The sequence below is a fragment of the Dasypus novemcinctus genome, chromosome 15 (genome assembly GCF_030445035.2).
Source record: "Dasypus novemcinctus isolate mDasNov1 chromosome 15, mDasNov1.1.hap2, whole genome shotgun sequence".
NCBI lineage: Eukaryota > Metazoa > Chordata > Mammalia > Cingulata > Dasypodidae > Dasypus > Dasypus novemcinctus.
In genome coordinates, this window is record NC_080687.1 from 99970514 (window position 1) to 100114692 (window position 144179).

Below are 144179 nucleotides of genomic sequence, written 5' to 3' on the forward strand. Positions count from 1 at the left end.
TTATTGTCACAAGCTTCCAAATATTTTCTCCACTTCCGGTCCAGCCTCCTTCAAACTTATCTTCTACACTGCAGCTATGACATGATAAAATGCAAAATATTTCTTATCTAAAACCATTCAATTATTTATATGGTTTGCATGATAAAATTCAAATCCTTCCAGCATTTTAGAACAGAAATCTCCAAACTGGCCATGATCCACCTCTACGACTCATCTGTGAACCAGCCTACAGAATTATCTTACACTAAAGGTCAGCATATTCTAAAGTGTTCCAAGGAGCACTTGTTCCAGATATTAATAAAATTCTGGTCTAATAAGTTTGTGAACACGGGGAAATGGACTTAAACACAGTGATGGGCAGGGAGTGTAAACTATAATGTAAACTCTAATATACTTTAGTGGCAATGCTCCAAAATGTGTTCATCAATTGTAATAAATATACCACACTAATGGAGGATGTTGTTAATGTGGGAAAATGTGGAAAAGGTTGGGAGTGGGACATATCAGAATCCCCTCTATGTTTTTTTGTAACATTTATGTGGTCTAAGTATCTTTTTTTAAATTTAAAAGTATATTTTAAAAAAATAAACACAGTCATGGGTATTGGGGATATCCAAATAAGGAACAGAGAAGATACAGTTTGAGTGCTGAACTCCTGTTTTTCACTGGATAGCTACTAACACCTGAAGGCATTCAGTTTGGGAAAAGTTACTGAAAGCACTTGGGAAAAGCTAAAGTTCCAACAATATGCTCTACTCTCCTATTTCTTCACTTCTGCCTGGTGAGCCATCCTTTCATTCAGTCATTCATTTGTTCATTCACTCCAAAACAATCACTGGAAATCAACTAGTATATGCTTTACATTCAGGGGGAGAATACACTCCAGGGGAGCCAAACTTTGTAAACATATGATTAAAACAGTCAGGATAAGTGCTCTGAATTTTGGAGCATAGTGTAAGGACCTGAGTTTGGCAGGTCAATCGACAGCAAGCTTTCCCCCTCCTCCTTGACAGGGATATCCCTCAGATAAGTGTCAATGTTTTTTGTTTTTGTTTTTTTTTTTACTTTAGGTATTAAATCGAATCTTAGGTGTTAAATGAGCATATATTTACAGGTGTCATATCTTTCCCTTAGGTTGATCCTTTTATTGTTATGAAATCTCCCTCTCTGTAGAGGTGTAGGTAAAGTATATGTACATGTCATGAAAGGTAAGTTGTTATCAAATGAAATATGATTTTATATATTCTGGATGTTGCATTTTAACCCCATGGAAAACATAGGAAAAGGAAATGACAATATATCCATATGGGAAAAGGAAGGCAATCAATGTGGTACAATTCAAAACATCCAATACATATAATAGTAGGAAAAAAGGGTTGTGTTTAAAATGAATTGTTACCTTGGGACAAACTTTCTAGATAGAGTTAAGAAATTCATAATAATAATAATTTGAAAGAGTGGCAGAGTAAACTAGGCTGATGGGACAGAAGTGATCGTGAGATTATCCCAGATAGATTTTTTCATTATGTTCATGTACCTAATCAAGAAATCTTATGTATTTTAATAAAATGCAGATTTCTGGTTCTCCACACCAAATCACAGATAAAAATATCTGGGTATAAGGTATAGAATATAGTATTTTAAATATTTTCCTACAAGATTTTCATGTACGATGAAGATCGAACCTTTCTGTTGGGAGACTGTAATGAATTCAATAATTGAAAGGTGCAGAATCCCTGACATAAGTCATATATATTGGCTTCTTCATTTTCCATTGACCACTAAAATATTACATACCTGGGCCAGAGCTTAACCTCCTGCCTCAATGTCTTTATCAAGTGATACTTTATAATTATAGTTTTGTTTTTTATTTACCAAGAAAGGGTTCTTATTTGCTAAAAAAAAAATTATCTTTTTTATTATTGTTCATTTTTATTCATTGTCTCTAATAACAGTTCTCTTATTTAATTATCCCTGTAAAAGCTACCACTTTCAGCATTCCTGCATCAGGAAAACTTTTTCTTAAGAATGGAATGTTTTCTTCTCTGTGAAAAACAAATATGTAATTGCTTTGTAGCCTGAGAGACTATTGAACAAAAATGAGAAAAGCAGGGCTGCCCTGATGGAAGGGGCTGAGGGTGAGAACTGTGTACTCTGTTTCCTCCATGACTCCTGCACTAATTTCCTAGCTGCTGTAACCGATTCCATGTAATGGGTTGGCTTACCAGCAGGGATTTACAGACTCAAGGTTTCAGAGGCTAGAAGGCGTGCTTCCTCCCAGAGTCAGTACTTCTATCTCACCAGCAATCTTGGTGCTCCTTGGCTTTTCTGTCTTGTGCTGATGCATGTGGCTGCATCTTCTCCTTTCTCTTCTGGGCTCCCTTGCCTTCCAGCTTTAGGCTGCCCCCAGAGCTTCCTTTCCACATCCATTTGCTTTGCTTATAAGGACTTCAGCCACACTGGATTAAGGCCCATATATTCAAAGGTCCTATTTACAAAAGCGTTCACACCCACAGACCAGGGGTTGGAAGCTGAACATACCTTTTGTGGGGGACATTATGCAATCCCCAACACCAATGATACCCTCTGACCACTCACCTTTCCAATGGGACCCAGAAAGCAATCAAAAAATCATTAAGTGAAAAATCACTTTGGAAACCAGTATTTCAAATGTCCACAATTCTCACTTTGCTCTGAACACTAAGAAATTCAGTCAAATTTGATACAATTTGTATTAACTCTCTTTGTGAGAATGTTTACTTTTGCCTCCTTTATGGCTTTAACTTCTTTAGTGCTTAAGTTTCAAGAGAATTTCATAATTATTTCTATAAATATGTATTTGTGCATATACTAAAAAACCATTATGGAAAGATGGGGTACAAATAGTCTGAATACATAGTCATTACTGTTATCTTTATTGAAATCTTGTGAACTCAAATGGCTTCCATTACTTTACAATGATACTTCTGGGAAGACGGCAGACTAGCAAGACAGAGGACTCTCTTCTCTTCCAGAAAAATAGCTAGAGGACAGGCAGCAAAGGCCTGGAAAGAAACTTCTAGGGTTCAGGACCCCCGGGGAAGGCTGGACACCACCCAGCAGAGAGAGGGGCAATGGAAAAGAACCATGGTGGCAAAACTGTGAGTACATCCCGCAGCTGCCAGGATCCACCCCACCATTTAGACACTTTGAATTCTCAGACCTCAGGGCCACTGGCTACAAAGGGGGACCCACCTCCCAGAAGTGAGGAAAGAGCAACACAGCCTAAGGCTGGCTGCTTTTGCCTGACACCTTTGGTCTGCTGTGCCCTTGAGCTCCTGCAGGCTGGGCAGGGCCCTGCTATTGTTTGCCTGGGAGCCAGCAGGGGACTAAAGAGATCCTGGACTAAGGAGAGCTGACCCTCTCAATCGCCCTCTCTATTGACCAGGACAGACTGTTTGAATTAGGAGGCTCTTAGCCTCCAGGCAGGATCCTCTATCCCAGTGATCTGGCCTGGTGGATGCAAACACACTCAGACCAGGCTTTGAACTGAGGAGCTGACAAAGAGTGCCATCTGCTGGTGGACCAAGGAAAAGCGTGTGGGGAACACAGTAAATAAGCCAGAGAGGCATTTTCTGGTCTTTACAGTCTCCCTCCCCAAGGCCCTAGGAAGCAGGTCTGCAACACATTACTCTGCTCAGGGCCCAGATCTGAGCAACTAACAGGGACAATCCTAAAGACCCAGAACAAGTTGAACCAAGAATCAAGGATACCAGAAACACACAGCCTCCTGCCACTAAATCCCTATGAAAGGAAAGTGAGTGTCTGAGTAAACTCACCATCCAAATCAGATGCCTAGACACCAGGGAAAAGTTACAAGTCATTCTGAGAAAAGAGAGGAAGTGACCCAAGAAAAGGAATCTATCAAAGTCCCCAGAAGATACACAGGATTTCAGACAACTAACCAAGGAGAGGCACACAAATTTCCAAAATCAAATTAATGCATTGAAAGATGATGTGGATAAAAAGATAAAAGATATCAAGAAGACACCAAGTGAGCACAAAGAAGAAATTGGAAGCCTGAATAGAAAAGTAACAGAGCTCATGGGAATGAAAGACACAATAGTGGGATAAAAAACAAATTAGAGGGCAGCAGTTGTAGCTCATGTGGTTGAGGATCTACTGCCCATGTACGAGGTCTCAGGTTTGATCCCTGGCACCTTCTAAAAACAAACAAATGAAAAAATGAACTCTCACTGTGGAGCAGATGTAGCTGAGTGGTTGGGCATCTGCTTACAATTCACAAGGTCCTGGGTTCAATTGCCAGTACCTCCTAAAGAGGAAACAAACAAAACAACAACAACAAAACATTAGAGGCATACAACAGCAAGTTTGAAATGACAGAAGAAACCATAAGTGATGCAGAAGACAGAACAGCAGAAATGGAAAAGAGAAAAGAACAAAGAAAAGAATGTGAACATTTGAGCTAGGTCTCAGGGAGTTGAATGATAACAGAAAACACAACCACATGCATGTCATGTCAGTTCCAGAAGGGGAAAAGAAGGGAAAAGGGGCAGAAAGAGTATCTGAGGTAATAAGAGCTGAAAATTTCCCAACCCTCATGAAAGTAATGACCTTGCATGTCCAGGAAGCACAGTGTACCCCAATCAGAATAAATGTGAATAGACCTACTCCAATAGGTCTATTCAGATTCATAGTAGGTCTAACAGGACTTCTCCAACTGCCAAATGTCAAAGATAAAGAGAAGATTCTGACAGCAGCCATGGAGAAGCAAACTATCACATACAATGGATGCCCAGAAAGAGTTATTGTGGATTTCTCATCAGAACTTGGAGAAGAGAAGACAATGGCATGATATAATTAGGATATTAAAAGAGAAAAACTGCCAGCTAAGAAATCTTTATCCAGCAAAACTGGCCTTCAAATATGAAGGTGCGTTTAAAATGCAAAGAAAACAGAAATTAGGAGAATTCATAACAATGATTCCATTTTGTAGGAAATATTAAAGGAAGCTTTACCACCTGACAGAAAAAGACAGGAGACAGAGGCTTGGAAGAGATTATAGAAGAAAGAATAGCAGAAAGGATAATCAAGAGAGCAAAAAAACAGACAGAAATAAGACATGACATATGAAAACCAAAGAAGAAAATGATAGAAGTAAATAATGCATTTACCATAATATCATTGAATGTGAATGGATTAAACTCCCCCATCAAAAGGCATAGGCTGGGAAGCAGACACGGCTCAACTGCTAGAGCATCTGTCTACCACATGGAGGGTCCAGGGTTCAATCCCCAGTGCCTCCTGACCTGTGTAAGCTGGCCCACGTGCATTGTTGCTGCACTCAAGGAGTGCCCTGCCATGCATGGGTGCCCCTGCATAGCAGTGCCCCACGTGTAAGGAGAGCGCCCCACAAGGAGAGCCGCCCCATGTGAAAAAAAAACGCAGCTCGCCCAGGAGTGGCACTGCACACAGAGAGCTGACACAGCAAGATGACACAACAAAAAAAGAGACAGTTTTCCACTGCTGCCAGATAATGCAAGCAGACACAGAAGAACACACAGCAAATGGACACCTAGAGCAAAAATGGAGGGGGAAGGGGATAGAAATAAAATAAATCTTTAAAAAAAGATACAGGCTGACAGAATGGATGGAAAAACATGAGCCATCCATGTGCTGCCTACAAGAGACTCACCTTAGATCCAGGGATAAAAACTGCCTGAAAGTGAAATCTTTGAAAAAGATACTCCATGCTAACAGTAACCAAAAAAGATCATGTCCTCTGCACAAGTAAAAGAAAAAACTTGCAAACTTTGATGAGCGATTCTGCAGTTCTTTGGGATTTGAGGGTTCTATGACAATGGAAAGAGGCCACTGCCTCTTGTGGTTTAGAAAAGCCTGAGAGAAGAGAGAGAAGAGGCGGGGGGGGGGGGGGCAGGAGGCGGAGGAGGAACTGGAGGGAGGAGGGGAGAAATGGGACATAAAGAATGGCAGCAAAGGTTCATGTGGTCAGAGAGGACTCTGCAAAGGCACTAGTAGAACAGGGGAAGCTTAAGTGAGCTAGGAGAAAACCCTCTGACCAGGTTCTGGACTAGAGCAGAAAAGAAAAATGCTTTAATTTGTTCTAGTGATGAAGACTAGCAAGAGACTTGCTCAATTGCAAAATTCCTTTTTCCTCCTAATTCACTCTTGAGTATGTCTGTGTTGATAATACTTGTTTAACTTAATACCCTAGCTTTTAGCCATTTTTAGAACTAGAGAAACCTATTCCTTGAACAGGAACCAGTCAGGATTTTTGTGGCTCCTTTCCAATGTAGGCACACCTTGTTCTTTTGGATGGCATGGAACTCTACCATCAGCAGGTGACAACTCAGAACGGTGCAGGTGAGAGAGATAGTAGAAAGAAAGTGTTCCTTTCAAGCACCAAAGAGCATTATGATTGAGAGTTTCTTTTTCCTCCACTTCACATTATATTTTTTTGTTAGGTGAAAGTGACATAACATAAAATTAACAATTTTAACAGTACATTCTGTGGCATTTAGTACATTCACTATGTTGTGCATCAAATTTATCTAATTTCAGAACATTTTTATCCACTCCGAAGGAAACCTCATAGATCCAAAGGGAGTTCTTCCGCCTTCTCCACTCCCCTCATCCCCTGCCAGCCATTAATCACCATTCTGTCTCTCTTTATTTGCATAGTATAGTGGGGGACGGGGGCGTGGGAACCTCATTTTTTTAATGTAACATTTTTTGTGCTCAAGGTAGCTTAAAAAAAAAGGAAGTAAAACTTTTTTTCAAGTTTCCATTTATATGATAGTTTTTTGACATTACAGGAATAATCTGTTTAGAGTGATTACACAAGTCCTGAAAGATGAGTTACTGACAGCTTGTCCCAAGTATTGCTCTAAAATATTCCAAGTGTTGATTCACTTATAATCATAGCATTTCATAGGTCTTAATTTCCCTTGAAGAGTTTCCACTTTAAAATCCTGTGTATCTTGGGAAACTACAATAATTCTGTTCATTTTAAATATTTTTATCATCTTGGGTCCTAGAATCATGACCTTTAGTTGAAAAGGAGCCAGTAACCATCTGTTTACAATGAGACTCCCCGTTCCCCCCCACCCAACGCACCCCCTGCTGCCCTTTATTGCGCTGCGCCCTGAGCTTCAGTCTTCTTTGATGTAGAAGAATATTGACCTCACAATAGGGGGAGCCGGCAGCTCTTCCCGGGAGGCGTCCCCACTCCTGGCCAGGGGGACCTGCGTGGCTGCCAGGCGCTAGCCGGATCTCGGGGGTGCGGAGACCCTCCTCCTGGAGGACGCAGGTAGGGGCCCCGAAGTCTAGTGGGACGGGAGCGCGCAGGAGCCCCGAGTGCGCGCGGGTCCGCCTCGGGCCGCGGCGGGGGCGGGGCTCCTGGCAAGGGCGTGGCCGGGCGCTCAGCCCAGCTGCTGGCCGCGCAGCCGCATCCCCACCGCTTAGCCCCGCCCCTGGGCGTTCAACCCGCCCCGAGGCCCCGCCCCCGAGGCCCCGCCCCCCGAGATTCCCCGTTCGTGTCTGACCGTTGACCTGGTGCTGCGGCCGGCTGAGGCGCCGCGGGGCCCCCGGTGTGCGGTGTGCGGGGATCCCCGCGGGGGGCGCTTAGTGAGCGCCGGCCCGGAACCCTCAGGCGGAGCGCGCGGCCCCTCCTCAGACGCCCGCCTGCGCCGGCTCGGAGCCCGGGACGTGTTTGGCGCCACCTGGCGGCGGCGGGGCGGGCGGCGGGGAGCGCCCGCGGGCCTGCGGGCGGGGCGGGGCGCGGGGCTGCGGGGCCGCCGGCAGCGCGGAAAAAGCGGGCGAGCGGCCGTCCCCGCGCGGCGCTGAGGGCGCGCCCGGCCCGCGGCCGCCCAAGCTCCCGCTCGCTGGACGGTTGTGCGCGGCGGCCCCGCAGGCCCTGCCCTCTGCGTGCGGTTTGTCGCCAGGGGCGTGGGGGCGCCCTTGGCGGGGGAGCGGGGGCGTGGGCGGGGGACTCGGGGCCTGCTTCAGTCTTTGGCATTTTTCCAAACACGGATAACTTGTTCATCTGTGACAGTTACTTGAGTGCAGTTACCTAGTTAGAGCTGCACAGCTGTTTACCATGTACCACCTCCTCTCATCCCAGCCCCGGGTGACAGGCGTTTGTATGTTTCTCCAGTTTTGGCGGCCGTGAACTTGCCCTGAACTTGCTGTGGGAATCATGGTACAGCAAGTCGTCGTGGATAGATACCGCGGAGTGGAACTAGCAACAATGATGTAAGTTTATATTTTTAAGAAACTGACAAAATGTTTCCGAAAGTGGTAGCACCTTTTGGCATTCTCACTAGCAATGTATGAGAACTCCGGGTTTTCCACATCTTCGTGAACAGTTGGTATTATCTTTCTTGATTTTAGCCATTTTACTATGTCTATATGATAAGTCATAGCAGATTTTATTTTGTATTTCCCTACTGGTGAAAGAATTGAATGTTTCTTCTCTGGTGAAAGTGTTATTTACATAGATTCCCATTTTTAAGTGCTGTTTGTCATTTTTTTTTAACAAATCATTTTTATTGATACATATCAACAAAGCATACATACAGTTCACCGCACAATCAGTGGTGTTTGACACCATCACATAGTTGTGCATTCATCATCTCAATCTTATTAGCGCATTTTCTTAATTTCAATAATAATAAAAAGGTAAATCCATCCCTTCTCCATCTGTGCTTCCCCTACTGTTCACAGCTCCCCTTTTTAGCTATTCTTGCACAGATACTTTTATTCCCCCCTCTATAAAATGATTTATAGTTACATTTTATATAAATGGAATCATACAGTATGTTATATAACATATTTAGTTCATAGCGATCTCGTATTTATTGTATTTGTCCTTTTGTGTCTGGTTTCCTTCACTCAACATAATGTCCTCCAGTTTCGTTGACGTTGTCAAATGTTTTAGGACTTTTTTTCATTTTAAGATTTATTTTTCATTTATTACTCTCCCCTTCCCCACCCCACCCCAGTTGTCTGCTCTCCGTGTCCATTTTCTGTGTGTTCTTCTTGTGTCCACTGGTATTCTTATCAGTGACACCCAGAATCTGTACCTCATTTTGTTGCGTCATCTTCTTCTGTCAGCTCTCCATGTGTGTGGCACCACTCCTGGGCAGGCTGCACTTCCTTTCACGCTGGGCGGCTCTCCATATGGGGCGCACTCCTTGCACATGGGGCTCCTCTATGTGGGGGACACCCCTGCGTGCCACAGCACTCCTTGGGAAAATCAGCACTGTGCGTGGGCCAGCTCATCACACAGATCAGGAGGCCCTGGGTTTGAACCTTGGACCTCCCATGTGGTAGGCAGACGCCCTATCTGTCTGGCCAAATCCACTTGCCTATTTCTTCTTAAGTACTGGATAATATTCCATTGTGGGAATATACCACTGTTTGTTTATCTATTTGTCAGTTGATGGACACCTGGCTTCTTTCCAGCTTTTGACATGATGACTAGCACTGCTATGAACAGTGGTGTGCAGATGTGTATTTGTATCACTGCTTTCAATTCTGGGTGTAGACCCAATAGTGATAGTGCTGGGTCGCTGGCAAATCTATATTCAACTTCTTTTTAAAAAAAAAAAAAAAATTTATTTCCCCTCATCCCCACCCTGCCCCAGTTGTCTGTTCTCTATGTCTATTTGCTGCATCTTCTTCTTTGTCCGCTTCTGTTGTTGTCAGTGGCGTGGGAATCTGTGTTTCTTTTTGTTGCGTCATCTTGTGTCAGCTCTCCGTGTGTGCAGCACCATTCTTAAGCAGGCTGCACTTTCTTTTGCCCTGGGCAGCTCTCCTTATGGGGTGCACTCCTTGCGCGTGGGGCTCCCCTATGTGTGGGACACCCCTGCGTGGCAGGGCACTCCTTGTGCGCGTCAGCACTGCATTTGGGCCAGCTCCACACGGGTCAAGGAGGCCCAGGGTTTGAACTGCGGACCTTCCATGTGGTAGACGGATGCCCTAACCACTGGACCAAGTCTGCTTCCCTATATTCAGCTTCTTTAGGAACTGCCCAACAGTCCTCCACAGTGGCTGTACCATTCTGTATTTCCACCAATTGTAAGAGTTCCTGTCTCTCCACATCCTCTCCAACATTTGTAGTTCTCTGACTTTTTAATAGTGGCCATTCTGATTGGTGTGAAAAGATATCTCTTAGTTATGATTTGCATTTCCCTAATCATTACTCATATTGAACACTTTTTCATGTTTTTTCTTGCCATTTGTATTTCTTCTTTGGACAAATATCTATTCATGTCTTTTGCCCATTTTTTAATTGAGTCTTTTTTAATTTTTGAGTTGTAACGTCTCTTTACATATCATGGATATTAATCCCTTATTGGACATGTGATTTCCAAGTATTTCCTTCTGCTGAGGCAGCTGCCTTTACACCCTTTTGACAAAGTCCTGTGAGGTATACACGTGTTTAATTTTGAGGAGGTCCCATTTATCTATTTTTTCTTTTGTTTCATGTGCTTTGGGTGTAAGGTCCAAGAAACCACCATGTAGCACAAGGTCTTTAAGATGTTTCCCTACACTTTCTTCAAGCAGTTTTTTTTTTTTAAGATTTGTTTATGTATTTCTCTCCCCTTCCCCCCCCTCCCACCCTGGTTGTCTGTTCTCCATGTGTATTTGCTGCATCTTCTTCTTTGTCCACTTCTGTTGTCAGCGGCATGGGAATCTGTGTTTCTTTTTGTTACATCATCTTGCTGTGTCAGCTCTCCGTGTGTGCGGTGCCACTCCTGAGCAGGCTGCACTTACTTTCGTGCTGGGCGGCTCTCCTTATGGGGCACACTCCTTGAGCATGGGGCTCCCCTACACAGGGGACACCCCTGCGTGGCACGGCACTCCTTGCGCACATCAGCACTCTGCATGGGCCAGCTCCACACGGGTCAAGGAGGCCCGAGTTTGAACTGTGGACCTCCCATATGGTAGACAGATGCCCTAACCACTGGGCCAAGTCTGCTTCCCTCTTCAAGCAGTTTTATGGTAGATATAAAAGTTTTACTTTTATATCTAGGTCTCTGATCCATTTTGAGTTGATTCTTGTATGGGATGTAAGATATGGGTTCCATTCCATTCTTTTGGTTATAGATATCCAGGTCTCCCAGCACCATTTATTGAAGGGACTTTTTCCCCATTAACATGGACTTGGTAGGTGTCTGAAAAACTAGTTGACCGTGGAGGTGAGGGTTTATTTATGGACTCTAAATTCTATTATACTGATCGACGAGTCTCTCTTTATGCCGGTGCCTTGCTGTTTTGACCACTGTAGCTTTGTAATATGTTGCAAGGTCTGGCAGTGAAATTCCTCCCATGTTGCTCTTCTTTTTTAGAATGCTTTTGATTACTTGGGTGCCTTTTCCCTTCCAAATGAATTTGGTAATTGCCTTTTCTATTTCTGTCAATTAGGCTGTTGGAATTTTGATTGGCATTACATTGAGTCTATAAATCAATTTAGTTTGGATTGATATCATCACGATATTTAGTCTTAGAGTACATGAACACGGAGTGTCATTCCATTTGTTTAGATCATTTTAAATTTCTTTTGCCACTGTTTTGTAGTTTTCCACGTCTAGGTCCTGTACTTCTTTGACTAAGTTGTTCCCTACATATTGAGTCTTTTTATTGCTATTGTAAATGGAATCTTCCCCCTGATTTCTCCTCAGATTGTGTAATACTACTGTACAAGAACACTGATTTCTGCATGTGGATCTTGTATTCTGCCGCTTTGCTGAACTCATTTATTATCTCAAGTAGCTTTGTTGTAGACATTTCAGAATTTTCTAAATATAGGATCATGTCATCTGCTGGTCGTGCAAGTTTTACGTCCCCTTTTCTTATTTGGATGCCTTTAATTTTTTTTCTTCTCTAATTGCTCTAGCTAGAACCTGTAGTACAATGTTGAATAGCAATGGTGATCGGGGGCATCCTTGTCTTGTTCCTGATCTTAGGTGGAAAGCTTTCAACCTTTCCCCACTGAGTACAATGTTGGCTGTGGGTTTTTCATATATGCCTTTTATCCTATTGTGGCATTTTCCTTCTATTCATACCTTTTGAAGTGTTTTTTACCAGGAAAGAATGCTGGGTCCTGTCAAGTGCCTTTTCTGTCTCTATTGTGATCATCATGTTTTTTCCCTTCAATTTTTTTTAATGTGGCGTATTATGTTGATGGTTTTTTTAATGTTGAGCTAGCCTTGCATACCAGGAACAAATCCCCCTTGGTCGTGATGTGTAAGTCTTCGATAATGCTGCTGGATTCAATTTGCCAATATTTTGTTGAGAATTTTTGCATCTCTGTGTTCATTGAAGAGATGAGTCTGTACTTTTCTTTCCATGTAGTGTCTTTATCTGGCTTTGGTGTTAGGGTGATGTTGGCTTCATAAAGGGAGTGGGGTAATTTTCCCTCCTCTTCATCATGTTGGAAGAGTTTAAACAGGATTGTTGTTAATTCTTTTTGAAATGCTTGGTAGAATTCATCTCTGAAGTCATCTGGTCCTGAGCTTTTCCTTGTTGGGAGGTGTTTGATGATGAATTCAGTCTCTTTAAATGTGGTTGGCTTGTTAATTCTTGTATTTCTTGTAGCGTCAGTGTAGATTGGTTCTGCCTTTCTAGGAATTTGCCCATTTCTAGGTTGTCATTGTTAGCATACTGTTTCTCATAGTATTGTCTTTTGATTCTTTTTATTTCTGTGAGGTCAGTCATTACTTCCCTCCTTGCATTTCTGATTGTATTTATTTACCTATTTTTCTCCTTTGTTAATCTTGCTAGCGAGTTGTCAATTTTACTGACCTCAAAGAACCAGCTTTTGGTTTTGATTTTATCTATTTTTTGTTGTTGTTGTTCTCAATTTCATTTATTTCTGTTCTAATCTTTATTATTTTTTTCCTTCTGCTTGCTTTGAGGATTGGTTTGTTGTTCTTTTTCCATTTTCTCTAGGTGTTCAGTTAAGTCTTTGAGTTTAACTCTTTCTACTTTTTTAACATAGGTGTTTAGGGCTATAAATTTCCCTCTCCAGACTGGCTTTGCTGTATCGGTTGCTGTTTTGGTAATTTGTGTTCTCATTTTCATTTGTCTACACATTTACTGATTTCACTTGCAATTTCTTCTTTGATCTACTGATCATTTAAGAGTGTGTTGTTTAGACTCCACAAGTTGCAAAGTTACCTTTTTCGTGTCTATTCTTGATTTCCAATTTTGTTCCATTATGCTCTAAGAAGGTGCTTTGTATAATTTCAGTCTTTTCATATGTATTGAGACCGGCAGTGTGCCCTACATGTGGTGTATCCTGGTGAAGGATCCATGGGCACCTGAGAAGAATGTATAACGTGCTGCGTTTGGATGTAGCATTCTGTGTGTCTGTTAAGTCTAACTCATTTATTCTTTAAGTTCTCTGTTTCCTCGTTGATCTTCTGTCCAGTTGTTCTGTCTCATAATATGAGTGGTGTATTAGACTCTCCAGTGATTATTGTACAGATGCCTGTTTCTCCCTTCAGTTTTGACAGAGTTTGTCTTATGTATTTTGGGGCACCCTGGTTAGGTGCATAAATATATCTTCCTGGTGGGTTGGCCTTTTCGTTAATATATAATGACCTTCTCTGACTCATAACTTTTTTTCACTTCAAGTTTGTTTTGTCCAATAATAGTATAGCTGTCCCTGCTCTTTTTTGGTTACTATTTGCATGGAGTGTCTTTTTCCAACGTTTTACTTCTAGCTGGTTTTTATCCGTGAGTCAAAGGTGGGTCTCTTATAAGCAGCATATGGATGGCTCATGTGTTTATTATCCATCCTGTCAATCTATATCTTTTGTTTGGTGCATTTAATCCATTAACAATCGATGCTAGGACTGTAAATGCATTGTTTACTTCCTACATTTTATTCTTTGCTTTTCATGTGTCATGTCATATTTTGGTCTGTCTTTTTTCTCTTGGTTATCCTTTCTGCTCTTCTTTTTTCTCTACTCTCCTACAGGCTTTTCTCTTCTTTTTCTTTCAGGCTCCATGGCTTCCTTATTATTTTCTGCAATTTGGATTCTTTTTTACAAACTCTCTTAGTTTCTGTTTGTGGATATTTTATACTCACCTTCATATTTGGAGGACAGTTTTGCTGGGTGCAGACTTCTTGGCTGGCAGTTATTTTTCTTTCAGTCTCCTAATTGCATCATAACCACTGTCTTCTCGCCTGCATGGTTTCTGATGAGAAATCCACACTATTACTGGGCATCCCTTGTATGTGATGATTTGCTTCTCTTACTGCTCTCAGAAGTTTCTCTTTATCTTTGACATTTGACATTCTGAATAATATATGTTTTGGAGTATGTCTATTTGGATTTATTCTGATTAGGATAAGGTGGGCTTCTTAGACATGCAGGATCATTCCTTTTGTGAGTGTTGGGAAATTTTAACTATTCCCTTAAATACTCTTTCTATTCCTTTTCCCTTCTCTTCTCCTTCTGGAACTCCCATGACATGTATGTTGTTGTGTTTTCTGTTGTCATTCATCTCCCGGGCCTCTGCTCAATTTTTTTCTGCATTTTTCCTCCCTCTGTTCTTTTCTCTCTTCAATCTCAGCTGTTCTGTGTTTGGTATCACTTATACTTTCTTCTGTCCTTTCAAGTCTGCCTGAAATTGTTGTAGACCTTTAATGTGTTTTTGATGTCACCTATTGTGCCTTTCATTCCCATGAGCTCTGTTGCTTTTCTGTTCCATATTTCAAATTCTATTTTTGCTTGGTCAACATCTTCTTGATGTCATTCATCCCTTTAGCCATATTGTCTTTCAACTCATGAATTTAGTTTTGGAAATAGGTACGCATCTCATTAATTAGTTCTCTCAAATCCTGCATCTCTTCTGGGACTTTGATATATTCCTTTTCCTGGGCTATGTCTTCCATTTTCTTCTTCTGGATCATAAATTTTTGCTGATTCTAGGCACCTGATTAGTATGTAGTTTCCTCAGATGCTCAATTTCTTTGTCTTTTGTTGGGATTTAGTGGCAGGAGGCAGTGTGTTACTGTTGCTCTTTGATTCTTGATTCAGCCTGGATCATTAGGGTTGTCCCTGTTAGTTGCTCAAAGGTGTGCTCTGCACCCAGTAATGGGTTGCAGACCTACTTCCTAGGGCCTTGGGAGGAAAGCTATAAAGGTCAGAAAATGCCTCATTTATTTTCTCACATGTACTACCTAGTTCTGCCAGCAGATGACACTCTTTGGCAGTCCTCTCAGTTCAATGCCTGTTTAGAGTGTTTTTGCTGTAACACAGCCTGGATCAATCTGAAAGGGTCCTACCTGGAGCCTAAGAGCCTTGTAATTTGAACTTTCTTATAAAAAAGTCTCTAGCCTTCTCTGGCAACCCCCTCCCATTTTCTGGGTAAGAAATAGTCCCACTCCTTTCTGCATCTTCAACAATTAGTCCTCGTTCATCGAGGAGATTGAGAGGGTCAGATTTCTTTACTCCCTTGCAGCCTCCTAAGGCAAGCAATGGCAAGGCCTCCCTGGCCTGGAAGGGCCCATGGGACACAACAGGTCAAATTTGTGAGTCAAAACCCAAGTCAGCCTTAGATCTTGTCCCTCTCTTCCCTGTTTCCTGGGAAGGTCCATCCTCAACAATCAGTGCCAGCTATAAGAGAGGGAAATTGAGAATGTTGTATTTCTCCAGGCCTGTTTAGTGTCCCAAGGTAGACAACAGTGTGGTCCCACTCAGCCTGGAAGGGCTGGTGGGACACAGCAGACCAGAACTGTGGGTCACAAGCTGTCAGCCTTAGGCACTGCCCCTCTCTCTCCCCTTTCCGGGGATGGTAAACCCCTGGATACCCCTTTGTAGTCAGCTCAGAGGCCTTTGTGTCCTTTTTAAATTTATTTTTAAAAGATCCCTAGATTACATAAAATGTTACATTAAAAATATGAGAGATTCCCATATGCCCTACTCCCTACACCTCCCACTGTTCCCAACATTACCAACTTCTTGCACTAGTGCGCTACATTCATTACAATTGATGAACAGATTTTGAAGCATTGCAACTAAGCATGGATTATAGTTTACATTGTAGTTTACACTCTCTCGCACTCAATTCCGTAGTTTATAGCAGAATATATAATGGCCTGCGTATTAATCAGGCAAAGGGGTACTGATGTAAAATACCAGAAATTGGTTGTTTTTTAGCAAAGGGTATTTATTTGGGGTAGGAGCTTACAGATAGCAGACCATAAAGCATAAGTTACTTCCCTCACCAAAGTCTATTTTCACGTGTTGGAGCAAGATGGCTGCTGGCATCTGCAAGGGTTCAGGCTTCCTGTGTTTCTTCCCTTGCAGGGTATTGCTTCTCTCTGGGTTCAGGGTTCCTTGCTTCCCAGGGCTCCAGCTTCAGCATCAAACTCCAACATCAAAACTACTACATTAAGAACCCTTAACTCTGTCCTTTGCCTTGCCTTTTATCTGTGTGTCCCTGCTCACCAAAGGGTGGGGACTCAGTGCCCTTCTGGCACAAGTGTCTAACATAATTACCTAATCAAGTAAACCTATAAATCCAACATAATTTAATATGCCCCCCAAAAAGATCAGTTTACATACATAATCCAATATTTTGTTTTGGAATTCATCCATAATATCAAACTGCTATAGCCTGTATCTGTCATTGCAATGTCATTCGGGTCTATTCCAAGTCCTGAAAATGCCCCCATATTATACCTCTTTTTCCCTCTTCCTGATTTCAGCACCATCAGTGGCCAATATCTCCACATTGATGAATAGTTTTTCCATTGATAGAACCACAGTAAGTCTATAGTAGAACACCAATAAGTCCACACTAATCTATATTTTATTCCCCAATCCTGAGGATTCTGGAATGGTGATGCCTACTCTACCTGAGAGGCGACTTTGATCTCATTTGGCTAATAGATGAGACTTTCTTGCCTGCAGTTGTTGACTTTCTCAGTTCCTTGGTATGGTGGTTGTCCATCCTGACCTCCTTGTTAGTTGTCCTGGGTGAGGCCAATGAACTGGAGAGTAGGTGTTACACCTCCACTGAGGCTCAGGGCCCAGCTGACACATGAACCATCCAGAGATTCAAGTCTTTCGGATGTACACCTACCAATTCCAGCATCAACTATAGGTTCAAATTAAAGAGGTAGGAGAGGCATGTGTTGAGAAGTCACATTTGAGTCCAACTCTGTCACATTCAGGAGCACAAACTCTGAAGTAGGACCCAGTGGCCAGGCATCAATCTCTGGAGCTATCTGCCCTGAACATATGAGCTGGGTATCTCTGGATCCTTCAGGTGTCCCAGTATTTGTGGTAGCATCTGCTTTGGCAGTATGACATCCTGCAGAGACATTTTAAGTGTAAATCTCTGACGGCCTCCTGGCTTACTTTGAAGTCTCTTAGCCATATAAACTCATGTATCTTTACCTTTTCCCCCCTTTAGTTCAGTGTCCTTTTCTAGTTGCATCATCAGCTGGTGCTTGATAGTAATCCCTCAGTGCCAGGGAGTCTCATTCCTGGGAGTCATGTCCCACATTGGGGGGAAGGTAATGCATTTATATGCTGAGTTTGGCTTAGGGAGAGGCCACATTTGAGTTACATGGAGGCTCTCAGGAAATAACTCTTAGGTATTCTACATCACTAGGCTAAGTTGCAAATTTAAGAGCAAAAAGTGCATAAGCATAGTCATCAATCTCAAGGGTATATCAATGGACCATCCTTTTTCACTAGTCCTTGCTCCTTGGGGGACTGTTGCTGTAGCATTAGAGAATGTGGCAGGGCTCCCAAGGATAGGACTTCAATATTCTTTCAGTTATTGTGTGAATCTCTACCCACTGTGGCAATGCCCATGAACATTTGAACATATTTATCTACCTTGTATATATCCCCTGGTGAACTTCCTCCCATGTATCCCCCATCACGGACACCCCACACCAATGGTCCTCCCCTACCATAGTTATAACCCTTTTGTGATTTAAAACTTCTTCAAAAATGAAGCCAAGAACTTACCACACTCAGCTAAGATGGAGTTGAAGAAGGACAACCACCACACCATGGAGCCTAGAGTGATTACAACTGAAAATGGGAGGATTGCATCCAGCATCCATGTGGAATCTGAGCCTCCTCTTGACATAGAGGTGCAATGGACACAACCAATCCAATGTCCACATAGAAGAGGTGGCATTGGATTGGGAAAAGTGGACATGGTGGACGATGGGTATGGGGAAAGGCAGGAAGAGATGAGAGGTGGAGGCGTCTTTGGGACATGGAGCTGCCCTGGATGGTGCTTCAGAGGTAATCACCGGACATTGTAAATCCTCACAGGGCCCACTGGATGGAATGGAGGAGAGTATGGGCCATGATGTGAACCATTGTCTATGAGGTGCAGAGGTGCCCAAAGATGTACTTACCAAATCCAATGGATGTGTCATGATGATGGGAACGAGTGTTATTGGGGGGGGAGAGGGGGGGGTGGGGGGGGTGGGGTTGAATGGGACCTCACATATATATTTTTAATGTAATATTATTACAAAGTCAATAAAAAAAAAGAAAAAAAAAATGAAGCCAAGAATATTTTCAAATTTGCTTAATAGGAAAATGGAATAATAATGTAGGTTTAAATGTCAGAAATAAAATACATAATTAAGGAAACTAAAACTAAAATAAGATTAGAAAAGGGGTATTTAAAAAATGAAAAATAGTTAAAAAATTAAGTTTTGCCTTTCATCACTGTAATATATGTTGTCCTATATGTACACTTACATTTTCTTCCATTACTTTCCTAGTATTTTACCTTTTTCATTTTGTCTTCAAAGAAGTTTTAGGTCACAGTAAAGTCACATACAGAATCTAGGGGACTCCCATATACCCAACATCCCCCCGTTTATCCCCTTTCCTTGTTAAGAACCTTTTTCACTTGTGGATGGTACATTTGTTGCAACTGATGTACAAATATTAAAACATAGCTGCCAACTATGGTCAGTGATTTCTATTATGGTTTACATTTTAGACCATATACCTTTATGCATTTTTGATGAAATTTAACATGGCCTATGTCCATCATTGCAAGATCAGACAGAACACTTCCTTTGCCCCCTAAATACCTACTCTTCCATTGATCCCTTTCCTCCCTCTCCCTTCCCGCAGGACTTACTGTGCCCACAAGGCTTCACTCCTTGAAGGACAAGATTTGTAATTCCTGCAACAATGCTGATGGCTTGACACAGTAGTCTGTCCTCCCCTATTAGGAACCACCCATACTGTCCAGATTCACTCTCCCCTGTGTTTGAGAACATATCAAGGCTCCCCTGTATGGGAGTTTAACTCTTTTCCACTCATTAGGTGGGTCTCCCTCCACTGTTCCAACACACTATGACAAAATCACCACTTGCACCTTCTCTAGAAGACTGTCCCAGGTGTGCCCTGTCCCAAATGGACCTCCATCCAACACCCTAAACCAGTAGCCCTTCCTTGTCATATTGCCAAAAGAATTTTCTCAGCATTGTAGTTTCAACCACATACCTGCCAATCCCCAGTGTTCACCTGCTACTTTCCCCAACCCTTCCCCCCTTTCCATGGACCATCCAACCCATCCTCCCTACCCAAGCTCCCTGTCAAGCTTGCACCACCCAATCCATTAGTATCCCTACACCCCTGTCATATCCCTTCACCGCACAACTACTCACACCTTATCATAGATTTCACCCCTATGGGCATTGGGTCACAATCTTCTCCCTTTCTATTTCCTGTAAACCTATCTTCCAGACTCTAGCTCCCTGAGTTGGCCCACTTAACTTAATTCTTATCCAAGAAGTCATGTAATATTTGTCCTTCAATGCCTGGCTTGCTTCATTCAACATAAGGCCCTTCAGATTCATTCATGTTATCCCATGTGTTGTACTGTGTTCCTTCTACAGTTGAATAATATTCCATTGTATGTGTAGACTACATTTTGATTATCCATTCATCTCTTCATGGGCATTTGGATTGATTCCAGTTTTGGCAATAGTGAATAAAGCTGCTATGAACATTGTTGTGCATAAGCAGTTTTTGTCTTTGTTTTCAGTTTCTGGATATATACCCAGCAGTGGAATTGATGGGTCTTATGACAGAACTACAGTTAGTTTTTTGAGGAAATCCCAAACTGTCATCCACAATGGCTGGGCCATTCTACCTTCCCACCAGCAGTAGATGAGGGTGTCCATTACTCCGCATCCTCTCCAACACCTTAGTCCTCTGATTTCCTTAATGTCCACCCGTCTGGTGGAAGTAAGATGGTATCTCGTTGTAGTTTTGATTTGCATTTCCCTAATAGCTAGTGATGTTGAGCATCTTTTCATATGCTTTTTAGCCTTTTGTATTGCTTCTTTGGAGAAGTGTTTGTTCAAATCACTTGTCCATTTTTTAAATGGGTTTTTTGTCTTTTTATTTTTGAGATATAGGATTTCTTTACATATGCTGGATATTAGGCTGCTATCAGATATTTGGTTACCAAATACTTTCTACCGTTGTTGAGGCTGTCTTTTCACTTTTGTCACAAACTCCTTTCCAGTGCAAATGGTTTTAATTTTGAGGAGGTCCCATTTATCTATTTTTTTCTTTTGCTTCTCATGCTTTGGGTTTGAAGGTCATGAAGACATTTCCTATTACAAGGTCTTATAGAAGCTTCCCTTCTTACCTTCCAAGGTCTTTATGGTCTTGGCTCTTATAATTAGGTCTTTGATTCATCTTTAGTTAGTTTTTGTATAAGGTGTGAGATGGATATTCTTTTGGATATTCATATCCAGTGTCCCAGCACCATTTGTTGAAGACACTATTCTCTCCCAGTTGAGTGGGCTTGGTGGCTTTGCTGAGGATCAAATGACTGTATATGCCATGATCTATATCAGAACTCTCAGTTCAGTTCCATTAGTTATTAAGTCTGTTCTTGTGCCAGTACCATGCAGTTTTGACCACTGTCACTTTGTAGTATGCTTTAAAGTCAGGTAGTGTGATTCCTCCGATTTCATTTTACTTTGTCAATATGTCTTTGAATATTCAGGGACTCTTGCCCTTCCAAATAAATTTCATAGTAAGTCTTTCCAATTCATTAAAAAATGCTGTGTTGATTTTTATTGGGATTGCATTAATTCTGTAGATTAGTTTGGGTAGGATAGACATCTCAATGATATTTAGTGTTCTTATCCATGAGCAGGGAATATTCTTCCATTTATTGAAGTCTTCTTTGATTTCCTTTAACAGTTCTTTGTAGTTGTCTGTGTATGTCATTTACTTCTTTAGTTAAATTATTCCTAGATATTTGATCTTTTTAGTTTCTTTTATAAATGCTATTTTTTCCCTTGATTTCCTCATCAGATTGCTCATTATTGGTGTAGAGGAATGCTACTTATTTTTTTGCATTGTTCTTATAACCTTTGACTTTCCTGAACTCATTTATAAGTTCTAGAAGCTTTGTTTCTGAGGATTTTCTATGTATAGGATCATGTCTTCTGTACATAGTGAAACTTTTACTTCTTCTTTTCCAATTTTGATGCCTTTTAAATCTTTTTCTGGCCTCAGTGCTCATGCAAGTACTTGTAACACAATGTTAAATAAGAGCAGTGACAGTGGACATCCTTCTCTTGTATCCAATCTTAGACGGAAACCTTTTAGGAGTTCACGGTTGTCTAGGATTTATCTGTGGGTTTTTCATAAATACCTTATATTATGTTGAGGAAGTTTCCTTCTATTCCTATTTTTTGGAGTGTTTTAATCAGGAAAGGGTGTGTTTTGTCAAATGCTTTTCCTACATTTGTAGAGATGATTATGTGTTCTTTTTTTTTCCTTTGATCTCTTTAGGTGGTGTATTTTATTGATTGATTTTCTTATGTTTAATGCTCCTTGCTTACCCAGGATGAAATCCATTTAGTCATGGTGTGTCATTTGCTTGATGTGTTGCTCAATATGATTAGCAAGTATTTTGTTGAGGATTTAGCATCTGGTTCATTAGAGATTGGTCTGCAATTTTCCTTTCTTGTAGCATCTCTTTGGGTTTGGTATTAGGGTAATGTTGGCATTCTAGACTGAGGTAGGTGATGTTCCTTCTACTTCTATTTTCTGGAAGAGTTTAAACAGGATTGGTGTTAGTTCTTTCTGGAATGTTTGGTCGAATTCACATGTGAAACTGTCTGCTCCTGGGCTCTTCTTAGTTGGGAGGTTTTTGATGACTGATTCTATCTCTTTACCTGTGGTTGGTCTATTGAGTTCATTTTTCTTCTTTCACCAGGTAGGCTACTTGTGTGTTTCTAGGAATTTGCCCATTTCCTCTAAATGATTGTTTTTGGCATGTAATTTTTCAAAGTGTCCTCCTATGATACACTTTATTTCTGTGGGGTCAGTGGTGATTTCCCTTTCCTCATTTCTTATTTTATGTATTTGCATCTTCCTTTTTTTTTCTTTGTTAGTGTAGCTAAGGGTTTGTCCATTTTATTGATCTCTAAGAGCCATCTTTTGGTTTTATTTTTTCTAGTCCTTTCAAATTTTCAATTTCATTTAGTTCTGCACTAATCTTTGTTATTTCCTCCCTTGTACTTCCTTTGGGGTTAGCTTGTTTTTCTTTTTCTAGTTCCTCCAGGTGTGCAGTTAGGTCTTTGATTTTAGCACTTTCTTTTTTTTTTTAATTTTTATTTTATTTTTTTGTATGTTACATAATTTACTGAAATTAAGCCTGAGCCAGATTATATTCATATTATATATAAAATTAATTCTACCACCACAACAAAAATACAACAGAGAGAAAACAATTGCCTATAGCCCACAGTATATTAGCTGTTTTGTGTTCTTCCTCTCATCTTTGTTAGCTTTATTGTTTCATGTTTTTTAAATTCAGAGTTTTAAATTTTTATTAAAACAATAATGTACATGGTTAAGAAATCGTATGGTACTGATTGGCTCATAACTTAAAAACAGGTGTCTGCCTTACCCATAACTTTTATACTTTAATCTGGTAGTTGTTTCCATTTCTTTAAATATGTTTATACCACTGTTTTTTGGTCTGTCATCTTTAAATGTTATTTACTTCCTGCTATAACAAAGGAGGATTTACTTTTACTGCACCAGTCTTCCCTCCCCTATCTGATCCTTCCAATATAATAATTCCATTTTTAGTTAAATGGTGTTTATATTATTATGACTAAGTAAATATTAAATGTAAAAGTAAGCAGTATGTTTTGATTACATTTAATTTCTTGTGTTGTATTTCTTTATCATATCTTCCTTTTGTTTTTCCTCCCCATCTGTGCCATTAGGTTAGTGTCTATTCTCTGGAACCCTTACTTCTGCTGCTCTCTGCTCTCTTGTTTGTTTTCCTCTGTTTCCTGACTCCCACATCTTCTATTTTCTTGATTTCGTCCCTCATTTTGCCCTAGCACATTCTTTTTTTTTTTCAAATTCTACTCAATTTATTCATTTTTTTAAAATATATTACATTCAAAAAATATGAGGTCCCCATTCACCCCCTTGCCCCCACCCCACCACTCCCCCCTCTTCTTTTTAACATCAGCATTTATGGCTGTGAATTTTCCTCTCAGTACAGCTTTGCTGCATCCCATAGGTTATACTATGTTGTGTTATTTTTTCATTCATTTCAAGGTAGTTATTGATTTCTTTGCAAATTTCTCTTTGACCCACTGATTGTCTAAGAGTATATTGTTTAACTTCTATCTCTTTGTACCTAATCTGCATCTCTGCCCTTGCTGATTTCAAGCTTCAGTCCATTGTGGTCAGATAAGTTACTTTGTGTACTTTCAATCTTTCCGAATTCATTGAGAGCTGTTCTGTGGCCTAGCGTATGGTCTATCCTGGAGAATGTTCCATGTCCTCTCAGAAAGATTGTATATTGCACAGTATTTGAGTGTAATGTTATGTGTATGTCAATTAGGTCCAGATCCTCTAATGTATTATTTAGGGTCTTTGCTTCTTTATTGATTCTCATTGAGATATTCTGCCTAAATGGTGATAATGGTGTATTAAAGTTCCCCAGAGCAATTATAGAGGCATGTATATCCCCACTTAGTTATTTCCCTTGTTTGTCTGATGTATTTTGAGATTCCCTGGTTTGGTGCATAAATATTTATGATTGTTCTTTCTTCTCAATAGATTTCTCTTTTTTTTAATATATAGTGTCATTTTTTGGTCTCTTATAATAGTTTTGCATTTAGAATGTATTTTGTGTGGTTTTAGTATAGTTACTCTCACCCTCTTCTGATTATTATTTGCATATAAAATTGTTTTCCATCCATTCACTTTCTGTCTCCTTGCATCCCTGGGTCCTTGGTGAGTTTATTGTAGGCAGCATATGGATGGTTCATATTTCCTTATCCATTCTGCCAATCTGTGTGTCTTCACTGAAGAGTTTAAGTCTTTAACATTCAATGTTATTACTGTTAGGGAATTGCTTATATTAGCCATATTTTTTTAGACTTATATATGCCATATGTTGTTTTTATTTCTTTTTATGTTTTTATTCTTATACTCTCGTCCACCTCTCTCCTTTTCCCTTCCATCCTTAAGAACTCCCTTTAGTATTTCTTTTTTTTTTAAGATTTTTTATTTTCTTTCTCTCCCCATCCCCACAACCCCCCCATTGTCTGCTCTCTGTGTCCATTTTCTGCGTGTTCTTCTTTGTCCACTTCTGTTGTTGTCAGTGGCATGGGATTCTCTCTTTCTTTTCGTTGCATCATCTTGTTGTGTCAGCTCTCCGTGTGTGCGGCACCATTCCTGGGCAGGCTGCATTTTCTTTTGCACTGGGTGGCTCTCCTTATGGGCACACTCCTTGCGCCTGGGACTCCCCTATGCAGGGGGCACCCCTGTGTGGGAGGGCATTCATTGTGTGCATCAGCATTGCGCATGGGCCAGCTCCACACGGGTCAAGGAGGCCTGGGGTTTGAACCATGGACCTCCCATGTTGTAGACAGACACCCTATCCACTGGGCCAAGTCCACTTCCCTCCATTTAGTATTTCTTGAATGGCAGGTTTCTTATTGACAAATGCTGTTAATTTCTCATTATCAGTTAATATATTGAAGTCTCCTTCATTTTTTGAATGCCAGATTTGCTGGATAGAGAATTTTTGGCAGGAAGTTTTTTCTTTCAGCACCTTAACTCTGTCATCCCACTGCCTTCTTGCCTGTATGATTTCAGATGGGAAATCAGCACTTAATCTTTTTGAGCTTCCCTTGTATGTGATGGGTTTCTTTTCTCTTGCTACTTTCATTACTCTCTCTTTGTCATGAGCATTGGACAATTTGACAAGTATATGTCTCGGGTAGAGCTGTTCAGATTTATACTTTTTGGGTTGTGCTGTACTTCCTGGACATGTACATCCCTCTCCCTCAGTAGGGTTGGGAAGTTTTCAGCCATCATTTCCTCCAGCATTCCTTCTGTCCCCTTTTCCTTCTCTTTTCCCTCTGGAATGCCTACAGTGCATATGCTTCTGCAATTCAAATCCTTCAGTCCCTGCTGGATTTTTTCAGTCTTTTCATCCTTCATTTTGCTATCTGATTTCATATGTACTGCCTTCCTCATCATTGATTCTTTCCTCTGTCTGTTCACATCTGCTGTTTTGTACTTTCAGTGTATTTTTGATTTCCTGCATTGTGCCATTAATCACCATCATATCCATTATCTTTTTATGTATGTATGTTTTCGAAATCTTCAGTACGTACTCCCAGTGTCTTTTTTTTAAGATTTATTTTATTTGTTTTTCTCCGCTTTCTCCCCTCCCCACAGTTGTCTCCTCTCTGTGTCCATTTGCCGTGTGTTCTTCTGTGTCTGCTTGCATTCTTGTTAGTGGCACCGGCAATCTGTGTCTTTTTGTTGCATCATCTTGCTGCATCACCTCTGTGTGTGTGTGGTGCCACCCTGGGCATGCTGTACTTTTTCATGCTGGACAACTCTCCTTTTGCATGGGGCTCCCCTATGCAGGGGACACCCCTGTGTGGCACGGCACTCATTGCACACATCAGCACTGTACCTGGGCCAACTCATCCCATGGGTCAGGAGGCCCTGGGTTTGAAATTTGGACCTCCCATGTGGTAGGCAGACACTGTATCTGTTGAGCCAAATCTGCTTCCCCCTGTTTTTTTTAAATATCCTCAATCTCTTCCTTTACTTCATTAAGTTGACTCATGATATTTGGACATCTTTGATTAGTTCCATGTTCTGTATTTCCTCCTTTTTCTCAATTTGTTCATTAGCCTGGGCCATGTCTTCCTGTTTCTTAGTATGGTTCAAAATTTTTTGTTGGTGTCTAGGCATCTGTTTATCTTGATGGGTTTATTCAGTTGGTTAACTTCTCTTTCTGTAGGGAGAAAAAAATCAGTAAATGTATAGAATTGGTGTTTTATTTAGTTATTGTTTTTGCATTTTGTAAGTTTTCACTTTGACACTTTGTTCCTCTTATTGTATTTCCTTGCCTGTGTTGTCTTGAAAAAAAAATATGAGCAGAGGAAAGGAAAGAGATAAGAAGAGGAAAAGAATAATAATAGCAGTAATAATAATAAAAGGTAGAATAAGGATCATACAAGACCTAGGAAAATATATACTCCACATGAGTAAAAAAATCTTAAGAAGGACAGGGGAATAAGTTTTAAAAAGTGGAATCAAAAGAATGAAATGAGAAAAAATAGAGAAAAATAATGAATTAAAAGACTGGAATAATGAGTAGAGAAGTGAAAAGAAAAGCAAAATGTAAAAAAATAAGGAAAGAAAACAAAAACAGAATGTGAAAAAGAAATAAAAATTTTTTAAAAATTGAAGACCAAGAGAAATAGGCAAGGTGTATGAAAAAGAACAGAAAACAGAAGATAGATAAATGAAGGCAAGAAAAGAAATTATGTAGGTAGAAAAAAAATCAGTAAATGTATAGAATTGGGGGGACAAAGAGAGGGGAAACACCACGAAAGAAACGAAGCAGCAGCAGCAACAACAAAACAACTGAGGAAAAACAGCCTTCTCTTTGGGTCCCTAAGGAGCTTCTCAGGCTGCTGGTGTTCATCATTCACCCTGCAGCCTACCTTGTACAGGCAGTTGATGTACTCAGTTTTGGTGATTAAAATTTAAAAAGTTAAAATAAAGAAGGGGGACTTTTTTAAAGCAAAGAAATAACAAGTCCAAGAGCACTTAAATTAAAAAGAGCACTTAAATCAAAAAGAGTTCCTTGTCATAAACTACAAGCTGATGCCTGATAACCAGTTGGGTCACACCTTTGACCAGGGGCCTTATACATGCAAGGCAGGACTCCCTCCACTCAGCTAAATTGTCTCCTTAGGTTAATGGGTCTTTAGAGAGTGAGGTGCCACCTTCCCCAGGTGTTTGTAGACTTCTGTACCTGCTAGAGTCCTGCTGATGAGGCAGTTGTGGCCAGCCCCTCTCTAGTCTAATGGCTTTCTCTCCTCAGGAGGGCATCTGGGTACAACAGCCTGCCTGAGGGGATCCCATCTCCCCTCTCCCAGGCAGGTCTGGGTCTCTTCCAAGATTCCAAAGAGCCTGAGCTGCCCAAACTCACCACAAAGAAACCACTGTCCAGTATCTGCCAGACCCCTCTTCCTCCCAGGGAACACCCCTTCCCAGTCCCTTGGCAGCAGCAAGCCAGGGGCCATGTGGCTACTTGCAGGGATTGTGGGGCATATGTGCGATTTCCAGCCACAGGTGTGAGCAACTCCTGGTTTTCTTCTTTATCTTTCCAGTACCTTCCAGATGACTCAGAGCACCTTCCTGTTCTATAAATATCCAGAGCCCCTCCTTTAGATAGGTACCTGCCTTCTGGGTGCTTTTTTTTGTAGGCATGTCAGTCTCTAGCTAACATCTTAATCCCTTTTCCTGGCAGTCCTCAAGGTTGTTTTTTGGGGGAAAGTGGGCTTGGCCCAATGAATAGGCATCCACCTACCATATGGGAGGTCCACTGTTCAAACCCTGGGCCTCCTTGCCCCATGTGGATCTGGCCAATGCGCAGTGCTGATGCATGCAGGGAGTGCTGTGCAATGCAGGGGTATTCCCTAAGTAGGGGAGCCCCATGTGGAGAGAGTATGCCTCATAAGGAGAGCCACCCAGCACAAAAGTACAGCCTGCCCAAGAATGGTGCTGCACACAGGGAGAGCTGACACAACAAGATGACACAATAAAAAAGAAACAAATTCCTGGTGCCGCTGATAAGAATAGAAGAGGTCACAGAAGAACACACAGCAAAGGACACAGAGAGCAGACAAATGGGGGGAATGGAGGGGAGAGAAATAAAAAAAATAAATCTTAAAAAAAAAAGTTGTTTTTTGATGTTTGGTCCTCTAGAATATCCTCCCAGTTGTCTCTATTCCCTTGGGGAAAAAATGCTAAACCCATAGGAAAGGAAAGAGATAAGAAGAATAATAGTAATAATAATGCAAAAAAAGTAAAGAAGAACTGCATAAGAGCTAGGAAACGAAGGAATATATGTAAAACACCATAAAAAATAGAAAGGACTAAGAATAAAAAGATTTGGAATAGAAAAAATTAGACAAGAATAAAAATAGACAAAAATAGGATGAATTAAAATGCCAAGCACATCAGAAGAAAGAAGAAGGAAAGAAAAAGGAAAGAGAAAAAGAAAAAATGAAGACCAAACAAAATCTGGTAGAATGAAAGAAAAGCAACAGAACTCAGAAGGCAGAAAAACAAAAGGAAGAGAAATAAAATAGGTTGAAAAATAAGTTTAAAAAAAGGAACAAAGAAAGGGAAAAGAAGAAAGAAAAGAAAAGAGTAACAAAGAAGCCACCCCAGAAGAGCAGCCTTCCCTCTTAGGCCCCCAGAGACCTCATAGTCTGCTGGTGCTCATCAGTCACCTGCAGCCTGCCTTCCACAGGTGATGCATCCAGTTTTACCAAGTAAAATAAAGGAAAAAGAAAAAATAATCCAAGAAACCATTAAAAAACAATAGATCCTCAGCCTTCTGTCCCTATCATGAGGTGCTCACAGTGTGCCTACTCTCTCTGGATCCCTTCAACCAGGAGGTACCAGGGCTCCCAGACACCTCCATGCAAGGCAGGGGCTTCCCCTTGTGCTGCAGCAACTCTACGAGTGAAGCAGCCTTTTGGAAGCTTGTCTGGCTCTTCCTGGCCCTGTTTCCCTTGAGAGTTGGACTTTCTAACAGCTTTCAGGGGCTGGGCTAGTTGGGTGCCCATCCCTGCCCCTCCTTGATCAAGTTCCTCTCTCCCAGGGTGGCTGGGTGTGACAGCCTGCCTGAGCAGACTCCCCCTCCACTCTCCCCAGGGCCACCCCAGTGCTGGCTGCTGTCCTCCCCAAGATTCAAAGGGGGCTGAGGTTTCCAAACCCACAGAAGGGAAACTACTCCCCACCCTGCAGCAGACCCACTTCTTCCCAGGGAATGCTCCCTCCCCCTCAGCTGGCCTTTAAGGGCCAGCGAGTCCATGGAGGCTATTTGCCTTGAGGGTGGGGTTTGCCCACTACCTTTTCCAGCCACAGGGGTGAGCACCTCACGGTTTTCCCTTGGGCTCTTTATCTCTTTGTCCAGCTCCCTCCTGAATGATGCCTGCTGCCTCCTGCTCCTCGGATTGCCAATACAGCTCACTCAAGTTAGACACCTGCCCCCTCTCTGCCATTTTTTTTCAAGAGATGAGCAGTACCCACTTACATCGACACCATTTTCCAGATTAGTGCATCTACAAATTTTTGATCTGCTCAGTGAGTGAAAGGAAAACATGAGAATGATGTCTCCCCAAGTAGAGAATATCAATAAAGGGCTAGAAAGTATACATTTAGTGGAAATAGAAATTCTGGAGTTGAAAAGTAGAATGATACGAGAACTTCTCTAGAGGTGGTCAAGGTGTTTCTCTGACTAAAGATCTAAACAACTCCCTCAGCAGCCTGGACTGTGCACCTTCCTATTTCAATCCTTCTTCTCCCAGATCATGTGCACTCCAGAAGATGTAGCAGTGAGACCTTCTAGTTTTCTTATTGATTTTACTGGTCACTAGTGATGTTGAATGAATTTTTATACCCTTGCTCATGCTTAATTCACTGCAGATCCTGTGATTTAGGGTACAAAGAGGAGGGGACTTGGTCAATTATTGTGTTTTCAGAGACCTCTACTTCCTTCTGAGAACCAAAAACTGCACCCAGCCTGAATGAAAATATGGCAATGGAGACACAGCTCTGTACTCAGAGATATTCCGCATCCTGGCCTCTGAGTCCGCATGAGATTTACAGGAAAATATTGCCCTCCATTAACAGGGAGAATTATGACTCAAATTTCTGTGAACCCCAATATCCCTCAGAGAATCCCACATATTCCTACCCAAGTCAACCAGCTCTCAATGAAAGCCCTCCTCATGTTATATAAATTGGTCTATCCCAGCCTCACAAGGAAGAAAGGTGATTGTTTTCTCTATTAAAGACACTAATTGAAGCCATTTAAATTGGAGAATTGATTTTTCCATTTCTGTAAACAAAAAGGCAGCTGGGATTTTTATAACTATTATACTGAATCTGTAGTTCCCTGTGGGTAGTATTGATATTAGAACAATACAGTCTTATCATCGTTGAACAATGGATGTCTAGCCATATGTTTAGATCTTCTTTAGTTTCATTTAGTTATGTTTGCTAATGTTCATGTGTTTTATCCTTTCATTAAATTCATTTTAGCTATTTTATTTGTTAGCAGCTAATTGAATGGAATTTTTTTTTGCTGTGCTGTGTAAATGAAACTGACTTTTGTGCATTTATCTCCTACTATGCAAGTTTGCTTAATGCCTTTATTGTTGCATTAGTACTGTGCCTTCTTGGAGTTATTTATTTAAAGGAGTATATTATCTATAGGAATAACATTCCTTCTTCCATTCCAATATGGATAACTTTATTTCTTTTTCTTACCCAATTGCTCTGGCTAGAACTTCTAGTACAATGTTGAAAATCAGTGATGAAAGTAAGTTAACTCATCTTGTTCACGAACTGTTGGGAAAGATTTTCAGTATTTCACTATTGAGTGTAATGTTAGCCGTGGATTTTTTAAATGTAGGTGTGAACAGAGTAGAATGACTTCCACAAATGACCATCCAGGTAGTGAGCAGCAGAAAGTCCCCAAATTATAGGCATCCTGTGAGTGCATTTCTGAAATCCTGGAATGTGAGTTATAGGATACCTACATTTTTGTGGCTTTGAAGAACTTAATTCTCACTAATGTCCATATGTTCAAGGTTTAATAATAAGATCATGATAGACTATGCCTGAAATATTTTGATGTGTTCTTAAATTTTAAAAATGCAATAAACCCTATTAAATGAATTTTTCTTTCCTCGGGTTATTTATAAAATAGTATTTTAATTGGAGTAAGAACAAGTATTAGCCAGAATCCTTGAGAACCATGTGTGTATCTCATGATAGGTATCAAGCCATATGGTGGTAATATTGTAGTTCAGATATAAATGACACTGAACCTATTTGATTACAAATCTAAAGCAATAAAAAATTTTCAAAATTTGCTGACTATGAACCATGATTGCTAACACCAAATATGTATACAAATAGATTGATTTAAAATTAGCGAGAAAATAACTGTAGTCATAAAGTATAAGAAACTAAAAGCTAATGATTGTAGGAATACAATACATTAAATATACAAACACAAGATAATTCAAAAATGAAATATAGTGTAACTTATTGAAATAACATATACATATTGCTTTTGAGTATATATAGGCTTTTATAGATCATTGATTTTGAAAATCTATAGACGTATAGAGAATGACTAGATTTTGGCAATGTAGTAATGTTTCTCAAGAGAAGAGTACATGTAAAAGGAACATTCAGTAGTCAGATGGAGAAAGAAAATAGACAAGAAAAGGTGCAGTAGAGGTAATGAACTGAGTGAAGACCCTTCTCGGAAGAGTGGTGGAAGTATAGAATCTGAAAATATCAGGAAGGAAGCTTCCATACTTTAAAATATTTCATAAAACATATAGAAAGAGAAATAGAGCTGTATTGTTAGAAAGCTATTTTCAGTCTCACTTCTGTCTATAAAATTTTTAAAATCATATGGAAACCGAGAGAAAAAACATTGTTATTCTCAAGTATCAAAGTAATATAGGGAGAAAAGGAGTAGGTGCAGAGTAATCCACAACAAATGAATGAAAGCTCTTTGTCATGATCTATATTATGTACTGAAATATACTTTCTGAAAAGTAGAGAATGGGCATTAAGAAAATGAAATAATATATGATAAGATATCATAAATTTTAAAAACTCAAAAAGTGAATGAGAAGAAATAAAAATGGAAATGCAGCTCAAAATTGAAGTATAATCTCTAAGAAATAGTGTGACAAGATAATGCTTAAGTAGATAGAAAAAGTGAAAACCTGAAAGGGCTGAAAAATTAAATGGAGAATGTTCAAGATTAAAGAAAAACAGAAGTTGAGGAATGGTTCAGATGATCCACAAGCTGAACCCTGGGTGCCTGAAGCAGGAAGTGGGTGGGGCCATCCCCAGTCTGGAGGCCTGGGGTGGGCCCTAAGGTCTGGGTGGGGCCTGCACGTGGGCAGTGCTGGAAGCTGCCCCACCCCTCCCTCCCATGATGCTCAGCTCCAGGCCGCAGGCCTTGGCAGGTGGTGTCCAGGCTCCTTCAGCCTGGCCTTTGGTGATGGCTGTGGCTCCTCAGGTGGTATGTTGCCTTGAGCTCTGTACCCTGGGGCATTTGTGGGAGGTGTTAGTCCTGTTCACTGGGGAGGGTGCAGACCTGTGCTGAGCCTCGTCCTTTAATACTGGGCCTCCTGCTGCTGAAGCGGGAAGTGGTACATTTGTCTGGGTGGACCTGGGGGACTCCAGATCACTGATTTGTCAATTAAAGGAAGTCCATGAACTCAGTTTCCACAGAGCTGTTAAACAGATGGATGAGCTCCAGGATGACTGTGTGCTCCCCCTTGTTGAGGGCAGCCCTAGTTTGTGTCCATTGTCCTGACTTTTCATGTCACCCCCTCTCACTGAGAGTATCCTGATATGACTTTATGTTACATGGTCAGACTATTAGGTCTATTTTGGGCATTTCTTTAAGAAAGGTTGACTTAATGACTGAATAACTTAAGTTAAAAGAAAACTTGCAAAACATAGGGTGTACAATGAGACACAGGCATATATACTTGTGTCCGGATGGCTTATCCAGCAAGGAGGTGTGTGGAATTGGTAAGGGGGTGTCTGGGCGGCAGTAGAACTGAGGGAATGGGCTGGATGAGAGGGAGGCTTACCTTTCATTGTGTAGCTTTTTCAACATTTGATTTTTATTAAAATGAGTGTTTTTCCTACAAAATACACAATGATAAGATTCTGGGAAGGGACCATTATAGGCATTTGTCCTGTTATGTGAATTTTCCTTCTAGGAGACCTCTAGTCAGCTGGACAATCCCAGGCAATGGGACAAAATTTTGTTTTTCTGTTCATGAGAAATACTGGTATGTGATTTCCATTATTTTAATATCTTATTCTGGTTTTGCCATTGGGGTAATGTTGGCCTCATCTAATGAGTTAGGAAGTGTTCCCTCTGCATTGTTTCTGAAAGAGATTGTGGGGATTTGGTTTCATTTTCCCTTAAATGTTTGGTAGAATTTGCTATTGAACTATCTGAACCAGGTCCTTTGTTTTTTTGGAATGTTATTAATGATTCAAGTTTTTAATGGCTGTAGGGCTATTCTGATGATATATTCTTGTGTGAGTTTTGATAATTTGCATCTGTCAAGAACTTTTGAGTCATTACATCTAAGTTATCAAATTATTGGACATAAGGATATTCATAGTCTTGTTTGACTATCCTTTTAATGTCTGTGGAAGCAGTAGTGATGACCCCTCTTCCATTCCTGGTATTGATAATTTTTATCTTCTTTATGTTTGGTTAGCCTAGCTAGAGATTTACCAGTTTGATTAACAAACTAAGACTTAAGTTTGGGCGTATATTTTCATTTATGTGTCATTAATGTGCAGGAGTGCACTTGCTGGACCATATGATAAGTTTATGTTTAGTTTTATAAGAAACTGCTAACACGTGACTGTATCCTTTTACATTCCCTTATGCAATGTATGAGAGATTCAGTTTTTCTGCATTCTGACCAGCATTTGGTATTGTCACCTTATGTTTTAGTTGTTTTAATAGTGTGTAGTTACATATCATAATGTATAGTTTGTATTTCCCTAATGGCTAATTATATCCAGCATCTGTTCCTGTACTTATTTCCCATCCATTCATCTACTACGGTGAAATGTTTGCACATATGTAGTGCCCATTTTCTAATTGGATTGTTTTTTTTTTAATCTTTTTATTTCCCCTCCACCCTTGTGGCTTGCTTGCTGTGTCCATTCTCTGCACACTCTTCTGTGGTTTTTTTTTGCCTGTCTCCCTCCTTTGTTGCGTGACCTGGCTGAGTCGGCTCTCTGAAGTGCCTGTGGGCCAGGCAGTGATCTGCAGCCTGTGGGCGAGACTGCCTTCACAAGGAAGCACTGAGATACGAACCCAGGGCCTCCCATATGGTAGACAGGAGCCCAAGTGATTGAGCCACAGCCGCTTCCCAGGATCGTTTTATCATGGTTGAATTTTGAGAATTTTGGAAATTCTTTTGATTTATTCTAGATATCTGTGTGTGTTTTTATGGTTTTTTTTTTTTTTTTTTTTTTTGGTATTAGGCCCAGGGGTTGAACCCAGGACCTCATTAGTGGGAACCCAGTCCTCTACCACCAAGCCACATGGGCGCCCCTGAGATTTTTTTGTTTGCTTGTTTTTTGTTTTTGTTTATTTTAGCAAGTACTTGGATCTGAACCCAGAACCTTTTGTGGGAAGCAGGCGCTCAACTGCTTGAGCCACATCCACTCCCAATATTGTAAATACCTCTTTCAGATATCAGTTTCAGATAGTCTAGGTATGTGTTCTTTCTTCATCATAGTTAAGTTTGCAAATATTATTCCCTGTCTGTAGTTTGCCTTTATAGTTCCTTTTTTTCCAGATCTGTAGTTTTAAAATTGGGTGAAGAGCCATGTATCAGTTTTATTTTTTATGGATCTCATTCAATGCACTCTGTCTTCAGAATCTGTTTCCATGTTTTCAGATATCAACTAGTTTTGATGATATCCCAGTCTTTCTCTTGCCTAACATCACAACTCCATTGATACTTCTGCTTCAATGTCACAGTTTAAAAAAACATTTTGTTTTCATTATTTTTAAAGGAGCTTTAGTTGCCATAGATGTTCCATCAAAAATATAGGGGGGTTGGTGACAGACATTGCCCAGTGATTAGGGCATCCATCTACCACATGGGAGGTCTGCAGCTCAAACCTTGGGCCTTCTTGACCCATGTGGATTTGGCCCATGCACAGTGCTGATGTGCACAAGGAGTGCCGTGCCACGCAGGGGTGTCCCCCGCATAGGGGAGCCCCATGCACAAGGAGTGCACCCCATAGGGAGAGCTGCCCAGCATGAAGGAAAGTGCAGCCTCCCCAGGAATGGCCCCACACACACAGAGAGCTGACACAACAAGATGACGCAACAAAAAGAAACACAGATTCCCAGTGCCGCTGACAACAACAGAAGTGGACAAAGAAGATGCAGCAAATAGACACAGAGAACAGACAACTGGGGGGGGTAAAGGGAGAGAAATAAATAAATAAATAAATCTTTTTATATATATATAGGGGGTTCCCATATACCCTACTCCTTCCCCCTGACACACTTTTCACCATGAACATTATCCTTCATTAGCATGGTCCATTTGTTTCAGGGATGAACACATATTGAAGTATTGCTGTTAAGTATGGTTTATAGTTTGCATTATGTTTCACACTTTGCACAGCACATTTTTATAAGTTTTGAGAAAATGTATAATGACTTGTATCTGTTATTGCAGTATCATGCAAAATTATTCCAGTGTTTGAAAGATGCCCCATGTAACACCTATTCTTCCCGCTCCCTCCCCTCAGAAGCTCTTGTGTCCACTGCCTTTATATCAGTGTTACAAGTTCTTCCATTATTAGAATAATAATAGTCTCCTTAATCCATTGTTGCTTTCCTCCTGTTTGTTCATTCCTCTATCTTTTGGAGTTGGGATGTGTCACTTTCTTACCCCATAGCAATACAGCAACAGCTACTTCAAATACGTGTGGAACCCGACCACCTGGTTTCCCTAACTGCTGCTGCTCTGTCTAATCCACCATATCACTTGCCTGGGCTACGGTGATAGCTCCCTAACTGGTCTGCCTTTTGACCTACTTGCCACTGTGGTCCATTCTTACCTAGCAGCCAGAGTGATCCTGTTAAAACCTAAGGCAAGCCTTGGTCCTTGTTTTCCTTTACTGAAGCCCCCATGCCTTCCCAGGTTACAGTAACATGCAAGGGTATTCTACTGGACTACAAGAACCTCCACAATGTGTGCCCCAAGTTTTAAAAGCAGTTTTATTGAGATATAGTTACATACCATATAATCTATGCAAAGTGTATAATTACAGATGTCTGCATTTCTCACCGCAATCAAGTTTAGGACATTTTCATCTCTCCTAGAAGGAAAGCCCTATACTCCTTAGAAGGCACCTGTCAATCCCTCTATCATTCCCAGCCCTACACAACCACTATAAATTTCATCTCTATAAATTTATCTTTACATATTATATTAATGAAATCATAGAATATATGGTACTTTGCATCTAGTTTCTTTCACTTAGCATAATGCTTTCTTAAATTGCTACCATTTTTTTAAATGATGGAAGTTGTATGTTTATAGAAAATTCATGTAAAAAATACAATGTTCCCCTGTATCCTTCTACTGTTCATGCTTTGCATTAGTGTGTCAGCTTTGTGAGGCTTGATGAAAGAATATAAGATATTATGACAACTATAATCCTTAGTTTACATTAGGTGTATTTTTTCCATTTACCTTCCTATTATTAACAATGTGTAATAGTGTCACCCATTTGTTATAATTCATGAAAGAGCAATCTTATATTTGTTAACCTCAGTCCATCATCCATAACAGGTTCACTTAGTTAAACAATCCCATCTTTAGGCTTCTAGCTGTCCTTCTAGTAACATACATGACCTTAAACAAATTCCCTCAACCACATTCACAAACATAGAATTCAGAGTAAGGTCCTACCATCACCACTCTCCATTCCCAAACATTTATAATCAACCTAAATAGAGATTCTGCACAATTTAAGTACTAGCTTTCCATTCTCTACCCCATTCTATCCCTTGGTAACTTATATTCTGGATTCTAAATCTGTGAGTTGCTTCTTATCCTTAGTTCATATCAGTGAGATCATACAATATTTTTCCTTTTGTGTCTGTCTTATTTTACCGAATGTAATGTCCTGATGGTTCATCCATGTTGACGCATGCATCAGGACTTCATTCTTTCTTAGAGCTGAATAATATTCCATCGTATGTATTCACCACATTTTGTTTGTCCATTCATCTTCTGGTAGTCATTTGGCTTCTCCCTTTTCTTTATTGTGCTCTGAACATTGACATACAAATACCTGTCTGAATCCTTGCTTTCAATTCTTTTGGGTATATATGCAGAAGTGGGATTGCCAGTTCATTTGGTAATTTTAGTTTAACTTTTTTGAGTTACTGCCAAGCTGTGTTCCACAGCCAATGCACTATTTTATATTCCTACCAGCAGTGTACAAGGTTTCTTATTTCTATGCATCCTTCCCAGCACTTGCTATTTTCCAATTTTAAAAATAATAGCCTTTTGAATGGATGTGAAGGATAGCTCATCATGCTTTGATGTGCGTTTCCCTCATGGCTAATGGACTTGAGCATCTTTTCATATGCTTATTTACCATTTGTATAACTTCTTTGTGGAAATGTCTATTTAAATGCTTTGCCCATTTTTAATGGGTTTATTGCCATGCCCACCTCCCTCGGAGGGAATGCAGTAATCAAGCTCTGTCTTCCTTCTCCACTTGTCACTGGCTATTTCCTTGATGTGGAAATAGCCCCTCGCCATTTGGCTGCTTCTTCCTCCTCCTTTGACCCCCAGCTCCAGTCTTGTCTTCTCTGACTTAGGTAACCTTTTTTGTTTGTTTGTTTGTTTGAGGTACCAGGACTGGGCATTGAACCTGGGGCCTTGTATGTAGGAAGCTGGCACTGAACCACTGAGCCACATAGGCTCCCTTGACTTGGTTTATTCATTTGTTTGCTTGTTTGTTTTTAGGAAGCACCAGGAACCAAACCTGGGACATCCTATGTGGGCAGCAGGTTGAACTTCATCCATTCCCAGCATCTTTCTTACCTGCTCTGTTATCCTAGCACTGACCCCTCTTCTTCAAGTTGTGTTTGCTGATTCTTTATCTCTGACTCACTGGATTGTAAATCACTCCCATAAGGTTTACATTCATCTCTCCCTGCTCTGTGCCTAACACAGAGTCACATAAACAGTCACCATGCACTCACTTTATTTAAGAGAGTGTAAAGAGTGGAGACGGTGTCTCTTTCCAGCATCTCTATGACGACCCTCCTGGCTGGGTAGGTGGTTTCAGACCATCACATTTGCAGCCCTTGGATGTCGTTGAGGCTCACCATGGGCTTTGAGGGCAGCCCAACTTGGATGGAGTTGTGACTCTTGTGGAGTCATTTCCACAGTGGTTTACCTTAAGTCAGACTTCCCTGTACTTAGATCCTGACATGTACTTGGTGGGTCACTTCAGGAAAAATACTTTGAGATCTTTGTACCTATCCCTCATCTGTAAAATGGTGATAAAAACACATACCTAATTTTTAGACTTTGTTTTATAATTGAAATCTAATTTTAGCTTGCCTAACTCCCCAGATAATCTCCTTCCAGCCCTGTTCCCCAGAAAAGAGAGTGATGGACTCTGTGTCCCATGCTTTAAAAAATTTTTTTTATTTATTAAAGTATACCACTCATACATAAGCATACATAGACACTAAGTGTATAATAATAGGTGTGAATTTACAAAACAAATATATATAACATCATACAGGACTCTCATACCTCACCCTATCACCAATGCCTTGAATTGTTAAACATTTTTAGCTAACGATTAAAGAGCATTGTTACATTACTAGTAACCAAAGTATTTTCCCCCAACCCACCCTATTATTTTTATAAGTATGGTAACAATTGTGAAGTTAGAAAGCAAACATGTATAACATCATTCAGGGGTCCCATACATCAACCCTCCACCAATACCTTGCATTTTCATGAGATGTTTCTTACAAATTATGAAAGATTATTGTCAAAATCTTATTGTCCTTATCTTACATTTGGTGTATTTTCCCCTCAACCCATTCTATTATTTTTCTTGAAGTATATTTTTATGGCAGAAGTTGTAAACTTATAACACAATCATGCGCATGTACAGAATTCCCAAACACCCCTATATCTGAACATTTGTTACAGACAAGATAATATCTGATTGTTACCATGACCATAGTGTACATTTGGCACACATTTTCCATACTGCCCCATTATTAACACAGTACATCTTTGGCATAGATGCAATAATATCATATTATTACTGCTAACCAGAGTCCATGGGTCACTCCAGTTGTATTTTTCCCATGCTTCTCCACATTCCCACCACCTTACAGTAGTGATGTACATTTGCTTTAGCTAACAAAGGACACTCTTGCATCTGTACCATCAAATGCAGTTCTCATCTACTTCTTGGTTTACCATACTATTCAGTTCCTAGATTATTCTTTAGCATTCTGTCAATTGACATTTCATATCTGGACTACCATTTTCAGCCACATCCCCATTTATAAACTAGCTTTTACTCACTATGTGTTGCCATCCACTCTATACATTTCCACACTTTCATGGCAAAGCTAATTAAAACTTCTATGTACATTAACCATCAGTAGTCCACCTCAGTCCCCCCCTTATCTCCTTTAAGAATGTACTATGTACCACCAAGTCTTGAAGATACTTTCCTACAACTTCTTCTAGAAGTTTTATCGTTCTTGCCTTTGTTTTTAGGTTTTTGGTCCATTTTGAATTAATTTTTGGGTAAGGTGTGAGATAGGGGTCCTCTTTCCTTCTTATGACTATGGATATCGAGTTCTTTCAGCACTCTTTATTGAATGGACTATTCTGCCCGAGCTGTGTGGGATTGACAGGCTAGTCAAAAATGGCTTGACCATACATGTGAGGGTCTGTTTCTGAACCATCAAATTGATTCCATTGGTCTATGTGTCTGTCTTTATGGTGGTACCATGCTTTTTGTAAAGCACAATAGCTAGGAAGTATGATTTAAAGTCTGGAGGTGAGAGTTTGCTTTTCCTTTTTAAGATGTTTCTGGCTATTCAGGATCCCTTACCCTTCCAAATAAATTTGATAATTGTGTTTTTAATTTAAAAAAATTCTGGTGGAATTTTCATCAGGCTTACATTGAATCTGTATATCAATTTGAGTAGAATTGACATCTTAATGATATTTAGTCTTCCAATGCATGAGCATGGAATATTCTTCCAGTTATTTACACCTTTCTAAACTTTTTTTAACATTGAGTAGCAGTTTTATGAATACAAGTGCCTTGCATCATTGGTTAAGGTTTTTCCTGACTTCTTGAGTTTTATCTGCCGTATTTTATTTTCACCATTCTTTTCCTCTTTTAGTTACTTTTATTGATATAATCTTCATTTCTAGACTCCCTTTAAGGCCTCTCTCTCCTGTCTTTTCTTGTCAGGGTCTAGCATACCCTTTCGTATGTCTTGAAAATCTTGTCTCTTGGTTAGAAATTCTCTCAGTTTCTGTTTATCTGTGAATATTCTAATCTCACCCTCAGTTTTGAAAGACAGTCTTGCTGGATATAAGATCCTTGGCTGGAAGTTTTTCTCTTGTATCTTAAATATATCAGGCCACTGTTTTATTGCGTCCCTTGTTTCTGAAGGGAAATCAGCACTTAATCTTATTGGGTATCCTTTCTGTTATGCTTTGCTTTTATCTTGTTGATCTCAGAATTCTCTTTGTCTTTGGCATCAGATATTCTGGTTAGTATGTGTCTCAGAGTTGGCTGATTTGGATTTTTTTGGGTGGGAGTACATTGTGCTTCTTGTACATGGATATCTATGTCCTTCAATAGGGTTGGGAAATTTTCTACCATTATTTCTTCAAATATTCCTTCTGCCCCTTTTCCCTTCTTTTCTCCTCTGGGTCAGCCATGACATGTATGTTTGCACATCTTTTGCTGTTATTTAGTTCCCTGATTCCTTGTTGAGTTTTTTCCATTCCTTATCTGTTCTTCTGTATGTTCACTTTCAGAGCCCATTTCTTTCAGCTTACCAATCCTTTCTTCTGCCTCCTCAAATCTGCTTTATATGATTCCAATGTTTTTAAATTTCATTGATTGCACCTTTCATTCTGAGATCTGCTAATTTGCTATGTATGCTTTCCAATTCTTCTTTGTGCTCCTCCAATGTCTTCTTAATATCCTTAATCTCTTTAGCCATCTCATTGAATTTATTAAGGAGGTTTGTTTGAACTTCTATGAGTAGTTGTCTCAACTCCTTTCTGTTATTTGGAATGGTATCTTGTTCCTTTAGCTGGTCCATATCTTCCTGTTCCTTGGTGTGGATTATAATTTTTTGTTGTCTTGGCATCTGGAGTAGTAGGGTATTTATTCTGGGTGTAGGTTTTCTCTTTAGTTTATGGCTTGCTGCCCTTTCTCCTTTGCTGGTTGTGCAGTAGGAGCCAAGGATGTAGTTGGTGCTCTAAGCTGTAGGTGCTTAAGCTGCCCTCATTACCCAGGGACCTATGAATCTTCTCTCAACTTTCTCCTTTGCCAGGGGTAGGGACAGAATCACAGCTGTGTGGAATAATTCAAGTCATGCAGGCCTAGACTGTAACTGCCCAGAGAGACTGATGAAGCTTCACGCCCCTTTCACCCCTGCCTGGGCAGGGACAGAGCTGCAGGCGTGGGCAGCAATCTATGCGTTGCAGGTCCAAGATGACCGCAGTTGTCCTGGTACACTTCTGGTTATTCAGTCCGTGTCAGCTAAAGGTTCCTGCAGTTACCTGGATAGGCTGGTGCAGGGCCCACCAGGTTCCTCCCTGCCAGAGGTGGGGCTGAAGCCTAGGATAGGACTGCAGGCTGATCTGGATGCAAGAAACTGATCCCTATGTTCACCGAGACTTTCTGTCAGCCTGACTTCCCCTCATGCTGGGGGTGGGGTTAAAATGGTGGCCACCAGCCTCTTTCCAACTTGGACAGGTTCATCCTTTAGCTATTCTTAGGGTTAGACTCTAATCAGTAGCTGAAATCAGTGGCCAGCTCTCTTCCTCCCCTATTTTTGGGAAAATGGAGCTTCCATTTCTAGCCAGAGGGTAGCTCTTGGGGCAGCTTGTGCTGCTATAGTAGGATATTCACTGGCATGTCAACTTGGCTGGTAATTTCCCAAAGAGGCTAATGCAGGTCCCCCAGCTTCCTGCCTGCTGGAGGTGAGGCTGGGTCCTATGCTAGAGCTGCAATCTGATCTGGATGGAAAGGCGCTGAACCAGCACTGGGATTTTTATTCTGTCCTGCTTCTCCTTGTGCCTGGCATGGAGTTAAGATGGCAGTTCCCAGCCTCTTTCTGACTTGGTCAGGTTCAAACTTTAGCTGTTCTTAGGATTATATACTGTAGCCCTCTGAATTTACTCATCAGGAGCTCAAGTTGGTGCCCAACTACCATTTCCTTCCCCATTTTTGGGAAGTGGAGCTTCCTATTTCAGCTGCAGAATAGCTCCCCAGGTGGCTTGTGCCTCCACTGGAGGATGGGCACCAGCCTCCAGGGCATGGGGTGCTCTGTTTCTGAATCTTCTCTGCAGATGGGCAGTCTCCTTCCTTCCATTCTTTCAAGGATGTTGCAGGATGCTCTTCTGGCTTCCTGGCGCACCCAAACAGGTGCTTTAGATAGTGCTGTGTGATTACTAACTGCCCTGTAGCAGGAGCTGAGTCTAGGAGCTCCTTGCTCTGTCGCCATCTTGCTAGTTGTCCTTGAATTTTGGATATTTTTTATATAGGTCTAAAGTTTCCTTTTACATTTTTGTTGTTGTTTATGTTTCTTTGTTGAGAACTATCTTTTCTTTCATTCCAAGAGGATTTACCTTTCTCATTGAGCAGAGAGTGCTTTGTCACATAATTCCTTCTGTGGTTCATTTGGGACTGTATTGGCTGATTGTTTTTTCCCCTGGAGAATAGATGAGATTTTTCTAGTTCTTTTTATGTTATGTTGTATAATTTGGGATGATATCTTGGTTGCGTGTGCTTATTATATAGTTAGAGACTTCTGAAAAATTGTTTTAGCGAGTTGGTACTTTGCTATTCCATATGAATTTGAGGATCAACTTTTTCCATTCCTAAAAAAAGATTGCGGAGATTTTGGTAGGTATTACATTTAGTTATTTTTTCTTCATTTTTTTGTCTTTATTTTTTTTTAATGTTCTCATATACCCTCCACCCCCCTCACTCTAATTCTCCCCCTATAACAACCTCCTCCATCATCATGAGACATTCATTGCACTTGGTGAATACATCTGTAAGCACCGCTGCACCTCGTGGTCAATGGTCCACACCATAGCCCACACTCTCCCACAATCCACCCAGTGGGCCATGGGAGGACATACAATGTCTTGTAACTGTCCCTGCAGCACCACCCAGGACAACTCCAACCCCTGAAAATGTGCCCACATCACATCTCTTCCCCCCACTCACTGCCCCCAGTAGCCACCATGGCCACTTTCTCCACACCAATGCCACAGTTTCTTCGATTACTAATCACAATGGTTCATGAATAGAATATCAGTAAGTCCACTCTGATCCATACTCTATTCCTCCATCCTGTGGGTCTTAGAATGGTTGTGTCCACTGCACATCTACGTCAAGAGGGGGCTTAGATTCCACATGGATGCTGGATGCAATTCTGCTTTCAGTTATAGGCACTCTTGGCTCCCTGGTGTGGTGGTTGACCTTCTTCACCTCATGATAGCTGAGTGGGGTAAGTCCAGTAAACCAGAGTGCAGGAGTTGCAAATTTATTGAGGCTCAGGGCCTGGCTTTCCCATGGACAGTCCAGAGACTCAGGTCCCCTGGGTATACACTAAACCCCAGCACCAACTACAGATCCGGTAAAAGTAACAAGAGAGGCTTGGGGACAAAGATCAGATCTGAGTCCAGCTCCATCACACAGAAACACAAACTCCAAAGTAGGGCCAACTGACATGTCGCTGAACTCCATCTGCCGTGACCATAGAAGCTGTTGGTCCCTGTAGCCCTCAGAAGAACCAATACCTGGGGTTGTATCTACTTTATCTGTCTCTGGGACTCTGCTGAGGTGTGCATAAGGGCGACCCCTCTGATGACCTCCCGGCTCCTTTTGGAGACTCATAGCCATATAAACTCATTTGTCCTTTCCATTTCCCCCTTTTATTCAGGTCAAAAAGTATTTTTAACTACTGCTATTATATGTAGACTGAGATATTCTGCTGGTCCGAGTTGACCCTTTTATTTAAGGTCATTTTCTAGTTACATCATCAGCTGGTCCTTGGTAGTAATCCCTCGGCAGAAGAAGTTGCCTTGCCAGTTTGCATACAGGGCAACACTTATTGCAGTGATGGAAGGCAAAACATCAAAAATACAACTTTTGCATTTTAAAATTTTTGATACCCCAGTTTATTTTTACCTGAAGTTTTCTAAATATCTATTCTATATCTAACCTTTAACCTCATCACTATATTCCATTTTACTATTAATGGAACCTGGCAGTATATTGGGCTTCATTTTTGAAGAAGTTTTGGATCACAGAGAGGTTCAGCAATGGCAGGGGAGGAATACTGGTGTGGGATGTTAGTGACAGGGCACACATGGTTGGCAGGGAGTTCTCCAGGGCATATATCCAGGGTACATAAAAATGTTTGGATATTTTCATAGCCGGTTACAATTAAAAACAACAACTGAGGGAGTGCTGAGTTCCTAGTCAGGGGTGCTCTATCACAGTCCCTAAAAGAACACCAACAATCCCCCAAGTGCAACAGCAAAGACCAAAAAAGAAGGAAGGTCCAACAATGAGCCCTTGATACTAATGACTATGCTTGTGAGCCTGTGCACCTGAAATAAGAGCAAGGCCTAGAGCTTCAGGGTGCCTAAGAGTTCCCTCCTGAGAGCCTCCGTGTTGCTCAGATGTGGCCAGTCTCGAAGCCAGACTCAGCATATAAATGTGTTGCCTTCCCCGCAGCGTGGGAATTGCATTTAATCTGTAGATCACTTCAGATAGTACTGAAATTGTAACAATATTACATCTGAAAGAAGGACACGGTATCTTGCCATTTATTTAGATGATCTTTAATTAAAATGAATTAGGTCATAATTTAGGTCAAATTTAATTAAGTGCTTTGCAGTTTTCAGTGTATAGGTCATTCATCTCTTTACATTCATTCTCAGGTATTCTTTTAGAGGCTATAGTGAATGGAATGTTTTAAAAGATATTTTTTATTTTTTCAAATATACTTAAGTTATAGAAAATGTTACACAAAAAATATAAGGGATTTCCAAATGCCCCAGTCCACACACCTCCCACCCTTCCCCACATTAACAACTTCTTTCATTAATGTGGTACATTCATTGCAATTGATGAACACATTTGGAGCATTGCCATGAAGTGTGGATTATAGTTTACATTCTTTCTACTCACTCTCATTCAATTCTTTAGGATATATAGTGGCCTGTATCTGTTTTTGCAGTGTCAGTAAAGACAATTCCATGTTCCAAAAATGCCCCCATATTACACCTGTTTTTCCCTTTCTCTGCCTTCAGCACCTCCAGCAGCCACTGTCTCCACATCAATGATATAATTTCTTCCATTGCTGGAATACCAGTAAGTGTATAGTAGAATATTAGTAAGTCTACTCTCATCCATATTTTATTCCCCAATCCTGAGGATTCTGGGATGGGGATACCTACTCCATCTCTAATTGAGAGGAGGCTTCAGTCCCATATGGCTGACGGATGGGATTCTCTTGCTTGCAGTTGTTGACTCTCTCAGTTCCTTTGTATGGTGGTTGTCCATCCCCACCTCCTTGTTAGTTATCCTGGGTGACACCAGTGAACTGCAGACTAGGTGTTGCAGCTACTGGAATTGATGTTTAATGCCCATTTCAGAGTGTTCTTTCCTGGAATGGAAAAACAAAACTGATTTTTTTTAGTGTTTACCTTATACCCTGCAACTTTTCTGATGTTATTTCCTCTAGTAGATTTCTTGTGGCTTTTTTGGGATTTTCAATAGGAAGGATCATATCATCTGAGAATAGTGGTAGTTTTTGATTTCTGATTTGAATGCCTTTCTCTTTTTTTGCCTAATAACCCTCACTAGAACTTCCGATTTAATTTTGAATAGAAGTGGTAACAGTGGGCATCCTTGTCTTGTTCCTGGCCTCAGGTTTTGTTCTTTCATTGCAAGCTTTCATTGTTTCTCACATTGACTACGATGTTAGCTGTGAGTTTTTGTATTTGCTTGTTGTTTCATTCCTATTTTTCTGAGCAATTTTATTATGAAATCATGGTAGATTTCATTAAAGCCTTCTCTGTGCTATTGAAGTGATCATAGATTTCCCCCACCGTTCTTTTAATGTGGTGTTACTATAGTGACTGATTTTCTTAGGTTGGCCCACCACTGCATTCTGGAGATAAGTCACCCTTGGCCATGGGGTATAATCCTTATAATATATGTAGTTTGATTTGATTTGCCAGCGTTTTGTTGGAAGTTTTTGCTTCTTTATTCATATGGAAGTTGTTCTTTGTTTTCTTTTGATGTGTCTCTCTGGTTTGGGTATCAGAACAATAGTAGCCTTATGGAATGAGTTAGGAAGAATTCCTACCTCTTCAGTTTTTTGGAAGAGTCTGGGAAGGATTGGCATTAATTCTTGTTTGAATGTTTGGTACAATTCTCCCTGAAGCCATCTGGACTTTGACCTTTCCTTGATGGGAGGTTTTTATTTATTCAATCTCTTTGCTTTCATAGGTCTCTTAAGATCTTTTATATCTTCTTGAGTCAGAGCAGTTTATTTTTATGTTTTAGGAATTTGTTCATGTCTTCTCGATTATCTAGTTTCTTGTCATATAAATGTTCATAGTATTCTCTTATAACCCTTTTAATTTCTGCCAGATGAGTGTTAATGTTCCCACTTTCATTCCTTAAATAGTTATTTGCATCTTCTCTCATTTTCTTTGTCTGTCTGGATAAAGGTTTGTCAATTTTATTAATCTTTGCAAAGAACCAAATTTTGGTTTCATTGATCCTCTCAGTTGTTTTTCTGTGCTTTATCTCCCTTGTCTCTAGTCTTTATTATTTCCTTCCTCCTACTAATGTTGTTTAGTTTTCTCTTCTTTCCTCAAGATATGAGGAAAGGTAATTGATTAAATATCATTCTTCCTTAATGTAAGAATTTATAGTTATAAGTTTCCCAATGAGTAGTGCCTTGCTCCTTTCCAAAGTTTTTTGGACATTTAAAAAAATTTTTTCTCTAAGAATTTCCTGGTTTTCTTTGTAGGTGGATTTTGGTAAATTATCCCATTGGTTATTTTAAAATGGGTCATATACTTTCTACTTAATTGTACAATTTCAGTTTTCTTTCTGTTGATTTTTATATAGATCCATTGGGGTAGGAAAGGATTTTGTGTGGTTTCTGTCTTTTAATTTTTATTGTCTTGTGCCCTAATAGATTGATTGTCTAGCCTGGAAAATGATCCATGGATGCTTTAGAAGAATATGTAATCTACTATTGTTGAGTGGTGTTCTATATATGTTAGGTCCAGTTTGTTTATAGTATTGTTCACATCCTCAGTTTCCATTCTGAAGTTGTCTTGATGATTGACTCATTCTTTTTTTTTAAAAGATTTATTTTATTTCTCTCCCCTTCCCCTCCATTGTCTGTTCTCTGTGTCCATTAGCTATGTGTTCTTTTGTGTCTGCTTGTATTCTTCTCAGATGGCACCGGGAATCTGTGTCTCTTTTGGTTGCCTCATCTTGCTGCATCAGGTCTCTCTTGTGTGTGGTGGCACTCCTGGGTGGGCTGTGTTTTTCATGTGGGGTGGCGCTCCTTGAGGGGTGCACTCCTTGTGCATGGGGCACCCCTACATGAGGGACACCCCTGCATGGCATGTCACTCCTTGCCTGTGGCAGCACTGTGCATGGGCCAGCTTACCACGTGGGCCTGGAGGCCCTGGTTATGGAACCCTGACCTCCTATATGGTAGGCAGATGCTCTATCAGTTAAGGCACATCTGCTTCCCTGACTGATTCTTGAAACTGGTGTTTTGAAGTCTCCAACTATTATTATGTAACTATTTCTTCTTTCAGTTTTGCCAATGTTGTTTCATGTATTTTGTGGCTCTGTGCATTTATGTTGTTTGTTACTATACCTTCTGGTGGATTGACCCTTTTCTTAATATATAGTATCCTCCATTTTCTTTTGTTGTAATTTTGGACTACAAGGCTATTTTATTCTGATAGTAGTTTAGCCACCCTGCTCTCTTCTAGTTACTCTTAATATGTAATATTTTTTTCTTCTCAAAACTTTCAAACTATTTGTTTCTTTGGATCTAAAATGAGTGTCTTTAAAATAACATAGTTGTTTGAAGTATTTTTTAAATATATATTTTTACTTATTTCTCTCCCCTCCCACCCCAACCCCAGTTGTCTACTCTCTATGTTCATTCACTGTGTGTTCCCCTGTGTCTGCTTCTATTCTTGTCAGTGATACTGGGAATCTGTGTCTCTTTTGTTGTTGTTGTTGTTGTTGTTGTTGCATCATCTTGCATCAGCTCTCAGTGTGTGCAGTGCCACTCCTGGGCAGGGTGGACTTTTTTTGGTGCTGGGTGTCTCTCCTTACAGGGTGCACTTCTTGCACATGGGGCTACCCTACACAGGGGACACCCCTGCGTGGCAGGGCACTCCTTGCGTGCATCACACTGCACATGGGCCAGTTCCACATCGGTCAAGGAGGCCCTGGGTTTGAACCTTGGGCCTCCCACATGGTAGGTGGATGATCTATCCATTGAGCCAAGTCCACTTCTCTGAAGTATTTTTAAAATACATTCTGCCAATATGTGTATTTTGATGAGTGAGTTTAATCTATTTATTTTTTAAAAGATACTTAGATTACATAAATGATGTATAAAAAATATAGGGGATTTCTGTATGCCCCATTCCCTACACCTCCTAAATTTGCCAACATTAACATCCTTCATCAGTGTGGTACATTCGTTACAATTGATGAACATATTTTGGACCATTGCTTCTAATCATGGATTATAGTTTACATTGTAATTTATATTCTCTCCCACACACTTTTATAGTTATGGGAAGATATAGAATGGCCTGTATCTGTATTGCGATGTCATTTAGGGCAATTCCCAAGTCCCAAGAATGCCCCCATATTACATCTGTTTTTCCCTCTCCTTTCCCTCAGAACCTCTAATGGCTACTGCCTTCACATCAATGATATAAATCTTCCATTGCTAGAATCACAATAAGTCTACGGTAGGATACCAGTAAGTCTACTTTAGTCCATAGTTCATTCCCCCAGTGCTGAGGATTCTGGGATGGTGATGCCCATTCCACCTCTAATTGAGAGGGGGCTTTGCTCCCATAGATCGAGATGCATGAGAATATCTTGCTTACAGTTGTAGACTCTTTATGGTTCCTGGGATGGTTGTTGTGCCATCAGCCCATCATTATTGTGCCATCATTTCCTAGTGAGTTGTACTGGGTGAGTCCAGTGAACTGTTGAGATTCAAAGCCCAGCTGGGACATGGACAGTCCAAAGATTTAAGTCTCTTGAATGTACACCTAAAAATCTATTTATTTTGAAGCAAGTACTTTGAAAAGCAGGATTTATTTAGGCATTTTAAATTCATTTCTTATACAACCTGTACTTTTCCCCCTTATTTCCTCCATTCCTGCCTTCTTTTGTGTATAGTTGATCTTTTGCAGTGAAACAGTTTTTTCCCATTCTTATTTCTTTTTCTGTATGTTTTTTAGATATTTTATTTGTAAGGTTCTGTTGGAGTTTATATTTAGCATCACAAATTCATAGTAATCCTCTTTGAATTGACTTGAACTTACCTTCAGTTTCAAGAGTAATAATAAGAAACTAAAGGGAAGAAGATTTGGCCCAATAGTTAGGGCATCTGTCTATCATATGGGAGGTTCAAGGTTCAAATCCAGGGCCTCCTGACCTGTGTGATGAGCTGCCCTACACATAGTGCTGATACACGCAAGGAGTGCCATGCTATGCAGGGGTGTCTGCCGCATAGGGGAGCCCCATGGGCAAGAAGTGCACCCTGAAAGGAGAGCCGTTCAGCACGAAAAATGTGCATCCTGACCAGGAATGGTGCTACACACAAAGAGCTGATGTAGCAAGATGATGCAACAAAAAGAGACACAGATTCCAGGTGCTGCTGACAAGAATAAAAGCAGACACAGAACACACAGTGAATGGACACAAAAAGCAGACAACTGGGGGAGGCGGTGAAGGGGAGAGAAATAAATTTTAAAAAACAAAAGAAACTAAAAGTTAATTATTAGATAAAATACTTTTAAACAAAATTAATTCAGAAATGAATTACATTTTAAGACATATAACTGAAAACACCTCCAAAACTAAATGATCCTGAAAATATATGCACATTTGAGGGTTATGACTAGATTTTGGCAAGATGATGGCAGTTGTTCCATTTTAGAAAAACAACTTAATATTGGGTTAAAAGGCAATAATCAGATGCAGAATGAAAAGGACTGGTACCACAGAGACAGAACAAAGGTGTATATTTAAGAGTGGGAGAAATATGGAACCAGGAAATACCCAGAATTAAGCTGCCATGTCTTGTGCATTGTACAGAAACTACAGGAGAGACAGCTCTGTGAGGTTTGGAAAGCTGTTCTGAATCATAATACTGACTACAAATTCAAGGGGAAAAAATCATATAAAATGACCAATAGAAAAAATATGTCAATTGACATACAAAGGTAATAAAGGACAAAAAAGGAATAAATGCAGAGTAACAGCACACAATGAAATGAAAAATCCTCATTTCAATGTCCTTTATGGTGTAGTTTTTCAAAAAACAAGGCGTTAGGCATTAAGAAAATGAAGCAAGATATGAAAAGACATCAGATAATAAAAATTGAAGGGACAGAAATGTGGAAAAAATATGGGAAAAAAAGGAAAAATCACTTCAAAATGTAATGCAAGCTAGAAGAAACACAGTGAATGATAATGCCTTATAAGAAATAGAAGTTGATGAGAGAAAAAATTATTCAAGAGAAAATAAAATTTTTTTAAAGATTTGAGAAAAAGTGTCAAAAGCTAATGATAGGTACGGAAGAGCCAATACATGAATAACTGGTGCACATGAAAAGACAAAACCAAAGCAGAGACCTGAAATAAATTTAAAGGTATCATTTTTGTCTGTAAATAGAAGGAATGCTTTGAGCACTGAATGAGAATGAACATAATGACAATATATAGTCTAGTAGAATTGATGGGCTTTCCAGAAAAAGAAAAAATCGTTTGTGCATTTAGCACAATAGATAGAAAATTAGATCCTCATCAAGGTTTTTGAAGATAATACATTGTGTCAGAAGAAAATGGAGCCATTAATTTTATACCCAACAAAATTGATTTGCAAGTATAAAAGACAGGGAAGTCCAAGTTATACTGTTAGACCCTGAGTCATACTGTTCCCACATTCCCTTCCAGCTGAGTGAACAGAGTTCAGTAAAGGTAGTGTTTAGAAAGACATTGGCCTGAGGACAGATGCTAAGGTTTACATTTACACTTGTTCCACTATGACTAAATGGGGTTGTATGAGAGAGGGAGTGTCTTTGCTGAAAGCTGCTAGGGAGACAGACATAGGATAATTCAGGAAGTTCTAACTCTCTTTAGGGTGCTTGGTAAATATTAAGAAAACTTGTAGGAGATAAATATTGTTTAATATAATGATACCTAATATTAAAAGTAAAGTCTCTTTCTAAACCTCCCTTGAAATCTGTCAAACTAAAAACCAGACTTTCACTAAATCAGCTGATTAAAGAATGGATATAAGGGGTTGAGTACTGAGGTGTCCCCATTTCAGGGAATTATGCCTTTCAGTCTGCAAACACCAGCTCCTCTGAGGGTCTGACAAAGGCCTTCAGTTCATGCATGGTCTTCGTAGCTGTTGATACTAAGATCTGGAACACAAACACATGTTCCAGAATCTGGAAAGGCACAGAGAGTAATGGAAGAGGAAGCTGTATACGGTGACCCTACAGGCACCTACAGCCCTCTTGCCCAAATTAAGGAGCCATTGGCTGGATGGCCGAGCAACTTAGGTGCTTTTATGGAAAGCGTTTCTGTCCCCTGGGTAGAAGTTGTTAGGGCATCCTTTACCTCCTGTGCCTATTTTCACCAGCTAGTTCCTAGCTCCACTTGCATGTTCACATAAAATGTTAATCACAGTTACCTAGTGTTCCCCTCCGTTTTGCCGAATTTCCTGAAATACCAAAAAGATAGCTAGAAAAGCAGTGGCATCCATATGCACTTGTTTCCCTTCCCCTCTTCTTCTGACCTGCTCCACATTTCCTCTTCTTTCTCTTCATCTCTTTTTCTTCCCAAGTCTTGTTTTCTTGAATGAGTACAGAATAATTTCTGGAACCAGACTTGTTCTGGAACAGTGTTGGCAGCTGGGGGAGGGAGGGAAGAAAACATTTATACATGTCCAAGTGACCCAGTACAGGAAAACTTGTGTGGCCTGAGGAAAGTTCACAGGCAGGGGGGTGGTAGAGTGTGGGGGACAGGGCTGGCCTGTCTCACTGGAGCTGTGGGTGCTGAAAGGAGCAGGGAGCCCTGGGTCCTGTGGTCCAGAGACTCTGTGCTGGGCCTGGTTCATTCCAGGAGACCAGGTCAGCAGGCGTGTGAGAGCCAGTGTGTGGAAGAAGCCAGGCAGTAGCCCCTTCACACAAGTCCTCCAGAAAGCCTGCCAGGCCTTGGGAAGTACTGAGCGGCAGCTGGACAGCAATCCCTCTCAACTGAGAGCAAGTTCAGGTTTTATTCCTAATCCTTGGATTTAGGTTCTGGGTGTAGAGTGGAGGCTAGAAGTGTGTTCAAGGATATGCATCCCACTGCCCCTCTCCAGGACCCACACTCACACCCCCTCCCCTGCCCCCACATTCCCAAGCACACCACTCAGACTTGCACATAGACAGTCCCCAGTCCCTGTACACAGAGTTCTTGCCACCTAAGGGAACACTGATGCTTGTAAAACCTACTTCTTTACCTGGAAAATCTCTTTTTTTAACCATACCCCAATCCTCATTTCTTCCAGGATATGGAAACAGGATGACTCTCCAGACAAAGCCAGGAAGAATGCTCTGATTTTCTTATGCAGATATTTCCTCAAGAGTGACTGCTTCCAGAATATGTGCTGTTTCTGCTTCCACTTAGAGTCATTCCCAGTTACAGAAATGAAAACTCCATATTGGATCATGCTGTGTAGTGTTTGCTCAGGTACTTTGTTCCCTTGGTGCTTTAGAAGAACAGGCGGGAAAGGAAACAGTGGTCAGGTCAAAGGCCCTATAAGCCAGTGGAGGGACATCTGTGGCAGAGCACATGCTTTGCTTAAACATAAATCCCTCAAGTCTATTTCACTTTGCGATTATAAAATTCTTAATCAGTGGAGGAAAAAAGTTGCTGAGGTCAAGACCCCTACCATGGAGTTTATAATCTGCTGCCTTTTGTGGATGCCCTTTTAAAGAAGGGGTCAGTTTGAAGAGGACCCCACTTGACACTTTCCCCTGCTAGAAAATTGTATATATCAAATATATTATACATAATTAGATATCCTTATCTGAAGTCAGTGGAAAGAGAAAGAAACAAGAAAGGTAATATTTATATCCTAGACAAAGAATAGTGACCTCACCTCAGCATTAGATGGGCCACCTCATCTTCTTGGTCTTTGGGAAGCTCCACTATCTTTTATTCCTTGGGAGCTCAGAGGTCACAGAGTATCTGTGAGCACATTGATGTTTAACCATGAATTACTCAGGGAGTATTCTGGCCTTGGGCAGGAGGGTAGAGTGGAGTTTGTAGATTAACAAGTACAGTATGAGCTGCTGCTGGGCCACCCTTCTTACTGTAAGAAGAATAGCAAAGACAGTAGAAGAAAAGAATTGTAGTTAATGGCAACCTAAAGTAACTTGTAATAATCAGCCTACAAATGGTTCTAAAATTCATTGACAAGTTCCCATGGTGCCTCCCATTTGTTCTGTATCTCACCTAAATTTCCAAAATTGCCAGTGTCTTCTTGACATCTTCCAGATCATTTCAACCTCCATGGAGTCACAAATGCTGGCCCTGCAGATACTATATGTTCTATAGGAATTTCCCTAATGAATAATGACTTTGAATATCTTTTCCTGTGCTTATTGGTATTTGATATATCCTCTGGGAATCATCTGTTCAAGTCCTTTGCCCATTCTTAGTTGGGTTGTTTTTCTTTTTGGTGTGGAGTTGTAGGTGTTCTTTTATACATACTGGCTATTTAAACCCATACTGGAAATAAGATTTGCAACTATTTCTGTAGGTTCTTTTCACTTTCTTGATAACGTCCTTTGACTGACAAAACTTTTGACTTCTGATGAAGTTTACTTCTATTTTTTGTCATTGTTGCACATAGAATTCTGTACCTCAGTTTTTCCACCTGAGGAGGTTAATAGTAAATCAACCATGACATTTGTCTATGAATGACTTAATGTATATAAAGTATGTAGTGTAGATGCTTGGGAAGGTTAATTAAAGGTCCATCCAGTGTCTTGCCTGAGATCTCACAACTTAATATGACTCAGATCTGGATCCTCACCTGGGAGTGGAAACTCCAAGGGCAGTGCCCTATCCATGAAACACAGCTGCTTTGCCAGTAAATGACCACTTTATTTTAATCCTTGCTTAAATTTAAGTGTCTGTCAGCAGTGGTGTAGAGGGATGTGAGCCAGTGCCCTTATGGGGAAAACTGATGATAAGGTGGAAGGGTGTAGCTGTGCAGTGGATGGGCATGACAGTGGTACAGCGAGGCTATTGGGATGGGTGGTGCTGGTCTGCGAGGGGGTGGGGTGGGGGTGTGTTGCACTGTCCTGTCCATGGAACTGGGGCAAGGATTGGAGGAGGGAACAGATGAACTCTGGGGATTAGTTGTGTAGTGCATGGGTGTGACAGCAGTGCAGTGATGCTGTTGGGTTGGGTGGTGCTGGTTTGTGAGGGGTTGGGGAGGGGAGGGTGGGTTGGACTGTACATGGAACTGGGGAGAGGGTTGGGGGAGGGAGCAGGTGAACACATTGGCATTTGTGGGTATGTGGTTGAAATGACAACATTGAGAATGTTATTTTGGCAAATATGGAAGGGAGAGTTATTGGTTTAGGGTGTTGGAGGTGGGGAGCATCAGGACAGGGCCCACCTGAGGCAGGCTTCTAGGGAGTGTGTGAGTGTTCATCCCATCGTAGTATGTGTTATCAGAGGGTGGAGACCCACATAATGAGAGGGAAGGGGTGGCCTCCTGGGGAGTCCTGCTGTGTTCTCAAATAGAGCGGCAGGAGTCTCTTGAGATTGTAGGCAGTGCTTAAATGGGAGGACAGGCCAGTATATGGAGCCCTCAGTGTTGTTGTAAGCAACTATGAATCTTGTTCTTGAAGGAGTGAAGTATGATGCTTGCCCAGGTCCCAAGGGGAGGTGAGAGAGAAATAAAATAGGTGGAACTTGGGGCATTTTTGGGGTGATGGAATTGTTCCACATGGTCTTACAGTGATGGATACAGGCCTTGTTAAATGTCATCAAAATTTATAAAAGGGTAGGGTCCAAATTATAAACCATAATGTAAATCATTGACCAGGGTTAGTAGCAATGCTTCAATATTTGTACATCAATTGTAAGGAATGTACCATCCACATGTAAAATGTTATTGATAGGGGAAACAGGAAAAGGGGGAGGATATTGAGTATATGGGAATACCCTATATTCTCCACATGGCTTTTCTATAACCTAAAGATTCTCTGAAGATACAATGAATAAAATAAGACACTAGGGGAATAAATGGAAGAAAATGTCACTGTACATACAAGACAACAGATCTTATAGTGATGGAAGGCATAATGAAAAATTTTTAAACTTTTTTTTCAATTTTTAAAAAATTTTTGTTATTTTTTAAACTATCATTTCATTTTCTTATTAATTGTGTTTGGTTATTTCATTGGCTTCATTTTTTGAGGAAATGTTGGATCTAAGAAAGGCTCCAGCTGTAGAAGGGGAGGGTCATTAGTGTGGGGTGTCAATGATGGGGGATTCATGGGAAGAGGTTCACCTGGGGCATGCATGTGAGGCGTGTGGTCAGATGTTCATGGGCATTGTCACAGTGGGTGAAGAATCACACAATAACCAAGAGAAACTTAAATGTCCAGTTCTGCCGCATTCCCTAATGGGACGGCAAGAATCCCCTGAGTATAGGGGCAGTGACTAGTAAAAGAGCATGGGCCATTGATGGGCCCTTGACAGTGATGACTGTACTTATGAACCTTTACTTTTGAAATTGAAACTGAGCTTAGTGTTATAGGCTGCATGAGAGTTACCTCCTGAGAGCCTCCCCGTTGCTCAAGTGTGGCCTCTCTCTAAGCCAAACTCAACACATAAATGCACTATCTTCCCCCTGGCATGGGACATAATGCCCAGGGATGAGGCTCCCTTACACCGAGGGATTACTGCCAAGCACCAAGTAGCAAAGAAACTGGAAAAAGACATTGACCAAAAGGGGGAAACAGTAAAGACAAATGAGTTTATATGGTTTAAGAGACTTCAAAGTGAGTGGGCAGATCATTCTAGAGGTTACACTTCTGCAAGTCCTAGTAGGATCCGATTGCTACAGTAAATAAGTGCCTCAAATAGCTGGGTTCCTGAGAGCTCTGGAGACAGCCAGACACTATAGGCTAGGTTGATGTCTGAGGAGTTTGGCACCCCGCCATTGGATCCTACTTTGGAATTTATGCTCCCCAGTGTGACCGAGTTGGACTCAGTTGCAGTTTCCAAACACATGGCTCTCCTGCCAATTGCATTTGAACCTATAGTTAGTAATAGAATTGATAGGTTTATGTCCAAGAGACTTATAGTTTTGGGCTTTCTGTGTGCCAGTTAGGCTCCGAAACCCAAGAGATTTGCAACACCTACTCTCCTGTTCATTGGACTCATCAAGGACATCTGACAAGGAGATGAGAATGGACAACAGCCATTCCAAAGAACAGACAGAGTCTGCAGCTACAAGAAGATAGTCCCTCCACCTGCCCCTTAGGCTCTAAGCCTCCTCTCAGTTAGAGACAGACTGGGTATCACCATTCCAGAATCCTCACAATTGGGGAATGAATGATGGACTACAGTAGACTTACTGTTATTCTGTTACAGACTTATTGTGATTCTAGTAATGGAAGAACTTTTATCATTGATGAGGAAACAGTGGCCACCAGCGTTCTGAGGGGAGGGAGAGGGAAAAATAGGTGTAATAAGGGACCTTTTCAGGACACTGGAATTAAGCTTAATGATGTTGCAGTGTCAGGTTCAGGCCCTTATATGTCTTGTCATAACTTATAAAATTGTTTGGGAGAGAATTTAAACTATAATGTAAACTATGATCCCCACCGAGTGGCAGTGCTCCAATATGTGGTCATCAATTGTAACGAATGTACCACGCTAATGAGGGGTGTTGTTATGTGGGCAAGTGTGGGAAGGGAAGGGAGTGGGGCATTTGGGAATTGGGAAAGGGAAAGGTTTTCCTGAGCCCTTTAACCTTCCCAGCGCCTTGGGCCTTCTCTTTGCCAGAGCTCTGAGTGAGGGGCTAGGTGTGGCAGATTAAAACAGTCATCTAGGCTGTGGAATTAAAAATCAGTTTGTCCTGTGCTTCCCCAATTTAAACCTTTCAATAGGCTTAAAATAAGGGTGGTTAATAATCCTATTAATGAATTTCAGAAAGCAAATGAAAAGTCCTTGAAAGCTGTGGAAGATCTTTTCTAAATTATGATTGAAACAAATTAAACAATTGTAATATATTCCAGAACCTAGCATTCAGTATGCTTTTAAGATTACTCACAGTTTTAGAATTGTATTAAAGAGAAGTTTTAAACCTTATGTAAAGGAAGGAAAAAGAACATTCCTGGAATAAACTATAATGATTTCAATTTTATTTAACTTAGATGTAATCTCCCTACATTTATAGAATGCCAATTAAATAAATATTACATTAAGTCTTTAAGACAATGAAATTCTAAATTCATGTTTAATGGAATTAAGTTAAACAGAGGAAATGTAGATCTGCCCTCTCTTTAATGAATAAAGTAAGCTTCATTGGCTGCTAATTGTAATTTTTTTAAACAGATTTATTCCCCCCACCTTTTTGTTTTTGCACTCGCATGTGCTTCCCTTGTCTTTTCTTTAAGAGGCTCTGAGAACCGATCCCAGAACCTCCAATGTGGGAGAGAGGCATTCACTTTCACAAGCTGCCTCATCTCTCCAGTCTGCTGCATCTCTCAGTGTCTCTCCTCTGTGTCTCACTTTGTCGTGTCACCTTGCTGCACCAGCTGTGCGCAGCATGGGCTGTCAGCTCTCCATGTCAATGAACTTTCAGCTCCACAGTGCTCAGGCCAGTTTGCCTTTACCAGGAGGCCCTGGGAATTGAAGCTGGGGCCTCCTATATGGTAGATGGGAACCTGGTCACTTCAGCTACATATGCCTCCCTAATTGTAATTTAATAAGCTTATTTTAATGTGAAGTATCCAGTCCATGTGGTTGTGGTAAATTATATGGAGTTTGGAAAAGCATCTTCTAAACTGAAGCATTTAAGTGACTAATTCCAGGAAACCATTATTAATTAGAACTGTACATTGATATTACTAATAAAGGGTAACTTCATAGCAGGGAAATCTATCAGAGGCCACCTCAATCTGCATGTTAAAGTGGTGGTATGGAAAGATACTCTTGATTGCTTTGGGAACCCTTAGTTTTCATAAAATACTGGAGAAAGTAGTTTCTCCCATACTGCTAAAGTAAAATACCTGTTCATTTACATAACTTTGGCAAAAGTAATATCATTTAATATGTTATAGAATATATTGGAGGTATTTAGAAAGTATGTAAAGATCAACAATATGGAAGTCTATCTCTTTTAAAATCTCTTCAGCATCCAAACCTGGCTGAAATACCCTGCATGTTACCTGTCCATTTGAGTTGTTGGCCAAGTTGGTCACTGACCTCTACAAAATAAAGGTATCTACCAGGTCTCTGCTTATGCTCCTGAAGAGGATGAAGAGTACATTGCAGCTTCAGACTCCTGCAGCAGCCATCGATGGATTGCTAATGGCGAGATATACAATGGACATTGCCTCCATAGTGGCTCCATAGTGCCTTCATAGTGTCGAAGGGCACTGTGCCCCAGGCACGTGAAACACTGGAGCCTTCCCTTCCTAGTCTCTCTCTAAGATCAACTATGCTGCAGCATGCTGGCTGTGTGAAGGACTCACCATGTGAAGCAACAATGATCAGAGTACTGTGAGTAGAACTTAAACACAATTGGCATTATGGCCTGCTCCCACGGGGAGATAACATATATGGTATTGCAAACCTGGAGCTTAGATCTATTAACTGCAGCTCAAAGAGGAGTTTGTGCATTGATTCATGCATTGATTAGTATAAAGTACTTACCTACATACTGATGAATATGATAATATCTCTTCAATTCTAGATCATATGCAGAAGGTTTTTGAGCATGTTAAAAATCTTGGTAAATGTAATTCATTTTATAAGTAGGTAAGGAATGTAGCTGTAAGAGAAAGGAATGGCTCTCTTAAGTACCATCTTTATTTTCTTTGCCATGTGCTTGTCTTGCTGCCTATACTGTCTCTGTGAGTTTCTGTCTAGGGCAGTCCCTCTTCACACCTCTCCTAGCTGTCCTAAGCATAACCACTGCTGTAGGAACTGGGATTGAAGTTCATACTGAAACCTAGCAGGTCTCCTACAGTCTCTGCCTGGAGTTAACCAGCAGCATACAAGAATTCAAGGAAGAATGCTGTTTCCATCAAGTTTGGGAGGAAGCAGCCTCTGAAGGTACCTGTCCTTTCTCACTCTTGTGGTCTAGTATGTCATGACTGCACCCCTTTTTGGTTCTTTTTGCCACCATCTTCTTTATCTCTTTATTGGGACCATGGATTTTCAAAATTCAAATTAAGTTTATTTCTTATAGATCAATGCCTTATTAATCATGTGGGGATTTCATCCAGTTCCAACCAGGATGCAGACCCATTTTTCCTCGAACACAATAGAATAGCAAGAGAGGTTCATGCACTGTCAGGCAGGGACTACTGCCCTAACCAGCAGGAAGCAACTACAGAAGAATGACCTTGGCCCCTCAGCACCCCTTTAAGAAGAATGGCATGAACTCTCTGAGGGCGAGTTGAGACAGTTGAGTACAGGGAAATGAGATGAGCCACAACATGGCCAACAGACAAGGCCTTGACCTTGACTTTCAAGTTCCAGTTGGGACTCTTTCCTGGGCTGAGGGGAGGCACTGCATATTCCAAAGAGTACTCAACTTTGGCTCCCATTATTGGTGGGATAACCAATAGCAGCTTGGGCCCTTCCCATTAGCACTAGTAAGGGGAGGGAAAATTAATAGCTTTGAAGATGACCACACAAGCCAGAACTCACTTTCTCTGCCTAGAGGAGCCGACACCGTAATGGTGCTTATTTCCATCCTCTCCATTTCTCAGCAAGTTCTCTTCTTTCTCCCATTTCTAAATAAAATCTTTTTCCTGGCCTGACTAAAAAAGAAAGAAAGACAGAAAGAAAAAAGAGAGATTCCACAAAAGATGTTGCAGATGCAACTGTGAATAGGGTTTAGTGACTTCCACAAATGACAGTCCACATAGCAGCAGAATGTCCCCAGGGTACAGGAAGCCTGGATGTGCAATTCTGAAATCCCAGAATGTTACCCCATTAGTAGGAGACCAACATTTTCATGGTTTGAATCCACACAATTCCGAGTAATGTACATGTTTTCAAGATGCTCAAAGTAAGAGAATCAAGGTGTCTTCTGGCGGGCAGGATTTTTATGTGTAGATGGAAAAACTTGAAATACCAGTAAACAAAATTACACCTATTCTTTCTTGCTAGAGGTTATTTCTAAAATAAAGTGTTTAAGTACAGTATGCACAAAACTTACTGAAGAGTTTTTGGACCATGTGCTATACGTAAGTTACTTTGGCAGATCTTTTGTGTGCCTGCTAATAGGAAAACCAATTGTTGATAAAATTGTAGGTCCTATTAAAATGACTCTGAACCTATAGGATTGGGAATCTATAGCACTAGAAATAAAGTTTTTTAAAAAATCTAAAAACTGCCACCATGAAAACCAAATTAAAAGACTAAATAAAAAGGAAACTGAAATTCAAATGCCTCATATGAATGATAAGAGTCATTGAAAAGGCAGCATTAAAATACAATGAGAAATTAAAATTTAATTGTAGGAGTAAAATACTCATAAATATAAGCTTAAGTTCAGAAATAAAATGTATTTGAAGGATATGTAATTGAAAACGCCTTTAAAGATAATTGATTCTGAAAATATATACACATTTAAAGGTAGTATCTAGACAAGATGGCAGTTGTTCCCTTCCAAAATAAGAGTTAAATAAGGGGCAATAATAATCAGATTGAGAAAGAAACTAGAGAAGGACAGGTGCAGTGGAGAAAAGGAGTATGAAGACCCATACCTAAGAGGATATGAAAAGATCTTGCTGGAGAAGGAGGAAAAGGGTTTGATGTTGACTATATGGGAGTCCCATCTATTGTATATGGGACCTTACTGTAATCTAAATTTTTTTGAAGACCAAATTAAAAATTAAAAATTAAAAAAAAAAAAAAAGGGTGTAGGCACCAAGGAAAGAATGGAAGTGATTGCCTTGCCACTGTACATACAGGGCAACAGCTATTACAGTGATGAAAGGCAAAATATCAAAACCAAAGTTTTATGATATTTTTCAATTTTTAGTACCCCTGTTTTATACTTTATTTCAGATTTTCTAAATTAATATGAATTTTGTTTCTAATCTTGAAACCTGTTACTATTTCATTTTCGTACTGATCAAATTTGGCAATATATTATGCTTCATTTTTGAAGAAATTTTGAATCACAGTGGGGTTCAACTATGGCAGGGGAGGAACACTGGTGTGGGGTGTCATTGATGGGGGGCACATGGCTGGGAGGGAGTTCTCCTGGGCATGTATACAGGCTATATAAAAATGTTTGGGTATTTGTTGGATATCGTCATAGTAGGTAGAGTTACAAACAACAACTGAGGGAGTGCTGAGTTGCCAGCTTGGGGAGCTCTGTCACATTCCCCAGCAGAACAGCAACAGTCCCCCTAGTGCACAGGCAAAGACCAGTGAAGAAAGATGATCTGATGATGGGCCCTTGGTACTGATGACTATGTTTATGAGCCTCTGTGCTTGAAATTCCAACTAGGCCTAGAGCTGCAGGGTGCATAAGAGTTACTCCTAAGAGCCTCCTTGTTGCTTAAATGTGGCCTCTGTCTAAGCCAATCTCAGCATGCCCCCAGCATGGGACATGACTCCTGGGGTTGAGCCTTCCTTGCACCAAGGAATTACTCCCAAGCAGCAGCTAGTGATGCAACTAGAAAAATGCCTTGAATAAAAGGGGGAAATGGTAAAGACAAATGAGTTTATATGGCTAAGAGACTTCAAAATGAGCCGGGAGGTCATGAGAGGGGTTGCGCTTATGCACACCTCAGCAGGATCCCAGAGACAGCTAAAGTAGATAACAACCCCAGGTAGTGGTGCTCCTGAGGGCTACAGAGGCACACATGTTCTACAGTCATGGCAGATGGCTCTGGTGTTCAATGCCTTGCCAGTGGACCCTACTTTGGAATTTGTGCCCCTGAGCATGATGGAGTTGGACTCACATGTGACCTCTCTACACATGCCTCATCTGTCACTTGTGCTGAACCTGGAGTTGGTATATACTCAGTAGACTTGAATGTCTGCGCAGTCCATGTGCCACTTGGGCCCTGAGCCTCAGCGGAGTTGTGGCACCTTAATCTCCATTTCATTGGACTTACTCAGGTCAGCTAACAGGGAGGTGAGGATGGTGAACCACCACACCAGGGAACTGAGAGAGTCTACAACTGCCAGCAGGAGAATTGTATCCATCAGCTATGTGGGATCTAAGCCCCCTCTCGATTTAGAGGTGGAGTGGACATCACTATCCCAGGGTGCCCAGGGTGGTGGAATAAAATATGGATTAGAGTGGACTTACTGGTATTCTACTCTAGAACTGTTGTGACTCTAGCAATGGAAGGAACTGTATCATTGATGTGGAGACAGTGTACAGGGGAGTTGCTGAGCACAGGGAGAGGAAGGAAGCAGTGTGATATGGGAGCATTTGCAGGACTTGGAGTTGTCCTGAATGATATTGCAGGGACAGATGCAGGACATTATATATCCTGCCATATCCCACTGAATGGACTGGGGGAGAGTGTAATCTTCAATGTCAGCTATAATCCAGGCGGTATAGCAGTGCTCCAAGATGTATTCCCCAATGCAGTGAGTGTGTCCCTGATGAAAGAGGCTGTTGATGTGGGATGAGTGGGGTGTGGTGGGGTGTGGCATAATCAGAATGTCTTATTTTTTAAATTAATTTATTTATTTCTCTCCCCTTCTCCCCACCCCGGTTATCTGTGATCTGTGTCTATTTGCTGTGTCATCTTCTTTGTCCACTCTGTTGTCAGTGGCACGTGAATCTGTGTTTCTTTTTATTGCATCATCTTGTGTCAGCTCTCTGTGTGTGTAGCACCATTCCTGGGCAGGCTGCAGTTTCTTTCATGCTGGGCGGCTCTCCTTATGGGGTGCACTCCTTGCACATGGGGCTCCCTCACTCGGAGGGCATCCCTGCGTGGCAGGGCTCACCTTGCGTGCACCAGCACTATGTATGGGCGAGCTCCACATGGGTCAAGGAGTCCTGGGGTTTGAACTGCAGACCTCCCATGTGGTAGGCGGATGCCCTAACCACTGGGCAAGTCTGCCGCCCACAGAACCTCTTATTGTTTTAAATTTTTAAATTTTTATTTGAGTTTTTTTAAAGATACATAGATCACAATAAATATTACATTAAAATATATAAGTGTCTCCCATGTATGAGGGACCATAGATATGGTGAGAATCATTAGAAAGAAACTTCTGGTTGTAAAGGTGCACAATTCAAAATGAGTGGAGTAACTGTGAAGGTTAGGCTAATGTGTCAACTCGGCCAGGTAATTGTGCGCAGTTGTTTGGCCAAGCAAACACTGAGCTAGTTGTAATACAAGGACATTTATGGACTTTAGTCACCAGTGAGTTTACTGCATAGATGGCCGATTGCATCTCCGTCAGTCAAGGAGATTGTCATCAGCAATGAGTACTGCTTTATCCAGTCAGCTGAATGCCTCAAAAGGGGAAGTGACTCCAGCATTCCGGGACAATTTCCCAGCTCCTGTTTGGACAACCACTGTCTCCCAGACACTCGTCAAGAACCGTCAGTGGGCTTTCATCAGAGCCCTTGCTTTGCAGCCTGCCTGTGGAACCTGGGCTTGTGCATCCCCACGGTCATGTGAGAGACTCTTATAAAATCTCTTACTATTGACAGATATCTCCTATTGATTCTGTCTCCCTAGAGAACCCTGACTAATGGAGTAACCATGACTATCAAAAAGATGTCAGAATATTGAATTCTAACGTAGGCTCACAGGTATTTTCAATCTAAAATATGGTATGTGTACTCTCAGATAATTGGATGTTAAGTAAAGGATTATGTCTCAAAACTGGTCAGAATTATGTTGAAGGAATACATTTTACTCCACTATTTTCAGAAACAGAGAAACATTTTAAGAGAAAATATGTGTCCCAAAACTCCCAGAGCCATTTTTCCCACATTTTTATTATGTAGCACATTAATCTCATGAAATGTTGAACTTGAGGAAAGTTCCCTACATCAGTTTTCCATGAAAACTCTGTAGGGAAGACAATATTCAAGAAACATTCTAATCAATGCTATCCCAGTCATACTTTTTTATTATTTAAGCAAAATATTTTAAAGCTGTAATATACTAATTTATGTTAAATTTTATTTCTGAAAGAATTATTTTTGTCATTTCTGTGTTTAGTTTTCATATCTAAGGGTGAAACTTTTGAAATGTTCTTTGATCTTATCTGCCACAGTGACTTTAAAAGGTTCATAGTTCTGTGATTCTTCTTAGATTTAAGTCTTCATGGTCCTACCATAACTATTTTTACCAAGATAACATAGAATGGTAGATCTAGTAACACGTGATCTGACTTCTACACTTGTAAAAATTGTGAATAATTTTAAGTGGATTTATCTTTTATGGAATTTATTTTGCATATTACAAATAGTCCAATTATTTTTGGTCACAGTTGGAACTTACAAGTATCTATAAGCTATTTGTATGATGGTTTCCCATGGTATAAGTTTTACTCACATATAAATATATCTCTGGCTTTGGAGGAAGGTGTAAGTCAGGAACAGGACCAAAGAAAATGCCTGAGCAATTTAAACTACTGCTTGGTATCATTTTGAAGTGACTTTGTACAAATCTAGCCTGTAGTCTTGGAACATGGACCAGAGAAACAAAAGAGATAAATCCTTTGCCTTTAGTAAGTTTTAATAAGGAAATTTCCTTGGACACCAAGTACCTTTTAGTATATAATACTCACTGCTACTATAAATACCTATTTTTATATCACACTGACACAACAATTTACTAAGAATAACTTATTTCCTAGTAAATGTTTTAAATACTTAATTGGGAAAAATGGTCTCTTAAAGGTCTGATATATCTTTTTTTTTTTACCCCATTAATATTGGATTTTTCTATGTAAATCTTTATGTGTATGTCTCAGATGTGCCTGGTTCATTTGGTATCATTATAGGAGTGATGTGCATTTGTTTCTTTATACTTTAATTTTTACTCATGTTAGACATCTTGTGTCAAGATACCCAAATCCACATACATAGGTCATAAAATATTTAAAAATACATAAATTCCTTCCAGTGAATGATATACACATCAGTTGTTTATTTGTAACTCTTCATACAATATGGGTTGAATACTTCAATTTCTATTTGTGATTCTTTGCTTTTCTGATAGTTCAAGAGCATTCATTTTGGTATATTTTCATCTGAGCTCTGCAAGCACTTACCTCATTCAAAAGCAAGCCTCTCACATGTCTTGAGAAGCACTGGAGAGAAACCTGAATGAAAAGGAAGACATGATTGTAAGTTTGGAATGCTGGGATAGTACTTAGAGCCTGGTCCTAAATTTATTGCATGACTGTGAGCAACTTTCAACATATAGGACAGCCAGACATTTTGCTGTTGCTTGTAAAATATTATATATAATTATGTAAGTGTGTGAAATGTAACGAGCTGAGTGAGGCAATAGGAGATAGGAAAATAAAGCTCTAGTGCTTTCTCTCCATACATCGAAAGGACATTGGGAAAGGAGGAATCAGGTTAGCTCTTAAATGGTGTGGGATGTAGTGACGTCCCATGGAATCTACAGTTCATCTCTTGCAGTATCGGTGAAGACACTCCAGTTCTAATAGGAGAAATTGGGTTATACAGGCAGGCAGGATGGGGAGCTTCCCTCCTTCCCTGACTTCTGCATGTGCACAGGAGGAGGCAAGTGTCACCAAACAGTCTGCTGCAAAACAGGCAGCAGAGTACACAGCCAGGGCTGGAGAGCAGAGTGAGCACCTGTCAGTGTGCAGCCTTCTCAGGAGGGACGGGCTGCTGAGAGTTCAGGAATTCTTTCCAGTATTAGAAATGGAAAAAACCAGGTATTGGTGTTGTTTTGTCCTGTCACTAAGAAACTTTAAAAATTTTTACCTTGGGTGATGGAACTTCTGCCTAGATGACAGTTATCAAATTTGGTATCCAAATTTTGGATGGACAACCCCCATCCAAAAAAACCCCAATGACAGTATATACAACTTCAAGCAAGACAATTCCTTCTATCTGCTGAATAAGATCTAAACCCCCTCTCATTCTTAAGCAGAGTGGATGTCATCCCCAATGCCTCAAGACTGAGGGATAAACAAAATGGGGAGGGCAACCATGGACCACTGTAGAATTATTGCTATTGTAGTTATTAGCATGTGTAACTGAAGAACTTGTAAAATTGATATAAAATAGTAGTTACCAAAGGTCATGAGAGGAGGAGTAGGGAAGAATAGATGGAACATGATATTGCTTTAAAGCTGAAGCAGTTTTGTTAGTGTGGGTGCAGTGTCTCTAAAGGAGCTCCCAGATAGCCTTTTGACCTGCACCCCATGGAGCCCCTGCCGTGGCAGCCACCTGTTTGCCATTTCCTTCCTGGTGGGAAAATGCTTAACCCTGGTAGGATGGCATGTGGGTTTGCCAGTCAGCCCCAGGATTGAGTGGGACAGGTTTTGGAATAAGGGCTAGGAAGAGACCTGGGTTAAGCATGCCTTTCATTAACTACTTAGAAAATGAAGTTTACCAGGACCTTTTAACATGTTCAGTATCCCTCTGCAGATGATCTAGAACAGAAATGTCTCATTATAATCGCTAGGCATATAGGTTCTGTGCTTAATACTAATTAATGCAGCAACTACTGCATACGTTTCTTTTTGAGTGGCAATTAATAGATCTAAGCTCCAGGTTTGCAATACCATACATGTTCTCTCTCCATGGGAGGCCATAGTGCCAATTGCGTTTAAGTTCTACTTACATGTCTCTGGTAATCATTGCTCCACTTGGTATGCCCTTCATCCAGCCAGCATGTTGCAGCACCATTGACCCTAGAGAAGAGCTAGGAAGGCAGGCTCCAGTATTCCACCAGCCTGGTGCATGGTGCCCTTCAGCACCATGACACCGTGCCAGTCTGGAGGTGATATCATTGTACATCTCACCATTTTGAGCCATCGTCAGCTGCAGCAAGAGTCTGAAACTCTCCCCCACTTTTCTCCATTAAGAAAATCTTTGATTAGTGTGGTACATTGGTTCCAATTGTTGAACACATATTGAAGCATTGATACTGAGCATGAACTATGGTTTACATTCTGCTCAACACAACTTTATAGGTTATGACAAAATGTGTAGAAGGCTGTATCTGTCATTGCAGTGTTATGCAGGACAATTCCAGTGTCCTGAAAATGCACCCATGTTGAACCTATTCTTCTCTTTTCCTCCCCCTCAGGACCTCTGGTGGCCACTGCCTTTACAATGGTCAAAGTAATTTCCATTGCTAGAATAAAATAGCAATAAGTCTTTAATTGTCTACTACTAAGTCGACTTTAGTCCATTGTTCACTCCCCAATCTTGAGGATTTGGGGGTGGTGATGCCCACTCTTGTTTCTAATTGAGAGGGGCTTAGTTCCCATGGGGCAGATGGATGGAACCATCTTGCTTGCAGCTGCACACACTCTCTGTTCCTTGGGATGGGTGTTGTCCACCATCATCTCCTCGTTAGATGTCCTGGGTGAGTCCAGTGAACTGGTGAGTAGGTGTTGCGACTCTGCTGACATCAGGGCTCAGCCAGCATGTGAACAGACCAAAGATTTAAGTCTCTGGGACATGTATTTAAAAGTATAGTGCTAATTTTAGTTTTATACTTTCAAAGAAATGCTTTTAATTCTGAATTAGTGATATATTTTATTATGACACCCTTCTTTTGGTATGGTTGAAGGACTACACTTCTCTTATTCTATGTAATGTGATTTTTGTGGATGGTGTTTTGTTTTGTTTTTTTGGATGCTGAGAATGAATTTAGAGGACTTGGAATTTTTCTATTAGAAAAATTGGGGTAGAAGAAATAAGTATCCCTTGTCTACAATATTGATCCTTGATATGATCCAGTAAATCTTTCTACATGCATTTGTAAGTTTTGGTTATCCATTTATCTATCTATACCTACATAATTCTTTTTGGTGAAAATATTCTGTAGTTCTAATGAACTAAGAAGAGTCAAAACAGTGATTCAAAATCCAGTGTTTCTTCTTACTCTATCACATTGTTTGTTTCTCAAAGTGATTAGAAAGTCATAAAAAGCCCCTTCCTATGACATAGATTCTTCCTGAATCGTTGCTTTTTCTTGATTTCTGCAGCCCCATTGTTCAGATCCTCTTGGACCCTTATTTCTCCCTCCTTTACACTTCCTCCATATTCTCAGTTTAATATTAGTGGTCAAGGCTTTTTACTTTTGCTTTTTACCCTCTCCAGTCTTTTTCCCTTTGCAGATCCCTTATTTACCCACATTTACTTGTGCTTTTTATACAATTACCCACAAATCTGTAACTTAAGCATTGGTTTTTCATCAATTTGTTTGAATCCAGCATCCACCTTTTTTCTTTGGTAGCTTTTACATGAATGTCCCCTCTTTGGGTCTGACGTAATGTGTCTAAAATGTAATTTCTTATCTTTCTGTGAATCCAGAGGCCCTTTTGGAACTGATCTTGACTCTCACCTGGGATTGGAAACTCATATGTTATCCTTCACCTTATCCCCACCTTAAAAAATGCAGCATTTACTTGAGTTCTGCAAATTCTGTCCTTTTTACAATTCTTAGTACCACTTCATTGCCCCGTGTATTAAGAGGTATTTATCTTTGCCTTCAAGATTTTTTTATTAGAGAGGTTGTAGATTTCCAGAAAGATGCATAAAGTGTTCCCATTTCCTGCCCCCATTTTAAACATTTTACATTAGTGTGGTACCTTTGTTACCATCAATGAGTAAATATTATTATCATTGTACTATTTTTTATAACCTTATCTCAAATTCAGAAAAATATAACAGAAAAATGCAGCTCAACAAGTTATGGATACATTCCTCCTAAAAACTTCCATCTCATCTTTATCTGGTCTAATTGCAAATTCTAACTCAGTTGTTCCTGTAGTGTTCATAAAGATACAGAGATTGGTTAAATGTCATAATTATGCAATATTAATGAAAAAGTAAGAGAAGAACTGCTTAGTCCTATTCATATTTCATAAAACCAAATTCCTGTCTTTTTTTTTTTTAGCCCTGAGCATTAATGTAGTATCAACCTTGCTTTTGGTAGAAAATCATCACAATGGTGTTAATTATAGTTCCAAATAATTTGTATTTTTCCATTGTATCAGCACATTCTTAACATGTAGTAGAAGCCCATTGCTCTCTCTTACTAATCACAATCTCCTGCCAAAATCATTGTTCTACATTCCCAGTATTCTTCAGCTGTCCTCTAACTAACCTTAATTTTCCTAGACACTGTTTTTGGCAACATTCTCATTCATAAATCATCAGTGTTTGTTACATTCATTGTAATGTGTTGCCATCAAGTTCAAGCATTCCCATATATGCATTTTACCTGAATAAGTATTCTATATATACCCAGCATCATCTTCCCCTTTTCATCCACATTCCATCTCCCACCTAACTTCATTTCATAGTCCCATCTCCATAAGTCTATTCATTGTATTTTGATCATGTTAGTGAGGCCATAAAGCATTTGCCCTGCTGTGTCTGGTGCCTTTCCTCAACCTAATAAGCTCAGTGTTCCTCCACATTGTCTTTGCTTCCGCAATTGATTTTTTCTTCTGAATAATATTCCACTGTATGAAAATACCAGATTTTGCTTATCAATTCATTGGTTTATGATTACTTAGGTTTTTCCATCTTTTAGCAATTGTGAAGAATATAATTGTCCTATTAATTATAGTCCTGTTTCCTTTAGGGTTCACTGTATTGTGTAGTCCTATTGTTTACTTTTAATTTTTATTCTATCAATGTATATACCACCCCAAATTTCCCCTTCTATCCACATTTAGATATATAATACCGTGGTATTAATTATATTCCCAATGTCGTGTTACCATCACCACTGTACATTACCAAAAGTAAGTGATCTTTTCACTTTCCAGTTTCTTCCAGTCTGTAATAGTTCTATTCAGTTTGGATAGAAAATGGTTCACTTCATAAATCAGTATGGAAGTAGGCAATAATGAAAGAATTGAGGTATCAAAAAGACTCAAGACTTGCAAAGCCAAGTGGCATAGCGATATTATATTTCAGAGAAGCTTTTAAGAGTCATGTAGGAATTACCATTCTCTGCCATGAGGTGTCAGTGCCATGTGCACCTCCCATACACCACCACCATGCTGAGTAAGAGGGAGACCGAGCCCAGAGTGATGACTTGGAGAAGAAAGGGTAGAAGACATGCTTTCTTCATGCACAGCTTCACTCTCTACTTGTAAAGACAGGAAAAAGGAGGTCTTCCAGTGAGTTTTCTGGCTTGTGGAAGGGAGACAGCTACAATAGAAAACCTGGGCAAAACTGAAAGCAAGAAATGAAAGTAGGATGAAAGCAATCTTTCCCTCAGCATTATAGATGCCAATAATGTACCTTCTTATGCTTTAAGCAACAGAACATTTTCAGAGAGAACCACGCTCTCACTTGAGTTGTGGATCCCTTTGAGTCAGCTCGTGTAGAGTTATAGAAAAAGAATTGGATATTTCCAATGTAGATATTCTGAACTCTTTCAAAGCCAGATATCATTAAGGTTTTCAAACTAGAAATGTAGAAGGCACTGTGGCATTCTAGGTTATAATTTCTGATAAGGAACTAGGAAGAGCTAGAACCCACAGAAACCCAAAGTTCTGTGGGATCCTCCATAATTTTGTGGCAAGTGTAGAGGGTTTCTGAGACCAGAAAGTGAGGAGAAACCCCTGAGGATGACCACAGCCTGGACTGGCCCATTGCTTGGATGACCTCACAAGGAGCCATTGTGCGGGGCCTGCTGCCCCTATATAAGGCCCTGCAGCTGAGGCTCAGTGTCCGCTTACCCAGGAAGCTGTTTTTGGTGACCTGTGGACTAGGACTGCCCTTCACTGGTTTATTTCTCATTTGTGGATTCGTTTATTTTGTTTCTTATTTTTTCTTTTTGTCTTAGTTCTTTTCTCCCGATTTTGTTTTCTTTATTATTTACTTTTTTAAAAAATTATTTTGCTTTTACCTTTTGCCTGTTTGTTGTTTTTTAACCTTTTCATTTTACTCCTGTTTATTTTTTATTATCATATTTTTTATTTTTTTATTTTTTAGCATTTTATTTATTTATTTTTTTATTAGATCAGTTATTCAGGCTTTCCCATTGGAAAGTCTGCGTAGAGTCACCGGGTCTCCAGCCCAGCATAAACTCCAGTATGCTGCGGCCTCTCCCAGCCTTGAGGGCTAAGGAGGAGACCCACCTGAAGAATTATCAGTTCTCGAGATTACTAGGCAAAGGTGGCTTTTCCATGACTTTTCTAGCGCGGCATGTCCTCACCCGCCATGAGGTAGCCGTGAAAATCATACACAAGAAGGACAGCCCCAGAAGCCTCCGCATGCGCTCCAGAGAGGTGAGCATAATGAAGAGCCTGCACCATCCCAACATCGTCCAGCTCTTTGAAGTCATTGACAGCCCGGAGAAGCTCTACCTCGTAATGGAGTACGCCCATGGAGGTGATCTCCTGCACTACCTGATGGCCCATGGCCCTCTCTCAGAAGAGGAGGCCCGAGCAAAATTTCGCCAAGTCTTATCTGCTGTGCACTACTGTCACCAGAAGTGTATCTCGCACAGAGACTTAAAAGCAGACAACCTCCTCTTGGATGCTGCTGGGAATGTGAAAGTTACTGATTTCGGATTAAGTAACACCTTTGACATCAGCCAGCAGCTGGAAACCCTGTGCGGCACTCCCTGTTATACAGCCCCCGAAATATTTAAGGGGCACACGTACAATGGGCCGGCCGTGGACGTCTGGAGCCTGGGGGTGATTCTCTACACCATGGTCAGCAGGAAGTTCCCTTTTTTTACACGGAGCTCCAAGCTCCTGGAGGAGGTAGTGCTCAGCGGGGAGTTCCGCATCCCACACCACCTGTCTGTGAACTGCAGGAATCTCCTCCAAAAGTGCCTGACAGTGGATCCCTGTAGGAGGTCAAGCCTCCCAGACATAATGACTGACCCGTGGGTCAATACGGGCTATGAGCACGCACAACTGAGGCCGTATGTGGAGCCCCTCCCAGCTCGCCAGGACCCCCACCGGATAGCAGCGATGGTAGCCATGGGCTACAAAGAGGAGGAGATACATGCGTCCTTGCAAGATGACAGACATGATGAAGTCATGGCCATATATCTTTTGCTGGGCCACAGCAGATGGGAGCAGGGGACCTCCACCAGCGCCCCGCAGACCCAGCCCCCTGCCAGGCCAGGAGTGGGAGAAGCCCACCTCTGTGCCCTCCCACCACAGCCTGCCCCCCACCCTGGTCCACCCTGCAGCTCTCCTCCCCTGCAGAGGACCATCCTCAGTCAGGCCGTCATGGACAAGGGCCAGGAGAGCCAGTGCATACCAGAGCCAGGAGCCTCCAAGACGTCGGCTTCCCCCACAGGGCCCCTGGCCCTGCCTCAGGTGGACCAGCAGCCCCGGATGGCCTGGGTGAGGCCCAGCCCAGCCGCCAGGCCCTGCCCCAAGGAGCGTCATCAGGAGGGTCCCCTGCTTGGCCCTGCGGTCACCGCCTCCTCCCACATGAGAAGCAGTAGGGAAGGAGGCTCTGAAGGAAGCACTCCCCTGTCCGCTGTTGGCATGGGTGAAGCCATCCCCAGGGGAACGCCCCAAGTCAGGGGTGAGCAGAAGAACTTGCCCTGCAGGGGGAGGCCTGCCTCCCCTCCCGCCAACAGACAGGGCCAGCCGAGCATGTGGAGGCGATTCTGGACTTTCCTGTGCCTAGGGTGTGCCTGCAAGGAGCTGCACCAGGGGAGGGACAACCAAGTGGGCCCTCAGGGGGCCCTGCCACGGTCACGGGACCCCAAGTGGAGGATGAAGGTCATGAGCTCCCTGGAGCCGCACGAGATAATGGGGGAGATCTGCCGGGTGCTCGATGCACTTGGCTGCGAGTGGGACCTGACGGGGCCCCACGGGCTGCTGTGCGTGTGCGGCACGCCGGGCCAGGAGGACTTCCTCCAGTGGAGGGTGGAAGTGTGCAGGCTGCCACGGCGGGGGCTCCATGGGGTGCAGGTCAAAAGGGTGTCTGGGAGTTCCAGGGCCTTTAGAGACATTGAGGCCAGACTCACAAAGCTGCTTCAGGTGTAAAGCGCTCCCAGGCACCCTCTGGGGAGCAGGCAAGGGGGGCAGGCCCTCGCTGCCCAGGCGACCACTGCCCACACCCCCAGGCAGAACCCCAGAGCTGCCTTGGGCCTGCTCCCCTCTCCTGTCCTTCTCCCAGGCTGGTGGTGAGGCCCAGGGGCTGCCCCTTGATGCCACATGTCCTGGGAGCTGGATAAAGCTCCTTAGTTACTGGTAATGTTCTGCATGCCATGGAGGTGCTGGGGTCCTCCTCACTGGACCCCCACTGCGAGCCCGCCGTGGCCTCTGCACACCCCCATCCTGCCCTGTGTACACCCCCAGCCCTGTGTGACACACACCACAGCAGCATGTTTTGGCTGTTGAGGTCCCACTCGTGGCTGCTGGTGATTGTCTCCCGTATCTCCTCTGTGGACTCCATGGGGCTCCTGGTGTCCATCCTCCATGGTAAGTCTACTGAGTGGACCTTGGTTTCTCCCCTCGGTATTTGCTGAGGTTCAATGACCTCCTGGCAAACCCGACCTGCTTATATCTTCATTTAACATTGAACAGGTTCCCTTTGGGTGTCTTCTGGCCTGGCTGTTGCTAGAACAAGAAGCTGGGGACCCAATGCAGGGAAAATTTCCCTAGGTGCCTTGCTGTGGGAGCTGCCCTCTGTGGACAGAGCTCTCTTGGACTTAGCTTGGGAAGATGTTTTGTTTTTGGACTCCATCCATGCTGCTGCTGTGGGGTGGTGAGGCCACCAAGCCGTGCTGCAGGGTTCCTGGTTCTTGGCCTCTCCATTGAGCATTTGTGGTGCCCAGTCCAGAGAGCCTGAGGGGCTGCAGCCAGCTGTGCTTGAGCTGTCTTTGATTCCTGGTCCTGGCGAATGAGTCTGGGAGATGGCAGTGAAATAAGAAGTCCATTGTGAACCTGAGAGTAAAAAGCACATGGAGATGCTCCCACCTCTGGTGAGGAGAAGCAGAGGCAGTGACCAAAATGGAAACCATGGGAAGAGTCCAGGCTGCTCTCCCTAGACTTACTGTGGAGGAAGAAGCTCATGCGCCACACGGAGCCTGAAAGGACAGTGGGGGAGATGAGCAGGTGTGGACACAGCAGCTGTAGTTGGACCTGAACAACAGTTTCGGCTGCTGGGCATGAGTGCCACGTGTGCTGGAGGGCTTAGGGCATGGAGGACGGAGGTCTGCAGTGCTGGGTGGGTCTCGGTGGGTCCACCTGCAGAAGAGATCCTCATCCACAAGACCTTCCAAGCCTCGGCTCCTAAGATCCAGGGGCTTCAGCTTCCGAAGGTGAAGGGAGCCATCTGGGGGCCCAGAGGAGCGGCCTGCAGAGCCTCGCTGCCAGGGGGCCACTCGCCCCACCCAAGCTGCTGCAGAGACTGGCCTGTGTCCCCTGCGGCCCTGCACCCACCCCTCTCCTGCCTTCCCCATCTTCCTCTTTGTAGGAGAGTGGAGTTCATTCTGGAGAAATAAAGAGAATTCAAATGAGAGCAGAGTCTGTTTATTCAAAGCTTACCCAAGAAGAGGGTCGATACCATCTCTGGTTTGGGCAGAGACCCCCAGGTAGGCAGGAGCATGGGAAGCATCACTGGGAGCAGCGAGAAGGCTCAGGGGGGCTCCCGATGCAGGCGGTGGGCGGTGAAGCTGGGGGCGGCCACCTGAGAGGCATCTTATGTGACTGTTTGGGAAACTCATTTGGCTTCCCCTGGTAGGTCCTTCTTTGGGAGAATGGGTGACTTCCGCAGGGTGAACACAGGGAGGCTGGGTGTCATTGGCAAAATTCCTCCCCTCCGGAGCCTGATGCTTACAGAGGTTTGGGGGTCTCTCAGTTCTTTCCCTGCCCAGAAATTCCCCCTCCCACCCTGTCCTCCACAGTGGTCCAAGGAAGTGGAGGAGGGGGAGATGCAGCACAGGAGGCTGCCTCTAAAGGACAGTAATATGCATAACAATAGAAAATAAAATTCCAAGGTCCCCTTCTTCTCCAGCTCCAAGCAGGAAGTGGGCACTGCAGCCCTGAGGTCCTGCCCTGGGGACAGGATTCCCTGACAGCCCTTGCAAAGCCCACGTAGGCTTCTACCCTCCCCTCCCTCCTTCCCCTCAAGCCAACCATCCCGTGGCCTGTCCCTCACCTCAGGACCCTGGGACCCATGCCTGGGCATCTGTGCACCTGGCCTGGTGCAGATCTGAGCAGGAGGGGCTGGCAGCTGCTCTAGGATGCAGAGGTGAGGGTAGGGGGTGCTGGTGACCCCCCTGCACCAAATGCTGTCCCGTTCCCCAGAGTCGGGCTTGTTCTTCCCAAGCTGCTGTCGGGTCCTGTCCTCCAAAGAGCCTGTGCTTCCACCTCCCCCAGCCCTCCAGTTGGAAAGAGGGGCTGCCCCAGGCCTGGAGAGAGCAGGGGCTGCAGGCTGCTGGGCCCCCAGTCCCCAGGAGGCTTCCCTGGGGGTCCTCTCCCTGGTGAGGGGACACAGGCTTCTCCCTCCAGGAGAGCCTCTGCCCCACAGCACCCACCTGCTGCTGCTCTTCCCTCGGGGTACCCTTGCTGTGATCCACACAGCTCCTGCCACAGTGACTCCCCCCCTCCCCACCTCCCTGGGCCACCCCTCTGCTTCCTGCCTTCCCTCATGGACAGTGAGGTCCTGCAGTGGCTGAAGGTTTACTTTTAGTTTTGAAGGTTTACTTTCCTTCTAGTGTATATGTGGGGCACAACCATGTTTGACAAAAACAAGATATACTTCTACTGCATGTGGAAAAATCATTTTTTAAGTTTAGTTAAGGCTGGTTCTATTCATTCCTTGAAAGTACACTTGGTTTGGCAAAAATTCAATGTTACTTGCAAAAGAAAGATCTTAAAAGTTAAGCAAATTTAATTTTTATTTACGTTTGTAAAGATTTATTTCTCCCCACCCCCTCATTGTTTGCACTTGCCGTATGCTGTTTTTAGGAGGCACCGGGAACTGAACCCAGGACCGCTGATATGGGAGGGAGATGCGTAATCACTTAATCCCCTGCATGCCCTGCCCTGTTGTGTGTCTCATTATGTTTTTTCTTCTTGGTCTCTTGTGTCGTCTTGTTGCGTCCGATCGCTGCCACTGCCCAACATACCAGCTCGCTGTCTTCTTTAGGATGCACTGGGAATCAAATCACAGACCTCCCATGAGGTAGGCAGGAGCTCAGTTGCCTGAGCCACATCTCTTCCCTTAACTAGATTTAAATATGAGGGCAAAGGAATAAGGAAAATTGTATATGGGATTACAAAATCTTTTAGAAGCATAAAATTTAGGCTCCACTAGGAATCTGAGTCCAGTGCTCTTTCCTCAATACACAACACACAATATTATCCTCTAAGGGTTCTAGAACATTAGATTCAACAGGATATGAACATTAATGTAAGAATTTTATGAAACACTTCCCAATAATCACTGAGAAATGAGCATTGACATTTACCTCTGTTTTCTCACATAACTTAAATGATGATAAAGTGATTAATTTAAAGGACTGAGCCACAAGGATGAATAGAGAGACAAGGAAAACAGAATAATAAAATAGTGAAAGTGAAGTGTGGACTTAGGACTAGGAACTTGTTGGCAAAAGTAGGGAACCCTAACCTGAGGCAGCAGCGGCAGAAGGACAGGCCCGCTCACTTATGCTCTGATCCCTGCAGCGCTCAGCACCGCAGACATAAGGGACCCTGTGGTGGAACAGGCGGGGAGAAAGGCAGGTCAGGAGAGGGGGAGTCTGGACAGAATGGTCCGCAGCCCGTAGCTCCTGCCCACTGCAGAAGACTGGGGCTTACTTTCCAGAGGTGCGGATTCAGGGACGCCCTGGACTAAGGACCATCGCCCTGTGTGCAGTAAGATGCCACTTAAAACATGGGGCTGTGTGGAAGTCCACCTGTCAAACAGAGAGACTTCTAGTCCTGGACACTGCATTGTTTCCAAGAGCTGTTCATTAGAAATAATAGTGTGCTGAGCAAGCCCGTGAATGTAGGAGTTTTCTTTCTATTGGCTTATTTTCCCTACATATGCTCGCTCTAGTTTTTTGTAAACCTATTTAGTAAGAGAGTGATACCCAGATGTGACAGCTTGAATTTGGTGAATCCCCCCCAAAATTTATATTTTTTAATTCAAAGGGTGGTGAGACCTTTTGATTGCCTTTGACTTGGTTCTCACCCTGAATAGGTCACTTGATCAGTTCATTTTGATGGGACTCCATCAGTGAGGCATGACCCAGGTTTGGTTTCCCCCTCTTCCTGGGCCTTACATAAATGGAGACACAGGGAGGAGACTTAGAGAAACAAAGTCACCATTTTGTCGTTGCCATGGGAGAGAGGCCTCGAGGATCACTAGCAGCTGAAGCTGAAGCCTGAAGCCCCCAAGAGACTGGGCTCATGGAGCAGCTCATGGCTGAAGAGATGAGCCACATGCCTGGTACCCGCAGCCAAGCTCTGGGAAACGGTGAGCCTTGAGCGAAGGCAGGGACCAGGCAGAGATCTGCTGCTGTCTTGTCCCTCCACATGGCAGGGCGCCAGGGTCACCAGGAGCTGAATTTGGTGAGAAAGCATCTCTGATGGTGCCTTGATTTGGCTATTTCACAACCACAGAACTGTAGGATTTTGCCCTAATAAATGGGTTGTAAAAGCCAACCCCTTTCTGGTTCTTTGCATTGGGAGCTCTCTGTCAAACCAAAACACCACATTATTCTGTTTCATTTCTGTTTGAGTTACCTTTTCTCCTTTTTAAATGGAAACATGATTATGGAGTAGATTCAATATTGAAGGCTTAAGTTTTTAAAAATTAGATTCAAGTCATTTTTCCTTAAGAATTCAATGTTGAGTGTATTTAGGCTTTCTGCTTTGTCAAGTGTTGATGACAGTGTTAACTCTGTGTGTTTCTGTGTGTGTGTGTATGTACGTGTGTGTGCACAAGTGTGTACTTGCAGACTGAATACATTTTGCCGGCTGTGATAGCCATCCTTTATAAACCATAGGAAGGCGACTTTCCTGGAGCTCAGAAGGGAGTCATCTCTTTTCCACCTCCTTACCTGAAAAAGCCAGTGAATTATCTAAATAATCCAGAAAACCAGGTCCTTTTTGAAAGATGGGCATTTGAGTATAGTCTGGGAGATCATATATTTGTATTGAACTAACAAATACATGCGGCGAAATACATAAAACTTTTTGGCACTTCCTGAGAACTAAGATTTCCCAAACAAAGCCAGTGTTGTAATTTTTATGGAGGTGTATTTTTGCTTTGATTTATTGTTGATCAAACAGAAGAAAGAATGGTGGAAAGCAGAGTCCTTCTGCCTCTTGGCTCCAACAAGGGCATTACTTGAGACTGTTCTATGTACAAGTCTAAGAATAAAATGGTACTCTGGATAGACGCTCATGGAATCCGCTTTAGGTTTGCATTAAATTGGTAGTTTGGTAATGAAAGGAATGATTGTCTTGTGATTGTACCTTTTCTCTATCTGTTCTTTAGAAATTATCTTTTGGAACAACCGTGTTCTGCAAAGGCTTAAACTTTCCTCCATGATGAAAGGAGATAAGGTATGTAGGACATCATGAGGGTGATAAATGACAGTGAAGGAGGGACAGGAATCGTGGGGTCCAGCACAGGCAGGCAAGGATGACAGAGCAGGGGGGAGGGGGGCCCTTCCTGAGAGGTCCATGTCTCCAAGGGTCGGAGGTGGGTCAGAGACGCAGGGGCACCTGGAGGGGAGGGCTGCGGGGGGCGGGGAAGGGTGAGCTTGCGGGAAGGTAAGGGTGCTGGGAGAGCAGCTGCCCTGGAGCACAGGGTGCCTGAGGGAGGAGCCTCTGCTCTGCAGTGGGAGGAGCCTTGGCTGCCATCAGGTGCCTGGGAGCACCTGGGCTGGTCCCCAAGGCCTCTGCTCCCTGGGGTGGTCGCCGTCCTGGGCCACCCCAGCCCCTGGCAGTGCCAAAGCCGTTTGCAGGCTGCAGAGGATGCTGTCCTGGGCTCCTCGTACTGCACAGAGGCCGGTCCTCGTGGCCCGGGTGGTCGTGCAGCCCCACAGAGCTGCTCGGCTCCTCCAGGAGGGCCCCTGCTTGGCCTCACCCAGCAGCGCCCCCTCGGGGCCTGGAGACCTTTGTCTTTGGGCTCTGCTGCACCCTCTGGTGGCACCAGGCGGAGGCCCCCTCATGCCCTTCACCTTCTCCAAGGGAAGCTGGCAGAGTCCCCTGGGCTCCCAGGGCCCCCCAGCTCCTGGGCCCCACGGGCGAGAAGAAAGGTGCCTTGGGAGCAGGAGGCTCCAGGCCCCAGTCCTGGGCCTATGAGGAGCGGGAGAACACCATGGAGGGTTGGGGTGAGGACACACAGTCCCCCCTACAAAGTGAAGCTGGTTCCACAAATCTGGTGTCCAGGAAATGGAGGTGTCTTCCTCGGGTGGAGGCAACTCCACAGATGAAAGCAACCAACTACATGTAATTGACTGGAAATGAGTTGTAGTAAGTCCTGCGGCCAGGATACAGCATCTGCGGCTTTCTTAACAGAGAAAATATGACACCATTTTATTGCAAACTGGCCAAAAGTTAAGGTACCCAAACTACGACTTTCTTTGAGGCTACAATTTTGTGGCAGCTCTGAGTACTTTTCCAGAACACGCTGACCCTGGTTTCCATATCACATGCAAGGATCCAGGGCACGACATTTAACAGCTGGCTTTCTACTTTCAGCTAGCATCCTAAGCCCAGGAAAGTGTGGATTTACACATACCACTGTAGTAATGCAAAGCTCATTAGAGCTTATTAGCAAGTTTCTTTTATGAATAAACATCAAAGTCAGAATTTGATGGCTGCTATAGAATATTCAGGAATATATCCTAATACTTTAAATTAGTTACAAATGCCCAAGAAGTCAGAGAAATAAGACCAAAGAACTTGTTAAAGGAGACTTTCTTAGTTTGTGATCCTTTCAGGGTGGAAATGTGAATTGGTGGTGCAGACATTACATAGTTAAAAAGGCCTAGATCTCCTCAGTGAGTTTTAAAGTTTTCTGGGACATCCTGCTGTGCAAATAAAGTTGCTTTATTCATGCTGGGAATCCAGGATGACTCCCTTGAGGAAGCAACATATGATTTACTTTCTCATTATCACAAGTGTGATTGAAGAATTCAGATTAAATAAATGCTTAGGGAAACATCTAAATTAAAGCTATTAAACCTTGAATAATAAACATGGTAACCTAAATTTATATTCTCTTCTTTTCTTGGTCCTCCACTTGCTCAATTCATTTGAAACTCTTGGCTTCATTTATGTTAATATTTGCATCCACAATTCCTATATGAACCTGTGTATAGAGCAAAAGACTTCATAAACTCATTTCAGTCATTACATTTGACAATTAATAAAAGCCTCCCAATTATAATAGATTTGAAAATTATGTGTTAAAATGCATTGAAGTTATTTTGTATGCCTTCTTTTTCTACTTCCTTCAATAAACAAAGCAAAGCATTTCTATTGCCTGTCTTTCCAGATAGACTGTGAGCCTCCCACTGACAGAGGCCAGATCTCCAGAACCTTGCAGGGTGTGAGATGTATACTAAGTGCTAAATAAATGTTGAACAGGTCCAATTTTGAATAATCCATTGTAATGAGGTGGAAGCAGTTGGTGACTGACCCTTGTTTTTTTTTGGTAAGCAACATTTTAAGCATTATTAGTGGTTAAAAGTGGGAGTCTTTGAAATGACAAAGCCTGGTTTTGAATCCCAGTTTCTTCATGTAATACCTGTGCATCCTTCAGAAATCACTACATTTCTCTAAATTCCATTTTCCTTGTCTATAGAATAAACTGAGATTACCTATGTCTAACATATAGGGACCGTTCTGTAAATGGTGGCTAATATTATTACAAGAGACTATTCCTATGTTTTGTTTGTTTTTTAATCTGTTTAATTCACCTCTATCTGTGAAGTTTAATGTAAATAACTATAGTGGTATACAATACTGCTAAGCATGAAGAAGATAGATAATTGGCCCTTCCCACAAATACCCCAAGTCAGAAAGTAAAGAAGTTTTAACTAGTAACCTATTTATTTGTTGAAACTAAACTTTGTAAGTTACTACTAATCATTGAGAATTAATTGGATAATTATGGCCTTATCAGTTCAGAAACTATATTTCCTTCCTTTTCAGTCAGTTTTTTAAATAAATGAAATAGTCTTTATGAATGGTTTTTTGTGGATTTTTAAATTGAAATACTAAGTTCATGGTGTATCTTTTACATAGATTGAGATATTCAGTGTATGAGGTTTACTTGAATTGGTGTGTGTGAACCCATTACATTTGGGGATTGAACGAATAGGAGATCTAGTGTGTACTTCTAATGTTTCAGCTTCTGTAAATGAATTAGTCATTTTAAATACTTCTCAGTTATTCTCTTTTCCTATATAGTGAAAGATATAGTTGTTAGGCCTCAGAGCAGGGCCTCTGGGGATAAGCAGAGATGGCATGAAGAAAACTTTCACATGAGAGGTAGGCATACTTTTATTATGTCTGCAGAGGTAAGGAGCCAAGGCCAGTCCAAAGTGACTCAGACCCAACTCCCCATGCTGCAGTTTCTCTCTTGCTTAAATGCCTAAGTTACTACTTAACATTTGCTTTGATTATGCATTAGTTTTTCTGCTTATGAATGAACACACATAGCTGGTTATATAATTGCATGATTAGTATGTTCAGGAAATCATGCTTCCACATACATTGGGTGATCAAGAAAGGGGCAGATAACCCCACCCCTGGGTGGGAAATTTGCTATGCTAAATAGCAAGTTGAAGTGAGGACAGCCAGGGGCTTCTGTGCAGGCCCAGCCAACTGGTAAAAGCTGGTTTTCCTACTTCATTGCTTCAGCAGGATATTCTTGACCACCAAAAGTGGAATTTGGTAGAAAGAGAGGGTTACATCTCATTACCTTCTGATTTACATATAATTCTTTCTTTTGTATCCTGGCTGTTAGGAAATAAAAAGCATAACCTTGCAGAAAATTATCTAAGAAGCCACTCCTGCGCCCTGCTTCTCTAAATCAGCCCATGAGAACATGGCCTTGCAGGAGATTATCAAATGAACCACTCCTGCCTGCCCCCCCACTTCTGTGATCTAACAAACCAGTCCTGCCCCCGCTTCTGTAAATCAGCCCACAAAAGCATGACCTTGCACCTACCTTCTGCTTCTGTAACCCCACTTGCAAAATTACCCTAGCAACACATTAGTCAGTGAGCTAGAGCCATGCTAGTCCCACATAAAATCTTATATAAACCTATGAAAACTGAAAGACAGGGCTCAGAATTTGGAGAGTGACTCTCCTCTGGGCCTGTGTGTTATAAGTCTGTTCCTCTGCTCATCTGAGGACCACTTGGGTTTTTCTGCCACTCAGAACTCCTGGCTTTGCTGCAACATTTGGTTCCCTGACTGGGAAACCCAACCACGCTGGCCCTTTGAGCCTCTGGTTTGGGACTGGCAAGCATGGCTGGTGGAGATCTCCACATGAAGGAGGCAGTGCCACCTATCCTCTTGATGGGGCCTCCTTCGGGGAAAGGATCCCTGTGGAACATGTCCTCTGACCCAGCCTGACTCAGTGGAGGGGTGGGTTGAACAGCATAAGAAGATACTGGAAAGGTAAGGCCCCAGGGCTCTGAGTCCCAGTCAGGCCAATCTCCAGACAGAAGTGGAGACTGATCACCTCCCAAAATCTCGAGATTCAAGATTCCAGGATAGGGCAGTTCCTTGGGCAGGACTGTGGAACCTCTGAGTGATTGAGTGAATGACTGGGGACTGCAGAGGCCTCTGCTGATCCAGTCTGTGGCCCCATGGCCTGTACTATGGGGCCCGAGTAGGTCCCAACCTGCACTTAGCGGCTACGTCATCCGGCATAGTGGATAATCCAGACTCTACATGACGCCTTAGCTAAGGCGAGATGAAGTTCTCCTGAGAAGCACGGACAAGCGGGCATCTGAGTGGCCTTGTGAGGGGCCCCCCTCATTTGTTTGACCTGTGACACCAGCTCAGGGATGGGATCATCACAATCCAAACTCACCATCTTAGATGCTATATTAAAAATTTTCAAAAAGGGCTTTTCCAGGGATTATGGTATGTCCCCCAGAACTCTCCGGACTCTGTGCAAAGTCAAGTGGCCTAAGTTTAGTGTTAATTAGCCCTCAGGGAACCCTAGAGGTGGCCAAGGTTCATGCAGTTTGGCAGACAGTCACTGAAGCCCCGGCCACCCCGCTCAGTTCCCCTACTTCAATTCCTGGTTAGAAATTGCCCAAACCCTGCCCTCTGAGGTTCGATTCTGTGCTGGAAGGAAGGGTCAGAGCAGGGTCCTAGTAACACAAACAACCAGACTTTGAAAACCCGTTATTCTACAAAAATCTCCAGAAGGAAACCCACTCTTCCTGCTGTATAGTACAGCCATTCCAGAACATTTCCCTGCCCTGGAGCCTCCACAGGCAGATCTCCCAGAGAGGACTCCACCTTCAGGCCCCCAGGCCGGTCAGCCCTGAGCGGGCTCCTGAGGTCCCTTTCGTGAGGAGACTTCAGTCAGTGCAGCCTGTGCTTCAGAAGCCCCTCCATGAAACACAGGGTCCACCCAGATCAGTGCAGATGGGACTGAGCAACCCAGGAGGCCAATCCTGTTTCATCAGCTCTTCACACCGGCAGATCTCTTAAACTGGAAGCACCCACCCCTTCACATTCAGAAAAGCCTCAGGCTCTTATCCACCTCCTGGAGTCCATTTTCCACACCCACCGCCCCACTTGGGGTGATTGCCTCCAGCTCCTCCTAACCTGTTCAATATGGAGCAGAGATGCCAGATCCTCATGGAGGCCAGAAACTGGTTGTGAGAACAGACCCCACAACTGTCTTGAAACCAGAGGAATGGGCCCCAGAAGCAGCACCAAAAGCTCAGCCAGCCTGAAACTTTAACACAAATCAGGGACAGGCTGCCCTTCAGTGGTATCAAAAAGCCCTCCTCAGAGGGGTACGAGAAAGAGCGAGGCAGCCCACAAACACAGCCTACAAGGCCTCCATCACTCAACAGGCTGAAGAACCTCTGAGGGATTTTTATGAGCAACTCTGCAAAGCCTTCCGGATCTACACTCCCTTCAACCCAGAAGCCCTGGAAAGCCAGAGAATGGTCAGTGCAGGTCTCGTCACCCAGGAGGCATCAGACATCAAATGCAAACTTTGAAAGCTAAATGGGTTCACAGAAATAAACATCTCCCAGCTCCTCAAAGTCTCAAATGGTATTCATCAGTCGGGACAAAATTGCTGAAAGGGAAGCAAAAAAGCGAATAAAACACTAGGTCTCCCTGTTAACTGCAGCCTTAAAAAATCCAGACCCAACCCATCACAAAAGGCCACCCTGAAAAGGGAGGAATACTTCACCCTGAAACACTCCGCTGCTGCCAGTACCTCTTAATGGGACAGTTATGGCCTGGGGCAACCTGATTTTTGTGTCTGAACTTAAAAAAATCCTTTTTTTCTGCCTGTGGGTGGCTCCCCAGAACCAATCCCTATTTGCTCTTGAATGGGAGAATCCCAAAACTCAACAAAAAAGTTCAGTTAACTTGGACTCAACTCCCACAGGGCTTCTAAAACTCCCCCACTCCTTTTCCTGAATCCTGCCACTTCCCTGCCAACCAAAAGAAAAACTCCTGAACATGACTGTGCAGAAGTAACAAAAAAAAGTGTATGCCAGCTGCCCCGACCTCCAGGACAGGCCACTTTCTTGCCCAGATCAAACCCTATTCACAGACAGCAGCAGTTTTCTCAGAGATGGAAATAGGCTCGGATTTGCCAGCAACAAGTTTGGTACCTAAAGTGCGTCATCTCAAAAAAGCACCAGAGGGAAACTGGCTACCTCCAGATGGCTGATTCTTCATCCCAAAGGGGACCGCCCACACCCTTGTTCAACAATACCGCCAGCTCACCCACCTGCAAAAAGCTGCTTTAAGAGCCCTGCTCAGAAAATATTACTACAGTGCTGGATGGCCTCGCCCTGCACCACCGTTAGTGGCCAATGCCAAACCTGCCTAAGAACAACCCCTCCCGAGGTCCCCAGGCCCCGTGGGCATCCAGCACACAGGAACTGCCCCTTTTAAAAACTTAGCAATGGACTTCACAGAAACAAAACCAAGTCGAGGGTATAGGTGCTCATTAGTAATAATGTGCACCTTCTCGGGCTGGGTCAAGGCCTTTCCCACCACACTAAAAAAGCAAGAAAGTAACTAAAGCTTTGCTCTGAAAAATAGTTTCATGGCCCAGAATACCCTTATCCATAAGCAGCAACAATGGCCTGGCTTTCATAGCAGCCATCACCCAAGAGCTAGCAAAATGTTACAAATTAAGTGAAAACTCCATACAAGCATATAAGCCCCAGAGCTCAGGGAAAGTAAAACCCTAACTCTCAAAACCACCCTAGCCAAGTTTAGTTAAAAAAAAAAGCCTCCCCTGAGTAAATCTGCTCCCATTAACACTCCTTAGAGTCAGAGGCTTCCCCAGGTCCTGGGGTTATTCACCTTTTGAAATTGTTTAAAGGACCACATCCAATTACTCAAACCTTCAAGGGAAATCTTGGACTCCTAGGAAAAACCAGCCAGGATTCTACCCTCCAGCAGTTAGGAAAAATCCTAGCCCAAATACACAAACCATCCTGTCTCAGTATCCGATCCCATTAAGCCACCCAGTACACTCACACTTTTTTGGAAACCTAGTTTGGTTTAAAAAAAAAAAAAAAAACTAGAAAAAAGAGACTTTCCAGCCCACCTGTTGCTTCTTAAAAAGAGATGGCACTTCAAGAGATGGAGGTTGTTTATTTCTGGTGGCATGGGGCTGAAAATTAATCATAAAAACATTTATATACACATTGGATATTCCAGATTTTGTGTGTGTGTGTGTTTTGTGTGGGTTTTGAAAAAATTATTAAGTATTTATTGAGAATTACTTTGTCAGGCATTATTCTTTTGATTTTATTTTTGTTAAGCACTGATTGTTGTATTACATTTCAAAGATTTAGATTTTATATAACCTTAACATTCAAACATGTAGTGAAATACTGAGGTCCTGTTTTGCCTTTATCTTGGTTTCTTCTCTCAAGGATTTCTGATCATTAGTTTGATAGCATTTCCAATAGTCATGTATAACATGAATGCATTTCTACCCTTTAAAATGGCTTTGTGATTTTTATATCACTTTCTGAGATTTGTGGTTTTATAGCTCTTTGTAAAAAAATCTCACTGGTTAATATTCAGATTCTAAATATTAGAAAATTTCAAAAATAAAAATGCATCACAAATTATTTATGAATTCTTTTATTTGAAGTGAAAGCTTTAGGGTAAATCAGAGTTGATCCTATTAAAACCAAATTCCCTTATGCATATTCCATAATGTAGTACTCTCAACAACTTAACTTGCTTCTGTAAATAAAATTCTAGAATAAAATTTAGCATGTGATACCTGTGAAAAGGATGGCTTTCTCAGAAATTTCTGTTAGGTAGCAAATAACTTAGATTTAGATATAGCAAATGGAAAATTATATTTTGGCATGTGGTAGGAAAATACTGTGTAGTTTGAAATTTTATCATAAACTTTCCATCATTTAATCCTAAAGAGATAATAACTTTTGAAACTAAAGATGACCCAAAGTGGTAGAATTTACTACAAATAAATGCTTAATAAAATTGCTTACGTCTTTCCACGTCATACCCTTTAGATTAAGCAAAGATATTAGCAAGAGAAGTGTTGTAAACCTTTATCCCATGGAATCAGCAGAAGCCTTAGAATTACAAGATTCTGCACTGAAGTACGTTTACCTTTTAATAACAAAAACAGACTCCTCCTTTTTACATTGAAGCATTTGTGCTTTAAATTCCCCTGCTATCTTTTTTCCTCCCTTGTTCCTACAGTGGTCAGATTCAGTTGGAGACATCGCCAGGGTGTGAGGTAAGGGTGCTCTCAGACTAGCCAGGGCCTGCCACGGAATTCTGGCTGCCACGTTCCCTGAAGATTCATGGGTGGTGGTGGTGGGTCATATGGAATGGCCTGTCCTTCTGGTGTCATTTTTCTGTAAGGCTAAAACTTCTCTGAAAATAAAGTTTATTATTACTTAAAAAAAGAAAAGAAAAGAAAAGAATATATCAAAGAGAAACTACCAGAACTATCTGAGAACAGGGAAAGGGGGGTTTGGGAAAGTTACATGAAGTAAAATTTGAGTGGCTGTGGAGAAGGCAGTTTTGACAGGAAGGTAGGGATGAACCTAGAGGGGCTTAAAAGATGAACTTACCCTGGTCATAGGGAGGGAGGTTTGAGTGAGGAACACTCTTTAAGTCCCTTCTTGTCGAATGGGCTTAGAGTGGCCAATGTCGAGGCGGGATTTGTGCATAAGCCAAATTATATACCCTGAGGTGTCAGTCCGTGTGCAGTCTCACACTGGTAAGTCTCTGTGCTAAAGAAATAGGAGAAAAGGGGGCAATAAAGGTCAGAGCCTTGTCCCCTGAGAGTATGGGTTAGTTGTCGAGCAGAGAGACTTGCAATTGCTTTGGGTATCAGTCATTCCCAGCTCAAGGGTTTACCATGGGCCAGTTAATTGCCCTCATTTTCTGTTAATTGGGGTGAGAATAATAGCTGTTATAAAAATGGAACGAGATGATGCAGGAAGCGCCTTGTCACACAGGCCACGCCATAAACGGTAGCTGTTATTGTTCTCCTGGTCTGTTATTGCTAGGGGGTGGTCTTAGACAGAATCTGGGCACCCCACGTTTTGGTGGAGACGTTGCTGCATCACCCCATCATGGAACAGCAGAAAGCCTTTCGTGTGCAGGCTGCCCTGGGCCCATGTCATCAGCTCTCCATTCCAGACACTGCTGCTGCTGATTCTGCATGGGCACATTTTATTTTTTAAGGACTTTATTTGGAAATCATTCTAAACTTATAAAAGATTGTCATGTCCCCCCCCAAAAAAAAGCCATTTCAAGGAACATTCATATATTCTTTTTTTCTATTTTTTTAAAAGAGACTTAGATTATGCAACTGTCACATAAAAATGTACAGGATTCCCATATGCCCCACTCCCCACTATCCACTTATTCTTTTACCCACATTTGCCTATTATTAAGATGCACTCCATTTCTACTGCCATTTACTCCATCTCTAATTCCCCCTTCCCTCTCTTTTCTTCCCCTCCCTCCAAAGCCCACAACACATATACAGAGTTCTTTTTCTAAACCATTAGAGGGTATGCTTCTTATACCATGGCCTTTACTCCTCACCATTTCAGTGTGGGTTTTTTACTAACAGGCATTTTATCTTAGAGAGCTACCTTTCAATATTACCTTCATACATCTACATTGATAAAATACTTTCATCTAATCTTCCTTCCATGAGGAAGGAAGGTCCTTCATAGCCTTGCCCCCTCCAGTGCTGGATATAGTCTAGGCATTGGTGTTGCATTTATTGGGGGTGTAGCTACAGCCTCCTTTAATCTGGAACATTCTACAAACTTTAACTTTTGTGACCTTGAAATTTTGAAGCACACAGTCCCTGCTCTCCCCCACCCCCTTTCCATTAGAATGTTCCCTCATTTTACGTTCATCTGAGGTTTCCTGATGATTCATAATTAGATTGGGGTTCTGCACTCTTGGTTGGAAAACTGCCCCGGCATGCCCCAGCTGGAGGCCTGCCACACCCATCTACCCCTCCCTGGTGGTAGTAATTCCTTCACCTGGCCAAGGTGTGGCCCAATTTCCCCACTGGGTAATTACTGCTTTTTTAATCCTCCCTTGCAACTCATAAGTCTATGGGGGGATGTTTCCAGACCAAGGTAGTGTCCTGCTGCAGGCACACTTTTGACCTCACCAGACAGATGCCCACCCATGAGCTTGGCATCAGGAGTCCCAGCAGGGCCCAGAGCCTCTAGGGGAAACAGTGTGTCTGCTCCATCTCAGTGTACAATTGGAGGATCATCCAGGATCTCCAGTGTCTTCCGCTGAAATGCAGGTTTTCCTGATTGTGAAACCTGCCACATATTGAGGCCTTACTGCAACCGGACGGTGTGAGGTGTTTGACATGTGTCATTGTTACGCCTTTCATTCCGCACATACTTACTGAGTACATACCACGGCACCCAAAGAACTAGAAGTGAACTAAGCCAAGGCCCTACCCTCAGGAGTTCAGGATCCAGACAAGGTATTAGGGAAAGGTGGGCGTTATGAGGCACAATCTACAGGTGCAGGACCTGGAGCTGCCAGGAGGGCACGTGCTGGCCCGGATGACTTAGGTGGTAAATGGCTGGGCCCTGCTTTTCCACTCTATCATATTGCCTCTGCATGATGTGGACTAGTGGTGATGTACTAAGCCTTGTCATATTTAGAAACCTAGTGGGACCAGAATAGAACAATCCTTTTCTGAACAACTAGTCTCAGCAGGGGTAGAGAGCATGTGTGTCCATGATGATGCATTTTGCCTCCCACCAGGAATGCAGATGGGGAATGGAAGGAACAGGGGTGGGTATATCCTGGACTAGGTACTGACTGACCCCAGGTCAAGTTTTGCCTTGGTCTAGTCTTCATCCCATCCTTTAATCCAAGTAGCTCTATACTTGAGTGCTTTTTGTTGATGCCGTGGAGCACTAGTCAGTTCCAATAGTTATTAAGAACTTCTACTAAGGTTGGACATCTCGGTGGTTAGGAAAGAATATTTCAGTGTCACATTCTCTTAATATTTGTCCAAGATTGTTTTAATGTTGAACTTCCTCTCATTTTCCCATCAGCAAAGGTGAGCTGTTTCTCTGCAGTCAGTTCTAGATTTTCCCAGGGGATTTTTATTCTCTTTATTGATCTCCTCTTTATTTTTCCTGTTCTTTGCTTTTCTCCCATTGTTTGACAGAATCACAGACACTTAGGGCTTCCCCTCTGAGCAGGGTCATGCACACAGCCAGCAGTCCCTGAGGGCTTATGGAAGGGAGAGAAAGAGAGGGGATCCAATGATAAGAAATGGACTTTGGGAAGGAGAATTTCAGTGTCCTGCCCATTCAGTGGAGAGAGCACTGGGTTTTCACTGATTGCTGAAGGTACTCCATCATTTAGGCACAATTTATATTCTATTCTTGTAATGCAGTTCCTTATGCTTATCTAAATTGAAATGCATCTGGAATGTTTCCACTTGCCCATAAAGCTTCATGGGATTTTCCCAAAGTTTGACTGTTTGCCATCATTTTATTATGTGGAGAATCCTAGTGTCATCCCAAAGAAGGATATTTCAGTTCCAAGTAATGTATCAATCCTTCAGTCAGTTTGGTCACCACCCCTCCCCCCTTTGTTTAAGCACCTGCTTGAAATGTCCTTGAACTTTCCCTCTCATAGAGTCTCAAAAAGAGATATACCTGTGTACCTGACTTCAGGAGATTGGGGGAAACACAAACCCTCTGGGAAAATACCTAGAGTCCATCTCAAGTATAATGTTTTGTGTTATGTTAATTAATTCAAGGTGTTTTTTCCCATCCTTTTTGGTTGGATGAGGAGTCCTCCTACTAGAGTAAGAAATTCTTACTCCTTGTCTTCCTTCTAGGGCAAGTCACCATCTTTGACTAGATGTGTGTTCACGATTTTAAAAAGGGAGGTTGGATTAGCTGGCTCTGGTGGGAAAAGGAAGTCACAAAGAGCAGGAAAAAGAAAAGGAAGTTGTGCCTTGGTAAGGGTGGCAATAATGATTATGCAGAACTTAAATATGTTTCTCATTTATGATCTGGTTATTTTCACATTCTCTCTTTCATCCCATTTGGGAAGAGAGCAAACCTTCCAGGATACTCTTAAGTCAACTAACCAGTATCTCTTGGTAACCTAGAGCGGCTTCAGCCTTGTTTTGGTGTAGAGGACTGGAATTTGAAGGCAATAGAGTTGTCATCCTGAGTCTGTCTTAGGCACTTAGGTGGCTGAGGATGGGAAAAGGAGTTTATGGAGAGAGGAGGCTGGTGGGGTTGTCTTGGATTGGTAACTGGAGGCTGTGTTGAGCACGTGTGCAGGAAGCTGCACTGTGTGTAATGGTGTGGGGCCCAGTTAGATACAGGGAGGCCAAGAGCATGAGGCCATTTGCCATTGGCAGTGCTTTCTCTGGCTTTATACTCACATTTGATGACTTTCCACAGCAAGTTTGGGTAGCCTTGGCATCCATTCAGGGAGAACTGCAAATGACCTTTCTGTATATAAATAATAGAGAATGAGCTGAAGGGTTAGGGGGAATGACAGGAAATAGGAGGGGAAGGCGTTGCTTATCGTGAGAACCAACCCAGAAGTCAAGTTCCTTGTTGGGAGTTCTAACAAAGCCACTTAACTGAATAGGGAAATTAATGACATTTTCCACCCTAAACATATGTTCTGGTTTTGACATAAACCCAAAGCTAGAACGTAATATATAAAATATTTTATTTATTTCTCTCTCCTCCCCCCCCCCCATTTTCTGCTCTTTGTGTCCATTTGCTGTGTGTTCTTCTGCATCCACTTGCATTATTAGGGAGCACTGGGAAACTGCATCTCTTTTTTGTTGTGTCATTTTGCTGCATCAGCTCTCCATGTGTGTGGCACCACTCCTGGGTGGGCTGCACTTTTTTCATGTGGGGTGGCTCTCCTTGTGGGGTGCACACCTTGCATGTGGGGCACCCCTACACAGAGGTGCCCCTGTGTGGCACAGCACTTCTTGTGTGTGGCAGCACTGCACATGGGCCAGCTCATCACACAGGTCAGGGGGCCCTGGGGATTGAACCCTGGACTCTCCATATGGTAGGTAGATGCTCTATCAGTTGACCCATGCCCACTTCCCTATTTTTAAGATTTTTAAGAATAACATTCCTCAACAGTGAATTCAAGATAAGAATAGAGATTGGCATGAACTTGGTGACATGTATGAAGATGTTTATATTAGCAATTACCAGCATTTTCATTAGGGTGGCTCTACAGGGTTCTTGATTATCATAAAAAATAAAAATAAAAAAGGAGGTAGAGCATAGCAGTGTAGCTCAGTGGCTGAGTGCCTGCTTTTCATGAATGAGGTACCAGGTTCAGTCCCTGATATCTCCTAAAAAATAAAATTAAGAAAAGAAGACAGAACATCATGAAATAAGCTAGCGTTGTGCCCTGCAGGGCCCCTCATCTCCGTGCATCTCTCTCCCCTGGTTTTCCTGGTATGCTACAGGCTCAGGTGCCCCTTGAATAAGAATGGTTCCAGGCCCCAATCTCTACCCCCCAAAATTCAAATATGTATATCCAAAGGACTGCTGACCTTTTTCATCTCCAGGTCTCATACATTTCTCATTCTCTACATGGCTAAAGAGAAGCTATCAAATTCCTTAGTTAAAAAACAAACAAACAGGTGTTGTGGTCATATATGTACAGCATAACGTTTCCCATTTAGCCCCTTTCACACATACAGTTCATTGGCCTTAATCCCACTCACACTGTGGTACTTTCAACCCCATCACCACCATCCATTCCCAAAATGTTTTCCTCAACCACCCAGAAACTCTGTACTCATCCCCACCCCACCCCGACCTTGTAGTCTGCCTCCTGCCTCTATGAATTTGTGCATTCTAGTTATTTCCTATCACCGAGATCCTGCCACGTTTGCCCTTTTGTGCCTGGCTTCTTCTATTCAAAAAGGTTCATCCATGCCATCGCGTGAGTCAGGACTCCATTCCTTCCACAGCTGCGTAGTCTTCTGTTGTGTGTAACACATTTTGTTTGTACACTCCTTCCCTTGAAGGACACTTGGGTTGCTTCCACCTTGTGGCTAGTATGAATATTGCTATGCATAGCTGCTGCAGGCCCCACTTTCAGGTCCTTGGGGTATATACCTAGGCCATATGTTAAATCAGTGCTTTCTGAGAACAGTCAAACTTTCTACAGTGACTGCACCATTTTACATTCCCACCAACAATGTTCGAGGATGTATTTCTCAACATCCTCTCCGACACCTGTAATTTCCCATTTTTTAAAATAATAACCATTCAGGTGGGTGTGACTTGGTATCACATCTTGGTTTTGATTTGCATTTCCCTAATGGCCAGTCGTGTTGAGCATCTTTTCATGTGCTTTTTTGCCATTTGTATATATTCTTTGGAGAAACATCCATTCATGTCCTGGGCCCATTTTTTCATGGAGCTGTCTTTTAGTTGTCAGCATCCTTCTGGAATTGCTCCCAAGTGTCTTCTCTGTGGGTCTCAGAGGTACCAGCACCCACTGAGCCACTCCTCTTGGAAACCAGAATGTCACCCATGGTCAATCCCAAGCTCTGCCCATTTTAACTGAACTTTTTTTTTTCCTTGAAAACTTTCTTTGAACCATGATTGCCAAGGCAAATTGATGTTGAACTGACAGCATGTGATTTGCCCAGGTGATTTTGGGTTCAGGCAAAGGTTTTTATTAACAGCTCTCCGTGTGACTCTGTATTTGGGAACTGCTGGCTTGGACCCTTTCTAGAAGACTGTAATTAAAATGGGGTGGGGGCTGCATGTGGAAGAAGCCAATGGCAGCATGGCCGGTAACCACGCAGGTAAACAGACAAGCTGATGTCGACAGGTACTTTGTGCTGGGAGGTCCCTCACCTTAGTTTGTGTTCCAGTTCATATGTACTCTTCTAGGAATACAACTTTCATGGTTTAGGAAATGTGTGTATGCCTGACTTAACACACTCACTAGTTAATGTAGTGTAGGAAGGAAGAAAGATGCATTCTCACCACAGCAATTTTACAGTCCAGGGGAATATACCATGCTTTCTTTTTCTTCTTCTGTAAGGTGCAAAACGATGTCACATTGCAGAGTAACGGCAGTCAGTGTTCTCCAAATGAGGTGAGTTTCCTGAAGGTTAATGGAACTGGAGGCCTTTCATGAAGCCTGAATTGGAGCATCTTTTACAGCAGGCGTTCTTAACCAGGGGTCTGTGAGCTTGAAGTGAAATTCAAAAATACATTATTCTTGTGGGGACATGCTGGAGTGGGCAGGAAATATTTATTAAATAATACACAATACAGTGTGGACTTATTAAGGGGTCCATGGTTTTCACCTGATTGGCAGAGCAGTCTGGAACAAAAACGGTTAAGAACCCCTGAGTTACAGAAAGAGATCATCTAAGACTGTGCGATTAATGAGTTAACTGAGTGTTGCAGATTCTCTGGGAACTCCACCTCACTTTCATTAGCTATCTTAGCCTTAACTCACCCTAATTGTGATTAAAGATTACTTACAAGATATAAATATATTTAAAACCAAATAGGGGAACTTCTTTATAGACTGTGTCCTAAACTGAATGAAACCAGCTCAAATCAAACCACCTTTGGAATATCTTGTTATCCATAAACGATTCAGTGTGCTTTTCCTGTAGACATCTCATTTCATTGCTTCCTCATTTCATTGCATTATGAGATTCTTCATCTGATATGCTCCATTTTGGATGTGCTGGGGAAGAAAAGGATTCCCAGCTTTCCATGACTAAAATGTTTCTGTAAAGAACAAATAAAAAATTGAGTGAATTTCCCCCCCCCCGCAAACAATATTCTTTTGATTGTACCATTTTTAAAAATTGCTGTATGAGTATGCATCTATTATCGTATATTTTAGCCAGGCCCTCATCTCACAGCAGCAAATGCAAAAAGCCAGTGGCTTTATAATCATCCTGGAACATAGAGATGCCTGCTGAGTTCTCTTCTATTCTTTAAACTGCCTTTCCTTCTAACACCGCAGGTGAAAGAGGACTTGCCTGCAGTGTCTCCTACCACCGAGAGCATCACTCCCTTTGCCTGAAGCCTCCATCAGGTAAACAGAATGCTCAGACAGTTTTGTTAGCCTTTGAAAATGATCCATTGTCAGCGTGAATATCCTTATTGATCCTGCGAGTATAATAACTCCTGACCTCAAAATCGGACCACCACCTGGGAAGCCCAGGCTTCAGAGCTTTGCTTCCAAGGAATCAGCTGATAAATCCGTATTTTCAGTCACAGATGGCTTGCCTCCTTCCAAATCAGAGTAAAAGTAAAGTGGTGATGGGTGTGTGTAGAGTGGAGAAGAAATGATCTTTGGAGGTTTTTGATACCCAGGGATTATCTGTCAGTGATTCCATTGCCCCAAGGGTGCCTGGTGCTCTGCTGAGTCCATGATTAAGGGTGCCCCTAGGGGAGGAGCTCCTTCTCTCACAGCCTGCACTTGCTTCCTGAGGCTGGCAGGTTCTATGTATTTACTCATCTAATAGGATGGTCATTTCAGGATTTCCCTGCATGGCCAGGAATCATTAAAAAAAAAAAAAAAAAAACCTTTCTTGAAAGCATTCTGCTTATAGTACCTACTTTCTTTTCATTTACTATTATTTTATCACAGAGGTAAATTATATCAATGTGCAAAATATTTATTGATTTCTTTTTTAAAGGGCTACAGCTAGAAATGTTCTTCTGATTTCTCCATTTATTTAAAGGTCTGGTGCTATATACCTTCTCTCAGGTCCTTCTTTGTTTTCATATATTTGATTCTTTGGGGTTTGGCACCCACTCACTACAGATGCTTTTAAGAAAATGATAGACAACTGAGACACTTCTAAGCAAAAACTAGCTCAGATGTTCTTGGGTTTTCCAGTAAAGCATTTTGGCAACAGCATAAGTTTTACATTGGCATATTTTGGGAAAAGGGTGGAGAGGGCACCTGTAGAAAAAAGAACACAGATGATTCTTTTACACAGAGGAGCCTTTCATTTCTGAGCAGGCTGGCCAGGTGTAATGGCTTCCCAGCATTTCAGATGGACCGGGAGGCAAAGCCCTTTGACAAGATGCTTGGGCTTGGCAAGGGTTAGTGGTGCTTTAGGGAGAGCAGAATGGTATGAGAAATAAGGCTCAAATGCTGGCCCCTCGCTGGCGCCTCATGTGGAGCTCTGAGCATATGCCGCCTCTGAGCCGTGGGCCCTGGGCTTCCCGTCCTCCCAGGCTCAGGCCTGTGCCGGGGAAAATGGAGGCCAGTCGGGGCACGGCTCAGCTCTGCCTGCACGGAAAGCACCCGAGGACCCCCAGGGAAAAACGGCTTCCTCCTAAGCTTTGCAGTCAGTTCTGCACAATCTTAAAATATTTTTACGTTAAGAAAATCAAATAAATTTTTTAGGAGGTACCAGGGATGAACTCAGGACCTCGTACATGGGAAGCAGGTGCTCAACCACTGGGCTCCATCTGCTCCCCAATGAGAGTTAGTTATCTTGTTTGTTTTGTTTTAAGGAGGACTGGGGGTCAAACCTGGAACCTCGTTCATGGGAAGCTACAGCCGCTCCCCAGACAGTATTCCTTTGAAAGTGCAGCCTTGCACTTTAGCAATCACGTTGTTTTTAGTGACTTTTTAAATTCCTTTTTTGGGCATCCAAGCTCACCTTATCGAAGTTAGAGCTTACCTTCCACTTGTACTCTTAAATCATTTCAAGTTCTTTGGGGTGGTAAGAAAAAAATGTTTTAATGAATTATTTATCTTTTAGTAGCAGGAAACAAAAGTAATCCCCTCTCCAAGGTTTCTACCTTTTTATAATTTTGACTAGTCAATGAGGAAATCGGTTTTGAAAGTTCTTTTGCTTTGGTTGCTGTAAATAATAGTAATTGATCTTGAGGAACATCCAGCATATTTGAACTTTATAAAACAAGCATTACATATTAGGAATTTATTTCCATTTCATTTATTTGTTTAAAAATATTACAGTATGCAATTATCACATTTTCTAGGAAATAATGTATCTAGTAATCTTAACTGAAGGTCAGATGGTTAAAAAAGATAGAAACCCTTTTGATTGAGTAGTTCTAGGAAAAAGCCAAGGAAGTTTTATTTTAAAATTAAGTATGTGAATTTATGTGATTTGTGTGTTATGTATAAAAGAAAGCAGACTGCTCAAATCAGCAAGTTGGAATAAGAACTTAGATTCTTAAAGTCAGCTGATAGTTTTCTTCAAATTCTTTTGACTTCTGATTTTTTTTCCCTTAAAGAAAGATAATTGCATGTACCCAAATGTCATTCCTAGAACCATGTCCATTTATTTTACTGGTTCTGCCTTACGATTAAATGAAAAAAATATATAGCTATTTCCTAAACATATGAAATTGCATATTGCTATATGGATATTTAATGAAAAAAAAAAAAAGAGGAAAGTGCTTCATTTCATTAATGGCCCAGTAGAGTGCTCAAAACTGACTGACCTCTATTGGTTAATTGGGCTTGTTGTTAGACTATTACTAGGGTCCAAAATTAACCAATGTATATATTGACCAATATTCAAAGACAATATTGAGAAGTGTGTCAGAGACTGAGAAAAGATTTGGCTAGGTTCAATTATCAATAAAGCGTGCCAATAGAATTACAGGTATCTTTAAAAAGAAATTTTACATTGCCTTGGGGGAAAAAAATCACACCTGGTCAATACTGATCCTGTCATCGATGGTTGAGTTTCTAGAGAATAGATATATCCACACCTCTATTAAGTTTTTCCTGTGCAACCAGATTTTTTGCGATTGTTTGCTAAGAGCATTAATTATTTGGAAGGCTTTTGCAAAAAATTACCTGGTAGGTCTTTTGCTTCTTTTCTGCACGACCTATGGGTACTTGTGTCCTGCTGACATGTTTCATTAGAACTTTAAATCTTTGGGCTTTATGTTGAGATGAACGATATTAACAGCATGCAAAGTAAATGACTGATAAGTACTAACGCTCAGTTTTTATCATTCTTTTTATTCCTTGCCCCATCTCCTTCTGTATTGTACATTTGAAATGAACCCCATATCAATGAAATCCACTTCACTTTCTTACAACCCTTATGTCATTTGTGAAATGCTGCTGCCCCTTTGCTTTGTCCTGGTCCTTGTGCAACTCAATGTGGACTGGCTCTCACGCTCTCCTGCAGACCCAGCCCTCACTCTTCCTCCTATCTCCTCCAACAAACTTACACAGGCACAAACATGGGACAGCTCTAGCGACAGTGTTCCATCTGCAGGGGACAGTGACAATGGTAGGTGGCTATCTATGTATCTTTCAGTTTGCTTGTTAGTAAGCCAATAACTGTACACAAATGTTTCTTTCCATGAAGCCAAAGATAGAGGATATGCAAGTGCACGCCTGATGTAGATATAGTGAGGGAGGCAGAGAAGTCAGAAAAGTATGTGCCCATTGTGCTTATCATCTTGAACATTTTGAATGTTGGGGAAGACTTTAAAATATTTTTTCTCTACCTTTTCTGCTAGGGTTTTTGGTGTTTGTTTGCAAAACTTTGGGATGTGTGCATTTGAATTATCTCTGCTTGTTCCTGCATCAGAACCAAGTGCTTTTAGAGTTTGATCTTTTATTATCTATGCTTACCATATGAGATTTTTAAAGTAACTTAAAGGTACCTCCACTGACCCCTGAGTGTCACACTGAAAATAATGTTATAGAAATTTCTAAAATGAAGAGAATCACTTGCCTTCTCTGCTCCCTTATTTGCATGTTTTGACTCCTGACACCTCCATGAGTGTAAGTGCATCTTGAATAATATTGAACAATATATTCTGGCCTGAGGATCAAATGTATGAATAAAAATTGAGGACACTCAGCCAAGCTTGGTGGTATATCTTTTACTTTTGTGACTGTAAATATCTTACCTTGCCTAAGAGAATGAAATAAAATAATTATTTGGATCTACATAGCACATATACCTGGATCTCCATTCTAGTTTAATACTGGTTCTGATTTTAAACATTTTACTTTAAAATACAAAATGATAGTAGTGATGTTAAGTGGTTCTAAGGGTATGATTTATAGAAAAGAGAAGTGAGATGTGAAGTATAACCACAATGCAAATGCAATAGGAAGATAGATTTTCTGGTAATGTTTATTTTTAAAAAGTCTAAGTGTGTCATGTGTTACACATGGAAAATATGTAGTTTTAAAAACTTGCAGTGATTTCTGGTCAAAATTGCTGATCTAGTTTCCTTACACACAGGATTAGGTATACCCTGGAAGGGTCAGTTACAAATGAAATTTTAAAGTTTTGTATGCTTCTAAAGTTTTTAATTGAAAATAAGTATGACCAAAAAACATAATGAAACAAAAACTCTTATATCTACCTATCTTAAATTCTGAAAGTTGAAGAGGGCTAAATGGAAACTTTCTTGATAAACAGTTTCTTTACTTAGAAATTAAAAGAGAAGGGCAAGAATTTTTTGTTTTTCAAAAAACATGGCTATTTATGGGTCTGATATGTGTTAAAGGAAATAAAGCCTGGAATGAAAGATTTATGCATGATTTGGTATTTCCTTAGGAATGATAACTGAAACTGAAGGACTTTAAAAAAAAAAAACAACACTGGGAAAGAATAAGGCATCCAATACAGAACTAGAACACCGAATGTTGCAGATGAACCAGCTAAAACCTCCGTCTCTGCATAGCCTGGGCCACACTGAGCTACAAAGAGATGGAGAGGCAAGCCCAGGCTCCAGATTCTGGTGTCATCTCCTCTGCCACAGCTACATTCTTTTCATAGAATGAAAATTCTCAGTATTTACTGAGGATACCTGTGTGCAAGGTATGAAGCTAGACTGCCTTCTTTTCAGTAAAATCCTAAGATATACATAAAAAATCGTTATTGCCAAAATCCTTATAAAAATAAAAGAACCAAGGGAAATGGATGTGGCTCAAACAGTTGGGCTCCTGTTAACCATATAGGAGGTGCAGGGTTCGATGCCCAGGGCCTCCTGGTGAAGGCGAGCTGGCCCATGTGGTGAGCTGGCCACCATGGGGGTGCCCACCCTGCAGGAGTGCCAGCCTCCACAGAGAGCTGGTGCAGCAAGATGATGCAACAAGAGACAGAGAAGACAAGAAGAAGACATGGCAGAACAGGGAGCTGAGGTGGCACAAGAGATTAATCACCCCTCTCCCACTCCGGAAGGTCTCAGGATCGATTCTCAGAGCCACCTAATGAGAACACAAGCAGACACAAGAACACACAGCAAGTAGACACAGGGAGGAGACAGTGTGTGTGGGGGGGGGGGTAGAAATAAATAAATCTTTAAAAAAATAAAAATAAAAGAACCTTGCAGTACTTATTTGATATGACTGAAAGTTTTAGGAAGTCACATATTGCTTTTATGCTCTACCACAGTAATATAAAGGGATTGTTTTCAATACTGCTTGGCAGGGCCGGTCATGTCAGATGTTCAATGGTTGTCATTTTTCCTTATTTGCAATTTGACTATAATGCACCTCAGGCAACAGATGATTTTCTGTTCAGAAATGTGCTTTACCAATATTCTCTAGGGGTTAAATTATGACTTGTGATTTAAATATATTTCCAGTACTTTTCTTTTTAATTAAAGGAGCTGTACTCTATATCTACAAGTGTGTGGGCTGATGTTCCAAGAGGAACAGAACCTCCTTTCTGTGCTGTTCTTAATGTTCCTTTTAGGTAGGGGATCCTATTTAGTGGCCTCTTGGCATTTCAAAGCTGATTACCACTTCGTTTTGTTTCCTCATGTTTGCTCCATTGTCCAAAGTCCATAGCTATCTTTTTTTTTAAAGCAACAATTTTTTTAAAAAGATTTATTTATTTATTTAATTCCCTCCCCTCCCCCGGTTGTCTGTTCTCTGTGTCTATTTGCTGCGTCTTGTTGTCTTGTTTCTTTCTCTGCTTCTATTGTCATCAGCAGTCTGGGAAGTGTGGGCGGCACCATTCCTGAGCAGGCTGCACTTTCTTTCGCACTGGGCGGCTCTCCTTACGGGGCGCACTCCTTGTGTGTGGCCCCCCTACGTGGGGGACACCCCTGCATGGCATGGCACTCCTTGTGCGCTTCAGCACTGCACATGGGCCAGCTCCATATGGGTCAAGGAGGCCCGGGGTTTGAACCGCTGACCTCCCATGTGGTAGACAGATGCCCTAACCACTGGGCCAAGTCCATTTCCCCCATAGCTATCTCTTGGCCTTTGTAAATGACTGGCATCATATTACCAACTCAGCCTAGTAAGCTGGACTCGCTGTTATAGACCAGCGATATCGGCCAGATTCAGACTCTGAATAAAGTTCCAATTGAGAGCTTTATTAGCCATGCAGCAACTGCCTCACCCTACACAGAGGAGAGAGCAGCCCTGGGTCACGGGGGAAGTTGGCTTATATAGGCCTTTAGGTTCAGGGCAGGGGGCAATAGCTCAGCAAGCAAGCACGCACAGAAGCAGGTGCTTGCAGTTAATTAAGTGCTGGGGATTCTATCAGGAGAGAAAAGCAGTTGGAGAGTTCTTGTTATTTACAAGGGTCTGGGTCAGGTTGGTCTTTTGGCAGGGGCTGACGAGACTTTCTACAGGAGGAGGCTCTGAGATAAGGTTTTACAGTTGAACAAGCTTGTTACAGAAGCAAGATATGGTTAGGGGGCTGTGGAATTTTCCTCTCTGGTGGGGGTGGTCACGCTCCTACTTCTCTTTTGGGGAGATTCAAACCCTTGGATTTGAGTACTCTCCATTGTTCTGCATAGGTAAGCTTTGGTTTGGGGTGTTCAGGATTAAGAGCTTAATGGTTTGCACTTGCTCTCAGATAAATCAAACTAAATGATTATGAGTGGGCCTCAGGTTAACAGCAATAATAGGAGGATTAAGGGATCCAAAAGGGCAGTGATAAGGGTTGTAAGCCACAGGGACTGATTAAGTAAATTTTCATACTAATTTTTGGTGGCTGACTGAGCCTTTTCTCATTTTTCTAATCATTTCTGGACTAAGTTTAAGCTTTCTTTAATGATGCCGGAGTGGTTAGCATAAAAGCAACAAGTTTCTCTTAAAGCTAAACAGAGGCCTCCTTGTTTGAGAAAGGAGCTGGTTCTGAAGGACTGCCTCAGCTAAGGAATCAAGTGGCTCTTCTAAATGTGAAATTTGATATTCAAGGTTCTTGAGGTCCTGGGTAACTAGGGCTGACAATCGGCTGACATCAGAGTGACTTTTTACAAGAGCTGCTGATCTTACCATGGTTGACCCAGCAATGCCCAGCCCAATTAGAAGGAGAACTAGGATTGGGGCCCTCTTGTACCGGTGGTGCTAAAGACTCAATGTTTTGAGATACTCTCTCCCAGTTTCTCCAGAGAAGGGCCACCATGCCTCAGTTTTTAACATTTCCCCTTTTTGTTTCAGTTGAGGTGACTGTGCCTGTCTTAGGTTGCCCTCCTTTTGAGAGTCTTACCCGTCATTGACTACCAGCCAAGCTCTTCAACTTCGGAAAGTTACTGAAGTGCTTTTGCTAGCACCAGATTATTCTCACGTCCCATAGCTGTTACGCTTTGCAATTTTTTTTTGAAAGCACTGTCCAGCCCAGATTAAAATCATGAGCAACAGAACAAATATGATGAGCCCTATTCCTAAAGCTGACAGGAAATGCTGTGATTTCTACTAATTGGGTTAAATTTTGTAATATGTGAAATCATATCTGAGAAAATATCCTTACTATTGGCTACATGAATTTGATTTTGAGACATTTCTAATATTTTTCTTTGTAATTCAATTATTTTCAGAGAGATATTACTTTTATGACCTAACAAATGATTTTTAATATTTTTCCATTCTATATTGGATGAATTATAAGCAAGAGGAGTAATACAAATTTGTTTTCATTCCAATCACATTTCAATCCCTTAACAAGTTTAAATTATACAATTGATCTCCAATATGCCAGACAGCTGATTCTAAATCATTAACCCAATTATCTAACTGCTCATCAATGTGCTCTTGGCTATGCCACAAATCACTAGCATTTTTATGCCAATCATGCATGTATTGTTGTTGTGTTTTCATATAAAGCTCCCATAGCAGTAGCAGCAACTGTAATGATTCCAGTCAGTCCCAAAATGCTTATAATAAGCAGTCCAATAAAGTGTTTAGTCCATTTCAAGAATTCTTGTACCATATGTAGCAATAACTGACTTTTCAGGAGATGATTGCCAAATCCGCATCATTCTCACAGGTATCCAGGTGCCTTTTTTTCTTCTGGCCATCGCTATTGTTTTTCTATCCTGCAACACACTTTCTGGTAGACATGTATACAAGACACATTTTCATAAAGCAACGAGTCATTCTTAATAGTTACCTTACCAGTTATGAAAACAAATGGATCTCTAACACAGGCTTTAAGATGATATGTTTGATTAAGGGTCAAATACTGTTTTGTCTTTTTTATATTTCCCAACCATTCATAAGTAGGGGCAATTCTAAGAAATTTTTCCACAAATTATGACTGTGAGTAACATTAGCCCGAGGGGCCGGTATCCATTTTTCTTTGTAATGTTAACAGTTCCTGCCACAATAGCATGAGGACAGGGCACATAGGCCCAAAGTCCACAGGGAGACACAAGCTGCAAGTTCACAGTTCCAGGATTTGTAAAGTTAATGTGATGCATGGCAGCAATTGCCACAGGTCTCAGTGAAATATTTTATCCTCTGGCCATATTTCCACTTTTCCCCCTTTTTTTGTAAAGTAAGGAATACAGTTCAGGTGTTTTTTTTTTGTTGTGTTGCACCCTGGCGGATTTGGAAAGTGCATCTGGGGGCTCATTCCTCTCAAGAGCAGAAGGGATCTGATGTGACAGTCATTGGAGTAAGCATGAAGGAAGTTATGGGGGATGTCTATGAGCTGTTGGCAAGTAACGGGCAGCCAGAACTGCTGGGCTAGGCACCACAGGGTTTGGTACTCATGATGTTTGCCTTTTCAGTGGAGCCACCTTGCCTTTTCTCAGGTTCTAGTGGTAGGGCCCTGGATCTTCACAAAGGCATCTGCGTTAACAGTCCTAAAAGGGATGTTAGTGGGGTGGGCAGGGACATGACAGACAGTTACCTGTTACTACTAGCAGGTATCTCAGATGTTTTTTCATAGATCTGAGGATGATTTAAAACTGTCCATTATTTCTGTCTTGCTTTTAGTATTTGCAGTCCACCCCTGGATAGGGATGGCAGTCTTCAGAGTGACCAGACACTATTGGGTTAAGTCTTTCACTTTTCTCAGGACCTCCTATGCTGCACACAATTGCTTTTTTATATTGTACTTTGGGCCTCCTTCCAGAATTGTGATTAAGACTCAAGGGGTACTTGTTTAGATTTGCCTTTGCTACAAACGCCACCCAAAGCCAATATTGGTGCTTGCCACATCCAATTCATAGGCTAAGTTAACGTCCACTATTTACTTTCCTTTTATTATTATTTAAAGCAGCTTGCTGGAGGTTTCCTACTTCTGTGAAGGACTTTTCTCAATTAATACATACAGTGGTTTTAATATTTGAGCTAAATGAGGGATGAAAGATTTTTAGTATTTGAACAATATTATAAATGTTATTAACATGAGAAAACATTGTACTTTATTAGTTACAGCAGAAAGTATAGTTTTATCTTACCCAACTAAACAACATTTAAGAATTTGATAGAGCAGCAGGGACTTTGCAACCTATCTCAATTGTTTGCTTAGCTCAGGCTCTTAAGAAAAGATACTATTGTCTCTGATGTTTCTTTTAATTTTGAAAAAAGGATTACTGGTTAGTAACATTATCAGTAGGGTTTTCGCCACAGATTTTTTCTACACAGCCAGATTATTATTACCATGCCAAGAGAGATGGTTGGGCTATGCACATAGCCCCAAAAAGCACTGCAAAAGTCTATTGTTGGGTTGTCCATGGATAGAGAAATGCAGGCTGGCTTGACCTAAGAAGACACTAAAGAAAATCTTAGCAAGTTTTAAAACAAAGTGATAGCAACACAGCTGGACATTAACTTTTTGCAACAAACTAGCAATGTTTGAACTGCTGCATACTATAGTGTTGTTATTTTATGATAAGAGGTTGTTTCCATGACACATACTTTTTTATAATAATTAAAACCATAACTAACCACATTGTACTTCTTTTTAATATTATGCTGAAATATTGGTAAATTTATACACTCTTAAGTATTCATTTTAACCTTTTACTCATACAACTTTAACTAACAGAGGGTTAAAGAGAAAACCTATTAGTTTCATAACACTTTTAAACAGCTTCCATTCAACTTATATTAAATGAACTCAACTATTTTTTCTTTCAGGGCAAAAGAACAAATCTCTTGCAATTAGTTTGAAATAAAAAGCTACTTTTCAGGATTTGGTTTTTAGAACATTATGTTCCTTTAAAAGAGATAAGACCCTTTCTTCTTCAAACACTGAGGAAATGATGAGGTTAAAGCACAAGAAGCTATTTTGATAAAACAGACTTTCTTTGTATATTGATTATTCAGGAAACTTTTACTAAAAGAGACTAATGACTTGAGAGGCTTGAGAGGCTTTGAGAAAGAACAAAATTTTTAACTTTGCATCAGTATACTACTTGATACTAAACTTTTTAAGACTTTATAGACAGACCTATTAAGTCTTGGTATTAAACATGGTATTAAAACAGTGGAGCAGTATTCATTTTTTCCACACCTTCAGTTACCTACCCCTTGTCTCTTCTAATCTCTTCCTTACATGCTCATGGATTCATACACGCATAACAACATACACACATAGGTTCTGCTTTCATGCCCCTCTCTTGCGTTTCCTTTTTCTACTTAAGCAGACAGGGTAGCATTTTGCTATTGGTTAATGTTGTCTTATAGCTGCAAGTTAAAATTGTCCCTGAATTAAGTTAGGAGGTTCTTGAAATTTAGAGATAAGAAATTGAGGAAAGCCAGGACAGTTCTTCAATAGGCTCAGTTTCCTGAAGGCTTGATCCAGACTGCTCACTGGATTTATTATTTAAATATAACTTGAAAGAAAAAAATAGATAGGCAATGTAACCAGAGCTACTTTAATGACCCCCAATATTATTTTTTTAAGATTTATTTTTTATTTATTTCTCTCCTCTCCTCCCTCATCCCTGTTGTCTGCTCTCTGTGTCCATTTGCTGTGTGCTCTTCTGTGTCTGCTTACATTCTTGTCAGCAGCACCAGCAATCTGTGTCTTTGTTGTGTCATCTTGCTGCACCAGCTCTCCGTGTGTGCAGCACCACTCCTGGGCAGGTTGCACTTTTTTCACACTGGGCGGCTCTCCTTATGGGGCACCCTCCTTGCACATGGGGGTGCCCTACACAGGGGACACCCCTGCATGGCCCGGCACTCCTTGCACACAGCAGCACTGCACGTGGCCCAGCTCACTGCATGGGTCAGGAGGCCCTGGGTTTGAACCCTGGACCTCCCATGTGATAGGCGGATGCTCTATCAGTTGAGACAATTCCATGTCCCCCAATATAATTATGCTGTCCTAACAAAGCCAGCAAAATAGGCAAGCTCCTCACTCTCTTGCTTGGTGGATTTATTATTACCCTAAAGAATTCATTTTAAATTCTCAGATATTTCATCATAATACCAGAAAACTAGTAGCATTATAGTCATGGTTTCCAATGATTTTATGTACATTTAAAGTGGTCATTTACAAAACCAAAGTTCAAATGTGTGTCATCCTGTTGATTGCTTAACATTCATACAACAAACACCCAAGCATGCATTTTGTATTTTTAAGATGCACAAGGATTTAAACTGAAAAGTGGTGCCAGGAAATTAAGCCCCAATATCCTGACATTTCACACCAGGCTCTAAGGAGGCATGGAAACTTTAATGCAATGCCGTTAAACAAAAGCTCACAGTTCATTCAACTTCCTGAGTTTTTTGTTCAGAATGAAATCTGCCAATAAAAACATATTGAATATATTAAACATGCTGTATTAGATAAGTTTACCCCCAGAAAAAGGCAAAGGAAAACCTCCAAAAGCAACAGATTTGTTTCAACAGAGTTGCAGCGCCCCCTGCTGGCTCACATGTGTAGTACCCCACTCTAACTGCATTCCTTGACTTTTTTGGTAAATTCCGTTGACTTCTTTTCTTTGGGACTGTGGATTATTTCTAGATTTTACATATTGATCTGTATCTTTCCGGTTGTTACTCTCAAATGGGAAGCTTTGTTTGGCTCTCTGGTGGAAAGTCATTTAGTGCAGTGTCCGGTTTCTTCCACACTCCTTTGTCCAGCTTTGCTCATTCCCCAGCATCCAATCCATTGTAAGACTGTGATTTGGAAATAACTGTGCAATTATTTTATAACTTTGAAAAACTCTAAAACTCACTTCTCATATCTTTTTCATACTATTAAATTTTCCTAGCTTCCTCAACTCATAAATGCCAGTTTCCCAGTGGACCCTCAAAGGATGTCTATTTTTGGCCATTCCATGGGAGGCCATGGAGCTCTGATATGTGCCTTGAAGAATCCAGGAAAATACAAAGTAAGATTACCTCAGGTTCTAGGGATAAATATTTTTCTTGGATAATATACTAGGGACTTTCAAAGATTGAAATTAGGATTTATTTTTTTCAGCATCAGGACTGAAATTAGCATTAGGGATTTTGGGGGGTGGGCTATCAAACATAGCACAGTGTTTGCTACAGGATCAGAAGCATAATGAAATGTAGCTTATATTTTATTCTACTCTAACTATGGTGTTTTAAGACATTCTATTTTTTTTCTAGTGCTTATTCTTGATTAAAGTTATGGAAGTAGCCATCTTTTTTTTATCAGAAATTCCTCTGTAAATTTGATTTTGATTTTTTGAGATATAGGGAGATATTTGCGATTTGTAAAAGGACAAAAGAATTCTTTGTCCTTAATACCTCTTATGAAAATTGAAATGTAATTTTATTGGAAAATGCCACTCTCCACCTTTCCCATTTATTTGAATTCATTTGAAGCTTCATAGCTTCGTTTTTTCTTTTAATGAGCCATGTCTGAATACCACCATGTGAAGAGTGTCCCACTGTACCAAGCACATGCAGTCAGAGTCAAGACAGGAAGTTTTGAAGCAATGATCATCTTAAGTTTGCTTTTGTCTTTAAAATCACAGGGCTATAAATGACCTCAAGATTTGTTTACTCTTTAATATCTCCTTCCCTTAGAAATGACTTTTTTTCTTTATCATATCAGTTATGCCACTGAGAATAAAAATATTTCTCAGAGCAGTTTCTTGCTGTGATGGCAAATATTTTACCTTTCATAAGCTACTATAAAATTGAACTGGTCATGACATGATGGTGGATTTTTAAAATAAGGATTTTTTCCCTTTTTTTTTTTTTTTTTGTACATAAGGCATTTAAAAATGAGCAAAGGATTTGAATAGAAATTTCCCCAAAGAAGATATATAAATAACCAGTAAGTATAAGATAGATGCTCAACATATTAATCATTAGGAAAATGAAGATAAAAAGCACAATGAGATACCACCTTACACCAACTAAGATGAGTACCATTAAACAAGAAAAACAAAATAGCAAATGTAGGCAAAAATGTGGTAAAATTGGAGCTCTCTTCTGTTGCATATGGGAGTGTAAAATGGTGAGGCTGCTGTGGAGAAGAGTTCTTCAGTTCTTCAGAAAATTAAGCATAGAATTACCATGTGACACAGCAATCCTGCTTCTAGGTATTTACCCAAAAGAATAGAAAGCAGGGCTTCATAGATATTTGTGCATCAATGTTCATAGAAGCATTATTCATAATAGCCAAAAGGTGGAAACAACTCAAGTGTGCACTGACACATGACTGGATACACAAAATGTTCTGTATACATGTGATGGAATATTACTGTCACAGAAAGGAAGAAAGTGATACATGTTTCAACATGGATGAACTTTGAGTATATTAAGCTGAGTGAAATAAGCTAAACACAAAAGGATAAATACTGTATGGTTCCACTTACATGAAATACCTAGAATAAGAAAATTCATAGAGACAAAGTAGATTAGAAGTTACCAGGGGATTGGAAGGAGGGAAATGGGGAGTTATTGTGTAATGGGTACAGAGTTTTCTGTCTGGGATGATGGAAAAGTGTTGATAATGGATGGTGGTGATAGTAGCATAAAACTGTGAAAGCAATTAGTGCCACTGAATTGTTCACTTAAAAATGGTCAAAATCACAAATTTTATGTTACATGTTGCCACAAAATTTCTTTTAAAAGAACAAAGCATTAAAGGGGAAAAGCTCTATTAGACATTGAACAGTTTTAAATATATACACTCTAAGCGCTCAAGCTGAGAGCCCTTCTTTGTACCGTAGCCACTGAAAAAAACATTGTGGAACACAATTCTATTCAAAGCTATGGCATGCTTAAGGCCAGGGCTCAGCGCTTCCTGGGCACTGGTACAGGGAGCTACGCCTCAGGTTTAATGATGCGCTCCTAAGTAAGGCAGGCGTGAACTTTTTCATAATACACATCAATTTTTAATGGAATAAAGGGGTAAAAACTCTGAACATAAACTTCTGTTTGTACATTGATGAATTCTTTAGCACCTACTATTTACTAGTTCTTTTAACAAAACACACAAAGGATATGACATTATGGAGTGCCCTACAATCTTAAGTCCACAATATATCAAAAGGAAAATATTCACAAGGGTTTTCATGGCAAATCACAGTTTTCAGGCAAGTTGAAAATGTCTTTTTATATTTGATTTAGAGGTAAATAACAAAATATTTGTTTTTAAATTTCCTTTGTTTCTGAAGTCTGTGTCAGCATTTGCTCCAATTTGCAACCCAGTGCTCTGTCCTTGGGGCAAAAAAGCCTTTACTGGATATTTGGGATCAGATGAAAGTAAATGGAAGGTAGGTATTGGATGTTTCTTATATATTAATACTCTTAAGTATTCAAATTTGTTAAAAAGTTACACACATCACAGACATATTCCACCAGAGGTTTAATATTTTGCAAATGAATGTATCGTGTACCTATTAAGCAGAAAATACTTGAGTGACACTTTGTCTTTATATCTGTTATACTTGTGTATTCAGAATCATTCACACATGTACTTCTATTGTTGAAAGTCTAACAAATTGAAGGATTAATCCTTTAGTCATTAGATCAGGGTTTTGTTTAGGCTTAGGTTTTTATTAAATTGGAAGAATCCTAAAAGCAGTTAGAATTGGGTACTTTGAGAACTGAGGATGCATTACATCCATGTTTTGAGTCTTCATGCGTAGAGTCTCTTCTGGGTTCTGAAATCTTTTGTCAAGAAGAAAAGACGCTTTCACATCCACCAAGGGTTTGTGGTCTCATGGACGAGTTGAGTAAAATACCAATCAATTGGGCTGGGTTGGAAGGTAGAGGCACAATTAAGCTAAAAAGGAATCTTATATAATTTATCCCCAAGAAGCAGTAGATTTTATGATCTTAATTATGCTGTGTTTAGGCTATTACCTAATTTACTACTGGAATAGAGAGACCATGCAGAATTATGAAATCATAGACTTAGGAACTAGGCAGACTTTATAGGTCACCTTCCTCCCTCCTTTAAGATTAAAGCAAGTAAGTCTTTTAAAAGGCATGATACTTAGCTGGGGGAGTCTTTTCATTTTTGTTAGTATTGGTCAATGCATAAAACTTGTGGTAGTGAGTATATATGAGTGAACAAGAATAATTATATATAGTTGGTAAAATAGGATATAACAAGTGGCAGCTCCTCAGACAATAAGTAGGAGGATGCATTGATATGACTGAGATTATTCCAATCCGGTCTCTCTGAAAGCTAATGGAGAGGGTAGAGGTTTGGTGCTGTTCAATATACAGCAGGAGGAGGAGCTAAATGTACTTCTGTCTAGAATTATAACCAAAGAGAAGAGATAAAAAACAAAACAAAAAAAAACTATCTGAAATGGAAAAAGATAATATAGTTAGAAGAAATAGTCAATTTGTAAAGAGATTTTGAAAGATATAAAAAAATAAAGTTTTTTTGGACTTAAGAGGAGATTAAAAACAATAAAGGTTTAGAAAAATTGATTCTACACTATTGATGCTTAGATAGAAGAGTCTTACCACTGGTCCAGGACTTCGTGATTTGAGAGGAGGCTAAAGTTGGGAACTGGATTTCTGAAGGCCTTGTAAATGAAAACCAGACAAGCCAGATTTTAAGCCAACTTAAAAGCACATTTCAGATTTAATCAGACTCTTAGGGCTGAAATGACTAAGTTTCTATTTGGTTCTAGTATAGCGCATTCTGTATAATACTTTTCTAGTCATTTTTTTCAGTGTCCCTGCTCTTTGTACAGGCTTATGATGCTACCCATCTTGTGAAGGCTGATCCAGGCTCTCAGCTGGACATACTAATTGATCAAGGAAAGGATGACCAGTTCCTTTCAGATGGACAGTTACTTCCTGATAACTTCATAGCTGCCTGCACAGAAAAGAAAATCCCTGTTGTTTTTAGATCGCAAGAGGCAAGTACTAAGAAACCAAATCTTATTTGATATAATGTAACTTCAGAAAAGTATGTCTCCTTAGTATTATCTATTTTAGAATTTAAAACTTCACCTGTAAAAAAAATTTTTTTAATTAAAAAGTTAGCTGTAATTAGATAGTGTTTAATTATGTCAGGACACTTTTATAGCAGAACCCTTCTTAGCAAACTGATATATCAAAGACCAAATGATAGAAATAGGAATGCTTTTGAGAGTGAAAACTATAATTTCCTCAGGTCAAAAACTGGTAAATAACAAGAAGTTCAAGTGCTTAAATGGATCTTAATTTTCCAATATTACTAGATATATCTTTCTTTACACCCACAGCCATTGCTGCAGAAGGATAAAGAGGACAAGCCTCTGCCTTAATTACTCTTTGCTTCATATACACAAATTGTTGCTTGTCACACGCACATGCATCTTATAATTTTTGACTTGTATGTTTATCTGTCCATTGTGATACTTTGTATTTCTGGTTGTTTAAGAATAATTACTGAATTTCAGGTGACTTGCAAATTTTCCTTGACTAAATACTTTTGGACTATCAACTACTCACCTATTTATGCTACTACACTTGTAATTTTAAAAATTCTGCTTTTATTCTTAAAAAATTATAAGATTTGGAACATAGTATTAACAAGAACTTTTATTTCAGGATGAAAAATGAACACTAAAAAGTTAGACTTGATTGTGATTTTTTAAAACATTCTTATTTGGTTGAAGGGACATGCATAAGCATCTAAATGAAGCTAGATCGGTGTGGTAATATGGTACATTACAGCTGGCAAAGTGTTTCCAAGCATTAGCTCAGTGTGTCCTTCTGCAGCCCAGTGAGGACCCCTTCCCCTCCCCACCTGCCTGGATGAGGCAGCAGGCGCAGCTGTTTTTCTCAGCGCACACTACTAGTATTTGGTGGAACCAGGCTGGAGCCCAGTCATCTGAGTGTGAACACTGTCCTGCTGTCGTCTGGCTGTCCTCAGACAAGGCGACGTCGTGCCGCTGAGGAGTGTGGCGTTAGAGCAAGCTCCAGGAGAACTCGTGCCCAGCTCGCTGCTGTCTAACTTAGGCAGCAGAGCTGAGCGGCCCCCCTGCTCCTGGGGATGCTGTGAACAGGTGGACGTTGTGCGTGTCACATGGGGAGACGTCAACAACCACGGCTGCCTTATTGTCTCTCGGCATCCATCCTTAAGGAGTAGAAAGTTTTTAGATTTTTAAAAATATTTACCATCATAATTACACATTTAAAAGATCTATTCTTGAGAACTCAATACCAATTGATTATAAATACAGTAGTGCATTAACTATTAATTGTAGCAATAGGTAACATACCAAACCCATGGTTTTTTCCCAAATGACTTTACCTTCTTGGCATTAGCTGTGTTGGATGCCTCTTCTGCTTTCCCTGAGACTGTGCCAGGAAATTCTGTTATTACTATAGAAAAGTTTCAGCCTGCCAACAAAGACTCAAAATCTCTGGAGTTTGTTGTGAAAACAGCTTAGGAGTCAAGAACACTGGTGAAATGCTTCTAGGGGGAAAAATTGACTTATTTATTTCTAAAATGCCCATATCCCAAGCAAGTAACATACTTAGTTGGCTTTACCTAACCAGGGGTCAAGACAAAACATCCAGTTCCTCTAAAAAATTAACAAGTACTGAGATCACCAGAGTCACCATCTTCAGGGCAGGCATAATTTCCCATTCACTTTCCTGCCAGGAAATTTGGGTTAAGAGTGAACTACACAGTTGAAGCAGATTTTGTTTAGGTTCGAGGTAACTGAGTGGACCTCTTTGGGCAGTGACTGCAGTGGCTCCTTGCAGATTTTTAAGTCCGCTTCCACTGACCTCAGACTATCTAAGGTCTGAGAGTTTTATCATCTGCTTTATTGTTTGATTATAAAAACAATATAACTTGATGCTCTATGTATTTATGAAATAGGACCTGTGAAAAAGAAAATAAGTTGAAAATATTAGGGTCCATATAAGTAATAGTGATCTGACAAGGAAAACAGCAAATCAATAAGACCCTGTGCGTGTTTACCCAGTTCCTGTCCTTTACTTCTTTGTCATGGTATTAAATGCTGACAGTTCATATTCATGCTCTGTCAGCTGTCAAAACAACAACAAAGGCTGTGGGAGAGGAAGCGTTATTGCACGGGGATAGTTATTTGGTTTGTGACCTCCTATAATATGTCTTTTTCTGTTTTGGCTTCAGTAGCTCCAAATTGAAAAAGCACTAAGGCAGAATTTTGAGAGCTGGTATAGGAAGGATCAAGTCTGAGTCTGAAAAGGAAAGACCCAGAGTGTCTTACTTTTAGTTTTTTGAAGTTGCATAGTCAGGAAACCATGTTAGTGCCTAAAATTCAGTTACCTGAGACAATTCCAGAAACTACATCCCCTTTTGGAGGTTATAGGAAGCACGGCTCTCACCCCCTCCTCAAGTCACAGGCTGGTTTTGAAGAGTCAGCGGCTCTTTTTTTTTTTAAAGACTTATTTTTTATTTCTCTCCCCTTCAACCCCCCCCCCCCCAGTTGTCTGCTCTCTGTGTCCATTTGTTGTGTGTTCTTCTGTGACTGCTTCTATCCTTATCAGTGGCACCGGGAATCTGTGTTTCTTTTTGTTGCATCATCTTGCTGTGTCAGCTCTCCGTATGTGCGGCGCCATTCCTGGGCAGGCTGCATTTTCTTTCACACTGGGTGGCTCTCCTTACAGGGTACACTCCTTACGCATGGGACTGACTCCCCTATGCAGGGGACACCCCTGCGTGGCACGGCACTCCTTGCGCACATCAGCACTGTATGTGGGACAGCTCCACACGGGTCACGGAGGCCCAGGGTTTGAACCGGGGACGTCCCATGTGGTAGGCGGATGCCCTATCCACTGGCCAGGTCTGTTTCCCAAGTCAGAGGCTCTTTTGGCCTCTGTGCCTGCCCATTAGAGAAAATGTGACCGAGAACTCCAGAATTGCAGGGATGCCTCACTCTGCTTAGCCTGGTGACCCAGCACAGAGACTCTCAGTGTTTCTTAAAGAAGCAAGTCCAGACCCTTCAATAATCTTTTTCTCTTTACCCTAACAGACTTAATAACCTGGGGTGTCACATCTGAGCTTTTCTAGTTGGATCTGCCAACTGTAGAAAAAACTGCCCAGCATAGCTGCTAAAGCATAGCTGCGTTTTGAGAGTGGAGTGAAGAGTGAGAGAATGTGTTCATTTATTTTTATACTCCAAGAGTCAGAGTCTTGCTACCAAAGATTTTTCTTTGTGAAGTGTGAGGTAGAGGAGGGAAAGACCTCTTCACGTGTCTTATAGGCAATTGCACAAGCTGTAACATAGCAGGTAATGCAATGAAAGATTAATAAACAGAACTTGGAACTAGTCCAAGGTGACACAGTTTCTCTCTAATTGCTTAACTTCAGCATCTTCTAGTTCTCAGAATGCCAATAGTTCACATGTATCCTGTTGCCTTCTTATTAACATTTTAGAAATTCCTCTTGGCCTTTCATGACAGGCATTTTCTATTTTCTCACAAAGTTGGATCTTGATTTCCTTTGGATTTTCAAATGAAATACACTGTTATATTGCAATATATCCCTGACAGCTCAGAGTTGTCACTCAGTTTTCCCTAGGACTTTTCTGATAAATGTGACAATAGTGATAATAATAGTAAAACAATGGCAGCTACTCAACATCTCCCTGAGACCATGCAAAGCTCTTAACACGTGAGACTAAGCATACATGTTCACATGAGAGCTTTTCTCATGCAAATACTTGAGGCATCAGTTTTCCTGCATCAGTGTCTGTTTTCAATCAAACCCATCTATTGGTGTGTGAAAATGGCAGGTACTTCTTGGTACTGTATTTCACAAGTTTTGTGTCCTGAAAATCATGGGCCTGTTGAACCTCTTAACAAGTCAAGAATTACATGGGTGGGAAATGCTTTTCTTTAAGTTTCTTTCTTTATATAGGAAAGTGTCCTTTAGCTCTAAATTTTCCTAATCAACTGCAACCCAAGTAAGATGATTTTTCTACTTGCCTGATCATTGAAAGATGCGAAACTAAATAATGTCAAGGCTCAGCCTCACTCTTGACAACACTCTTGTCTGATTCGCTTCCATGGTTGAGCCTGGGAAACCAGAAGGCTGATTGCTCTCAAATGGCTTTGGTGACTTTCTGCACTGCTGTTCCCAAGATAGGTATTGGATGCCTCTCTGGAAGTAAGAGACTGAGAACATTTATTAATTTATCAAACACCTTAGGAAATGGTCTTGTTTCCTGAAACCCAGGTGGTATTTTTATATTGCCTGTTTTTACATCTGAAGAACTTAGAGAAAAACCTCCTTGGCTCTATCTACCCCACCCCACCCCCATCAGCGACCATTTGTTAGATTAAGGTGAAAGTAAGAAAAGTGTTTCTTAGACTTTTTCTGTCTCAGTTATTTTCATCCACCTTGTATTCTAACTTTCGTTGGAGAGATTCATGCTCCCAGAAAGATTGCCTTGTGTTTAATACCCTTAGAAAGCTCTTTGGACCTTAACTTTTTTTCTTTTTCCTTTTGAAAACTCTTGTCTGTCTTGTACTCAGAGGAGGTGTCATAGTCACCCAGGGAAGGGATTACCTCTCTGCCTACTTATAGGGTACATATAATTGATCAGACACTTGAGGTCTGTTTTAGCTCAGTTCTCTGTGTTTCTTGGGAGGAGGGGGGAGTATAAATGAGCTTACTGACTTTTTACCAAATTTGTTATATTGCTAAGGGGTTCCGGGGGTTAATTAACTATTCCTTTCTCCTAAAATAAAAATGCGAGATGCTTTTACTAGATAGGAGTTAGAATTCTTGACATGGCTTACCATGCTTGTTTTTTGCTTCCCACACTATGATCTCCTCTATATTTAATGGTTTGGTGTAAATCTAGGGCATTTGAGCATCTTCATGTTATCTCTCTTGTTAATGTATGCTTATTTTGTATTTTAATAGTCACTATCCTACTGACACGAGTGTGCTTCTTTTGTGAATTGAAACGTCTTGTCCATGTTTCTAACTCTCTAAATCCTCTTTGATTCTTTCATTCCCTGTAGATGTGACAACATGTCTACTTTGAATATTTCTTTTCTTTGCATCCTAATGGCAGCATTTAAAAACAAGTTGGTGTAGATTTTTTTTTTAGGTTTATTTTATTTATCTCTCCCCACCCCCTTGTTGTTTGCACTTGGTGTGTCTGTTCATTGTCTTTGTTTCTTTAGGAGGCACTGGAACCGAACCCGGGACCTTCGATGTGGGAGGGAGGAGCCTAACCACTTAAGCCACCTCTGCTCCCTGCTTTGTTGTATTTCTCGTTATGTTTTTCCTCATACGATATTTGTCCTCTTGTGTCCAGCTTATTTCACTCAATATGTCTATTTAAAAGCAAACTAAGTGACACAAGAAACTTATTGAGTGTCCCTAATAGTAATGTTTTAAAATAGTAGATAAATTCTAATGCACTCTGTCTTTGTCTTCCAGGGTTACGATCACAGCTACTACTTCATTGCAGCCTTTATCACTGATCACATCAGACATCATGCAAAATACCTGAACGCATGAAAAACTTCAGCTGGTCGAATCTCTTCAGAGTTATGAAAGTTGTAATAAACAGAATTGCAGGAATAAAAGGCTTAGTTCTATTCTATGGCTGAATCACTTTCTGGGGAAATATATGAAACCTACTTCTGATTTTTAAACTTATTTTACCAGAGTTGACATGGGAAACCCTTACTACTATACAGCTTTGTGGACGTCTTTTGGAAATCCTTGTTATTTTGACTTCAGGCCTAGGAATCTGAAAATCATCCCGTTCAGATCACAGGCGGATGTGCTGGGCAGGGGGTCCACGGCGCCGCCCAAGCGCCTCCCCCTGTGGACGCCAAGGCTGGGAGGCAGGGTCTGGCCTGTCCTGTTCAACATGGCGGCTCTGATGCCAGCCAGGGCTCGGCTTCTCCTGGGTGTTTAGTAACTTCATTAGTTGCTGACTCAAGAAGCAGACTCAGGAACGTTCAGTGAATTCCCCATCGTTCCGCAGCTGTTTTATGAGGAGCCAGATTTCCTAAACGAGTCCCATGATTCTTCTTAACTATTTAGAGGTTTGACATTGGTTTGGGGGTATGTTAAGCCTCTTAACAATTAAGGAAAGAGTCAAGTTGGAAATAGCTAGATAAGGAAACCTGTCAATCTCATGTTACCATAAACTCAAATACTTTCTCATATCACATGCAAAAATTTAGCTTGGTGACACACCAAAAAAGTAATTAGTCTCTTTGTATATACCAAATTGTGTTCCTTTAAGAACTTAATAAAAAAATAAAAGCTTAATGGACAAACTTTTAGAACATGGTGATAGGTGAAGCCTGGTTGTTTCAAAAGTTCTTCTGTTAGCACAAAGGTACATTTTAAATATTCAGTGAGAATGCATATTTAATTAGAGATAGTACTCAAAATTACAAATACTGAAAATTAGCACTATATTAAATATGAGTGATCAGGATTGAGCTCTGTGGTGAGCCTCGCAGACAACCTTCCACACAAGACGCTCCAGTCTAAGCAGCCGAGCGCCCTGTGATGAGGAAGCGCTTTTACCACGTGAGCTTTTTCCTCTTGTGGTAAATCCCTTTAAAGAAAAACACTTGTGTTATCCTAAGATCATTGTGTCCCTCAAAGTCAGCCAGAGGATCGTAACTAGTAGAGCTATATATTAAAAAGATAGAAGACAACACATGGCGTGACTGCCGGGGCTGGCTCGCGAGCCCGCAGGCCCAGGGCGGGCGGCTGGAAGGGGAAGGGCCCGCGGGCTGGAGCGGGCAGCGCCAGGGCTGGCGTCCGCGGCGGGATTTCTCCCAATGATGAAGCCTGTTACCAGGGCATTCTCTTACTCAGCCACACGACCACAAGCCTGAGCTACAGCTGCAAAAGCCCTTCACAGGGGCACCTGCATGAGCATCTTTCCCTAGGCCTCCAGCTCCGAGGTTAGGCGTCTGGTTTGAGAACGTTCCTTTTTTAAGACAAGCCATTTAGAAGATAAATTTCCCTTTCAGCACTGCCGCTGCTGCGTCCCGTAAGTGATACTTACTAGCGTCCCTGTGAGTTCTTCTTTTACCATTGGTTTAAGAGTCTGTTGTTTAGGGGAGTGGGTGTAGCCCAGTGGTTGAGTGCCTGCCTCCCATGTATGAGATCCTGGGTTCAATCCCTGGTGCCTCCTAAAAAAATAAAAAGTGTGTTGTTTAATTTCTATGTGTTTGTAAATTTTCCAGTTTTCCCTGTTACTGATTTTTAGCTTCATTCCATAGGGTTGGAGATGGTACATTATATGATTTCAAGTTTTATTTGAAACTTGTTTTGTGACCTAATATTTGGCCTTTCCTGGAGAATGTACTGTTTCTTAAAGTGTTCTTTAAGAGAATTTTATAGGCTGCTTAACATAACCCAGGAAATCTATGTCAGTTTCATGGACTCTTTTTGTAACTGATTCTGTCAGGCAACTTTTAGACACATCCAAAGCCAGACTTGGGAAGCCCTAGCCAGGGCAGGAGAAAATGCCCTTTTGGTCTTGGGAGAGGAAATAAAAGGAATCTCTATCCTTGCAGTATCTGGCCTAAGCCCAAGATTCCAATCCAAAAGCATGACATTTCTGATTCCGTTTTGTCTCAGGCACCAGGTGTCAGCCTCGTCACTGGTGTCACTTACTGAACAAGTTCATTTTCTTGTGTAGTGTGTAAACAACAGAATCCCAGCATTTCCTTCCTGGCCTGGTAATGATGTACTCAGCCAGTTAAATAAGCCCTTTTATCTCCTTGGATTTATGAGATGAATTCAGATACCATAAAAATGACACATATAGGTGGGAACAGGGTGAATCAAGAGTCGTTTCGTTCAATTTGTCAAGATACGACAGGCATCCTGGTTTTAGTGTGTGTGTGTGTGTGTGTGTGTGTGTGTCTAACCCCTGTATTTAGATGGTAACATTGATCAGAGGCTGTTTATGGGGTGGATTGACGGCATATTGCCTTTTTGGTCATCCCTGGTGAAGTAGAACTATTTTTCTCAAAAGAATAAAACCCACTCCTTGTGGTTCTTTTCTGAAACAATTTCAGTCAAAACACTGCCACCCAGTGTTTTGATTAGGAGAAGCAAAATAGACCACCCACTTGAAAACAGTTTTCCAGTATATATAGCAAATAACATATTTCTGTAGTTATAAGCGCGTAAGTCCTGGAAGACTATAAAATAGTTCGTTTTGAGTGTAGAGCTGTCCGGTCCATATCTTGCTGCACAGCAGAGCAGCTATCCCAGCTAAGGGAACCATCGCTCTGGCTTTTGGAATGAATGGTGAGATGATCCTGCCCGCCCTCCCAGCCTGGGTTCCCGTCCGGCGCGCCACGGGAGCCGGGCTAAGGCTCTCGGCAGCGTGGTCGCTCCTCAGGGATCCTGCTCCTGCCTCGGCACCGCCGCGTCTCCAGACACGCCTGGGTCCCGCCGCTCGCCCCAGGAGTGAGTGCAGGTCCCTGCGCTGTGTCTCCCTGTCCTGCTGCCCCAGCCCCAACCGCTCAGGTCGGCCTGGGATTCGCCAGGACGTGTCAGACACCAGGTCCCGCGCCCGAGAGCCCGGGGACCTCGCACGGGCTTTCCAGACGCCCCGGCGAGCTCACCTAAGGGGCGGAGGGAGGCGAGCCCCCCTCGCCTTCCCCTGCAGGGGTCCGGGCGCCCCGCCCCGCCTCTCCCAGCACTGCAGGCCTCCTGCGCTCTCGCACCCGCGGAGCAGGAAGTCCCGCAGGCGTCTAGCTGCTCACTGGAAGGCGCGTTGGAGAACGCGGTGGAATTCAGCGCTCACGTGCTGGGGAAGGTAGCTCGGGCGTTCGTGTTAAGCCCGAAGGCCGCGGGGGACACAGAGTGACCGTGCCCGGAAACGCGCCGCCACAGGCCACAGGCGGGCGGGTGGGAGAGGGGCAGAGGCCGCGGGGCTGCGGGGGCTGGCGCTGCGTAGGGGCTGCGGTGCAGCGCAGAGGCGGGCGCGGGGAGCGGCCTCGCGCCCCTTCAGCACCGACTCGCCACCTCCTTCCAGGCGCCAGACGCGGCGGGGGCGGCGCCGCGGGAAGGGCCCGCGTCCTGCCGCCTCCCTGTCCACTGCTCGGAGGAGCCTCGAGGAGGGAAGCCAGGCAGGGCTGAGGTCCAGCGTGAGTGGGGCAGGGCTGTCTCGGGCCTGAACAGCACGGGCGGGAGGGAGGCAGGCCAGGGAAGGAGGGGGGAAGAGGCGGGAGCTCAACCACCCAACCCCCACGGCCCCAGCCCAGAGGGGAGAAGACGCCCACTTTCCCAGCCAGGAGGTCATTTGACGGTTCCCTTCCCACGGCCTTCGATTTCTCTGTAAATTAAGACACAAGCTGAGAGCAAACGGAAAAAATTTTGAGGCAACAGTTTGGAAGAACTGAAGCAGGAGGGAGGAAAAAAGGCAAATGGCAGGAAGTTACATTAATGTCTAAGCAGAGTCGTGTCCAGTTAAGCAATAACAGCGAGACGGGCCGTGGCTCAGCTCCCCACCCGCACGTCCGCCCCACGAGGGCGCGGCGCTTCCCGGGGCAGTGGCGCCCCTTCTCCCCCGCCTGCCCCGCCGGCCCCCGGGACAGGCAGAGACTGGCAGCGGGTGGCGCCGAGACGCGCGCCCTGCTGAGGCTTCCCGCAGAGAGGAGCGGCCGCTGTCAGGGAGGGTCTCGCGCGCCAAGGACTGACTTCTATGGACTTGGCGTCTCCTCTCATCTGGACAGCCGCAGCCGTCTGCTTTTGTCACCTCTTCACTCAGCATCCTAGGCACCTGCCCGCTGCCGCGCGCGGGTCCTCAGCCGCTGGCTCCCGGAGCTGCTGCGGCGATCTGCCCCGCGTCCCGCACTCGCAAAGCACCGAGGCGCCTTCTCGCCGCCTCACAGCCAAGTGCGGGCGCGCTCGGCTCTGGGCTGCTTTTCTGTTTGTTTTTGTTGTTTGTGTTTTGTGTTGAAATGATCCAATTTTATTTGTCATTAAAAGTTATTTCTGTATTTTGATAGTAGAAACAATTCTGATGGATAAAGAAAATACGGTATAGCCATACAATGGAACATTATTCAGCCGTAACCTTGAAGACATCAAGTTGGCTGAAAAAGCCAGACACAGAAGGACGTACCGAATGCTCTCACTGATGGGAAATAGTTAGAATAAGCACATCCATAGCGCCAGAAACTAGAAAATAGGTTACCAGGGGCTGCGGTGCGGCTAGAGAATGGGGAGGTAATGCTTCAATTGTAGTTTCTTTTGGGATGATGGGAAAGTTTTGGTAATGGGTGGAGTGATGTAGCAATTGTGAAAGTAATTAACACCAAGTTGCATATTTGTGTGTGGCTGAAAGGGAAAATTTTAGGTTGCATATATGTTATTAGAATAAATTGTTTTTAAAAACCCATGGGACTCTACAAGGAAACCAGGGAAGAATAACGTAAGCCATGGCTTAGTTAGTAGTGCAGTTATAAGAACATGCTGTCATTCGTAACAAATGCACACACTGATGTAAGGTGCTAATACTGGAGGTGGGATTGGGAACCCTGTATTTTCTATGATTGTTCTGTAAACCTGCAACCTCTAGAATAAAAAAAGAAACCATTCTGAGATATACATCCTATAAATTCATACTTGTTTCTAGTTCTTATTTTCCATAAAAAAGCATTTCTAGATGTCAAAAGATACTTAGACAAAGCATATGCATGCATATTTGGATATATTGTGCCAAATTGGCTGTCAAAAAATAGTATAATGATTTACAGTCTACCCAGTAATACTTGGTGACATCAGCAACTTTTTGCCCTGTCTCCCTTTCCTGGCCATGCTAGAGAATTCCACTTGAACTTGACATGCCCAGAAAGTGAGAAATGGCAAGAACAACAGGTTGGCAGTCCAAATTCAAGAAGCCCACTTTTTTAAAAGTTTTGGTTTATGTATCTCCCCCCTCCTCCCACCGCTGTTCGCACTCGCTGTCTGCTTGTCTTCTTTTTTTAGGAGGCACCAGGAACCGAACCCAGGACCTCCCAACCCCAATTGCTCGAGCCACCTCTGCTCCCCAGGTTTTTGGTCCTTGACACTTCGCTGGATCTCAGAGCTCAGCGGTTCACTGAGAAAACATTTAGTTGTTCAAAGTAGTCTCAGTAAATTAAATTAATACATTTTTGCATACATTCTGCTCTTTTGCACAAGGAGTAGGTCGATTAAAAACCACTATTAGTAGGGAGCAGATGTAGTTCAAGTGGCTGAGTGCCTGCTTCCCATGTATGAGGTCCTGGGTTCAATCCCCCATGCCTCCTAAAAACAAACAAACCAAGTCTTATTGGGGAGCAGGTACAGCTCAGTGGTTGAGCACCTGCTTCCCATGAATGAGGTCCTGGGTTCAATCCCCCATGCCTCCTAAAAACAAACAAACCAAGTCTTATTGGGGAGCAGGTGCAGCTCAGTGGTTGAGCACCTGCTTCCCATGAATGAGGTCCTGGGTTCAATCCCCCATGCCTCCTAAAAACAAACAAACCAAGTCTTATTGGGGAGCAGGTGCAGCTCAGTGGTTGAGCACCTGCTTCCCATGAATGAGGTCCTGGGTTCAATCCCCCATGCCTCCTAAAAACAAACAAACCAAGTCTTATTGGGGAGCAGGTGCAGCTCAGTGGTTGAGCACCTGCTTCCCATGAATGAGGTCCTGGGTTCAATCCCCCATGCCTCCTAAAAACAAACAAACCAAGTCTTATTGGGGAGCAGGTGCAGCTCAGTGGTTGAGCACCTGCTTCCCATGAATGAGGTCCTGGGTTCAATCCCCCATGCCTCCTAAAAACAAACAAACCAAGTCTTATTGGGGAGCAGGTGCAGCTCAGTGGTTGAGCACCTGCTTCCCATGAATGAGGTCCTGGGTTCAATCCCCCATGCCTCCTAAAAACAAACAAACCAAGTCTTATTGGGGAGCAGGTGCAGCTCAGTGGTTGAGCACCTGCTTCCCATGAATGAGGTCCTGGGTTCAATCCCCCATGCCTCCTAAAAACAAACAAACCAAGTCTTATTGGGGAGCAGGTGCAGCTCAGTGGTTGAGCACCTGCTTCCCATGAATGAGGTCCTGGGTTCAATCCCCCATGCCTCCTAAAAAGAAACAAACAAACCAAGTCTTGCTGGGGAGCAGGTGCAGCTCAGTGGTTGAGTGCCTGCTCCCACGTACAAGGTCCTGGGTTCAATCCCTGGTACCTCAAAACAACAATGAAACTTAAAAACCACTCATTAGGGACAAAGTTACAAAATTAATGCTTATAGGCTGGTTTCATTATGGCAACTGATGGTTGTCATTATAAATATTTAGGGTTTTTTTCCTCTCACTTACAAAAGTAATACCAGTTACAGTATTTCCCCTCAAGCAGAAAAAAAGTTATGTGCTTCTTCCAGTCTTCTTTTAAAAACAAACAGCACTTTTTATCATAGCCATATATGTATAATTGAAAATTTTCCCTTTTCACCACTTTCAAGTATACAATTCAGTGGTTTTAATTACAGTCACAATATTATGCTGCCATCACCACCATTATCCAACTTTTCTTTCATCACCTCCAACAGAAACTCTGCACGCAGTAAGCAGTAACTCCCATTCCTCACCCCGCCCCATCCCCACACCCTGGTTACTGGTAATCTACTTTCTGGCCATGATTTTGCTTATTCTAGATATTCTGTATAAGTGAAATCATACCATATTTGTCCTCTTGTGTCTGGCTTATTTCACTCAACAGGTCTTCATGGCTCATCCATGTCGTCACTTCAGAACTCGATTCCTCTTTACAGCTGAGTAATATTCCACTGTATGTCTACACCACACTGTTTACCCACTCACCTGCAGGTGGGCAGTTGCGCTGCTTGCACCTCTTGGCTACTGTGAATAATGCTATGAACATAGGTGTATAAATATCTGTTCCAGTCCCTGCTTCCAATGGGATTGCCAGGACATATGATCATTCTACGTTCAGCTTTCTGAGGAACCACCAAACTGATTTCCACAGTGGCTTTAACATTTTACAATCCCTACACTGTACAATGGTTCCAACTCTCATCAGTGCTTGCTATTTTCTTTTCTTTTCTTTTCTTTTCATAATAGCCATCCTGTGGGTATGAAGTGGCGTCTCCTTGAGTATTATTTCACATTTCCCTGATGACCAGTGATATTAATCATGTCTTCACATGGGCATTGGCCATTTATATATCTTCTTTGAGAAATGTCAAACTCTTTGCCTTTTTAAACTGGTGGTTTATAGCAGTTCTTTATGTATATTTTGGACAATAAACCCTTACCACATACATATATGGTTAGCAATTATCACTGTGCCTGTTTTGTTTTGTTTTGTTTTTAACTTTTTCTTGCTCTCTTTGATCTCACCTTGGTCTTAGCCAGCATTTAAAAACTAGCCCAAATGGATCAGTTTACCAGGTTTTATCAGATGAATATGGTTATTTTTATCTCCAAACATCCCATTGTCTGGAAGCTTTTCTTTCACTTTTCTTTCCTGACACTTCATTTGGGCCCCAGTTCTGCAGGGAAGCTCCTGTGCGCAGTGAAAAAGGGCACAGCCTGCCATACTGTGACCCTGAGCAAGTTACCTGCACACTCGGAGCCTCGGCCTCTCCTTATTCATTTGCATCTTAATGAGAAGTGATCAAAACCCAACCCGAATTGCTTCCAGGCAAGAAGTCCTAGCCTCTGGGAATGACCAGCGGACCTGGGAGTGCAGCCTGGCCACAGCACCCTTTGCTGCCTTTTGTTCCTACTTCTTGCAGTGCGTCTGTTTTATCCTCCAGCTTTTTCCTAGGTTTTATGTCTTGTGTCTTTAATCACCAGGAAAGAAGTAATATCCTAGGGGGTGAGACTTACTGGCCAATTTCGAGTAAGAAGCTGTCTCTGCACCATGAGCAAGGGCCAGGTGGTGGCGTCCTTGTAAGAACCGCAAAGACCTCCGGGGCTTGAGGCAGGGGTAGCTCCTAGAAGCCTGGGGTGCTGGGAGGGCACTCCCACAGGTGCCCGGCAAAGCCTTCTTTACTGGACTAGGAAAGCAATTTTTGAGAAAACCGATGTTAACTTTGTTCATTCTTTTTTTCCTTTTTCTTTTTTTAAATTTCTCTCCCCTTCCCCCACCCCCGGTTGTCTGCTCTCTGTGTCCACTCACTGTGTGTTCTCCTGTGACCACTTCTAGCCTTATCAGTGGCACCGGGAATCTGTGTTTCTTTTTTGTGTGTGTCATCTTCCTGCATCAGCTCTCTGTGTGTGTGGTGCCATTCCTGGGCAGGCTGCACTTTCTTTCACCCTGGGCAGCTCTCCTTAGGGGGCGCACTCCTTGCGTGTGTGGGACTCCCCTACGCGGGGCACACCCCTGCGTGGCAGGGCACTCCTTGTGCGCATCAGCACTGCGCATGGGCCAGCTGCACACGGGTCAAGGAGGCCCGGGGTTTGAACCGCAGACCTCCCATGTGGTAGGCGGACGCCCTAACCACTGGGCCAAGTCCCTTTTCAAGCTTGTTCATTCTTTTAACTCTGTCTCCTCAGTCCCTGCACGTGACAATTCCTCTTCTAGGTACTGGAGAATCGACAGAGAAAAAACAGATGCGAGATCTGCTCTAACGCCGCGTGGGGTTCAGCTCTCAGCCCGCCCGCAGCAGCCCCCCAGCAGAGCATCAGCCGTGACGTGGGTCGGGCCGGGCGGCCACGCGCGCAGAGCAGAGCAGCCTGAAGCAGCAGCCTGCGCCGCCCAGGCCTGCGCGCTGCGTGCGATGGGGCACGAGGACAGAAGCTGCCACTGCTTTCACTCGAAGGGCTCCTTTATAAATGACACGCATATGTGTTTACATAGTTTTCATTCTTCTGCTGTATGATCTCCTGGTTTTACGTATGTGTATATACATTTAAACACATTCGCATGTGCTCAAACGTATGTGTATGTGTGTGTGTAACTACAGTAGATGATCGCTACACTGTTTCTGCAGTGACAGGTTATGAATTTTTTTCTTTTGCCACCAGAGTCAACCTTTGTATCAGATTTGGTAGGTTTGTAGAAATTCCAAGTTTTAATGTCTGTTAAATAATAAAAAGGAGGATATTTGCACTATGTACATTCTGTTGTTACGGCACTATCCACTGGTCATGCACATTTTGGTGCCCATGTAAACAGTGTACGAGGAAGGTGAAGAGGTCGTAACCACACAGGACTGCATTTAAAAGAAAAAAAGAAATCTTACAAAACACCAAAGCCATTTGTATTATACAGCCAGCTTCAAGGAAATACTGAAAATTAACATCAAAAGAGACATTCCAACTTTGAAAAAAAACACAAAACCTCTGAAAACAATGATTACAGAGCTTCATGTTGTTGTATACACAGGTAAAAAAAATATTTCAGGACCCTGCCCTCTGAATGCTCGGCAGGTGCAGCAGTCTAAATTCCTATTAATATAATCCCCCTTCGAATGATGCTTAAACTGTATACGCACTTTGTCCAAATCTCTTTCGTCTTTACATCATTACACTGTTTGACAAGACCGGTATTTGTGCAGTACAGGAAAGTATTAAAATACATTTTATGGTAGGCTAAAGTGCACAGTACATGTGATAGGAAACGACTGCCAGCTGCCAGCCCAGACGTCGGCCGTGAGCGCCCTCCAGCCTCCAGGGCGCGGCGTGGGGCTGGCGTTGTCGTGGGCACCGCGCACTGCCCCTCGCGTGGCTTCCAAACTGCGGGGCTGCTGCTTCTGAGAACCTCCCAGCGGCTCTGCAGGGGGGAAAGACGCCCCGGCCTCCGCCCAAGGAAGCCTGGGGCGCTCTTGGGGCCCGCAGCTGCCTTCCCTCTCGGCTTCTCTGTTCCGCCTCCCCACGCCCCGCCTGGCCCTGGGCCTCCAGGCTCCACTTGACCTTCTCCCCGCCGGTGGCTGCTTGGGTCCCCAGGGGGCCCGCCGGAGGCCCCGACGTATTTACCAGCAACTCTGAAAGCCACCCGCTCCCAGACAACAAAATCCGCTTCTCCCTCTCAGAAGGCGTCCTCTTTTAAAACTGGGCGTGTGGAAGAGCTGGCTTCCTGCCCCAGGTCCTCTGTGCCTTGAGTAATTCTGGATGGCTCAGCGGTCAGAGCTTCCTCAGAAACCTTCTTGCTTAAACAACAAACTCTTGAGCATCTCTCCTTTCCCCTCTGGCTTCCTCTACTGCCTTTGGTGCCACACTCTTTAATGGCCCAAGTCACAGTGCGAAATCATACCTCAACACGTGCTTTCCATGACTCCTTTGTGTAAAAACATGAATGTTTTGTGCATAGCAAAGTAAGTATGAATCCAAAAACTAATTTCAAGTTTAATGTCTTTTTTAAAAATTTAAATCACAGCTATTTACAAATAACTTTGGGGTGCCCTCTTGATTTCAGTCAGTTGATTCTATCGGGGGACAACAGGGCTGCTGGAATGTAGGAAACTGGATGGAATGCAGAAATATAAATAAGGCCAATTTCCCCAAACCAAAGGGTAAATAATGCCTCCCCAGAACACAGTTCTTGTCACAAAAGTACCTGTTTTTTGCTTACTTTTTTTCCCCTCAGTCATATACACTGGAAAACATGATTAATGAGACCTAGAGCTACCGCATACCAAAGAGGGTGGAAAATAAATCAGTATTTATAATATTAAAATAAAGTATTCAACCACAAAAAAGTAGTAATAGTTTCCTAATTTACAATTTGCATCCAAAGGATGAATAACTCACTAATAAATAATATTTATATAAATATTTTGTATGCTGAAAATAGATTATTGTAAAAATTTGGTGGTGGAAAACCCGACTGTGCCCCCCGCACCCCTCCCCAGGTAGAGCGTGTCTGGTGTTAATAAAACGAGCGCGTCTGGCAGCAGAGCAGTTGTGCCGGTGCCTTGGGCGCGCGGGAGGGAGAAGGGCGTGGAGAAGGCAGCGACGTCGCAGACGGAGGCTCCGGCCCGCTGCGCGCTGGGTCCAGGCGCAGGTCCCCGCAGGGCGGCTCTGACGGGGCGAGCGCCTCCCCGGGCCTGCCCTGAAGCCTCCGCGACGCGGCTGGGGCCGGAGCGGCCGCGCGAGACGGGGGCAGGTCCTGGGGCAGAGCTCGCCCCCCCCAGGGAAGGGGCTGGGCCTGGGCCGGGGCGCGCGGCTTCCTGTGACAGGGCCTTCGTCACGGCCACGTCCAGCAGCGCCCCACGGCGACGCGCACTGTGACCAGCCTTCCTCCTCGAGGCCGTGGTGGGGCAGAAGCAGCTTCTCCACGAGGAAGCGCACAGAGCAGGAAGCTTCAGGGACCGGGTCTCAGGCAGCAAATTTGGAGATATGATTTGGGCAGAGGGTGAGCCAGCTGGTGTTTGCCGCCCTGCGAGTCAGATACAGCTGGAGGTACTCAGCTCCCTGAGCAACAGAGGCGGAACCCACCAGTCTGTGAAGAAACAACCCCCTGACGGCCGGGCCTGAGCGCAACGCCATCATCTGCCTGTTTCGTCATCTCACAGCGGCCTCCTTCCCTTGCTCTCTCCTCTGTCTGCAGAGAAAATGATTTTTCACAACTGAGGATTGTTCTCGAAAGGCTCCTAATCACCTTGAAATCGGCAATAGATCTACACACTTAAGAAATCTGTACAATGAGTACCTGAGCTATACACAGAGTGAAAAACCACACAGCAAGAACATATTGGCTTACATTCTTATCAAGCAGAATTGCAATAGCTTATCACACAATTTAAAGTAACTCCAATTACCACTTATATAGACCACCCAGTTACACTGACCGTAAGCCACTGATTTACTTCATTTTATTTCCTGTGGCCTCTGGCATGGAGGCATGCTGATGAACTAATATCCTTTCATCGTGGTTTAGGAACAGCCTCGCAGAGGACCACAGTCTTCGACATCCTCTCTCTCTTTTCTTTAAGGTACGAGGGGCCAGGGATTGATCCCAGGACCTCGTATGTGATAAGCCAGCACTCAGCCACTGAGCCACATCGGCTTCCCTGAGTTGGTTTTTTGTTTGGCTTGTTGTTTTTCAGAAGGCACCGGGAGCCAAACCTAGTACCCCCCCCCATGTGGGAGGCAGGTGCTCAACTTTGAGCCCTATCCGCTCCCCATATCCTCTCTTTTTAAGATTCTTTCATAAAACGGCCAGAGATGCAAATGTTCCGCTACTTTCTCATGTTATATTTTTGCTCTTAGGAAATGTCCAGCACCCACTACTCAAGGAACACAATCAACACGAGTAATTTCTTGTATGTAGAATCTTTTTTCCTCAACAAAATAGTTTCTAAAGTAACATGACAAAATAGTTTGACCTCTTTGTCACTGGCCCTGGCCTGACATCATAAAGGCACTCTCCTTCCACGGTGTGTCTGCTTGGCTAGGAAACGCCTCCCTGGCCAACACCCTGTCCTGCCTACTTGATGAGGTGTTCCCTGCAGCCTGATGACCACGGAGCTTTCTTTCTTAGGAGGTACCAGGGATTGAACCTGGGACCTCATACATGTGACGTGCGTGCTCAACCTCTGAGGTGCACCTGCTCCCCTCAGATAGTGTTGACGTGTGGAGTGGACAAGCATAAGACAATACAAAACCAGGGCAGTGCTGGCCTTTTACCACAGGTGATGGGAGTCGACTGGAGAAAGGTGGTTCTGGCTGAAAGGATGAGGGGGGCAGTGAGGGGTGCCAGTGCTTGTCTTCCATCGACCTAGTCCAGCCACCGCACAGAGGGAAGTGGTCCCTGAAGGGAGCTTAGAGCTGGGGTGGGGACGGACTTGCTGTGGTTTTATGGTTGCACAAAGAATACAAGAGGAGAAGGGCTTTCTAAGGACCGGCCAGATGAGACAGCCATTCCAGAAGGCCACTTCCACAAAGCAGACTTAGCGTGCAGACAACTACATTTATGCTGACTTCAAATTCAATGAATTCAAATTGCAAAGTTACAGGATCCTCACGGCTTTCACTGGGAATGTACCAGGACACCCCAAGCATCTTTCATTGCATTTCTTTTTAAAGCACAGTGCCAAGTCACAGAGTAGTCTCTTCTGAGAAGTACACAAATAATGCTTCGGGCCTGCCTCTGAGGAACTCCTGCTTTGTGTCGCTTCTCCAGTGGGGAATCAACCGGGCTCCCCCCCAGATCCCCCCCAGCCTCTTCTGAACCACAGCAAGCAGGGCCGGATGGCAGGTCAGCGATCAAGACTAACGGCTCCCCTAGAAGACCCGGTGAGCATCTACTACATGCCTTGCACCAGTGCTCTGAATCTGCAGTGATTCTTTCCTCATGACAACCCTGCAAGGTAGCTACTTCTCCATTTTACAGTTGAGACACACTGAGACAGAGTTGAGGCAACTTTGTAAAGTCACACTGCTCGTGAGTAATGCGTCAGGACTCGGAACCCCACGCGGGTGCATCTAGGGCTGGGATCCGCGCAGCCGGCAGCTGCCTCCCACACTTCCCTCCTCGATGGGCCAGGGCACTGATCTGTGCCACGACACAGGAGGGCCCCTTGCCCTTGGAGGGCGATCCAAGCAGGAAGCCCATCAAGTTCACCATCGGGGGTATCAGAGACCCCAGCCAGCTCGGGGAAGGGATCCACCTGGCCCCTCAGCTCACCTGACTTCTTGTCCTGCAGCAGACGCCTCGGGGCAGGCTGAAATCCAGTCCTGCCTGCTCTCTCCTCTCTGTAGCTCCTTTCTTCCCGACAGCCACCTGCCACGCCAACCTCCAGGCCAGCTACTAGACGGCGGCGCAGCCACTCAAGTCAGCACATGTGCTGTGCTCGCTGCTCCCAGACCAGAGAGCGCCGGCGCCAACCTGCCGGCCTCAAAGCAAAGGCGCGGGGGCCTTCTCTCCACACGGGAGCTTGACCTGTCAGCTCCGCCGCGGGAGCGCCTGCAGGGGCAACTTCTCCCCTGTAAGGTGGCCGCCACACCACCTCCTGGAGGCCTGCAGGGAGACTCCTGCCACTGATCCCTGGCTCCACCCGGGCGCCGCTGCTTCCTCGCCCCCCCTCCCTGAGGAGCTGCTTCCCAGGACCCCTGCCCCGTCACCCCCATGCCCCGCCCACCACCCCCGCAGGCCTTCTAGTCCCGGCGCAAATGCCCCCTTCCCCGTGTTTCACAGCGCTGTGTGCCCTGCTGCCTTGTCACCCTCTATGCTCTTTACTCTCCTAAGGCTCCCCTAGATCAGGGGTCCACGAACAGCAGCCTCAGGCCGACCCAGCCCACAGCATGCTTTAGTGCGTGAAGTTTCTTGGAACACCACCAGGCAACTCATTTACGGAGGGTCCAAGCTGCCCTGGCCCCACGAAGCCCGAGTAGAGGAGTGGTGAGAGAGACCTTCCCCTGCAAAGCCTGACGTGTTCGCTGTCTGGTCCTTTACGGGAAGTCTGCCAGGCCCTGGTCTGGCACGTGAGCTCTTGGAGGGCATGTTTCGTGGCCCCAGGGGACCCCAGGGCCTAACCCAGGACCCTGCACGAACAAGTCTCATTACATATCCGATGAACGAACAAATGCATCTGAGAATGGAAAACCCAGCAGCTGGACCCTGAGAGTTTTAAAGAGAAAAATACACATTCTGTAAGCAGGATTAATTATCGAGAATTTAAAAATCTAAAGCCTCATTTTTAAAAATATGTTTCCTGAAAGGGAAATTCTCAGAGGCCCAATCCACACTGTCCTGGCAAATGCCGGGTAGAGGGAGGGCCTGGGACTCCTGCACAGATGAAAACACGACCCAGAGGTGCACCCAGCAGTGAGGGCGGGGGTGTCAGGCTGAGGACTGCTCAGGGTGGCGGCTTCCAGCCCTGTGCTGCTTCCCGGAGTGTCAAAATATCCCACATCTAAAAGGGGCCAAGATGTCATTTTCAAACAGGTAAAAAAAAAAAAAAATACATTTCCTGAAATAAAATCATCTGGAAACACTTGTCACCCAACCCAAGCCTACTTTTGGGCTGTTGAAACTTTATTCCATCTTCCAGCACTTTTACCTATAGGTCACTCTTTATTTTTATGATTTGTCCAAAGACCAACATGGATTTTAAGAGTTAACCCAAGCCAAAAAGCACTACAGTTAATTTCTTACTCAAGAACAAAAGGTGTCAACATATCAAGTGTCTTTACTTATCTTCCTGCACTGCTGAAATGCCCGTTCAGCTGCCCTGCTTTTAAGTCCCATGGGGCCCCTTTCTTCCCCACCCCCCATTTCTTAAGTGTCTAATGGCTGAGGTCCCCTTCTTAAGGCAAGTGTGATGCACATGAACCATAAATAGAAGGAAATCAGTTACTTGTTACTGCAAAATTTGGAAATCATTTGCATTGTGTGGAGAGTTGAACCCGAGTTTTTTTTTTTTTAAATGCAGTTAATACCTGGTAATTTTTATCATGCATTAAAAGGAAATATTGAAAAGTGGTCTCTCCTGTGAGAAGAAGGAGATTTAGCATCCACTTATAAGTCACATAACTAAGTCCCTGAACTCTTCTCAGCCTCCAAAAGGCCAGCCAGGAAGCCTGCGTCAGCCGGGAGGCCAGGCAGCACGCAGCCTACAACGAGGCCTGGGCACTGCGGGGGAGAGCCATGGAAAGCTTAACGCTGAGTAGAACTTGCCAGCCTGGCAGTGGGTGGGACAGTTAATTCAAGCATGAATTTTACCTGAAGGTCCGTATTAACTGTATTCTGCTAGTTACCCTACTACCTGATGAAACGGTATCATCCAACCAATCCCACAAGCAGCAGCCCATTGGGGTACAGAGATAAATTAATGATGAGAAAGATGAAAACACATCCCAGTAGTACTCCAGGTGCCCAAGTGGAAAGACGAACGTAGCTAGAGAACTATGTTGAGCCAACCCTGAAAAATTAAGTCTCATTGTACGTGATGGTTCTACTCAGTTTTTATTATTTTCTTCCAAATGGCCACCCAGTATGCATCCACTCTTTGTCCTTTCTGTCCTCCTGCCCTGCCCCCAGAAAAGGACAATACACCCTTCGGTAACCCATAAAGGGAGACCTCAAAGCTCCGCAGTCCTGGACATGACCAACCAGCTGGAAACGTGGGAGCTACTCTGGGTCCACATGAGTAAATGTATCGATGGGCCAATAAAAACTTGGAATGATCACCCAAAATGTGTTTATTAAGCAATGTATGGCTCAGGGTGCTTTGTAAGACATTTGTACAAAGGGGTTTCACTGTGTTACAGATTTGAGAGTACAAGGTAGCACCAAGGGCAGTTCAATACATCTGTGGGTTATTTATACACAAATGGGGTTGGGTAAGTTCCAGATACCCTGTATTCCACCAATGAACACCAAGTTAGAAGGAAAAGGCTCAGTTCACTCAAGATATGATCACATAAAGAAAGGCGCCTGTGGGGAAAGTGGACCTGATTTAGCGACACAGAATCTTTATAAATATACTCCTCTAACTATGTTGGTTTTCCATGGTCTCAATGGCCACGGACACACAGAAATGTTCAGAGAAATGAAATGATCTCCTTAGCGGCCATGTAGGAGGACTGTTTGCATCTCAGTAAACTAGAAATTTATCTTGAGGAAGTTAACTTTGTCATCTTGCCAATCTGACTAAGAAACATTTGGTACCCAAGGTTTAAGCTGACTAAATGGGGAAAGTATCTTCACCTAGGAGCTGGGCCTCACATTATAAAAAGACATCTCAGAATCCAGGAATATCTTGGCCTAGATAAGATTCTAATGTTTTTCTGTTAATTACAATCTGGTCACGTTGCTCCAAAAACAGCAATACTGGATAATGTAAGCATTTAAACTTAGAAATAAAAGTGGTTTGCCAGTTAATACCATTAGGAACCGAAGGTGAAATGAAGTTTCTAGCACTGGACAAACTACACTTTCCTAAAATAAGGGTCATCTTATCACTGGCCTCTGTCACAGTAACCCAGGCCCCAGGATGGAGAATGTTCCATGACTCGTGGCTTTATTAGAAAAGAAATAGTCAAGTCAATCACATTCTGCATCTGCAGTTATTACACGATGCAGCTAAAAAGCAAAACCAACCATTACATTATTTAAAAATAGAAGCCTCCTCTGGAAAATGCCTTTCTAAGAGTCTCAGGGTGGCCTAAAGAGGAGAAAGAAGTAAAAACGTAGGGAAATCCGTGTGCGAGCAGGTCCTCCGGTGGCGCTCTAATGAAGTGGCTGTGTGTCCAAAGCACCTGCCCTGCATGGCTGTGCTCAAGCAGCGGGTGAACTGGCTCGCTGGGGGGGGGGGAAGGGAGCTGGCAGCAACCCACATCGGGGCCCCACAGCTCCCACTGCAGGAAATGGGGGACCCACCCAAATTCCCAGCAAAGCAGCCATTTTCTGCGTGGCAGTCTTCAGCTTGGGCAAGATGCAATTATTAAAGGTTTATCAGAGGCCCAGCCGGGCCGAGATGCCCGTTTTCCGTGTCCTCTGCAAAGCGGCCCTTCAACAGCAGCTTCCCAGGCCTAGATTAGGGTTTGAGGTAAAGAGCGGCCCAAGGCAAAGACCTCCGCCCACTAAGCCCCCTCCGCCTCTTCTGGAAGCCCCTTTGCTGCACCCAGGGCAGCACGAGCCCACACAGAGAGGGTGCAGGGGACACCGCACCCTGCTGCTGAGACCTGGGGCGAGGGCCCGCGTGCGCGGCTCTGGCTCTCGTTTTGCAGCGAGCAGGAGAAGGTATGCAATGGGAGCTGCACTCAACAACCCGGGTGCTTCCGGAAAACTGGATTCATAAGCGTCCGGCTTCCACGTGGAAGCAGCCGGCGGGGCCGGTGCTGGCGAGGCAGAGCTCACGTGGGGGCCCTGGGCGGGGCGGGCTGGCAGAGCAGGGTGCCGGGGTGCATGTGAGCCTCAGGCAGACAGCGCACTCCAGAGGGGGTGCCCAAAGTCAGCACTAGGCAGAGAACGTACCAGACAGAAGCCCGGCAGGTTCCGGGCAGGAGCGGGCAGGGGTTTCTCCCCGGTGGCCAGCAGGGGCAATGCTCTTTGGAACGTGACAGACTCCAAAAGCAGGATGTCACCTGGAGAGCAGAGGTCAGCGCACCCCAGCAGCCATCAGAACAGGAGAGTGCAGACGATTAAAAAGACACAAGGGGATTACTTTAAAAAATGAATAAAGAGGAAAAAAAAGACACAAGGAAGTGGACTTGGCCCAGTGGTTAGGGCATCCATCTGCCACATGGGAGGTCTGCAGTTCAAACCCCGGGCCTCCTTGACCCGTGTGGAGCTGGCCCATGCGCAGTGCTGATGCGCGCAAGGAGTGCCGTGCCACACAGGGGTGTCCCCCGCGTAGGGCAGCCCCACGTGCAAGGAGTGCACCCGTAAGGAGAGCCGCCCAGTGCAAAAGAAAGTGAGCCTACCCAGGAATGGCACCACACACACGGAGAGCTGACACAGCAAGATGATGCAACAAAAAGAAATACAGATTCTGGGTGCTGCTGATAAGGATAGAAGCGGACACAGAAGAACACACAGCGAATGGACACAGAGAGCAGACAACTGTGGGGGGGGAGAGAAATAAAAAAATGACAAAGGACGGCTGGGGAGAAGCACATCTTTTTGGTTACCAGCAAACAGCAGGGTTCTGTAAGCCCTCATCTCAGGCAGGTAACACCCTGCTCGCCATCAGGGCTTTGAATCCACTCCATCAGGAAAGGGGGCTCCCCAGCGTCCTTTCACGCAGACCAGACAAAGCACTCCTTCGCCCAGAAACCTCATCTGGGGGAAGAGTGTGTCCTGCAGTCTGCACGTCCTGCTGGCCTGCCCAGCATCTTCACGCGGAAGTGGCCTCATGTGCTCACCGGAGGCCTGAAACCAAGGGCATTTCAATTGGGATGCGTAAGGCTTAACCTGACTAAAGGAAGACCCATCCACTTTCAAGTTTAACCCCCGCCCCTCGCCATTCTCCTAATGCTTCTACTACCCTGGTCTTTGAAGACTGAGGGTAGAATATTTCTCTCTGAAACTTGATATAGAAACCTAGTTTATTTTTGTTTTACGCATTGCTGTTAAGCTCTGGAGATGACACAGTCTAATTACGCCTCTACGTGTCAAAAACGTTAAATTTTCTATTTTTGCAACTCTACATAAACTGAGGTTTGGAGGAGGCTTCTTGGATGTGCAGTTAGAGTGGAAGTATATTATTCCCGTATTGGGTTGTGTTGTAAATTTCTTCACAAACACGAGCAGACCGTCGTGCTTTGTCTGCTTGGCAGACACCATAGAAAAGGCACACCACTTACTTCATCAACTAAATGCAAAAGAAATGAAAGTGTTCGCTTCTCTGGGTTTGGTCTCAGGTTGCCTATTGCTGTCAGGGAGCCAACGGTTCTCTGATACACTGAATTCCTGAATCAGAAATGACCTCAGCTTCAAATGAATGGTGATGATAACTGAAATTTATGTCAGTAAGAGACGAGTGTGGCTTGTTTCCAAATGAAACAAGCATTGAAAATATTTATGGCATATTTCATTATTTCATAAGTGCAACTTTATCCCCAAATTCAGCAAAGCATTTAAAATATATGCAATCTATATTTTATATAATGCTTTGCTACAGTATTGCCCTATATTTTGCCCTATAGCCAAAAGAAATGCAAATCACAGAGCAGCAGAAAGGAGATTCTAAGTTTGTCTTGCTTGTTCTTCTGAAGTCAACTTGGCACACTCAGGTAAGTGGGAATACCTGAATAAGATTAAAAACATTCCAACTTTACTTTGATTGATGAAGATACAATCAAAAGTCCTCACAAAAGCCTTTTTTAGATATTAATAAAGCATGCTAAACCTATTCAGATAAACATTCAATGTCTTAGCTCCTTGGATTTGGAGGAATCAACCCACCACTGTCGAGAGTTTTCCCAACAAAACAGCTGCAGATAGACTGGACTTTGCTGGGAGGATGAGTGGGAGTCTACTGGCAAGGATCCGCAGAGGAGGTGCATCTAAGACAAGATGCTTTCTATTGTGTTAAGAATTTTCTATTGCAATGTCAATGGTGCTTCACCAGCAAAATCTGAACAAAGCAGACATAAGAGAAAACAAGGCATCCACAAGCAGAAGTGTGATTTTCACAAAGGTGGCATTCCCATACCAAAGGCACACTATGCCGCCATCTCCAGCAAGCATTTTTTAATGCACTTGCCAGCACCCTGAGGCTGAAGCCTGGCCTGCTCCCTGCAAAATCCCATCAGAAAATGAGCATCGGCTCGTCTTCGATGCTTTCAGTGAGCTGATACAGTAGTACTCGCCTCATGCACGTGGCCGACAATGGACCCTTCTTCCCATCCGGAAAACATTTTCATGATACCACAGATTCTGGGCTTAATTTGGATTCCAGTCGGTAGGCTCAGAGCCACAGTACATGGTGTGGGTTTAAATTAAATCTCTGTCTCTTAAAAAAACAGCGATGGCTCTAAGCCTGCCTGGACACCATGAAGCACGGCCGTGGCTCTGGGGCCGCCCGCCCCACACCACCCCCCACCCGCTGGAGGAGCCGCTCCCAGCAAGGGCGCTGGAGCACCCACCCGCACTGAAGAGGCTGAGGAACATCGGGGTCTTCTGACCCTTGAGTGTCCTAAATGTCCGTTTTAATGACAGGGGCTTTGAGCTTCTTCCTTCTTTCTCAAAATTAAAATTGACTATAAAAGACTAGAAAATACTGAAGAGGCAAAACATCATGTACTTACAGAACGTTAGTCAAGGTATTGGTATTTGAAAAACACAGTTAACAGAATCCCCAGAGGCAGTGCGTATGCCACTCCCACTATACTGACCACTGCCACAGTCTCGGGAGGTGTCAATGCTTGTTTAGGGTCAACAGCAGCGGCAGCGCCTGGGATTGCTATTTTTTTTAAAGATTTATTTATTTATTTTTCTCCCCTCCCCCCCCCCCGTTGTCTGTTCTCTGTGTCTATTTGCTGTGTCTTGTTCCTTTATCCGCTTCTGTTGTTGTCAGTGGCACCAGAATCTGTGTTTCTTTTTGCTGCGTCATCTTGTTGTTTCAGCTCTCCATGTGTGCGGCACCATTCCTGGGCAGGCTGCACTTTCTTTCGCGCGCTGGGCGGCTCTCCTTATGGGGCACACTCCTTGCATGTGGGGCTTCCCTATGCGGGGGACACCCCTGCGTGGCACAGCACTTCTTGAGTGCATCAGCACTGCGCGTGGGCCAGCTCCACATGGGTCAAGGATGCCCGGGGTTAGAACCGCAGACCTCCCATATGGTAGACAGACGCCCTAACCACTGGGCCAAGTCCGATTCCCTGGGATTGCTATTAAACAGCTGCTCAGTTTCCCCAAATATGAGGGCCACAGAAATGCAGACAGACCAGGTGACAAGACAACCTTGTACCTCTGAGAGACAGGTTAAATTTCAAAGCTCCCTAGCTCACTGCAGTGTTGTGTGTAAAATAACAATCTAAAAGCTGACCAGAACTAGGTGCAAGTTCTCTTTGGAACTTTAGAGTGTGTTCAATTTATTTAAATATGGTTTTAATTCTTTAATACTTACAAAATACTTTTAAAAGTAGAATTCATCACAGCACAGGATCAGCTCAGAAAATTGAACACTCTAATTTTTTAATGGCAAGGTGTAATGTGTTGTTGGTGGTGGGATTTCCAGAGTTTTCTCCAAATATTTGGGAGCCACTGCCAAATTTATGGACTTACAGGATAATATTAATATCAGAAAGCCAACTGATTTAGAAATATAATTTAAAACTATTTGAAATAGTAACGGAAAACCTTTGCACCACTGATATATGGAGAGTGGTCACTGGAGTTTCTGAGGGAAGGGAGAAGAAAGAATAGGTGGGACACGGGGCATTTGGGGGACATTGGGATTGCTTTGCATGATATTGCAATGACGGTTAAAGACCATTATATATTTTGTGAAAACCTATAAAATCGTATGGTGCAAAGTGTAAACCATAATGTGAATCATAGACCATTGTTAGTAGCAATGGGTCATTATTTATCAATTGTAACAAATGTACCATACTAATGAAGATGTTGTTAACAGGGGAAAATGTGAGAGAGGGAGAGGGGGAGGTATATGGGAAGCCCCTACATTTTCAAAGTAACTTTTCTATAATATAAAACTTCTAAAAAATAGAGTGAAAAATACAATAAATAAGCTCCTTGCAGCTACTGCTTCTAAGATGCTCTATACTGGGTCACGCACGCACCAGGCTCTCAGGACTCTGACCAAGGGTGCCCCCACCCCAGGAGGCTCACAAGGATGAAAGGATGTTTACACAAGTAAGAAACACTTCAGGAGATTTTAAGAGAGGTGTCTGATTATACGAGGCAGAGTATGGCTAATTTTTATAACCTGTGAACCAAAAAAATCGATGTTAATAGGTAATAAACATGCTGCTCTGCACCGCTGGTTACTCAGCCTCACACTGACCCAGCATGAGTGGAAAATTACATCTCACAATGAGAACCCCATGTCCCCCAAAAGTGCACGATTTAAATCGACTCTAAAGTACATTGATTCGGGGACGAAAAAGAGATGTGTCTTAAAGAGATAAGGAATTCATTTCTCCTATTGTCAAGATTACAAAAATAAAAGAGGTGGCCTCAAATTAGAGATCGCCTTTCAGTAAAAAATTCCTGATCACGTACAGCTGTATAATTTCACGCGCCCTCGCCACAGGCGTAAAGCAGGCAAGCTATTACCGTGACTTTCAAAGAGAAAGTCTCATTTTAAAAAAGGGGGAAGAGCAGGGCGGCTGTAGCTCAGTGGCTGAGCGCCTGCTGCACATGTACGAGGTCCAGGGTTCAATCCCTGGTGCCTCCTAGAAGAAAACAGAACAAAAGTACAACAGGAAGGTACTGACCAGAAGAGACGCTCCACGCCGACTTCACGCGCAGGGACACAGGCCGCTAGACCCTGAGCGTCCGCGGGAAGTCACTGTTCACTCCGCGGGCAGGAGCAGAGGTGGAGGACGCCCGGGGCTCGCCAGGGTGGGGGGCGACACCGATTCGCCTCCCGCCAGAACAGAGGCCGCAACGGCCACCACCCTCCCGCTGCGACTAACCCCCTTCTCCACGATCTCTCGGGGGACAGCAAGGAAGACCAAGGGCCGGGGCTGGAGAACCCCGTGTGTTTCCTGTGCTGAGTCCCCCCTCACCTCAAAACCATGAAACCGTGCAGGGAAGTCTCTTAAACAAGGACCTCGGCCCCTTACGGTGTTGGAGGCCAAGGCTACTTGTTTAACATTGAACAGAGATTTCCCTGGTGAGCCAAAGAAACATGTTTCCTGATACTTCTTAAAGAGATTTTAGTAACATATAGACTACCTAAAATGCCCCCCTTTAGCCACATTCAGAAATACCTAATACTTTCGATGCCTCATAAATCAGAGATTTCTCCTGGCTTGAGAGTGGACTGGCGAGAGCCCTGAAGAGCCCTGCCCTCGGATCCGGGTGGGAAGCCCCAGTCGCCAACCACGAATCGCTCACGTGGAGGGGACAGTCCAGGACGGCCCTGGAGAAGGGAGAGGAAGCCGCAGGACGTTCACGCAGCCTCACGCCCCACGACCGAGGGCGGGTCAGGCTTTTGTCTTTGGGAGGTACTGGGGATTGAACCTGGGCCTTCGTACGTGCAAATCAGGTGCTCAGCTACTGGGCTACACCCGCCTGCCGCCCGGTGGCCCCGAGAATGTGGAAGGCCACCAAGGCCCACGGGGCTGCCTGTGTTCGAGGCCAACCCGACCCTCGCACCAGCGGTCAAGAAAGCTGCGCAGTCTGACCAGCAACACCTGCGCACCACGAGGGCCCACGGATGCGCCAGGGCGACACCCCCACGTCCCCGGCTTTCCAGGGCCCCCACCTGTGGTTCCGTGGCGGTACGCTGCAGCGGCGCAGGCGGGCAGCAGCTGTGGAGCTGCAGGATCTGGCTGCGCTTCCACGGACTATCGCAGCTCAGAGAAACCGCGCTCAGGAGTAGGACGCTCCCCCCAAAGGAAATCTTTTCTGCAAATCCAGTATATACCACTGCTAAAAAAGGAATTCCTGTGGATAAAGCGGGGGGGGGGGGGGCGGGAGTGAGCGGTGCCCCACTGGCCCCTCGCCTCCTGAGCAGCCCACTCTGAAGAAGACAGGGCTCCTCCCCCGGCCACGGTGACATCCACGGCCAAGAGAAGGAAGAGGAAGCCTCGGGGGGCTCACAAACGGCTCTACGCCCCCACGACCCGGGGGGCATCAGGGTTTTTTAGGAGGTTCGGGGATTGAACCCAGGACCTTAGCCCCGTGGAGCAGTTAGCTGAGGAGGGAACTTGTCACAAGCAGGCGACGTCCGTCTAGAAAGAGAAGAGGCTCTGGGCACTGACAGACCTGAGGGAGCCGCGGGCTCCGCTCCTTCCCAGGCTGCCAGCGCGCGATGCTCCTCCCTCCTGGGCCTCAGCCTCCTCACGGAAAAGAACGTTTTCCTCGACCCTCAACGGTGAGCACTCATGAGGACTCCTTTATGAAACAGCAAGGCCTCAGGCGATGCTAACTGCTGGAGAGGGACGGGTTTGCTTCCAGGCACAGGGGGCGAACCTCCGGAACCCGCCCCCAGACGCCCGGCTTGCCCTCACTTCACTCACATCCTCTTCCCTCTCGCTCACTCACTTCCTTCCAGGGTAGCTGGGCCTGCTCCCCTCTTTTGTGCCTGGTTAGCCGGGGAATGGGTTCCACATGGAAAAACAACAAAGAAGAAACCTACGGCAGCAGGAAGGAACAGGACCTACCCCGAAACGACCACCTTAAGGCACAGGATCCCCTCCACACAATTGTATCCATTTCAGTTTTAAGGGCCTTTCCTTGGCATTCTAACCAACGAACCCCCACCCCACCCCAGAATCCCCCAAACCTCCTGGCTAGTCCACCTGCTGTCGCTCCACCAGACTTCTCCATAACCCAACTGTCAACTTCTGCTCTTGGTTCATCTCCTTTCGCCTAGTGGAACCTCCTGTTCCAAATCCGGTCCCAGCTCCTGGACTAAGAGCCAACAGTGCAGCCCCAGCTTTCTACAAACCTCATAAAGAATGGCCAGAGGCCTAGAGTTGCCTTGCCTGTCTGCATACTCGGATATTCTGAGTGTAAGCACCTGCAGTGCTGAATGCAGCCAGCGCAAATGATCAAAATTCACAGGTCAGCCACACAACAACCACTGTCCCTTAAAACATACTGTAAAAATGAAAAACCGAGCATAAAATACCACTGTCGAACAGTTGTGTGCACTAACCTCAACCATTTTTGCAGTGAATTCAGGCACCATTTTGCCACACCCTGTGTAGACACATTTACTGGATATACAACAAACGACAGAGTGGTTCTAGCTACTGAACCCCACACTAACATTTCTCGTGAAACGTGCCCAACTTGGGAAAAACAAACAGGATTGTGTTCCTGGAGACTTCTAAAGAAAATATAATAAACTATAACAATTTTTAAAAAATGCTTCCAGCCCATTGAATTCTTTTACATGCAATCATTTAAATCTACTCAGCTACTGCATTCCATCCACATGAATCTGACTAAATTATATAAACTGCCAACCCTGATTTTGACCTGTAGTTTCAAACTATGACTCTATGACAAGGG

The 144179-nt window shown here is 42.9% G+C and overlaps 1 protein-coding gene across 15 annotated transcripts; it reads left to right on the plus strand.

Annotated features, from left to right (window-relative positions):
• The first annotated feature begins 7997 nt into the window (after nucleotides 1-7997).
• On the plus strand, nucleotides 7998-118190 carry LOC105747476 (S-formylglutathione hydrolase-like). Of its 15 annotated transcripts, none has more exons than XM_071208302.1 (12): nucleotides 8056-8274; nucleotides 53383-53564; nucleotides 77369-77421; nucleotides 79744-79811; nucleotides 81754-81912; nucleotides 95052-95105; nucleotides 95997-96068; nucleotides 100558-100821; nucleotides 108416-108535; nucleotides 110804-110902; nucleotides 112343-112510; nucleotides 118030-118190. In XM_071208302.1, exons 9-12 carry the CDS (start codon nucleotides 108461-108463, stop codon nucleotides 118108-118110), a joined length of 423 nt encoding a protein of 140 aa, XP_071064403.1. In that variant the 5' UTR covers nucleotides 8056-8274; nucleotides 53383-53564; nucleotides 77369-77421; nucleotides 79744-79811; nucleotides 81754-81912; nucleotides 95052-95105; nucleotides 95997-96068; nucleotides 100558-100821; nucleotides 108416-108460; the 3' UTR covers nucleotides 118111-118190. The 15 variants fall into 15 exon arrangements, 11 of the variants coding, with proteins under 11 accessions (XP_058132718.1, XP_071064403.1, XP_071064407.1 ...); XM_071208306.1 differs by lacking the exon at nucleotides 81754-81912 and adding an exon at nucleotides 99166-99270; XM_071208303.1 differs by lacking the exon at nucleotides 77369-77421 and adding an exon at nucleotides 99166-99270.
• The last annotated feature ends 25989 nt before the right edge of the window (nucleotides 118191-144179 follow it).

Bases quoted from the DNA above. Each gene is read 5' to 3' on its own strand.
- LOC105747476 (XM_071208302.1), top strand. From the start codon at position 108,461: ATGTCTATTTTTGGCCATTCCATGGGAGGCCATGGAGCTCTGATATGT. The intron at 110,903-112,342 runs GTAGGTATTGGA...CTCTTTGTACAG, and splicing joins CAGATGAAAGTAAATGGAAG to GCTTATGATGCTACCCATCT. The intron at 112,511-118,029 runs GCAAGTACTAAG...TTTGTCTTCCAG, and splicing joins TTGTTTTTAGATCGCAAGAG to GGTTACGATCACAGCTACTA.